Below are 116,446 nucleotides of genomic sequence, written 5' to 3'. Positions count from 1 at the left end.
CGCCTTCGTTCACCATTGTGTTCACCATCGTGCCCCGTAGAGTGCCTCACAGAGTGTGGACTCTCAAATATTTGTCAAATCAATGAATGATGGCACCCAAACTCACCAGCCATGAGGAAAATGCAAACTAAAACAACAATCAGATATTATTCACCCACTAGATTGGAAAAACATTGAAAGATTGTTAATATTCAGTGCCAGATTGATAATATTCAGTGCCTGTAAGATATGGAGAAATAAGTACTTACAATTCCTGTTAGTGGGAAAGGAATTGCCTGTTTGGTGGGCAATCTGGCAGTCTCTTTAAAAATTGCTCACCAATTCACAACATGGGCGTTTTCATCACAGCATTGCTTGCAACAGTAGAAAACTGAGAACAACCCAAAATGTGGGAGGTGGTTAAACAAATCCACACTCACGGAATACAATTCAGCCCTTACAAAGGGCAGTACCCACAGCAGGAGAGAACTGAGGAAGGACTCCAAGTGGCCAGCACGTGTATTGACTTGAAAAGATCTCCAAGACTGTTGTCAAGGAGAAAAAAATAGGTTGGAATACAATACGTACAGCAACCAAAACTACATGAGTACAGATGAATAGAAAAAGGCCTGGAAGGCTGGTTTCCAAAAATTCCCCTCGGGGAAGGGGAGAAGGACTGGGCCTATAGAGCTGTATTTGAATATTTTTACAGAAGGGTTTCTGTGGATTCTTGTGAAATTAAAAAAAAAAAAAAATTCTCAGGGAAGAAAGGGCAAAGGGCACATGAAAGTAATTTACAAAATGGTCAATGAAACATGAAAAATGTGTGAACTGAACTTACTAGTAATCAAACAAATGCAAATTAAAAGAACAATGACACCCTTTTGCCTGTCAAATCTGCAAACATCCTTTTGCCTATCAAATCTGCAAACGCAAAATGAAGAAAATCTAGTGGTTAGGAAAGAGGCACTTTTTAAATTTTATTTTACCAAATGGATTTACTATAGACATATTTAGTTAAGGCAGCATCTGAGATTTAGAAATGTATTCATTCACCATTCTGTAGCCATCACACCCTCACACAAAGTTATAAAAATACCTAAGTTCAATAGTTTAGGAAAAATAAACATCGCATAAACTATATCATGAAAAATGTCCAGGGAGTTACGATCCATTAAAATACACTGGGTTGTCTGGTTTTAGTTATTATTATTACCTTTAAATGAGACCAGAGTTGGGTAGTGATATAGTCCCTTTTCTCTTGTAATCCCTCCACCCTCAAAACTCACTCCTGAAAGCCGCTCTTTCAAAATGCCTTGAACTCCACTGCATCTTGTCCTTTTACTGGACACACTCAGCAAAGCTGAAGCCCTTGTCAGACTCCACATCCACCTTCTCCAACCCTTCATCCCAGCTGCTGAGCATTCCAAATCCATCTCCAACCCTAGCCAAGCCTTCCTTGTTCCCTTCAATCCATTTCACGAATCTGTCATGACTATTTTAAAACCAGCAGATAAGAGAACTCTCAACCCCCTCCCCCCCAACAACTTATCTGAATCCAACCAACATTTCTTCAGTAAATCTTTATCAAGTACCTGCTGCATGCATGCACTGGGATAGATTTAGGGGATACAGGAATAAAGTTTCAGCTCTCAAGGAATTCACTAAGACAGCAAAACGACAATGTAGTAAGATAAATATTAAAGCAGAAGTCAGTTTATGCAGCTTAAGGAACACAAAGCGTGTGTACCTAACCCTAAATGGGTTGGTCAGATACCTGGAGTAGAGGAGAAGCAGGCTGTCTCACCTTCAGTCCTGGGCAAGCCCAGCTACCTGCTCTGCCCTTCCCATCTCCAGGGCATCCTACTCAGTCAATTATTCCTTCTCAATTTGCCTTTATCATGAAGTTGTCTCTTCTCTGCTTCTTTCTTTTGGCATATAAACATTTTCAGGATTCTCTCATCTCTCAAAACTTCCTCCACCTAGCCTGTTCCCATCTAGCCTCTACCTATTGTTTTGTGGAAAGGAAAACACTCTTACAGGTGACACTCACACTGCTGGTGGGAATGGAAATAGGTACAACTTTTCTGGAGGTCAATTTGGCATCATAAATCAGAAACCTTAAAAAATGTGAACATCCTTTGACCCAATATTTCCAGTTTCAGGAATTTTTCCTAGGGAAAGAATCATGGATGTATACACAACAAAAAACAGGTCTGTCTAAAAACATGTTCATCAAAGCACTGCTGAAAAACAAAGTACTGAAAACATTCTAAATGTCCATCCAAACAAGATTACACAAACAAAAAACCTAGGTACGATTTGGAAGGTAACACATACTGTTAGGTGGCTGTTTAAAACTACGTTACAATGTTATAAAAATATTCAATGACATGGGGAAAGGTTCATGGTATCTAGTTAATACATTTTTTTCAAGTAAGGGATCAAATATCATCTACCATGTTATTAGGTGCTGTCCAGTCAATTTCAACTTACACTGACCCCATGCGACACAGCAGAACTGCCCCATAGGAAGTGGTGGTGCAGTGGTTAAGCACTCAGCTGCTAACTGAAGGGTCAATGGCCTGAACCCACCAGCCACTCCTCAGGAGAAAAGACCTGGTGACCTGCTCCTGTAAAGATGACAGCCTATGAAACCCTACGGGACAGTCCCCTCTGTCCTGTAGGTTCCCTACGAGTCAGAATCGACTCGACAGGACAACTATCTGAGAGACTGCTGGGTCTCTCTCCCCACGGGGCTACTAGGTGGGTTAAAACCGTTAAAGTTTAGGTTAGCAGTTGGGTGCTTAACCGCTGGGCCACCATACGTACATACATACGCACAAAAAAGACAGATCTGGGTGACTTTAGCTATACTACTAACTGTGGAATTTAGACAGTTTCTGTACTGTAAATGGGTATAATAATAGCTACCTCATGGGGCACCATGAGATAACAGTAAGCTCATAATACACATGGTGGCTATTATTATACAAAAACATTAACAGTGGTTCAACTCAGTGGCTTATTTATGCACTCAATAAATATTTATTGAGAGTCTTTGGATCTGCTGTCCTCTCTGGAACTCTGCTTGGTAAATCTCTACTCATTCTTTAAAATTCTGTTTAACTGGACTATGATGTCCTGCCCCCTTCCCATGTTCTTCAAATAAAAACACTAAACCTCAGCACTCATAACGTATGCTGGAACTAAAACAGTACCTTTCCTCTCACAAACATACTGTTAATCAAAAGAAGCCAGACCAAAGAGAATACATTGTGTGATTCCATTTATAAAAAATACAAAAAGAGAGAAAATTAATCTCTGGTGACAGAAATCAAAACAGTGGTTATTCAGCGGAGGTTACTGGCTGGAAGAGGACAGGAAGGGAGCTTCTGGGGTAATTTTCGATTTCTTAATCTGGGTGCTGGTTCCACCAGTATGTTCAATTGGTGAAAACCATGGGTTGTTCACTTACATGTTTGCCCCATCTGCATTTTTACTTAAATCAAAAGCTCACCAGAAAACAAAATCAAATCCCGGTATGTTTTCAGGAATTTTTTTAATTGCAAAAATCTGAGTAAGTTTTTGGAAGCTAAACTTTCTTTCCCTGTCTTTTTGGGGCTCCCGTTCTCCCTCTGCACTAAGTCTGTGCTGAATCTATGCCTTGCGGGACCCGAGCGGGGGCTGAGGCGTTACTGCCCTCGTCAAAACCGTTTCTTGAAATGCTTTCCCGCCTAATTATCACGGTCCTATACTACCTGGGTTTGGTTTTTTTTTTCCAAATACTACCTGGGGCCGCACTCTTGGAGCACTGAATTTTGGCTGCACTGTCTCCTTGTTCGTCTCCTCTACTAGCCCTGTACTCAGCTCTCTGGAGGTCAGAGAAACCAGTCCCTACAGATCCTGCTAACCTGGAGCTCAGTGCGCTTTGCAGAGGAGTAATAGACACAATCAGTCCGGGAGGCTGGGAGCAAGGCCGGAAAAGCAAGGCTGGAAGAGCAAGGCTGGGAGGAAAGAATGATTGCTCCCGCTCGGCCCCGCAGCGTCAGCGGCGCAGCCTTCCCGGAGCGAAGCCTCGCCCCTTTCCCAAACACCTACCCCAACTCACTCCTCCCCTCCTGGCCACGCCTCTCACCGCTGGGCCCCTAAGGCACCGCCCACCAGGCGTGGTCCCGCCCAGGGAGGGCCAAGATCCCGCCAACAACGACTCCGTCCCTCCTTCCGCTGAGAAACCTGTCCCTTTTAAAGAATACGTTTACGTCAACCCGCCTTACGTATCTTTGCGTCATTAGTGCACGGCGTGAAGGCGGGACTTCCTGTCTCTGGTTCTGACAGCTTCCGGGATAAGCCGGAAGACCGGACCCTGGACAGAATCGGTGATTATCAGCCCCTCCCCCGGCCCCTGTCCGGCCCCTAAGGAAAGGCGAGTCCAGGAGCCGTCCTGGCGAAGTCAAAACAGTCTGGCCGTTTCAGGTGAGGACCTCCTTCCCCACCCAGGCCAGGTATCGATCTAAGCCCCTTTAATTTCCCATGACACCCCGCGTCCTCAAGCCCCGCCCCAACCCACCAGCCCCGCCCCTGAAGCTTGAGGGGTGTGAATGGTTTGTAACCCCCCTCACCTGATCCTACTATACCCCTCACTCGCTGGAAGAGCTGGCCTTGGGCTTAGTTGCTGGGACCGGACAGCACTTCGGCCCGGGTGGCCTCACGGACCCCTCTGTAACGCCGCTGGAATAGGGCCACCCAAACGCGGAGCCGTCGCCGCAGAAAAAGGCCTGGGTCCCCTCCTCACTTCGCGGTCAGGGCCGCTCACAGGCTGCGGAGAGAGCAAAGGCCTCTGAGGCGGGAGAAGTGGGGTCCTGCCCGGCCCTTCCGCCCGAAATTGTACTGTGTCTGTGCCAGTTGTTTTCGCCTCTCTTCGCAGCAGTTCCCTTTTCTAAAAATCGGGGTTAATGACACTAACCTGTTTACCATCAGGGTTTATTTGTGGGAGTGATAAGTAATTGCTACTATTTATTTATTGAACAACTGCGATGTGCCAAGCACTGTGCTAAGTATTTTGCTTCGATGATTTCACGTTATCTTCAGAATAACCTTATGAGGTAGGTACTATTTTTTAACCCCATTTTATTGATGAAGAGGCCAAGACTCTAAGAAAGTTGTTCAAGGTTACGTAGCTAGTAAGAGACAAGACTAGGAGTTTAATTAGTTTTTTCTGACTCCAGGACCGATGTGCTAAAGGGTTTGGAAACTATTCAGATGTTGATTTGTTCCACAAATATTTCTTGAGCAATTACTATGGCATTATGCTGGGCAGTATGGTACAAAGAGGAAATACATGTCATCCTTGTCTTCCAGGAATCTAGTGAAGAGAGATGGACAGGTAGATAAGTATAGTGACGTTTTGTAGGTGCTGTGAGAATAGTCTGGTAATGATAATTACTAGGCTGGATTTGCTTAGGGACAGCTGTGAAAGCAGAACATTCTCCAAGGGAAAGAGTAGGTACTCCAAGGAGCAAGCTAAGATCCTTCCTGCCTTGCTAAGAACGTGCCAAGGGAGAGCCTTCACAGTACAAGAAGGTAGATTGAGATATGGATTGTGAGAGCTTGAGTAGTTCTACTTGAGTAGTGGTTTTTGTAGTTGTGAGCCCATGGTGACCCAGGAGGGTGGCATTTCTGGTGTCCATCCTGTTTGGCTCCTCCAGGCTTGCCAGAAGAGTTTCAGAGGAGGCAGACATAATGTCTGCTGATGACCTCTACAGAGTTGTTTCTTCCAGTGGTCTGACTCTGCTTTCGGTGATAGGTTAATTTTCTTTGGCTCTGTGACCATGAATGAGATAGGGTTCAAATGAGACAACCTTGCAAGGGTGGCTGCACCGTGCCTCCAACAAGGCTGCAAAATAAAATACTCCAGCCTTTTGGGTCTTTCTGAAGCCACCGTGGAGGCTGTTCAGGGGGCCTATTTGTTTGTGCAAGTGATAGAAATCCTAGAGAAACTCAGGGCTCCAAGAAATAAATGTTTTCTCCTACTCACCAAAAAAGCAACAAACAGTAGCAGCCGCAGCAACAAGGCTGTGAGGTTTTCCTGACTGTCCATGCTTGTTGGGGGGTTGGGATGTGAGAGAGGATGGGTGTGGAATCTGAAAGCTGGCGTTTCATAATAGAGGCAAAGCGTAAGACCTTAGCTTTAGGTTGGGAGTCTCCCCTTCTACAGGACACAACTCCCGTTTTCCTTCAGGGCTGGGTCAGTTAGAATCTAAACAAACTAGAAACCTGGTTGCAACCCCGTAGACCCCACTGATGTTGTCCCCCTTTGTTCCTGCAGTGTGGACCCAGTCAGCAGCCAGACCATGGAGCTCTCTGACATCACTCTCATTGAGGGTGTGGGTAATGAGGTGACGGTGGTGGCAGGTGTGGTGGTACTGATTCTAGCCTTGGTCCTAGCTTGGCTTTCTACCTATGTAGCAGACAGCAGTAACAACCAGCTCTTGGGCACTATTGTGTCAGCAGGCGACACATCTGTCCTTCGCCTGGCGCATGTGGACCACCTGATGGCAGGCCAAGGCACCCCAGAGCCAACTGAACTCCCTCATCCATCAGAGGGTAATGATGAGAAGGCTGAAGAGGCTGTTGAAGGTGGAGGAGACTCCACAGGGGAGCCTGAAGCTGGGGGTGGTGTTGAGCCCAGCCTCGAGCATCTGCTGGACATTCAAGGCCTGCCCAAAAGACAAGCGGGCCCAGAGAGCAGCAGCCCAGAGGGCCTCCTGAGATCTGAGGATAGCACCTGCCTCCCTCACAGCCCCAGCCTCATCAATGTGCGGCTCAAATTCCTTAATGACACTGAGGAGCTGGCTGTGGCCAGGCCAGAGGATACTGTGGGTGCTCTGAAGAGGTGAGTGGACTGGAAAGCAGGAAGCCGTTGGTTGTACCTTGTCCCCCAACCCTTGGTCACCTCTGACGAAGCTGGTATAGATGTAGGAGCAGCAGGGAAGTGTCAGGTCCAGCTTCTACCAAGGGTGGGTGGGGTACTGCCTTGGAAATCTACTCTTCAGTTTTCCCCCACTGCCCTGCTTTGTTGGTCCAGGCTAGTTGGCCTTCTCATTCCTCGCCCTCTGTCTTTCCTCCTCTCTCTGTCATCCTCATAGCAAATACTTCCCTGGACAAGAGAGCCAGATGAAACTGATCTACCAGGGCCGCTTGCTGCAGGACCCAGCCCGTACACTGCGTTCTCTGAACATTACCGACAACTGTGTGATTCACTGCCACCGCTCACCCCCAGGGTCAGCTGTTCCGGGCCCCTCAGCCTCCCTGGCTGCCTCCTCCACTAGTGAGCCACCCAGCCTCGGCGTCAATGTGGGCAGTCTCATGGTGCCTGTGTTTGTGGTGCTGTTGGGTGTGGTCTGGTACTTCCGTATCAATTACCGCCAGTTCTTCACAGCACCTGCCACTGTCTCCCTTGTGGGAGTCACTGTCTTCTTCAGCTTCCTAGTATTTGGGATGTATGGACGATAAGGACATAGGGAGAAAATGAAAGGCATGGTCTTCCTCCTCTATGGCCTCCCCCCTTTCCTGGCCAGAGCTGGTCCCGAGGGCCTGGGAGTGGGGGGTGGAAACGATGTGGGTGCCCCCTCCATAGGACACAGGAGGCAGGTGTGGTGCCTCTTCATGTCCACGAGGGTACAAGTATCCCCTCTGTGCAAGCACAACTCAGGTAGAAATGAGGATGACACCTTCCCTCACTTTTTAGGATCTTAAAGCAGTTCAGAGCTGGTGGCCCAGCTCAGTGGGGAGGCTGGGCTCTGAGGATTCCCTCCCAGCTGTGGCCCTGGCTTTCCCTGGTGTCCTGCATGTCTGCTCCCCAGCCCCCAGGGCCACCTGCCAGGGCAGCTCTGCATGGCTCCAGAATACTTCTGTAGGGAGCCTGGAGTATCCTTCAATTACTTAGTGACTATCGATCTTTTGAGACTAAAATGACACAGGCAGGAATGAAGATTGTGCCAGCTTTCCCTGTAGGCACCTAGCTACCCCCACCTTCTTCCACCCTTATAGCAGGAATAGGGTGTTCTCCATGTTCTGGACAGTTTCCAGTGTTCTCCCTTTTTCTTAAAGCATTTTGCTTGCTTTTTTTTTTTTTTTTTTAATAGTCCTTTAAAGAGCCCAGTCAGGAAGGGGGTTGGGGCACAGAGCCAAGCCCCCAGCATTGGGAGAGGCCAGGCCACAGCTGCTGCTACCCTAGGCCTAAGGCTGTAAGCAAGACAGCACTGGCCCTCAGCCAGTGTCCTACCCTGCCCAGCTCCAAGGACGAGCTCCATATGGAGCACTGGGCCCCAGGCCCTTGCCTCTGGGGCTCTTGGATGGAGGGTCAGTGTCTGTGGTTGAATAAAGTTCCGTTCTGTGGCTGTGGAGCCTCTGTCTGTGACAGTAAGAAAATGGCTTTGCTCTCCCCCCAGCAACATGGTAATGAGGGTGGGTAGGCCGGGCTACCAACGGGAGATGCAGTTTATTTACACCAGCAGCCATGGGGGCGGGGGAATACACAGCGTTTACAAAGTTAGCTACCTGTACAGGATGGATTACATATGCAAAAATAAAATTCTCAAGACCACAGGACAGTGTGAGCCCCACCCCCCCTCCCCCAATGACCCCAGCATGCGGTAATGCCAGGCGGGTGGCCCCTGGGCATGCGGGGGGGAGTGATGCATGGAAGGAAAAGCCACCGGCCATGGAAATCAGTACAGAACCCCCCCACACACACTTAGACACATGATAGGATACAGGGTGGACGACACCTAGCCGGGGGGTGGGAAGGATGGGCATTGAAACCCACACAGCCTGCTGTTAAGAGGGGAGTGGGGAGCTCCTAGCCCCAGTTCAACTACATGGTAGGGGGGCGCTCTCCCCAAAAGGAAAGGGGGTTCCCTCAGGGTCCCTGCTGGACCAAGCCCATCTCTTACCCAGCCTGGGCAGGGGGCTCTGCCCTGAGGGCGGACCAAGGAACAATGGGGAAGTTGATGTGGACAAACCAGTTCCCAAACTACTTCCCACTTCTCCCTCCTCCAGCCAGAAGGGGGAAAGGGAGAGGCCAGAGGGGAAAGGGTATATTAGGGCCTGAGCTGCAGCTGCCTCTCAGAAGGGAGAGTGGCCTGTGGCCTTCCTCCCTTCACCTTCAACCTACTCCCAAGACTTCCTTTGGAAGCAGGCTGGAGGCTTGCTGAGATCCTCCTTTCCCTCTGGCTTCCCCTTAGAGGGAGAAGGTTATGAAGGGTCAAAAGCAGGGGAGCCCAGGCCCCAGGATGTACCCTAACTCCTGCTAAAATTTGCTTGGCGTTTTAAAAAATAATCACAATTCTGGGGTTAAAAACCAATTTGTAACCAGGCATCAGCCACAATCAGAACAACCCCAGGGGGGAAAATGGGGTTCCAGACAGCGTATTAGGGCCCTATCTCTGTTGTTCCCTTAACTCTCTAGTCCAACCAGTCCTGGGTACTAGAATGGCTCCTCCTGGGAGGAGGGGCAGGGGACATTTCCAGCGAGTGCCAGCGAACATGGCTCAGGGTCACTAACTCCATCCCTGTCAGTCAGCTCTGCTCCCAGCCCAGACTACTGTCCTATAGCTTGGCTCCTGAAGTGGCAGTGCCCACTGGAGGTGGGACAGTAAATCTCAGGATGTAGACCAGGCAGGTGGGCACACTGGCATGAGAGCCCCACAGAGGAGCAATACCTAGGCATGACACCCCTTCCTCCACTAACAACCCAGAGCACAGAGAATACCCTCTCTTCCCACCCTACTCCTAAGCAAAGGGGGGAGGCACAAGGTCAGGATTTCCTCAGAGCCCCGAACCACGAGTACAGAATAAATAACTTAAAAGCGGCCAAGGGAAGGGGAAAGAGGGCAGACTTCAGAGGCAGGAGCATAGAGAGAGGAACTGAAGCTGATCAAGGTGGAAGAGGGGGTAGCAAGCAGCAGCTGGGAACTTGGGCTGCCCCAGTAGGGCAATAGGGCAGGGTAGGCAGGAGGAACATGGGGCCACCCCAGGAGGGCGAGGCTGGGCCCCTTCCTGGGGCAGGGAATGAGGTAAGAAAACATTTCAAATAAAGCAGCACCGTTCCCTCTCACCTTGGGGCCCCACTCCTCACCAGCCCTGGGGCAGGGGAGAAAGGTAGGGTGGGGAGTAATTTTGATACACAGCTCCCTCTTCCTACCCTCCCCTTTCCCATTCCTTGAAGCTGCAGAGGCACAAGGACAGCTCCGGCTGCCAAGGAGGCCCATGGGGACTGAGGGGAAAGGGCTGCCCCTGTAAGGGGCAGGGAAGGTGGCGGCAGTTCTGGACGCCTACCTCAGCAGACAGCACTCTGTGCCTGCCTACCCCTAGGAATGGGGGCATCTGATAGGATTCTGCACACAGACAGGACACGGCCCAGCCCTGCCCCTCAGCTCCAAGCACCGGACCCATTCACATTGCTGAGGGCAGCTGGGGGAAGCCCCCTCCAGGCTCAGCTTCCAACCCACAGCCTCCCGGGCAGCCACAATGCCCCTCGGCAGGGCGTAGTCCAGTTCCTGGGGTGGGGGGCAGGCAGTGCCCTGGCACAGTGCCCAAGCCAGGCCCCTGGCCTGGCTGGACATCCAGTAACTCACAGAATAAATAGGAAAGCTGTCTCCCCACCAAACTTATGTCCAAGGCATAATATGTCCAGGTCTGAGTCCTGTACGCCGAGGGTTCGTGCTCCGTTGCAGAGGACCCTGCCACCCCCCAGGGGTGCATAATTGGATCCTCTGCCTGCCTGGCCCACCAAGCTTCCCATGCCCAAACCCCCAGCAGCCGTCCATTTGCCAGGCTCTGCCACCTGGGTGGGGGTTGGGAGAGAGGGCTCTGCTCAGCCAAAGGCTATCCCTTGCACCCAAGTCAGTTGATGTCATCATAGATGCTGGGCGTTGGGGGTGCCGGTGGCTTTGGCTTCTTTTTCTTGTTCGAGCCCAGGCTGGAGGCAGTCCCTACCAGGCTCAGATGGGATTTCTTTTTCTTGGTCTTCCGTGACTCAGAGCTGTTGGTACCTGAAGATAAAGAGAAATAAGAGATGAGCGTCAGAGGACAGGGCTGTGGCAGAAAAAGGGGTGCCCCTGCCCCTTCTGTCAGAGGCCCAGCTGTCTCACATACCTAGACCCCATCCCTGATTCTCACTCGTCTTGGAGGAGCCCGAATCAGAGGGTGAGAGGTCAGAGGAGCCATCCCACTGAAGCCGGCTGATCAGGGCCTGGCTGTCCGTCATGTCAAAGCTGTCGTTATCCAGCGAGCTCTCGACCTCTGGAAGGACGCTAAAAATGGGAGAAGCCAAAGAATGGCTTCAGAGATCCTGATCAGCCTCCAAACCCACAACCCCCAGCCCTTCTTGGAGGGTCACTTACGCTGAGGACCCGAGGAAATAAATCCGCACAGCTCTCCGCTGCTCATCTGTGTGCTGGGGACAGCGTAGGGACCTGGAGAGGAGAGAATGGTCAGACCTTGGCAAGTGGGGGAATACCTGAGGAACTCAGGTGCAGTCCTTCCCCTCGGGAGAAGCAGAAGGAATGGCTGCAGGGAAGGGATGTATGATGAGCCCCTAGATTGTGGCCTGAGACCTAACTGGAAGAGGAGGGGAGGGGGAGAGGGAGTCCCACTGCTCAAGTCCAGGGGGACTCCCAGCACATGCCCAGGGTGAGTGTGCAGAGGGCCCCCTGGCCCCCTTTCTAGGTTCTGTGCTCACCTTGTGCACATCTTCTTGGTGTGTTCAGAAATCACCCCACATTGCTGGAAGAGGAATATAAGCTGAAAGGAGGGATGAGGCGGAACCTACTCTAGAAACTAGATATTCCCTTCTGTACAAATGCTAGATTGCACAAGCAGAAATGGCCCCCAGGTGTCCAGAGCAGATGGTCCCAGACCACTATTGGCCAGGAAACCTAATTCCAAAGAGGGAACACTATGGTCCTGACTGCTGTCACCCGCCTCCTCGAGGGCCTTGACCATTATCTGGGGCTCCAGCCCACTTCCAAGGGCCTCCCCTTCCCTGGACCCTCACCGTGGTGAGCAGGCTTCGCAGCTCCTCTGGCCCCAGGGTCTCATAGCTGATCCCAGTTGAGTTGTTATACTGAGAGAGAACCAGAGACGTAGGTTAGACGGGCAGACAAAATAGGGGTGGGAGTGGAGAATCAGTCTCTCTCTTTCATTCCTTTCTAAATGAGAAGTCTTTAGGACTGCCTAGAAGTTTTTCAAGTAAATCCTTCCACCCTACCTGCATATGGGTGGGGGGTGGGCCCGTGAAGAACATAAATATATAAGGCTTAAATCATCCAACTAGTGCTTCTAACTGTCAGCATTCTGATTCCCTAACAAATAGCTCGCTTCCCCAATTGCCCAAATCTCAATCAACTTCCAACAAAGAGAATGAAAGGGAGCCTAAGAGGGGCAGCCTCTACTCACCTTAAAAGGATCCGAATTGCTAAGTTCCCCTGAAGAAGAAAAAAGAAGGGGAAGGGTGTTTGATGCAGAGGTACAGACAGAGAACCCTGAAAATAACCAGAGAGGAAGTGGGGGTGACAGAAGGATCATAGGCCCTCCCTCAATACCCTTGTTCCTCCAGGCCCCCACCTCCACCCCCCAGCAATGAGTCCCAGAAGATACAGCTTGAAGCACTCCCGTTTTTCTAGCCCACTTACCATTTTTGTGTTTTAAAGACTTGGATCTTCGAGGGGAATTGGGGTTCTGGAATGGGAGATACCATAGCTTTGGGGAAAGGGTAACGATAAGGGGAAGCCGAGAACCCAGGGAAGGAAAAAAGATTTGACAAAGAAACATCCTCAAATTCTTACTCTTCCTCCCCAGTAAGACCCACCTACCCATATTCCCTTCCGCTTCCCCGAGGCCTCTGCTGCCCTCCTGCCCACTACAGACACCCTCCTCCCGAACCCAGAAAGGCCCCCAGTGACCTTAGACTTGAGTCAAGATACCCTTGAGAGGACTCCCTGCCCAAAGGGGAGGGTATCTGTCCTTCGCCCAAATTTCCCTCATGTTTGCCCCAGCTCTCACCTTGTCTGATTTTCTCTTCTTGGCTGTACAGAACAAAATGATAAAGAATACCGTTATTTTCAGCTTCCAGTCTAAGACTACATAAAGAAAAGTGCAAAATTCACTCTTCCCCCCATTATTCAAGACAAAAACCTACTGCCGCCGTATACCCAATCACTGCCTGTCCACATCCCCCTCAAAGCCACCAAGATTCCCCACATCCCCAAACACCTTTCTTCTCCGAGCCATAGGACCAGTCGTTGTCATTGATGTCATCGTTATCCTCTTGGTCACTCTCAGACTTGTTCATATTGTTGCTATTGGCAATCCTGCCAAGAGTAGGGAAGGGAAAAGAGTCAAGGCCCCTCTGCCCTCGCTTTCAGAGGTAGAGTAGAGCATGTAGGACCGAGTACAAACCACCCTCTGTAGCCTACAAATGCTGAGAACGACATCATAGTGCAGGCTGCACAAGGGGAGCAACTGTGGTTCGAGTAGGGAAAGTGACCCTCACCGGCGGTTGGCGATGCGGCTGCTGTTCCGACCCATTCCCAGGCACTTCTCCAGATGGGGAGCAAAGCGGGAGGCAGCAATGCTGCGGCTACAATTGGGGCAAACACACTCCTTGCTCTTCCACTGGTTGAAAACCTGTCCAAAGATGTCCAATCCCGGCTGGTCCACAATCTCTGGGGACAGGAGAGGCGTAGCGATCAGGGTGGGCAGGGTACCCTCCCCTCTTATCCCCACCCGTGGCCTTAAGGCCTCTTCAAATGCCCCGCCTCAGCTCCGGGGTGTACATCTAGTGCAGCAGCATCGGGAGAAGGAAGCTCGAGCACTCCCAGGGCAAAGCTAGACTGCTCTCCTTTGACCCGGAAGCTCACCAAAATCCTTCATGCTCTCAGGGTCCGTGTCATCCAGGAAGAAGTAGCCACACTTGACAGCCCGGTGTACCTCAAAGCAGAATCCCAAACAAGAATCCTCGACCAGGTCCGCATATATCTCCTGAGCGATGGCCTGGGTCCCAGGGGAGAACATCCACGGTCACAAGAGTCACAGCCCCCTGGACTAGTCGTGACTCTCACCAACTAAATCTCCTGCCACCTCACCCTGGCCAAAAATAATCCTTTCTTTGCCATTTTCCCCATCTTGACTTTGTGTTCTTTCTTCTTCCCGGATCCTTGGGCCTTTTCGGCTGACTATTCCCTTTAAGAAACAAAGCTGACTACCCAAATTCCTCTTTGGTGTGGATGCCAGATATAGCGACGTAGAGACATCAAGAGAAAGAACTAGAGGCACACGTGGGGGAGCCCTCACCTCTAGTTTGCTGTTATCCAGGCCAGACAAAGACATTTCCTCCATTTTCATTTGTAAACTCTTGTGGAGACGGCACTCTGACTGTTCATAGCACAGCGGGCGGCAACACGGCTGTACACATGGGGGGGTGGGCGTTGGTATGAGTCCAAGGTACCTCTGAAGACTGCCACCTCCCCTCCCACCTAAGCCCATAGCTTAATCCTGGCACCAGGGTCTCTCCTACCCCAAGGCCCAGGCTCACTAATTCTGGATGGTCCTCCAGGGCTTGGAAACCCAAAGGTGGCCTAGTCCTTCCCAGGCCTGAGCTTAGGCTCTGGACTCTTTATCTACTGCCAATCAGATCTAGCTCTATAGGAGGCAGCAGCTCACCCCAGGTCCCCAAAACTCAAACCCCTCTTTGATACCCATGGTGCAATGCAGCAGGGGGAGGAGAAGGAACTCTAAGGCCTCAAAGCAAACCCACAGGGTGTGGCAAAGAACTGCACAGACTCCTAAATACACCCCCCCTTCCCTAAAGGCTCTCCTCAGAGTCACCTCTGCTTTCAGCCGGGATGTCCACTTGGGGGGGTACTGCTACCAGAAGTAGAAATGGTCCTAGGCCCCTACAACCTTCACCCCACTCTGCCTTCTCTTAAAATAAGCCTACCACTAAGGGAGGGGAACAGAGCCCACAGAAGCCCAGTGCTAAGGGGCATTTCTAACCACTGTGAGCAAGAGGGGGGTGGCCCGGTGGGATGGCATGCCAGGAGTGGGCACTCCCCTTACCTGTTCTTCTTTTAGATAACCACCCTCCCTCCCTCAGGACCAGCCCGGAAGTCTCTCTAAGAGCCTCAAAGTCCAGGAACCCCCACCAAAGGATTCAGAAACAACGCCCCGAGTCCGGGGCCCCTCTCAGCGGAGGGTACGAGTTTGAGGAGCTGCCGGCCTAGAGTGGGGTGGGGATTGACAAATGAGCCAGGGGCACTGGGGAGGATAGGAGGCCGGGCCTCGGCTCTTCCCCCGTCCCTGCGGCACTGCTGCTGCATCATACCGACTGGGGGGAGGAGAGCCGAGCCGCCGGAGGCCAGCGCCGGTCCGGGACAGCCCGACCCCCAGAGAGTAGGCAGAGTGGGACGCGTCCCGGCCCCTCTCCTTCCCTGCCCGCCGACAGCTCCGGCCGGCCGGGGAGGGAGTCCGGGAGGGTGTCTCTATTGTCCGGGGGGCTGGGGCCTGGCTCCCTAACAAAGGCCCCGCGCCCCCTCCCCGGCTGGCCCTGCCCCGCCCAAGGGGGACCCAGACAGGGGGAAAGCAGGGGGCCCGGGCCGGGCCGGGAAGCCGGGCGTTTCCGCGTCGGCCCGGGGGGAGGGGAAGGGGCGCTGACCCAGACCTGGGGGGAGGGGGCCCAAGCCCCGCCTCGGGCCCCGCCCCCCGCAGGCCCCTCCCCCGTCCCCGTCTCCGTCCCGTACTCACCCCGCCCGGGGGGCCGCGCCGGGGCCCGGCGGCCTCTCAGGGCCGCGTCCTCCGGCGGCGGCGGCGGCGGCGGCTGCTCCGGAGCCCCATGTCCGTCGGTCCGTCCTCGCCTCTCCCCGGGGCCCAGGGCCCGGGGCCGGGGGGTCGGGCTGCCCCCCCGCCTCGCCGCCTCACCGGGCGGCCATGGCCCCTTCCCCTCCCTTCTCGTCCCGTCGCCGCCTCCTCCTCCTCACCTCACCCCGCCCGCGCGCAGTCCGCGCGCCGTCCGCGCGCCCCTCCCCCCGCCCCCCACTCCAGCCCGCCTCTCCCGGGCGGGGGGTGCGGCGCGAGCCCGGAGCGCGCGCGCGTGCCGCGACCGGAGGATGGATGGATGGAGCGAGCGAGAACGCGAACGTGCGCGCGCGCGCCCCTCTCCCCCTCCCTCCGCGCGGGCGCGAGGCCAAGCGCGAGCGCGCTCCAACCTCCTCCTCTTCCTCCTCCCGCCCCTCCTCAACACCCCGCCCCCGCCCTCCCTTCCTCTTCCTTCTTTCGCTTTCGCGCGCCCAGCGGCTGCTCGCGCCTGCTAGAAGGGCCCGAGCGCGTGCATCTGCCCCGCGGCCGCAGCTCGGCAGCATTTGCTCCAGGGGGCGGGGACCGGGCGGGGAGGAGGGGCGCCACGCCGCCGTCCAAAGTACCGGCGGACGGGGAGGGGGGCGGGGAGAGGGGCGGGGCCTTCGCTGGCCGTCCGGCCAATCGTCATGTCGCCTTGGCCCCGGCGGCCCAATAGGATGGCAGTGGGTGGAGCGGCGTTCAAGGTGAGGTGCGCGGTGCGCTGGAGGCGGAGACGTTGTGCCGTCCCGGCCGGCTCGGGGGCGGGGGCAGCGGGTGGCGTCGAAAGAGAGCGCCGGCTCCCAGCCGAGCCTGGGACGCCTTCCGGCCCAGGATTCCCCGCCCTTTCCTCGGGGCTCCCGGCCCTTTCCCCTCGCCGGCGTTTACCCTGAAGCGTGCAGCCACTACTCTGAAGGGGCCGAAGTTAAAGTGGAACGCATTAGGGCCTCAGGGCAGGAAACCCAGGAGACTGAAGCGGGGTCGTCCGAGCCTCCGCTCTCCGTTTCTGGGCAGCTCTACCTAGGCCTGCGACTCTACAAGCAGCCGAGATTAGGGTCCTCCGCGGAGGGCGGGGGCCGAGCTGAGCCCTTCTGAGCGGAGCGCCTCCCTGCCCTCATCCTAATTTAGATCCCACACCTGCTCGCCTTTCCTGCTCCCGGAACCCACGCTGGACCCCCACCTCTCACTCGGCCTGGCACTGGCCAGACCAATCCTCCCACCCAGTGCTACTCCCCTGGGCGTGTCCAAGTCCGCTGTCCGGGCATCTCACAGTCCCCCTTTACCTCCTGGACGAAAGGGCCCTTCACAGCTGCAGTAGATGTGTAGGGTGGCGCTTCCATCTCCGTTACTCTGTGTCTGGAGCCGGTGTCTGACAGTCCTCTCTCCTGGGGAGATAAGATTAAGGGAAGAAAGTTTTAAATCACATTATTTGGGAGCACCATTGGCTCTTTAGTCTTAAGCAAACATTTATTCCCAGATAGTTAAGACCAGGAGTCAGATCTGAATTTACATCTGCCTTTAGTGTGTGGACTTGGGCAGTTCTCTTTCTGTGCCAGACCTTCCTTCTTTGTCAGAGCATGTGATAATACCTAGTACCTATCTCATTAGTTTGTTGTGAGGACTAAAGTCGTACCTGTGAAATTCCTAGGTCAGTGTAAAATCTGTTGCGGTCTAGTGGATTCCGACTCAGCCACCCTACAGGACAGAGTGGAACTGCCCCATAGGATTTCCAAGGAGCGGCTGACCCTTTGGTTAGCAGCCAAACTCTTAACCACCGTGCCACCAGGGCTCCGGCTCAGAGTAAGTGCTCAGTAAATCTTAACTTACCACCGTGCACCAGGTGCTGGGATACAAAGATGAAATAAGACAGTTGTATTTCCCAAGAAGTTCACAGCCTTGTAGGTAGACCTATAAAAAAAATAATTGCAAAATGGTGTGATAAGAAGAGGGGTACACACAGGGTACAGAAGTGGCCAGAAGAGATAGTGATTTAAGAGTAGTGTTGGTCAGGGAAGGCAAGATGATTGTGCTGGGGAGATGATTGAGCTGGCTCATTGAAACGGTTAAAGGCAAGCCAAGAAGGCTCTTGGGTACTATCAGGTCATTCCAACTTACAGCGACCCTGTAGGACAGAGTAGAGCTGCCCTACAGGGTTTCCAAGGCTGTAAATCTTTACAGGTACAGACCGCCACATCTTTCCCCCTGCAGAGCAGGTGGTGGTTTTGAACTGCTGACCTTTGAATTAGCAACTGAGTGCTCCACCACTGTACTACTAGGGCTCCTAAGAAGACACTAGGCATTCCAAATAGCAAGTTTCAAAAGTATGGATCAGGTCGGGGACTGGCTGGTACATTGGAGTGGGTGGGGGAGTAGCTGGAGATGAGCAGGCCAGATCACACAAGACTTGCGGTGTGCTGAGGAGTTTGTTGGTTTCAGCCCCATGGGCATTTGACCAGATTTGCACTTTAAGTGTATCACTCTGGCTGTGGTAATGGAGAATAGCTTAGAAGCAATAGGTTTTTGTGATTGAAGTATGTGGGGTAAAGAACAGGGAGGCCCTAAAACCTCTTTTAACCAGGATGGGAAATTCCAAGGAGTAGATACTAGGGTACAGAAGGATGACAAGTTCAATTTGGGTCATGTTGGGCTTACTGTGGGACCAGCTAGTGGAGAATCTCAAAAGGTGGTTGAACTTCGGTCTGGAGCAAAGGAGTGAAGTCAGGGCTTCTGGAACCTCCACAGGGTGGCCTCAACTTACCTTTCTAGTTGTGTTTCCCATCCTCCCCTTCAGGAATTCTCTACTCCAGTGATGTTCCTCTGTTTCTTAGTCCCTACATGTGCCCCCTATGTCCTATCCTAAGGATTATGCACCTCCCCAGGAAGCTTCCCTGATTCCTGCCTGTTTACCTAAATCCTTTCTCACATCCCCACTCATGGCCATTCTCACACCAAACTTCTCTATAACTGGACTATATTATTCATTCCGCCCTCGACCTGGGCTGCTCTGTGGTAGTGACCTTTTTGGGCATGTGTCTGGTCTCCACAGTTAGCATCAGACAATAAACACTAAAGACTGAGCCGCACGTTGGCTCTGGTTGAGACTTTGAGGTTACAGCATGACCAAGAGAGACACATAGATCTCATCCTTGTGGAGCTTACGGCTCAGCAAAGCCTAACATGGAACAAACAAGCCTGAGTGTGAAGGCACCCAGGCTGCTAAGGAAACATGACATGGAGAACTTTTTAGTCAAGGGGATCAGGGAAGGTCCCACTGAAGTTGTTGTCTTGGTTCAGCAGCTACGTACCCTATGTACAATAGAACGAAACACTACCTGGTCCTGCACCATCCTCACGATCATTGCTGTGGTTAAGTCCATTCACTGTGTCAGTCCATCTCATTAAGAGTCTCTTTTTTGCTGACGCTCTACCAAGCGTGATGTCCTTCTCCAGGGACTGACCCTTCCTGATAACATGTGAAGAAGTAGAGCCCTGAATTAATCAGGCAGAGAGGTGATGAAGAATATTCCAGGCAAAGGGAACAGCATGTATGCTGGCTGTGGAAGAGAGTGTGTTGGGTCTGAGGCATGGAAGGCTGATATGGCTGGAGTTGGGGTAGAGAGGTCACTAGGGGCAGCAGATCTTCCAGGGACTTGTGGGCCATATTTATCCACTCCTTCAACAAATATTTCTTGGGTGACTACTGTATGCCAATTTTAGATGCTGGAATTACTGTTAACAAACAAGCTGATAAGGGAGATAGCCAATAAACAAATACATAAGCATCGAGATGTAGAAGGAGGTCGCTAGAGAAAGTTGTCAGGTAAGGCCTGTCTATACTGGTGACCTTTGAGCTGAGGCAAGAAGGATGAGAAAACCAGCTATGTAGAGAGTCAGGAAAATGGCATTATGGGCAGAGATCAAGTGCAAAGGCCCTGTGGTAGGCATGTTTGAGGAACAGAAAAGTTATCACGCAGCTGGATCACTTGAGTGATAGGGAATATTGGAGTGGGAGAAAGGAGCAGGGGCCTGGCCTTGTAGGGTCATGGTAAGACTTTCTGATTTTGATTCTAAGTATAATGGGAATGGTTTGAAGAACAGCAGTAAAATAATCAAATTTGTTTTTTCAAAACTACTTTGGCTGCTGTATACAGAATGAACTGTAGGGGGCAAGTATGCAAGCAGGAATACCAGTTTTAGGAGACCTTTGCTGAAGATGAGCAATGCTGGTGACCTTGAATAGGGTGGGGATGGTAGCAGTGGAAAAGGATGGATAGATTTGAGAAAGATTTAGGAAGTAGAATGGATAAGTATAGGTGATTGGTTAAACGTGGAGGTGAGGGAGAGAGAGGAATCAAGGCTGACACCTGGTTTTTAGGTTGAATGACTAGATGGCTGGTGATCAGCTGAGGTCTTGGAATGCAAGGTACCAGGAAGATATCCCGGAGGACACACAGTTGTCTACACAAGTCTGGAGCTCAGAATAATAGCCTCTGTACATGCCACCTCTGGAGTGGTTGTATAGGGGTGATAATCAGAGGTTCCAGGGGAGACAGGAACACCTAGAATAGAATGAGTAGCCAACACCAGCAGAGCAGGCCGAGAAGGCAAGAGACAAGTGTCCACTGGATGTAGTGATGAACATGTTGATGAGCTTAGAAAGCTTCAGGTGAGTGGAAGATGAAGAAGCAGGAGACCCTGAGGAGCAAAGAGGTCTTGACAAGTTTGGCCAAGGATAGGAGAGGGGTATGGGGTTGAAGGTGAACTCTGAGACAGGGCCTGGGTCTTTCGCCCTTGGTGATTCCAGGAACACAGCCAAGACCTGTGCAGGAAAGCCCTTAACCACAGAGAGTGAGTCATCCCAGCCCAGCCAGCTTCCCATCAGAGGCCTGGGGGAGTTTAGGAGTCATCCCTAACCTAGGGTGGGGGTGAGGGTTCATGGTTGGAGAGTTCAACCCCCCCATTATAAGCCCTACACCCCAACTTCTCAAGGCAAGACACCCTGAGGAAAAGAATGTATTTGTTCTCCAACTTCTCAGAATCCTTAGTGTTCTGATAATCCAAGGTGAACACACTAAATTGACAAAGTGCAAGAATAGCATGGAACTTTCTGAAGGTAGGTTGCCTATAGGAAAGAGGAGTTAATCCAAAGGGAAAGATGGTTCTAAAGAGAAGGCAGGCAAGCTGGCTTCAAGAGCCTTTCCACGTGGGATCTGTTGGCCACATCTGTCCTCAACCCTCATTCATCCCAGTGACCAGGCAGCAGCCAAACCTTTGTTTTTCACTTTATTGTACAAAAAAGGGAAAACAAAACTTCCACAGTTGGCCTTAAGCTTAGGCAGACACCTCTAAGCCACTCCCTCCCACCTCCCAAGATACAAATTCAAGTTGTGATTGTTGTTGAAACCTACAAAACACTTATTTAAATATTAGAAAAAAAGGGGGGGGAGGGGGGTCCTCTCACCCCAGCCATCCCATTTCCAGTGCCAAAATGCACTCAGTGACCTCTTACAGCACCAAACCCCACCCCACGGCCCTGTTTGTACTGTAAGAATTTTTCAATTTTTAAAACAGGAAAAAAAAAAAAGCTCCCTGGTAAAAGTTGTTTCTAAATGAAAACACATTTCACTAAAGCACAACAACGCAAGGGCATTCAATCAGGGAAACTGGGTTCCTTGAGGGGCTTGCAGTAAGAAATAGAGCCTACAGACCCCTATACCCGATTCCAGTATCAGGACAAAGAAAGGGCAGTGGGGAATGTCCCCCCCTAACTGCCCCCCCATCCCCAGCACCACATTCTGAGGTGAAGCAGAGATTGTCTCTGGCTACCTTTGGGAGAGGAACCCACCAGGTGCTGTGGGGCCAGGGCCCCTCACTTTCCCTACCTGACTCCCTCCCCAGAGTTCCCACTCTTTCTCCACCCCTGGCGTTCATGGGGAGGGGGGCGGAAAAGCAAAAAGCCCCTATTAAATAGGTCACCGACATGATTGTTAAAAAAAAAAAAAAAATGTAGTCAAAACAAGAAAATTAGACCCACAGAGACAAGGTGGCTTGGCTTATTAAGATTCAAGGAATCAGGGCACCAAAAACTTTGGGATGGCTGGGAAAGGAAAGGGACAGCTGCAGAAGCAGCTGTTGCAGACCTCTTCCCCAGCTGTGGGTTGAAGGTAGGGGGCAGACCTGAGAAATCAAAGGAAATGGGAGAGGGGGAGCTGAGGATATGGGGAAGGCAAGAGGGATGTGTAAGTTAAGAGTTTCCAGCACATTCTTCAAGCCCAGATTCTGAGCCTAGGGTGGCCAGACTGATCCCTCAGATGTGCAGGGGAGAGGCCTCTTCCACCAAGAATCACTTTAAGGTTCACACGTCTGTTCCCCTCCCTGCCTCCTACCAGAGGACAGAGACCAGCAGCAGCTCGGATTCATAGGGCTCTGGCAGAGGGAAAACCAGTAAGGAAGCTTGAGAGTGGCTTGAGCACACCCCCCAAAATCGAATCAGAGACTAGGCAGAGCAGAGGATGTGGAGAAGCGGGCAGCCCAGCCTGCTCCCACCAGGATCAATGTCTCCCTGGCCTTCAACATCACCAACCCTTTTTCCAGATTCACCAACAGAGACTGAGGTGGGCTCCAGGACAGACCCCCTTCTTTCTCACACACACACTCACACACGTGCACTCACACACCCACACGTGCACCCATGCTATGTACAGGCCACGCACACACACACACACACTTCCACACGCATCAAGACCATTTTAAAAAAGTCCCAAACCTACCCCCTAAACCCTCCCTTTCCCAGAAATGACAACAGAGACGGCAGCCGAGATCGGTAGGAAACGTCTCGTTGACAGCTCAGAGCTTAAAAAAAAAAATATATACACATATATAAAAAACACTTCTGCCCCTTCCCCCCTCCCCATGAGTGGGTTCAGGCAGCTCCTTCCTGCAGGGGGCAGGGGAGAGAGACATGAGGGCAATGCCTATTTTCTCCAAGGCACCTGCTGCCCTCCTCTCCCCACAGGTTCCCTGCCTCCAGTTCCAATGTGGGGGTCTGGGCGGCAAGCGTCCGGGAAGGAAGGGGTCCTTCCCCAGCTTCCACCTGCCCCACCTTGGGTTGGGCTGCAGGTGTGGAGGGCCTCAATGAACTCTTTGGGACCCCCACCCCTGCTCCCTGGTCCATTGTCCATGCCGGAACCACAAGTATAGTGGGCTCTGCAAAGGGGTGGGCCGCCATCCAGTGCTGGCTCAGTCTGATGGTTGCTCTCCCTGGAGGCCCCAGGGCTGATGTCTCTGAGGCTGCAGAGTCCTGGCCTGGGCTCCTCCAGCCCCCCTCTCCCCACCATATTTTGTTTTAAAAAAAAAAAAAAAAAAGAAAGAAAGAAAGAAAGTGGGGGAGGCCAGGGGCCAGGGGCCAGAACATGGGGGAGAAACAAAGGTGGTCAGTTGGGGAGGGGAGCCCCTGGGCTCTCACAGGAGGCTTGTCCTCTCCCTGGCAGCCCTGGGGTGGGGCCAGTCCTCAGTTGGAGTCAGAGTCCGAGGAGTCCCCAGAGGAGGAGGAACTGGAGCTGCTGCCCTCAGACTCATTGTCCTCATCCTCATCGTCATCCTCATCATCATCCTCGTCCTCATCATCCTCTTCATTCTGCGGGGGTGGGGTGAGGAGGGACGGGCAAAGAATGCACAGTCACGAGGTAGCCCCCTTGCAGGACCCAGCCCCAGCCCCAGTGTGCCGGCCTGCCCCACCTCATCCCCGTCCTCGCTCTCATCCTCGCTGCTCGACTCCGAGGAGTCCCCACCGTCTTCAGAGGAATCCCCATTCTCATCATCCTCCTCTTCTTCATCCTCATCCTCGTCATCCTCGTCTTCCTCGTCATCCTCCTCTGACTCCTGGGAGGGATGGAGGCCGATCAGTGATCTTTGCTGAGCCATTCTAAGCCTCGAGGACCCCCCCCGCCCCCCGCCACCCTGGGGCTGGAGGTGGCTCCTTACCGACTTGGACTGCAGAGTAGTCCGGCTGGACTTGGGGTTTGGGCCTCGCAGCTTGGTCATGCTCTTACGTTTCTGCAGGGGAGGACAGAGGGGGCAGCCGTGAGTGCCAGCCTGAGCCCCATGCCTCTACCCCCCCACCACCCTGCCCCCAGACTCACATTGGAGATGTACTCTTTGTATGCTGCGCGGTCCTGGGGAGACAGGCTCTGGGAAGAGAGAGAAGGAGGTGCAGGTTGGAACCCCACCCAAACTACTGCTGACTGAGCACATTTACCAAGCGCCTGGCCATGGGCCAAGCATTTTACACATCACCATTCACTGTTTAACCCTAGCAACTACCCTATAGTTGTCATTCCTGTTTTACAGATGAGAAAATGGAGGTTCAGAAACCTCAAGTGACTTGCCTACATTACACAGCTAAGAAGTAGAAGTACTGGGGATGTGAACCAGGTGTGGCTGGCTCCACAGCTTAAGTTTCCCACCCCCATTTACCCCTCCCCATCTTTACTGAGGTCACCCCTATACCTTGGATCTCTGAAGAGAGCCCCTGGGACCTGAGAACACAGCTCCAGTGTTGCTTTCTGCTTATGATCCTGAATCCCCTCCTATTGCCCCACCCAAATGCAGGCTCCAGAGAGGCCCCTCATGACAACTCCTATAGTCTGGCATCACCCCCTGTTCTAAGCCTTGAGCCACTGAGGAGGCCGTCCAGGGCTCACCAAGTTTCTAGAACACCTAACCCCTACCATCTCCCTGGGTGCTTGGCTGGCCGGCCCAGAGGCCTGGGGAGGTCACTTATTACTCTCCCCACTTTACAGGTCAGACTGCTCAACTGAGGCTCAGAGGGGAAGTTTAGAGGCTGGGGCCAAGCCAGGGTCTAAGAGAGGTCTCCTGGTCCCAGCTGGAGGGAAGAAAAGGCAGTCTGATTTGAGTTGTCTACTTACTTACTAGCCATGTGACCTTAGACAAGTTACTTAACCTTTCGAGACCATAGTCTCCTTATCTTTGAAAGAATGATGATGATCCTCAGGACTGCCAGGACACTAAATGACATCATGAGTGCAAACCAAACAGCGTGATGCTTCCTTCCTTTCCTGAGTCCCCTACCCTCTTACCTTGACCCAGAGGTCCAGGTGCACCTTGTACTGCTTCTGCTGCTCCTCAGCCAGCTTCTTGTAGTGCTCCTTCTGGCTCTGGGAGATGCGCTGCCAGCGGCTGCCGATCTCCACCATGCGCTCCTTCAGAGGCAGGTGATTCAGTTCCCCGTTGGACAGCAGCTCCTGGGAGAACTTCTGGTAACCGTTCCTGGAAGCCAGGGATGGTACAGGGAAGGTTAAGATCCCAACAGAGCAGCCTCCAGCCTTGCGCCTCCCCACCCCTAGCCCCAGGACAAGCCCCAGCCCTCAGACTCACATGGGAGGCTTCTTGGGTTCTCCCTGGAACTTCATCTTCTTGGAAGAGTTTGCAGCAGCTGGAGGGGCCCGCATCTCGCTCAGCTCTCTCTGTGAGGAAACCCAGAAAGATCATGCTAATCCCCCACCCCTAAAATATTCTACTTCCTTCCATAAGGCATCAGTGCCTTATGTGCCAAGAATAAGAAACTGAGGAACAGTAAAGGAGCAATTCCTAATAACTCACACATCACGTACTCCAATTTAAAGGTGCTTTTATGTCTGCACTGTCCTGGCAATGATTACGGATGAAAAACTAACACTCAAAGAACTAAGTTAAGAGGCTTGTTCAGAGTCACATAACCAAGACTGGGACTTCTGGCTCTAAGTCCCACAGCATGAGAAGAGATGCCCACCCAAAAAAGAGCTTTAGAGTTTTAGGTGGAGGGGGTGGCCTGACCCTATGCCACCCCACTGTGCTAACCAGCAGCCCCTTTCCCACCTCGTATCTCTTTTGGTCTTCAGCTGCCTTCTTAATCCACATCAGTTTCTCTTTCTTTTCCATGTTGTTCCAGGTCATCTCCATGGCCTTCAAGGCCTTCACCCGGTCATTCTGGGGACAGAGAGGGGTATCAGCTGTGCGAAGGGTCACCTGGGGCCAGAGAAGGCCTGTGTAGGCAGGCTACAGAAGAACAAGCCCTTTCCCACTCCCCTGCCACCTTAAAGCGGGCCAGGTAGTCGCCGATAACACTCTGCTGCCAGATCTCCTCTGCCCTCTTGGGCGACTCGGGCAGCTTGCCCCGTTCCTCACGCTCCCCAGCTGGTTTCCTCTCTGACTGGGCTTTCAGGGCTGCCTCCCGAGCCTTGTACTTGGCCTACGGAGATATAGCAGTGAGTGTCAGCCTCCCAGCCACCCCCAGGGGGCGTGCGTTCCACATCCAGCAGTTGAAGGCCCTTGAAAGGGTGGGGCAAGCAGAGGCCTGGGCTGGTGCAGATGTTTCCTGCGCAAGAGGGCTCAGCCCACACCAACTGTCCCTGTTCCCCAGGGAGCCACCAGCCTCAGCTAGTGGCTCCCAGCCTTGCCATCTGAGCCCAGGTATCGGTGTGGCCCAGAGGGGAAAGGGTGAGGAAGTGCTGCTAGCCCCATGAGGAAAAAATGACTCTCGGCCCAGCAGCCTTTCTGGGGACACCGGTGCCCAGGAGTCTCTGGGAAAAGCCTAACCTTCTTCTTCTCCGACAGGTCATTCCACATGCGAGCCAGCAGGCGGGTCAGCTCACTTTCAGACAGCTCAGGCCGTTCCTCCTGTAGCTGCCGCCGCTTCTCCTCAGAAAAAATAAACATGGCCGACACAGGCCGCTTGGGTTTCTCCGAACCACCCTGTAGATGTGCAGAGAGGGTAGGGTCCACAGGATATAACAGAGAGCCCTGCCCTTCCCCGCTTTTCCTGTCTGGTTGTGCCCCCTGCTCACCTTGCTCCCTTCCTGGGAGGGCTTCTTGGAGGCTGGGCTGGTGGCTTGTTTCTTGTTGATGTTCAACATCTTTTCCTCCCCCAGGACCCGCTGCTGCTCCTCTTCAGGCAGGCTCTGGTCGAGGAGAAGAGGCTGCATGAGACTGCACGCCTGGCTCCCAATCTGCTCCCAGACCCCTGCTTCCCTCTCTCTCCAGGTTGTCCTGGAGGCTTCCCCATTGCCCCACTTGGACGAACACTTACCTCTAGAAAGCGGAGCAGCTCCACTTCATAATCCTTCTTTTTCTGGGAAAGTGAACGGAGTCAGGATCGGTATATGGGCAGCCTCACTAGAGACCCTCCAGTACTCAGGGGACAGTAGCCCTCAGAGAGCACTCCTGAGCTTAAAGTTTGGCTGGTCTCTCTCCGCAGACGGTAAGCATAACAAGGACTGAGATTGTCTGCCTCAATAAGCCCAGAGGCTTAATCCAGCACAGCACCAAATTCAAAGCAGCTACCCAATGTACGGAAACCCTGGTGGCATAGTGGTTAAGTGCTACGGCTGCTAACCAAAGGGTCGGCAGTTCGAATCCGCCAGGTGCTCCTTGGAAACTCTGTGGGGCAGTTCTACCCTGTCCTATAGGGTCACTATGAGTCGGAATCGACTCGATGGCACTGGGTTTGGTTTTTTTTGGTACCCAACGTACATCTGACCAATGACTGACCCAGTTGAAATCAGATCTCATATTTCAACCCCTCAAGAGTCTCCAGGGGGGTTCACACCACAGCTCACCTGGTCGCACTTCTTGTGGTAGGCATCCTTCTCCTTCTGGGAGAGCAGCTTCCACTGCTGGCTACATAGCACCATGCGCTCTGTGCTGGGCACATCCTTCATGTTGGCCATCAGCTCTGCGCAGTACAGCGAGTAGCTGTTCCTATCAGGGTGGGCAGAGAGAGGAGTATCTCTGTGAGCCACTGGTCTGTCCAGGGGACAAGGCCTGTTCTCTTTCAGAGCCCTGATCTGAGATCTTTCATTGGCCCAGCTCCCTAGCTGCCCACTCACCCACCCACCCCAGGGCGGCGCTCACGGAGGTGGCTTGGTGGGTCGCCCATCAAACTTGTCTTTGAGCTGGCGTTCGGCCTTGGTGAGGGTGGACTTGGTGATGCCCTCCTCACTGATGTTCAGCTCGGGGTGCTTCTGGATGTAGTCACGCATAATCTCCTGCAGAGCGAGGTAGGGGGATGGAGGGCAACCGGGTGCGGGGTTAGCAGGGGCGAGGGAAGGGGGAGAGCCGCTGGGAGGGGAGGCAGGGAGCAAAGCTGGGGGGTGGCCGTGTGTCTGCCGTGTCACACGAGACATGGAGCCCTGCCCTGCCCTAGCCTGAGATCTGATGGGGGGCGGGGAAGGTAGGGACAGAGGCAAGGGGCCCAGAAGGCCCCTCCCTCGATGGAGAGATGGGGGTGACTGCCTCCCGCAGATTGCGGTGGCCAGGAGTCAGAGGGCGGAGGCTCGTGAAGAGCCGGACGGGGAGGAGCGCAGCGGAAGCCTAACCTCGTACTCCTTCCGCTGCTCCAGGGCCTTATGAATCCATTTCAGCCTCTTTTTGTCCGAGAGCTGAGACCACTGCTTCCCCAGGGAGTCCTTCACCTCCTTCGTAGTGGCCTGCAAACCAAAAGCCGTCAGACACGCACAGGCAGCCAGGGGCAGGGGAGGGGGGTGGGGGGCACAGAGGCCCCCGCCCCCTCAGGCCACAGGAGGTCACACCAGTGTCCCCCACAGGCCAGGAGGGGAAGGTAGCGAGGCAGGGGTCCCGCCTGGGTGCAAGGGGACAGGCTCACGCACACACACACACACACACATTTGCACGCCAGCTGGCCCAGGCCCTGTCCATGCAGCCCACCCCTGGGGAGGGGGCTCCTCTCCTGCTCCCCTGTACCATGCCCAGCCGACCTGGCGCGGCTCCCCCCTTGCCACCGCCGTGAGCCCTCCACTCCACCCCTCGGCCGGACACTCACATCTGGCCGCACTTTGAGGTACACCTTCTTCTCATGGGTGTACCACAGCTGCTGGGGGGTTTTGGGTTTCTCGGGGATGTCCGACTTCTTGGCATTCTGGATTAGGTCAGGGTGATCCTCCCTAACCAGGGCATGGGGAGCAATGATCAGTGGGGGCCAGGATGGGGTGCTCCAGGGCAGACCCAAACCAGCAGCCACCCACCCAGGGTCCTAGACCTTTCACCTAGAGCTCTGTGGGACAGCGCTGTCTGTCTGTCCCTGCCCCAAAGCATAACCCACTGGGGTCTACATGTGACCCGTCCATTCACCATGTCTCACAGATGGCCAGCTCAAGGCTCTGGCTGGGGTCAACCTATTCTTCAAACCCAGTGAGTGCCCTGTGGGCCTCCTCCGGACCCTACTGCCTTACCTGAATCTGGCCAGGTTTCGCTCGAACTCCTGTTTCTCCCTCTGGAAGTCCTGAATATATTTCATCTGGGGGGAGGAGGGGACCAGGTCATCCAGGACCCAAGGCCTACCTCACCCTGAGCTACAAAAGCCACCCACCCAAGCCTTTTTCATTCGCCCTTTTGCCTCCTGCTCAGCAAAGGGGAGAGACTGAATGGAAGACAGCATGAGTAGGCAGAAGGTGGTGGCCTGCCTTCCAGTGGGAGCTACAGCCTCCTAGAACACTGAATTCTACATCCCATCCCATCCTTTCAAGAAAAGGAAAGAGGCTTGGAAGGGGAATGTGGCATTATCCAGTAATACAGTGGGCAGAGGAAGGCCTGGGGCTCATTCCCACCCCAACTTTCTCCCCAGCATCACAGTCAGGTGTAGGCCTTGCCCCCATCACCCCCTCTTCCCCATCTCTGTCCTCTCTGCTCACCTGCCCACCTTGCCTGCTAAGCAGCCAATACTAGTCTGCCCCCATAGAGGTGGCCCCAGGGCCAGCCTGAGCCCCAGTTCATGAGACGGGATCGTGTTGAAGAGAATCCAGTGACTTCTTGCAACATAAATTATATCCTAATCGTCTTTTTCCCCCATCCACAGCCTCTAGGTCCATGGCTACCCATGTTCTTTCTTGGTTCTGGTATCAGCACCCCTTCTCCTTTCCTTCCGCAGCCATCCCCTCCTTCCCAGCCTTGGATCCCTTCCTCCTGCCTCAGCCGTTCCCCCAGGCTCCTGGCTGTCTGGCTTCTCAAGCTCTCCCTCCTCCAGCCCACTCATTCTCCTCTGCCACTTGGCTTCCCTTCCTTCTCCTCCCCCCTCTTATACCAGCCTGCCCTCTCCTCCCCATCACCTATCTCCTTGCATCTTTCCTTCCACCTCTCTGAACTCCTCCATTACTGCCTTTCAGATGTCTTTCTCCCTTCCCCCTCATCTATCTCGTGTCCTAGCTCTCATTCAATTTCTATCTTTACTCCCTTTCTTCCAAGAGTCACGAGGTCAGCAGCAGATGGGGCCACAGGGTTCATGGCAATAGAGCCCAAGCCCTGCCTCTTACATAAGAGGCACAGGGTACAGAGAGAAATCCAGTTTCCCCTGGGTTCTGAGAAAACCACGAGCAGAGCCCAGCCTTCTCTTTCCTTCTTGCCCCCAATCTCAGTCCTCTTCAGGCAAAAGTTCCTAGAGCTTAAAGACGCCACACAGATCTTTTATCCTCCACGTCGCAGATATAGACGAGGCCCAGAGAAGTGAAGCGACTTACCAAAGGCCTCACAGCAATTCACTGCAAGTCAGAGGAACTGGCCCAAGTCTCATGTCCCCCAGGCCAGCACCCTGTCCACTCTACCACGTAGTTTCTTCTGTCCTCCCTGGTTCTCACACCCTTTGCCTCTTGGCCTCTCCTCCCATCCCATAAGTGTTTGGGGTCAAGTGTACAGTCAGCTCTCAACATCTCCACTGAAACGGTCAATAACAGCTCCAACAATTCAAACTCTTGCCTGGCTTGGGCAGTGGTTGCAGACAGGGTTTTTACCCAGCCGTGCTGACTCACCTTCTTCTTTGGGCATGTGAATGAAGGGTATGTGAGCCTGCAGTCGGGGTGCACAAACCAGGGGAAGGACTACTCACAGCACGGCGGCTGGTCCCATCTGATGAGAGCTAGCTGTATACAACTTTGTTGCCTCTCCCAGCAAATGTACCTTTCTGTCTCCCAGGGGCCCTTGCCAACATCTCTCTCCCAGGCTCCCTCCTTGCTGCTCCTGTCTCCTTTTTTGGTCTGGCCCTTTCCCCACCCGACTCTGTGTCCCGTCTGTGGGGCTCCTCCACTGTTTTGCTACCTGATCTCCATGCTGGCCTGTGTGTCTGCCCTTGCCTGGGAGGCTGGGGCAAGCTCTGCCCAAGGTTAACGTTCTCTCACAGTCCAGGAGAGCACCCCACCTCTGCGGGGGACCAACATGTTCCCCAGAACATGTGTGCTTGGGGAGGGAACACGTCTAGCATGTGTATGCAGCAGTGGGAAGTGCACTGAACGGGGAGTCTCGAGTGCTAAACCCAAGTCCATCACGAGTTGTGGGAGCTGGAGTACTTAACCCTCCTGCACCTCAGTTCTTTGACCATAAACTCAGGATAACCCCTTCTCCTGGGGTTCCCTTTATGAGAATACTATAAGCACCAGCTAAGACCATGGTGGGGAAAGTGAGATAGGATGGCACTGATGGGCAGTGTGGCAACCATGTGGGAGAAGAGCCACACAAGAACAGAACACTGGGGACTGCCTATGGGATCAAGGGTTTGTCCAAGCACCCATCCCATCTGGGTTGTCTGCAGTGGTGCCTGAGCCCGACCGTGTGCAGGCCTGTGAGGCAGTGATCCGGTGTGGTTGCCCAAGACCCTACTCTGCTGACCTGCCCAGGTCCCCAGTGCCACGTCACTCTAATGCCCATTCCTCCCTCCAATGCTGACCCCCACCAGCTGCTCCCAGCCTTTTCCCTCCCCTCACCTCAACCCCCCTCCCCCCACCTTCTTCTTCTCAGGAAGCTCCTTGTATTTCTTGGACAGAATCTTGGTCAGGTCCAGGTTGCTCATTTCAGGGTGGAGTTTCGCATACTTAGCCCGCTTCTCCATGAAGAAACGGAAATAAGGAGTCAGGGGCTTCTTTGGGAAGTCTGGGTGTTTCTGGAAGAAGGGACAAGAACATGCTGAAGATCAGACATCATCATTCTTTGGGCCACTCCTCCTTCTATATACTTCCTCCTGGAAACTCACCTTGAGTTTTTTGCCTTTGTAAGGATTTTTAACATGTTCCTGAGCATCAAGGATCAATTCTGTCAATGTGCGGAACTTTCTCACCTGAAGGAGGTGGATGGGAGGGAAAGTTCAGAAGGGGGAAACACCACCTTGCAGCACGCCCCCCATTTTCCAGCATGTTCTCTCCACTACACAGGATGTATCAAAGGAGGAAGGGCAGAGCCCAACAGCCACACAACTCATGCAGCTCCTGAAACCCAGTCACCAGGCACTGGCCAGGCCTACTGCAGAGGCCCAGGTAGTCGGGTGCACTCGAAGACAGTGACAGTGTGACCACCCGACCTTGGTGTGGTCTTGGATGCCAGCCCAGGAGACAGAAGCTCCAAGATGGTAAGTATTCAAGGCCACAAGTCCAGAAAGTAGAAGAACTGAGAGCCCTAGGCCAATACTGCCAACTGTGCCACCCCCAAAAATGCACAAGGGCACAGAGAGCTAACAGGTGACCCACATGAGTTCCTCTCTTGGTCTCTTTTCTCATTTACAGCTTCTGCTTCATCTCCCCCAGCACGAAGGGAGATTGAGACAGAGATATATACATATGTGCATGTGTGTCAGCAAAAGCGGCAGTTACCTCATTAGATATCTCCACCCATTTTAGCTTGCACATGTCTCCAGAAAAGTCTTTAAATGCTACTTTTTCCCAGTCCATGTGTGACTCGGTGGTTTTGAACTTGGAGCTGTCATTGGATGGAAGATTGTTCTTCATACATTCCAGCAAAGTCAGCATGTCTTCCTGGGACCAGCGGTCTGGTGAGGAGTGAGAGGGGCCATCACACCTGGCTCACGCTATCCCCTGCATCTGTTCCCCAGTCCTTGAGTGCTCAACCCCTCCATGTCGGAGTACCTCCCATTGGAAGATACAGACAAGACATGATCCAGCCCTAAGGAAAAACTATGGCCATGATGAATTAAGACAGGAAGCATCCCTATTTAGGGATAGACTCCAGTCCAGAAAGTATCACGTCTAGAAAAGTATACTTGAACCCAGGTCTGGCTTACTTCAATTTAAGCGACTATCATCTTTAACATGCCATGGAACAGCTGTTCGTCGTAGGGAAAGGGGGAATGGAAATATAGCTACGGTGATCTGAGCTCCAATAGGAAAACAACTAGTTTATCAGAGAGGGGAGGAAAGCAGGGAGACAACACATTTAAATGTATTGCCAAATTCAAATCCAAGTTCTGCATGGATACCCGAAGCCTACAAAGACTGCAAATGGGGTGTGGGCAGCAAGGAAAACCCATGCAGATGTTTCTCTGGCTAGCACAACTGGAAACTAATATCAGAGACACGGGTATTCCATCATCCCCCCTCCCTCCAGCATCTCAAGGAAGACCAAAGTAGAATTTCTGTCAAGTAAAAAAACTTAGGATGGAGATGGACAACCATACAGGGCAGTTCTGACAAGAGGCTGACAGCTGGTCAAAAACTCTCAGAGCCCTACTCCAGGGAAAATCTCCAGAATTCTGCATTGCCTTCTCAGTTCAACCCCCCAGAGAAGCAAAAAAAGGGCTTGGACCAGCCATTTCCAGCCACTGAAAAGCAACCCCTATAAAAGCTCTGACCCATCTCTGGAGGGGGGCTACCCTGGCAGGGAGTGAGCTGGGAGAAAAGCTGTCCAAGGCCAAGAGTCAAAAGGGTTCTTCATTTTCTTTTGCATCTGGTAACATGGGCCAGAGTTTCCCAGAGCAGGTCACATGGACCCTAATCCTTCCTCCACCCCCACAGACATTGCCAGGCGCTCAGCTTCATCCTACCCCCGCCCATACAGACTAGGTTCCTACTGAATAGCACAGAGTTTGGTCATGTATGGAACTCCCAAAGCTGGGGCTCTCAAATTACCAAAACACGGTGGCCCTCTCCAAAACCTTACCTTCATAAGAACGAAAAGCTTGAAATGCCTTCCTCCACACATCCTTACCATGTTTCTCCCTGCTCCTCCCTCACCTTTCCTCCCAATCCAAAAACTGGACAGGGACACACTCCAGGCTGGCTGGGCCCCCCCAGAAAGAAGACTTGCACAGCTTGAGAAAGGGGAGCGTGAAGAATACAATTTATAGGCTTGAGACCAAATAATTTTGATGTAGCCAAACCGCTAAAATAAGTGCTTTTTGGTTCTTATATTCAAGACAGCCCTTTACCTCAATTCAGAGAACACATGAGAGGAACACTGTATAAGTGGAGTGGGCCCTGCAGACAATCATGTGGGATGAGGCTTTAGGTTGTAGAGGCCTGGGGGTGGGGACTCCTACCTTGGCCTTTGGGGGCGGCCATTTCCAGGTCTGTGGGGCAATCGGCTTCTCCGTTCATTCTCCAGCCGTCCAGCCACCTCCTCGGTTGTGCTGGCGGGACAAGCCGGGGTCAAAGACACCTCACCCTGAAGAAGAAATACCAGTCCCCCCATTCAAGCAGGCTGAGAGTTGAGAGACTTTTTATCCCTAGCCCCTCTCTCTCAAAGGGGCAAGTCCACAGTCACAGGGAGGCCCTACCAAGACCCTAGTAGACTTTAATGAGTGGGTGGGTGTGAGAGTATTTAAGAGACCCAGCAGTTCCTTCTCTTTCTCCTAACTCCCTCCCCCAGGCCCTGCAGCCCGGCTCCGCGGCGTGCGCCCGCCCCTGCCCACGCGAGAGACTGCTCGCTGCTCCCGCGTGCAGCAAGCGCCCGCCCTCCACCCTCCTTCCCCCACCCCGGCCAAAAAAAAAAAAAAAAACTCCTCCTCCTCTGTCTGCCCGCCCCGGGGAGGCCCCAGGCTGAAGGGCGGGGGAGGAGGAAGGGCGGGTAAAGGGCGCGCGCGGCCGCGGGAGCGGGCACGCGCCCCAGTCTCCTCCTCCCGCCTCCCCCCCGGCCGGTTCCCCCCGCCTCCGCAACCCGGCGGGGACCCGGACGCAGCGCAGCCGCCGCCAGCCCCGGAGCGCAGCGGCCGCAACGCCCCCGGGGACCGGATCCGGATTCCGCCGCCCCCCCCCCGGGGTCCCGCCGCTGTCCTCGCCCGCCCGGGCAGGCGAGCAGCCGGAGAGAAGCGGCCTAGCCTGCCCCCCGCCCCCGAGCCACCCACCCCGGCCAGAAGCGCTGCCACCGCCCAGCCACCCGACGCGCACGGAGGAGCCCAGCGCAGAGGCGCGACCGCGGCGGGAACCGCCGCCTCCTCCCCCGAGCCTGCGGCCCAGCCCCGCCGGCGCCCCCGCCCCGGCCTCCGGGGAGCCGAGCCAAGGAGAGGGCGGGAGGACGGCGGCCGGGAGGCGGGGGCGCAGCGCTCACCGGCCCAGCCGCCCCCTCCGGCGGCCGGCGAGAACTGCGCCTGCCGGCCCGGAGAAGCGCGGGCTTCTCCGCCCGCGGCCCGGGCTCGGCTCGGGCCTCGCTTCCTGTCCTCCCCTCCTTCGGCTCTCGGCGTCCTCCCCAGTGCCCTGGTCTGCTCTCGCCCAGTCCTCTGTCCGGAGGTCGCCCCGGGTCCCCGCCGGACGTCCCCCGCGCCCGCGGCTCGCTCCCCGGCCCCGACCCTGGCGCGCGTCCTCGGCCCGCTTCGGTTACCCGGCGCAGCGCGGCCTCCAGGCTTCCCGCTCCCGCGGCTCCCTCCCCGGCTCTGAGCAGCGGCGCCTCCCCCGCTCGGCCGGGCACAGCCGCAGCTCCCTCCCGCGGCGGCAGCGGCTCCTCCTCCGGGCGCGGCGGCGGCGCTGGGGCGGCGGCTGCTGCTGCTGTGGCGGCGGCGGCTGTGGCTGCTGCCTGCTGCTCCTCGCGGCGAAAAGCACAAAGCACAGCGCCCTCCGCCTGCAGGCAGCCCGCCCGCCGCCCGCCCGCCGGCCCCGGCCTCAGCTCGCACACCCCCCGCCGCCGCCGCAGCCTCCGCCGCCGGAGCGGGGAGGAGGAGGGAGAAGGGAGGAGGAGGAGCGGGAGGGGGCGGGCGAAGCGGGGCAGCGAGCGCGTCCTTCCCCGTAGAGCGCACACCGACCCCCGGGGAGCGAGCGCCAGCCCGCCCGCCTCGCCGGCTCCGCTCCCTCCCACAGCCTGCCCGGGCGGGCTCCGCGGGGGGCAGCTGGGAGGAGGGGCGGGAGCTGGGGGGACCCGGGCGGCCGAGGCGGAGGGAAGGAAGGAGGGGAGGGGGGTGGCGGCGGCGGCGGCTACTGCTGCCGCCGGGGAGGGGGGGCCGGGCAGGGAGACACGCAGCCGCCCGGATGGCGGCGGGGCTCGGAGCCGAGGCGGGCGGGCGGGCGGGCGCCGAGAGCGACCTCGCCAGACTCGCGGGGAAACTAGCAGGCTCAGCAGGCGCGGAAGGGAGGGCGCGAGGCGCGCCGCGGTGAGAGTGCCCGGAGGGCCCCCCGGCGGCCAGGGAGGCTCGGGGTGCCCGTGGCCCCGCTCCGGAGCGCTCCCGCCAATCCTCCCAGCGCCAACCCGGGCTCCCAAGCCAGCTCTCACCCGCTTCCGTCTCCCGGAGCGGGCGATCAGCGCCCACCCTTATCCCCGGAGCGTGGCCGCCGGCTTGGGACGCACGCACGGCGATCGCGGCGCCTGGCTCCGGCACTCGCCTACCTCGCGGTCCCCACGCTGCCGAACGACACACACGAAACTTAAAAAAAGCCCACAAAACACCCTCCCCGCAAAAAAATCCCCTTTTGGTTCTTACACCCCGGAAACGGCGAGGGGGCGACGGGCTCCGGCGGAGGAACCGCTCTGGGAGCCGGTTCAATCCAGCCCGGCATGGCTTCCCCAGGCCTGCTCCGGCGCATGGAGATTGGCAGCCGCTCGCGGCAACCCTTCTCCCCCGAAATCCCGCGGCGCCAGGGCTCACTCACCGGGCGTGTGGGTGCGAGCGCCGACCGGGGGCACCTGGGGGCGCGGCGGGCCGAGGAGCGGAGCCGCAGCTCCGCTGCAGCCGACGCTGGGGCAGCGAGTCGCCAGACAAAGCCCGCGATGGCGAAGCGGAGCGACGGCTAATGGCGAGCCCCACGCGCCGCGCTCCGCCCGCCCCGCTCCGCCCGCCCGCCCGCCCGCCTCGGCGCAGCGCAGCGCCGCTCGGAGCGCTTGCCCGTCAGAGCCGCCTCGGCGCCGCCGCCTCCCGGGCCACCCCGGCCTCGCCTGGCCCCTCCGCCTCCTCGGGCGGCTCAGCCTCACCCCTTCCCTCCCACCGCGCTGGGGGCTGCACGAAAATAGAAAAAGAAAAATGCTTTTTTTTTTTTTTTGCTTTTTTTTTTTTTCCAGGGCGGGCGTGCGGAGACTGTTCCGGGTCTTTCTGCCCCCAGCTCGCACTCACCTGCGGAGCCGCCGGGAGGACTGGGGTGGGGGCGCGTGGGGCTGGAGCCGGCGAGCGCGGTTTGAAAGCTAGCCAAGCTCTGCAGCGCCCGACCCGGGCGTGTACGCCGCCGCCAGTCCCCGCAGAGAAATCGTCCTCCTACCCCCGCCTCCATCGCGCTGCGTTTCTCTTCCAATCAGCCGGTCGCTTGGCGGCTCCTCCATTCTCCGGCCAAGCCCGCTGCCTAGAGCGAGCTCCACTCCTCCATCTGCTCGCCCGGCTCCTCGCTCCCCTGCCGGAGCCGGCGAGGCGGCCGGCGTAGGGCCGGAGGGGGATTTGCGAGGGAACTTGCCTGCTTCCCGCTCCCATTGCTCCCTCCCCGGCTGCCTCCTGCTTCTCTCCTGCGTCTTCCCAACTCTCCCCTGTCGCCACTGGTGTGTGTCTGAGTGTGTGCGCGGTTTTTTTTTTTTTTTTTTTTTATTGCTCTTTGCTTTTGCAACCCTGAAGCCAAAGCGAGGGGTGGGGGGGAGGGAAGCGAAGAGGGGTTGTTACAAAAAAAAGAAAAGACGCTTTTCTTAGATTTGCAACACATCGAAAAACCGGGGAAACACCCCGCGTCGTCCGATTGCTTTAAAACCCGCGAGGGCCTTCCGGGTTTTAAAGCGAGCCTCTCGTTTTCAACGTCCTCCACCTCCGCCGAGCTAGGATTCGAGGAGTCCGAGCAAAAAGTTCTCCCCCTGGGTCGTATCGAGGGGTGTCAGGATGGGAGTGGGGGAATTTTTCGAGCAGTAGCAGCCACCACTCCTACCCCGGCTTCGATCGCTGGGCCGGGGTAGAGGTAGAGAGCAAAATCCTGGCCGGCTGGCGCCGAAGGGCTTCCGGGGGGAAGTCGGAGCAGGAAGACCGCGCTTCGCGCTTCTCCCCTCGGTCTTTTCCTCCCGTCCCCTGCCAGCTCCCCCTTTAATTTTTTTTCTCTCCTTTAATCTAATTTCTTCCAACTCCACCTTTGTTGTTACCGGCGTCACTCCGGGACCAGCCAATCCCCGTCACGCAATCAGCTTGTCAAAAAGGCTTGGCCAGCCCTGGGAAAGCAGGCCGCGGGCGCTGCCCCCCCCCAACCCCGGCGGCTGGGAACCGCGAGGGGATCCCGGCGCCCCGGCCTCGCCGCCGGAGCCGCAGCGGGGAAGGTCCCTCGCAGGCCGCCCGCACTCCACCCTCCTGCGGGCGGGGGATGGAAGGGCCTGGGCGCCGACCACCATCCATCCCCCACTGCCGCCAGCTGTCGTTGTCGGTCTCGGCCTTCCCTGCTCCGAGGAAGGGTTATCTGGACGCAGGGAGCCAGAAAACAGTCTGAAGAACGCCTGCTTCCCACAGGCCAGGCTAGGGGTTGTGCTTTCGCTGCACGAGCAGCGCCATCGCTCCTGGCTCCCAGTTGCCAGTGGCCCTCTCCAACACTGCTACTGCCACATCGACTCGCCAGTTGGGTCACCAGCCCCTTTGGATTCTCCCCTGGCACACAGCCTACTCCAGCCTCACACAGGGCCTCGATGCTGCTGTAATTCCTCTTGTCTCCTGGGAGAAACGAGATCCTCTTCCCAGGGTTTCCACATCCACATCTGCCACGTTTCACAAATAGGGAGGAAAATCCTTGTCAAGATCTGGTGTGTCCAGAGCTTTTAGTGGGCAGGGCATGCAGGGAAGGCACTTTGTTCTTGTTGTTAGGCGCCATGGAGTCAATTTCAACTCATAGCGACCCCATATGACGCAGTAGAACTGCTCCATAGAGTTTTCTTGGCTGTACTCTTTAGGGAGCCCACCGTGAAGGCTTTTCTCCCGTGGAACAGCAAGGTGGGTTAGAACTGGCAAACTTTTGGTTAACAACCAAATGCTTCACCATTGCCACACCATGCTAATGAAGCTTAAGCTTCAAGGCCTCTCCCTGGCAGAGCCGGGCCAAAAGCCCTGTACTTAATTTTGTTTTTAACATTTGGTATTTTCCTGAAAGAGCGCCTACCTCAAATTGTCTAAGCTTCAGGCTCCACAGACCCAGATCTGCCCCGGAACACAGGCAGGGCATTCATTTTGTGTCCGATCAAGACACCTCTCCTGTGCTAAAGAGTGAGGCACGGACTAAATTCTGTTTAGACTGAGAAAGAGCAAAGAGTTAGTTTGAAGTCAAAAGTCCCAGCTTCACCACCCTCTTAAGAATTCCAATTTCCACATCTGCAAAATTAGACTAGCCATCCTATTTACTCTGCTAAAATTTTGTAAAACTGTAAAATAGACTACAGATGTCACTTGCCACAAAGACATTGGGAAAAACTTAGACCCCCCAAAAATTCCAACTATTTCACACACGGATTTGGAGTCCAGGTGTCCTGGCTCCTGGTCCTGAACTTCTTGGCTGGGCCAAGGGACCTTTCGGTAAAGTGCTTTGGAACAAAACAGGATGGACATGAATCATAAGAATGATTATTATTGATTTTTCGTTCCTTGGGTAGCAAAAATCATGGCTGGCACTCTTCCTACTTGGAAACCCATTGGCTTGTTTTATATCCATTGCATCTCTGATGAGGTCAAGAGTTTAGGACTTGGGCTATGGGCCAAGTCTAGGACTTGGGCTATGGGCCAGAGCTGAGAGAATTTGCCCTTGGCCCTTTTTCTTTGTCCTCTTTCCCAACCCTCCAACCCCCTCTAGTTTCTGGCATAAGCCTTGAAGCAGATCCTCAGCATTCCATGACCCAGCCCAGGCTGGTGAGGAGGCATAAGCCTTAGCTACACCTTTGCCACTTGGCCCCAGCTCTTCCCTGGTTGCCAGCATCCCAGCACTAGCCCACATAAAAACCTCGTAGTGTGTTCACAAAGTCTGGTGTTTGAGTTCCTGGTGTGCGTGAATAATTTCAGTGGCACATAGATTAACGTATTTTCGGGGTTGCATGTACTAACGTGTATTGAAATGTGTTTTATTTTTATTTAAGATAGTTGTAAAGTCTTCCCCCCTCACCTGTTTTGGAACCATTGTTCCTTTATTATTCTTTTTATTTATTTTTTTCTTTTTTAGGAAGGTATAGTTTACAGACAGTAATGAGTCGGAATCAACTTAAAGGCCATGGTTTTTTGTTTTTTGTTTTTGGTATGCATAGTATGGAGTCCCTGAGTAGTGCAAACGGTTAGTGAGCTTGGCTACTAACCAAAAAGTTGGTGGTTCGAGTCCACCCAGAGGCACCTCAGGAGAAAAGCCTTGCAATCTATTTCTAAAAAAACAGCCATTGAAAACCCTGTGGAATACAGTTCAACTCTGACACACGTGGAGATGCTATGAGTCAGAATAGACTTGAGGGCAACTGGTGGTGGTATCTATAGTATCCATGTTACATATGTAGCTACCGTGTAACTGCCACCCAGGTCAAGATATTGAACACTTCTAGCACCTGCAAGCTTACTCAAAGTCAATATCCCCCTCCAGATGTCACCAATATTCTGAGCTCTATCATATAGCTAAGTTTTACCCATTTTTTAATTTCATGCACGTGGAATTATACAGTGTATACTCTTCATGGAAACCCTGGTGGCGTAGTGGTTAAGTGCTATGGCTGCTAACCAAAGGGATGGCAGTTTGAATCCGCCAGGCGCTCCTTGGAAACTCTATGGGGCACTTCTATTCTGTCCTATAGGGTCGCTATGAGTCAGAATCAACTCGAAGGCACTGGGTTTGGTTATACTCCTTTACCTCTGGCCTCTTTCACCCAACATGATGTCTGAGATCGATTTACGGTATTGCATGTAGCCATAGTTCGTTCCTTTTCCTTGCTATATAGTATTCCATTGCATGAATGCACCACAATCTATCCATTCTATTTCTAATGGAATTTGGGTTGCTTCCAATTGTATGGCTATAAAGCTACCTTGAACATTCCTGTGGATATCTTTTGAGGACTATATGCATTCATTCCTCTTGGATATATTTCCAGAAGTGGAATTCCTGCATCTTTTTTCCTAAATGGTTGTAACAATTTACCCTCCACCACCAGTGTATGAGAATGCCTGGTGCTCCACATCTTCACCAACACCTAATATTGTCAGTCCTTTTTATTGTAGTCACTCTAGTGGGCATGTAGTGGTACCTCATTTTGGTTTTAATTTCTCTGGTAACTAATGATGTTGAGCACCTTTTCACATATAAAATCATCTTTTTAAATATGTTTATTTGAGTTTTAAAGCTGAGTCAGTGAAAAGAACAATAGTAAGGAAAGAATAGTATTAGTGGCTCAAAGATCTGGCAAAGATAATTAAGGTGATGTGTGAATGACTTAAGTTCAGAAAACCCTATAGCTGCACTGTCTAATAGGGTAGCCACTAGCCACATGTGGCTATTTAAGTTTAAATTAATTGAAATGAAATAGAATTGAATATTCAGTTCCTCAGTCACACTGGCCACACTTCAGGTGCTCCATAGCCATATGTGGCTAGTGGTGAACCTATGGACAATATAGATATAGAATATTCCCATCGTCAAGTAAAGGGCTGTGTCTTTGTTATCTAGTGCTGCTATAACAGAAAGACCCCAAGCAGATGGCTTTAACAAAGATAAATTTATTCTCTTACAGTCTAGGAGGCTAGAAGTCGGAATTTAGGGTGCCGGCTCCAGGGAAAGGCTTTCTCTGTCGGCTCTGAGGGAAGGTCGTTGTCATCAATCTTCCCTGGTCGAAAATCTCAATGCAGGGACCCTGAGTCCAAAGGATGTGATCTTCTCCTGGCTCTTGTTTCTTGCTGGTATGAGGTCCCCTGTCTCTCTGCTTCTCTCTTTTATATCTCAAAAGAGACTGACTTAAGAGATGACCTAATCTTGTAGACTGAGTTCTGCCTCATTAACATAAACTGCCCCTAATCCTGCCTCATTAGTTTCACAGAAGTATGTGATGGTTAAGGTTGTGAGCCTTGATTCTCAGTGTTTATATGTGATCACTCCCATGATGGAATCTGTTGTGAGTAGGGGATCAGTGGAAGGGGTGTTTCCTTGGGGGTGTGGCCTGCATCAGAATATAAGCAGATATTCTGGCTTTTTGCTGGCTGTGGATCTGCAGCTGCCTCCAGTTCGTCTGACCTCTGGTTCTTGGGACTTGAGCTATCAGCTTATTTTCTGATCTTGGGATTCCTGATCTTCACAGCCTGTGACCAGGAGCCCTGCTCTCTGACCTGCTAATCTTGGGTTCACTGCCCCTGCAGCTACGTGAATGGAGAGACGACTTCTATCCTGATCCACGGACTTGGGACGTTCCAGCCTCTACAACTGTGTGAGCCGTTTCCTTGATATAAATCTCTGTAAATTTATGTGCTTTACTGGTTTTTGCTTCTCTAGACAACCCAGCCTAAGACAAGGTAGGATTTACAACACATAGGAAAATCACATCAGGTGACAAAATGGTGGACAATCAATCACACAATATTGGGAATCATGGCTTAGCCAAGTTGACACATATTTTGGGGGGACACAATTCAATCCATAATAGGCTGATATTGGGCAATGGTGATCTATGGAGAATCCTTAAAGGTAGCAATTTCCAGATTTGGTCTATTGTAGGCCTTGAAACCCAGTTACTCTCAGTGTCAGGATCAATATCCTCACCTGTGGCTTTAGCCTTGGATTTGGCGATGATATTGGTGTACTGTTGTGCAGAAAGGAGTACTGAAGTGGAAGTCGGAAAACCTGGGTTCTAGAATTCACTTTGCCTTTTCTTGCCTCAATGGGCACCTGACGGCCCTAGGCCCAGAAACGTGGGAAGACAGCCTGTTGAGAACTAAGCTTCGCACCAGATCTACAGACCCTCTCCTGGATACGATGCCTTTATGAGATATATCATTTGCAAATATTTTCTCCCAGTTTGTGGCTTGTCTTTGTATTCTCTTAACAGTATCTCTGGAAGGACATAAATTCTTAATTTTGATAAAGCCCAATTTAGCATATTTTCTTTTATGGATCATGCTTTTGGTGTTGTATCTAAGAACTGTTTTCTCAACCCAGGTCACAAAGATTTCCTTCTGCAAGTTTTATAGTTTAGGTTTTACGTTTAAGACTATTATCCATTTTGAATTGATTTTCATGTATGGTGTGAGGTATAGAAGGAAGCTGATTTCTTTGCATATGGGTAGTAGCATCAGTACCATTTGTTAAAAAAGACTTCCCTTTCTTCATTGAATTGCCTTTGCAACTTTGTTAAGAATCAATTAACCATATGAGTGGGTCTGTTTCTGGAATCTCTATTTGTTTCATTGATCTATATGTCTATACTTTCTCCCATAACACACTATGATTACTGTACTGTCTTACTGTATTAAGTCTTACTGTACTTCCTTACTGTCAGGTATGATGAGTCTTTCAACTTTGTTTCTCTCTTTCAAACTTGTTTTAGCTATTCTCTTTCCTTTGCTTTTCCATAGACATTTTAGAACCCACTCACCAAAAAGCCTGCTGGGATTTTAATTGGAATTACATTAACTCTAGAGATAGTTGGGGTAAAATTGACATCTTAACAATATTGAATCTTTCAGTCCATAAACACAGCGTATCTTTCCTCTGGTTTAGGTCCTCTTTGGTTTCTTTCATCAGTGTTTTAGAGTTTTTACCATACAGATCTTGCATATATATTTTGTTAGACTTATACATGAGTAATTTTTGGTGCTAATGTAAGTAGTAATTATTAATATTTATTTCAACTTGTTCATTGCTAGTATATAGAAACAGAATTATTTTTGTACATCTTTCTCTGCTATTGACTTATCTTGCAACGTGGCTAAACTCATTTATTCGCTCTTTGTAGACTCTTTAGGATTTTCTGTGTGAAATATTATGTCTTCTGCAAAGAGAGACAGTTTTATTTCTTTCTTTCCAATCTTTATGCTTTTTATTTCTTTTTCTTATTTTTCTGTACTCTAGTATGTTGAACAGGAGGGATGAGAATGGATATCTTGCCTTGTTTCTAATCTTAGGGAAAAGTATTCAGTTTTTCCCAGCCAATATGATGTTAACTGTGGGTTTTTGCCAGTGCCCTTTACCAGGCTGAGGAAGTTTCCTTGTGAAATTTTTTGTCACAAATAAATTAATATTGAATGTTGCCAAATGCTTTTTCTGCACATATTCAGACGATCGTGTGATTTTTATTCTTTATTCTGTTGATATGATGAATGACATTGATCAATTTAAAATGTCCTGTTAGCCTTGCATTCCCAAGATAAACCCCACTTTAGTCATAATGTTTTGTATTTTTATATATTGCTAGGCTCAACTTCCCGTTGCTGTCGAGCTGATGCCGACTCAGGACCAGGAGGCCGTGTTTCGTTCTGTTGTATGCAGAGTTGCTATGATTCAGAACCGACTCACCAGCACCTAACAACAGACTCAATTTGCTGATATTTTTGGGTCTATGCTTATGAGGTATATTTGTAGTTTTCTTGTAATGTCTTTGTCTGGGTTTTGGTATCGGGGTAATGCTAGCTTCTACTGTATTCTGTGAGCAATTGTTATTATTTCTCATTAAAAGTTGATAGGATTCACCAAAGCAGCCTCTAGGCCTGAGTTTTCTTTGTGGGAAGGATTTTAACTACATATTCAATTTCTTTAATAGATATAAGACTATTCAGGTTATCTCTTTTTAAGGGAGTTTTGGCAGTTTGTCTTTTTGAAGGAATTTGTTCATTTCATCTAAGCAGTTGAATTTATGTTCACAGTTTTCCTTCATTATCCTTTTACTATCTTCAGGATCTGTAGTGATGGCCTTTCTTTCATTTCTGTTTTTTGGAATTTACATCTCTTCTCTTCATTTTGGGACCCCTGGTGATGCAGTGGTTAAGCATGCTAACCAAAAGGCTGGCAGTTTGAATTCACCAGCTACTCCTTGGAAATCCTGTGGGGCAGTTCTGCTTTGTCCTGTAGGGTGGCTATGAATTGGAATCAACTCAACGGTAACAGGTTTGGTTTTGGTTTTTCTTCATTTTCTTGATCAGTCTGGCTAGAAGTTTGTCAATTTTATTTTGATTTTTTTTTTTCCCAAAGAACTAGCTTTTGGTTTCTTTGATTTTCTCTATTGTTGGTTCTCAATTTCATTGATTTCTGTTCTTTTTTATTTCCTTCCTTCTGTTTGCTTTGGGTTTAATTTGACCTTTTTTTTCTAGTTTCTGAAGGTGAAAACCTAGATCATTGACTTGAGATCTTTCTTATCTTCTAATTTAAGTACTTAGGGCTTAACTGCATCCCACAAATTTTGAGACGTTATATTTTCATTTTCATTCAGTTCAAAATATTTTCTAACTTCCCCTATGACTTCAGCTTTGATCTATGGGTTATTCAGAAGCCTACTGTTTCATTTCCAAATATTTGAGGGTTTTCCAGTTATCCTTCTGTTACTGATTTCTAATTTAATTCTGTTATGGGCATGGATTATACTATGATTTCAGTCCTTTTAAATTCGTTAAGGTTTATTTTATGGCCCAGAATATGGTCTATTTTGGTGAATGATGCATGTACAGTTCAAGAGAATGTAAATTTTGCTATCGTTGGGTGGAGTGCACCATAAATGCAAATTAGGTCAAGCTGGTTAATAGTGTTATTCAGGTGTCCTATATCCTTAATGATTTTCTGTCTACGTGTTCTATCGATTATTGAGAGAGTGGTTAGAGTTCCCTACAATAATTGTGGATTTATCTATTTTTCCTTTTAGTTCAGTTCTATCGGCTTTTCTTCATGTATTTTGATTCTGTGTGTGTGTGTATATATAAATGTATATATATAGGATTGACACAGTGGCTGCAACAATGGGCTCAAATATACCTACTATTGTGAGGCTGAGGATGGTGCAGGACCAGGAAATGTTTTGTTTGGTTATACATAGGATCACTACTAGTTGGAGCCAATTTGATGGCACCTAACAGTAACAACAAGTGTGTGTGTGTGTATATATATGTATTTATATATACCTACATACATATGTGTATATATATACATATTCTCTGTTTAATGTATAGCTGTATAAAACATAGATAAAATAAAGATAGATAAAAATGAGTGTTCATCACAACAGAGAACCCCTGAGGGAGCAGAAGAGCAGTGGGATGCAGACCTCAAATTCTCATAAGACCAGACTTAATGGTCTGACTGAGACTGGAAGGACCCCGGTGATCATGGCCCCCAGACCTTCTGTTACCCCAGGACAGGAACCATTCCCGAAGCCAACTCTTCAAACATGGATTGGACTGGACAATGGGTTGGAGAGGGATGCTGGTGAGGAGTGAGCTTCTTGGATCAGGTGGACACTTGAGACTATGTTGGCATCTCCTGCCTGGAGGGGAGATGAGAGGGTAGAGGGGGTTAGAAGCTGGTGAAATGGACACGAAGAGAGCAGAGGGAGAGAGCAGACTGTCTCATTAGGGGGAGAGAAATTGGGAGTGTGTAGCAAGGTGTATATGGGTTTTTGTGTGAGAGACTGACTTGATTTGTAAACTTTCACTTAAAGCACAATAAAAATTATTTTTTTTAAAATGAGTGTTCATGTATAAATGAATCTGGAGAAATATACTCTAAATTGCTAATAGTGGTTATTGGGGTGGGGGGAGAGGATTATTGGAGGCTTTCATTCTCTATGTTAGATCTATAATTTTAAGTGTTTTAAAACAGTTTAAATGTACATTTGTTATTTTTGAAATCTGAATAAATAAAGCTGTGTTTTAAAGGAAAGAGAGAGGTGATTGAATGTTTCTGTCCCCCAGCCTGCGACATGTTCTCTGGTCCCTCTTGGAAACAGGTCAGCTGGCTGCTCTATCTGCCCCATGCCTGCCAAGCTCCCATGGCCCCTACCTCCTGCTTCTGCTTCCTCGCGAGCGCTTCCTTCCTCACCTTGTGTCATCTGGCTTTGGGCCCAGGTGCCTGGGAAAGAAACAACTCTCTGAGGACATCACATGGCCTCCAACCCAGTGTGACTTCCACAATGTCACTTGACTCTGCTGAGCAATTTCACCCATTTTATCTTTAGGAAGTTTCTCAGATGCATCTTATTTTCCAGACCCTTATTCCCTCAGGGAAATCCTGATGGCATAGTGGTTAAGTGCTACAGCTGCTAACCAAAAGGTTGGCGGTTTGAATCCACGAGGCACTCCTTGGAAACTCTTTGGGGCAGTTCTACTCTGTCCTATAGAGTCACTATAAGTCAGAATCCACTTGATGGCAACAGGTTTTTTTTTTTATTATTATTATTATTCCTTCAAGACATACCCCTGCTCTCATCATGGGGCCAACTTTTACTTTTCCCTCAGGAGTCAGCTCAAAGGCCTCTGCCTCCGGAAGCCCCGCCTAATCCCAGCCTCTCTCTCCTCCTGCCACTACCTGCACAAGACTCACCACTCTTGTTGAATGCCTGGCTCCCATGTCGACTGTAGGCACTGTGAGGGCAGGAGCTATGTCCATCTCTCCCTGCTGTTGATTGACTCACATGCAGAGATTCCCAATTTGCCTCCTTACATCCAATCCCTCCTGTATATAGCTCCCAGGTGAATCACTTTAATCATATCACTTACCAGTTCAAGAACCTCCAATGACTCCCTAGTGCCTACTGAGTCAAGTCCAAGCTCTTCCTCTTGGCATTTATGGTCCTTGAAACCTGATCTTGTTCTCCCTATTTATATTAACCTGTTCTCCAAGAAGGAACCCTGGTGGCACAGTGTTTAAGTGTTTGTCTGCTATCCAAAAGGTCAGCTGTTCAAATCCACCAGCTACTCTTGGAAACCTTATGGGGCAGTTGTACCCTGTCTTATCATTATGAGTAGGAATGGACTTCAGTCTCTCATCCAAAAATTTATGTACACCGCGGTATGTACTTGCAGTTGCTCTGCGCCTAACAAGACAGCACACTCCCTCCCTCTGCTATTTTCATGTCCATTCTGCCAGCTTTTGACCCCCTCTGCCCTCTCATCTCCACTCCAGACAGGAGCTGCCCACATAGTCTCATGTGTCTACTTGATCTGAGAAGCTCACTCTTCACCAGTATCATTTTCTAACCCATAGTCCAGTCCAATCCCTGCCTGAAGAGTTGGCATTGGAATGGTTCCTATCTTGGGCTAACAGAAGGTCTGGGGACCACAACCTCCGGGGTCCTTCTAGTCTCAGTCAGACCATTAAGTCTGGTCTTTTTACGAGAATTTGAGGTCTGCATCCCACTGCTCTCCTGCTCCCTCAAGGGTTCTCTGTTGTGTTGCAATGGGTCACTTTTATATGACCTTTCTCTCCATGGTCTTGTAACTCCCACCTAAGTGATTGAGTGGAACTATACAAATAAGGTAATGGTGGCCCACCAAGGCAATTGGATATCTTGCTAATAATGTAAATAAAGTTCATGGCACCATGCAAATAAGGTCTATGAAACTCTAATGAAGGGATTGGCCAGTTTTGCCATCCCAATAGGCTTAAAATGACTATCCCAGAGGTGGGAGGATAAGATCTCATCAGCACCAAGAAAGAAGAGCCAGGAATGGAGTCTGTTCTTTGGACCTAGCATCCCTGTGCTGGGAAGCTCCTGGGACTAGAAGACTGAGAGAGAGAGCTGTAACACTGAGGACAGTGAGAAGCAGTGGCAGAGAAATGGCGGCAGGAGAGGCCAGCAGGAGATGCTTCAGGAGACAGTGCATTGGGCTTTCTGGCCCCGGGAGCAAGAAAGCTAAGCACCTTTGGGTAGGAGTTTTGCTGGTAGGGTAGGGTGCCTCTGGGCACTTGGTGGAGCTAGGTTTGGGCACTTATTGGCAGAACTAAAAGAGCTTTGTAACACTCGCCTCAGTGGGCAGAGGCTGAAGGCCAGAGAGGTGTGCCTTCCAGCACAGTTGAAAATAGCCTGTCCTGATGGAAGAACTGTGTCCTGAAGGCTCCTGAACCTGGATTGTAACTTGTTAACTTTCCTAATAAACCTCATAATGCAAGTATGGTCTGTGAGTTCTGTGTGGCCATTGCAACAAATTATCAAACCCAGCAGAGAAGTAGAGAGTACTGTGAGAGGGACAGATGGTGTCAGAATTGGCAAAAAGGTTTGGCGAGAGGAAGTATGTCTGACCTCTGCCTCATAGGAAATCAGCCTTGGCCTGTTGATCTTGATTCTCTTTCACCCTTGTGAAGTTAGACAAGGCAGTCAGAAGGACCCATCTCTTCAGTCAAGGCTGTTTCCTTCCTGTGCCTTCCACACACTATTCCCACCTCCCTGCCCTTGGCCAAACCATTCATCCACCTACCAGAAAGGTACCTGTGGACAAAGAACTAAGTTTGGCTTTCTGTCTTTGGCTTTTGAAAATACACTGAGCAATTTAGGTGCTCTTTGTTTTCCAAAATAGCCAGGCAAGTAGGGGCTATCCAGGCCCACATATGGCAAACTAACTTCAGGAAGGGGGGAGGGGATGATACAGTAATGCATATTCATTTATTGGATCAATTGTAACTATATGTTAAGGCCCCTTCACGGGTATTCATTGAGATCTAAATGACTAGAGGACCCTGGACCTTAGAGCTCTCTTTTTCGGGCTTCCAGGATTGGTGAGAACATCCATGCAGGGGAGAGAGTGCAGCAGGTCCCCGGGGACAATGGAGGCCTCATGCTGGGACCTCTCCCAGACCTTGCCTGATTCGTCTCTTTACTTGAATCCTTTATAATAAATATAGGTAACAGCCTATGTGAATTTTGTGAGCTGTTCTAGAAAATTAATGAGCCCATAGGGGCAATGAGCCAGCAGGGGCTGGCAGTACAGTTGATTTGTCTAGAGCTAGCTCTGGGTGGCTAGGTGACAGAGAAAAGCTGCACGGGCAGTTGATGAAGGATAGAGTCCTTCTAGCTTGTGGCCTAGCCCCAGGGGACTAGAGGGTCAGAGAAGGGCCAGCTGGTCTGAAGTGCGGGGAGTTGCGCAGACTTCTGAGCCTATGGCTGTTCCTGAAGGACCTGGCCCCAGGTGGCCAGGGACGTTTTGACCCAGCTCAAGATAGTAAGGCTTGAGGTCTGATCTAACTCTGGGTGGTTAGGTTCAGAGAGAGAGGAATTGCCTTGGAACGGCTGGCTGCCAAGGGCTGGAAATGTGAGAAGATGAAGCCTAGATCCAGTTATAGCTGGGAATTGGACTCATGAGGATTCTTGCCACACAGTTAGTGATAAAGGTGGGGTTTGCCCACCTTGCCTCTTTTATAGTGCAGTTGGAGTTTGTAGCCTCGCAGTACCCCACCCTCTACTCTCCTGACCCTCAAAGCTAACTTGAATCTTATTCACTGTCCGAAGTCTAGTTCCTCTCCTCCAGGAAGCCTGTCTCAGGGCCACACATGAAGCCCAGGCTCTGCCGTTAGGTAGATGTGTGTTTTAATGCCCGCACTGCCTCAGTTCCTTAACTTCTCTGTGCTTCAGTTTTCTCATAGGTAAAGTAAGCCTAGAATCTACTTCATAGGGTTATTGTGAGGATTAAAAGAGCAAGAAAATGGAAAGCACCTGGAAGCACGCCTGGCATATTGTAAGTGCTCAGAAAAAATTAAGAACTGTTCCTTTAGTCCATACTGATCTCTACCCGCTCAGCTTCCCAGACCTCGTGTCCCTGCAGCCTGCTAGCCCTGGGGTATGCCTTGCCATATTGCCCTGGAATTGTTCCATAGGATCAACAAACATGAGAGCCCAGCCCCTTCCTTTTACAAAGGAAGCGAATGGCAAGCCAGAGACAGAAATGAATCTCCTGAAGCTCACACGCCTTGTTAGCAGTAGGACCAGAGGAGAAAGGGGTTTATTACTCAGCCCTGGAGTCCCATCCCACCACCAACACCAAGTCCATAGGGCCCAAAGGGCAGGGGGCCTGGAAGAATGGAGAGCAAAATACTGTTCCCCAAATTCCAGGCTCTGCTTCCCCCTACCAAAGATACGCCCCAGGGCTCGGCTAGTTCCTACTTCACAGGCAATCCCACCCTGGCCTCTCAATAAAGTCAAAGATACATTCTCTGAAATAAAAATGGTGCTAGGAACAGGGACTTGGGTCGTAGGTAGGAAGAGGAAAGAAATGCTCAAGCTAAAGTCTCTGCTTCCAAGGTCTTCCACCTGACTGGGAGAAGTTGTTAGTTGCCATCGATCTGACTATGATTTGACATGCACAAACAAGATTAAAAATGGAGAATGACGTTCAGTGATAAGGATGAATATCAACCTAGCACCCAGGAGCTCAGTAGTGGGAGCCTTTGGAGACAGAAGGGAGGGCTTCATGGAAAAGGCAGAATTTCAACCTCAGCATTTGGGCCTTGATGGGCAGGTGGTCTTCCTCATTAAAATAAAAAGATGCACCAACAGCATTAAGAAATCTTAAGCAAAATAAAGCAAAAGAAAACTTTAAGCAATCTCAATCAAACCAGGGAGCACCAGGCAGCAGTTAAAGCAGTGGACCAGATATCCACAGAGCAGCACTGATGAATCTTAAAACCACAGTGCTGCATACAGAGAGGAGCCAACAGAACGAGACATGGGATTGATTATGTATGGAAATACACATGCAACAAACCAATTGTAAGGAGATGTTTTTAAGCAACTTGGGAAATTTGATTGTGGTTCGGGTATTAGACGAGATCGGGGTATTCTTGATAATATTGTTGGGTGCAATGATGGCATTGTGCTTGGGGAAGAAAACGTTCATTTCGGTCGGGGGATGCATAGCTGAAGAATATAGAGGTGAAATAACATAATAGCTGGGGTTTACTCTGAAGTATTTCATTCTGCAAAGGGAAACTTTTTTTTTTTTAATCTAGGAGTTGAGTATATTGAAATTCTCATATTAAAATTCAAAACAATACCAACAATACATATCTTCAACAGTACATTCTAACAAAAAAGATACACACCAAACATGTTAGATTGTCAATGATTGTCTACGGAGGGGGAAGAAAATAGGAGTAGGCAATGCGGACCAAAGAGAATGAAAGGATGAGACAAACAAGAATGGTCAATGAAAGTCTAAGAAGAAGAGAAAAAAAAAAATTTATATCCCATAACTCTGCCACCCTGGCATTTTACTTTTTTTCTAAGCCTCTAATCCTGGTTCATGTGTTCACTGTTTCTGAGTGGCTGTCACCTTGGTGGATACATCTCTTTGTGCCTTGCTTGATGAAGAAACAGGAATGAATTTTTGCCTACTAAATGCCAGCACTGGGCTAGGACCTCTAGGTATGTGATCGTATTTTGCCCTAAGTGTCATTATCTCCATTTTACTTAATGTGGAAAACTGATACTAAATCACAAAGCTGGGATTGCAGACAACCCCAGTCTCGAAGGCCCAGAATCATGTGACGGCACCAAGCTGATTCAACTTCTTGATCCACCATATCGATGCTGGGTAATTTACTAACCACGCTCTTATTTCTGAGCATTTATTTGGGCTGTTTCTAGTTTTTTGCTTTCATAGACAGCCCTACGAAGAATATCTTCAGGTACTAAGGTTCCTGATCCTATTGAATTATTCCCTTACTAGGCACGGGGTTTATTTGTGTTCACAGAAAGATGTGGGGCTCATTATGATGGTCCTTCATGTTGAGGTAGTTTCCAGAAGGGGTTTGAAATCACACAGATTGTGTGTGTGTGTGTGAGAGAGAGTGTGTATGTGCGTGTAAGAAAGAGAGTGCATGTGTGTGTGTTGGGGGTGGGGTGGGACAGAAGGAAAGCCCTGAGGGGAAACACAGGGAGGGGGTAGGCACCTTGGAGGGGCAGGAAATGCAGGAAGGGTGAGCTCTCAGTCCAGGCCAGAAGTTGGATCCTGGTTAGCTTCTGTGGCCTTCACATTTTCCTAATGTCCTCCTGGCTCAAGCTTCTTGGGCTTTGGGGTTCTAGGCTGAGGCCAAAAGGGATTAGACCGGCTGTGGTCTAGCTGCCTCCTCTTCTCCCTGATACTCCTCACCCCTGGGTCCCCCACCACTCATTCAAGAAGGGCTTGGGAAACAATGCACACCCTCTGAATCTCTTCTAAGAGAGTTGGAGGAGTGGGGAGAGGCAGGCAGAGATCTGAGATTTATGCTCTGGGCCCTACCCCTGTTCCTCTCAGTCCCTAAGGCCAGCCTCCCACACTTGGTCATACATGCAGATCACCTAGGATAATATTAAAATGCAGATTTTCATTCAGCTGATCTGGGTTGTTTACAAGCCTTCCCCGCCCACTCCTCATACCAGAGCTCAGAATTGAGATAAAACACTTGGGGAGAGGGGCCTCAGGACTTGGTAGGGTAAGAAAGTTGTCCCCAAATCAAGGCAGCACTCGTTCTTCTAACTCCAGATATTGGTGAGCTGGTTCGTCCCTCTGCGGATGGGAAGGGTCTGCAAAACAAGATCTGCCTGGCAGGAAACAAGCTCAGGTGAGAGCTTTCCAGCCTCCTTTCTTTTCGTCATACACTGGTCCTGAGCTTTTGCCATCTCGCACCACTTCCAGTTCTTTCAACTCTTTTTATGTTTTTTTTTTTTTTAAATAGATTTCCGCTCACGTCCTGGAGAGCCACTGTCTCCTACCCTAATTGGTCAAATTTGAGTTTGCCCCAAAATTCACCTTGGAATGGGTTTGGGGACAGTGGGTCTCTAATTATGGGGGAGCCTGTGCGTGTATGTAAGGGGACTGGAAACACCCTAGACCTGAGCCTTGCACACAGGTCTCACAGCCTGGCTTCCAGGTAGGGTTCATGGGGGCAGGGAATGGGGGTCTGGCAAGCCCTGGGGACAGGGCCAATGGCAGGGCTTCAGGGACATGCAGCTGCTGTGTGTAGGAGGTGGGCGGCTACAACCATTCTCCCTGGGGCGGTGTCAACTCTCAGGCCCCTTGGCGGCTGCCCTGGCCAGCCTGGGAGGGGTCAAGTGGGGATAGGCAGCAAGTAAATATAGACCCAGGGAAGGAAGCCAGGAGGCCCAGCCCTGTGCTGATCTCTTGCTGGAGGGCTGAGGAGGGTGGAGAGGAATTACACCCCTGTACCTCCTCTCAGGGTGGATGACACCTGGCCCAGCAGCCCCCTAAAGGGGACTGGAGTGGGAGCAAGTAGAAAGTTGGTGAGGAGATGCTGTTGCTGGGTGACCTACAGCAAGCTGCCTTCCCTCTCTGGGCCTCGTGTTTTTTTCTTCTCTAGTGATCCCCCTCAAAGGTGCTGCCCAGCTGGATGACTCCAGGGTAAGGGACTGATCAGTCCAAAGGGACACAGAGTCCACAAGTACAAGGGGAAATAAATGGCAAGGTCCCATCACTGCCCCTCTCATACCCCATGGGTCTTGCTTATTGCTGAGAGGAAGGGTGCCCAGGTGTAAAATCCCTCTACTTTCCTACCCACTCACTGGGTGCCGGCCCTCTCCACCCTGGGGCCTCAGGGCCACCAGACCTGGTCCTCCCCCAGTCTCAGTGCCACCCCCTGCTGGGCTCTCCTTGCCCCTCATGGCTGCAGCCCTGCACTGACCCCACACCACACACACCATGTCCACCAGGTCCGGCTAAGATGCCCCAGACCACCGCCCCCCGCAACCCCCCCGCCCCTGCTCTGGGAAGGGAAATTTGAACAAGGCAGCAACTTCACCACAGATGCATTTATTGTCAAAACATATTCCCAAGCATTGACAGGAAAGGAGCTAGCCAAGTGGGTGACTTTTTTTCCCCATCTTCAAGGAAAAAAAAAAAAAATTTTTTTTTTTTCAAGGAGCTGGGGTGGGGCAGGGGGAAGGGACATCAAAATAACAATACCAGCAGCTAACATTTGTTGAGCTCTTCTTAGGGGAACTCTGCTAAACAAGCCTTTACATGCATTATCTCATTTAATCCTTACAACAACCCTACAAGGTAGGTACCATTATTGTCCCCATTTTACAGATGAGGAAACTGAGGCAAAAAGTGGTGAAGCAGTGGGTGATGGCATCAGCTTTCAGGGATGCAGGTGAGAGCCTTCCAGCCTCCTTTCTTTTCATCACACACTCGTGCTGCGTTTTCCCCATCTTGCGCCACTTCCAGTTCTTTCAACTCTTTTTATGTTTTTGTTTTTTTAAAAAATAGATTCTCCTCGCGTCCTGGAGAGCCACTGTCTCTCCAGGTCAAATAGGACTTTGCCCCAAGATTCACCTTGGAATGGGCTTGGGGGAGCGTGTGTGTGTTAAGCTCTTAGATGGTGAAAGCTCTTAGAAAATACATTATTAATAAATTACAACCCCAGCTCCCCAGCCTATCTCCCCATCTTTCCCCTATCTTCCCCTCCCCTCCCCCACGCCCATCCAAATCTAGATGTGACTGAGTCTCCCCTCCCCCCACAGGGCAGGGTCTCCCTCACACCTCTATGTCCACCAGGGCCCAGGGCCCTCAGTAAATGTTGGTAGAATGAATGAATGCAAGATCCTTTGCAGAGCAAGGGGGAGGGATCAGGAGCTCAGGAGTCCTGAGTTCTAGCCCTGATTGTCTTCTCACCTGTACTCCACCCTCTGGGTGGAGCCAAGCTTCTGGGCACTATTTGCTGGGTTATCCTCTCTGGCCCCAGGGGGTCACGGGGTGGGGGCTGGGTGTAGGAAGGAAGTCAGCAGGGCATCTCTGAGCGTGGGAAGGTGTATTGTTCAAGTAGAGGACAGAGGTCTAGCTTGGGAGTCAGGAGCCCTGGTTTAAGCCCTGGCTGTGGGGCTCAGGAGCTGTGTGAACTTGGGCAGCCTTGAAGAACAATACTGACTAAAGTATAATAGTCGTTTCAGATATTTTTTGGTCCTTGATAACCATGCTGTAACCTGGGTACTATTATCAATATACTCATTTTACAGAATGGATGCAGAGGCTGGAGAAGTCAAGGTGCTTGCCCAAGGTCACATAGCAAGCTGGAACTTGAACCCCAGTCCATCCCCTGACCTTCCTACCGCCCCTCTCTGTGCCATGAGGAGGTAGGCTCAGATCCGAGCCCTCCAGCACGGGATGCCCATGTGGCAGTGTGGCAGCAGGAGGCACTATCAGGTGAATCCCCTAATGTAACGTGGGCCTCTCTGGCCATCTCCAGCCAGAAAAGCCAGTCTAACCTTGTGGAAGGTTTCCTAGGCACCCCCCCCCACCCCAGTCCCGGGGCCTCAGCTGCTGTCCCAGGAGAAGGGCTAGGATTCCATGAGATGCCCTTGAACTTCTGTTTTTCCTGGGATGGGGGAGTGGGATGGCGGGGTAGGGGGGGCCCAAGGCCTGAGCCCCCCCTCACACGGGCATGGGCACCTCATCATACTCATCCTGACCTTCCTTCTCATCAGATATCACCTTGGCATCATCGGCATCCAGCTGCAGGGGTGAGGCAGGAAGGAGAGAGGGTGAGAGACCGCTGGGCCAGGGGAGCCCTGCTCTGCACTTAACTTAGAGATAGCTCACTCTCTTGGAGCCTCGGACATGTCCTGTCCTGTCCCCGAGCCTCTGGACAATACAAGGGTGGTCTAGATAAGAGGTTTTCAAAGGGTGAGGAGCCCTGGGAATCCAGTGTCCCAGTAGGGGAGATCTGCAGAAGGTGGGCAGGGGCCCCACCTCACCAGGGCAGCCCCACAGCAACCTGTGTCACATTGTGGAAGAATTCTACTGGAGGAGCAACTCTGTTCAAAATGAGTCAGAAGGCCACAGAACTAGCCACTCAATGGTGCTAACAGCTCACTTGGAGCACACCTGTGTGCCTCTTAACCCTCTCAACAACCATCATCATCCCCCGTTTACAGGTTATGAAAACCAAGATACAAAGAAATGAAGCCACTTGCTCCATCCAGGTCAGGCAACTTATAAGTGGCAGGGTCAGGATTTGGACCCAGGTCCTAGACTCAAACCTTGAACTTGATGCTCTTTGCCTTCCCCAGTGCTGAGACTCACCCCTTCCATTCTCCCAGGGCCTCTGATGCCGCCTCCCCGCCCCTGGCTCTGGAGGCCCTGCCTCCCAACCTTTGCCCTCCCCAAGATGCCCTCTCTGGTGGGCGGGCAGGTACTCACACACTGAAGCTCAAGTTTCCGGAAGATGAGCGGCAGCAGAAAGCGCCGCAGGGGCACAGTGAGGATGAGGACAAAGGGCAGAGCCAGTGAGGCAGGTGTGGACTTCACCACCCAGAGCACTACCAGGCAGATGATCTGGGTGCCCGTGAACAGGTGCATGCGCCAGGTCTTCACCTACGGGCAGAGGCTGGGGTCAGTGCCTGCCCTACCCCAGCACCCCCCTACCCTGGGCTAGGCAGCCAGGAGGGCCCTATACCCGCTTGACGTAGGGCACATCCGGGTGGTACTTGGGCGGCTTGAACAGGAGCAAGATGCGATCGAAGAGCTGGATGCCACTGAGGGATGTGACCCCCATGTAGAGGAAGATGCCAAACAGCACAGCCAGGGGGATGAGGGACAGGATAGGCTCCATGAGGATGGACAGGCCTGTGGGAAGAACCGCACACTCTTAGCCCCGGGCCACCCAGAGGACTGGCGCCAGCGGCGGCCAGGCCCAGGCTTGGAGCTGGGAAATAAAACCACGGGTACCACATAGAGCCCTTACTGTGGGCCTTTTTAATCCTCAAACAACCCCAGAGAGTTGGTATTAGCCCCATTTTACAGATGAGAAAACTGAAGCTCAGAGAGGTGAAGCAACCTAAGGCTACACAGCTAGGAAGTGGCAGAGCTGTAGTCAAACTCCTGCCTGCCTTACTTCAAACTCCGCTCTCCCAGCCTAGTGGGGGTTACAGAGATTAAGAAAGTGCACCTTCCCCCCACACCCCATTCCCAGCCCAGAATGCCTCCGTTGCCTTCCACCTACCCAAATCCTACCCTCCTCCAGCTAACAGCAACTTCGCCTCCTCCATGGCGCTGCCCACACTGAGCCCAGCTAGACTCTCAGCTGCTCCAGAGCTCACCGCAACCCCAGTGGCCCTTCTGTCTTTCTACCCTCCCTCTCCATTATGTCTGGAGTCTTGCCACTTGCATCAGCCATAGGGCAGCTGAGTGGGAAGAGACCTCGAGTGCATCTAATGAACCCCCTTACTGTGCAGATGGGGAAACTGAGGCCCAGAGACAAGGTGGGCCACCGAGTTAGCAGCAGGGCAGGGCTGAAACCCACCGTTCACTGAACATCTGACTAGAGATGGTCTGGCCTAGAGAAGGCCTCAGTCATGGAGGCCCCCTTCTCCCGTGCTCAGATGCCCATCCCAGGGCCTCAGGGATTTCCTCTAGGCTGCCCCCGTGTGGTGGATGCCAGTGAATCATTGATGCTGGGGAGGTGTGGGCAGCAGTGTGTGCAGAGACCTGGCTCCAGGGTGGGCAAGGCTGGAGGGGCACTGGAGCCTAAGGCGTAGGGGCTGGAGGGCTGGGGCAGGAGGCGGGCGTGGGGGCTGGCAGGAGCGGGCTGGGCACAAGCAGTTGGGAGTGTGGCCCTCACTCACCCACAAGCATAGCAACCAAGAGCCCACTGATCCGCTGCTCCTTGACCCCCTGGATCTGGGCTGCAGCCCCAGGGGTTTTGGCCTTGCTCATGACGGTGAGGGCGTTGGCGTGGGTGACTGAACGCACGGTGGTGGCACTGAGCCAGGGCATCCCAAAGAGGGCGGCTGCTCCGCCCATGCCCATGACCAGCAGCAGGTCGAGGTGGAAGCCAGAGCCCTTGACCATCTTGCGCTCTGGTTTGCTGATAATCAGCCTGGGAGAGTGGGGGGTCCGGGGTAAGAAGGTCTCTCCCCCACCTAAATACCCTCTGCTCCTTTCTTCCTTCCCAAACCTCTGTACCACAGCTTTTCCTTCGGTGCTCATCACCTTTGAATTCTCTGTTCTCCCTTCCCCCTCATCTTGGGAATCACAGACTCTAAGAGTGGAAGAATCGTCAGAATCACATAGAATCTCCACGGGAAGATCTACCCTGAAACTGATGAAGTTTGTATAGACCTGTTCCAAGGTCCAGCACCTAATTCTGTAGTTCTCGTTTTTGTATCCTTTCTCTTTAAAAGGGCTCCACGAATTATAAAACACAGGTCTCACAAAATCTGGACCTGCTCTTGCCTTCCATCATCCCAGCTGCTCAGTAGGGTTGCATGCCCAGCAGAGCCTAGTGCTCCATCCTCTGTCTCCTGCCTGCCTCGAGCTGGCCCTGTTCCCTGCCTCTGACCCTCCCAGGCCCAGCTGCTCCCCTGGCTCTTACGTGGTGATCTGGGACTCAAGGAAGATGAGGATGAAGACCAGCAGGGCAGGCACGGCAGAGGCGAACATCATCCAGATGGGGAAGGGGGAATTCAAGCCCAGCGGGTGGATGACCCAGCCCCGAGTTGTAGGGTCGGATACCGTGAGGCCTTTGGGCACTTTGAGTTTCTGTGGAAGTGAGCAGCTGGTGAGAACACTAGGGGGAGACTCAGGGTCCTGGGAATCAGGCAATTGGGTTGGGAGCACTTGGGAACTTGTGTATATTGAGCACCTACTATGGGCCCAGTTACTACACTAAGCCCTTTGCATACATCTTCTCATTCGCAATTTTATAGACGAGGAAACAGAATCAGAAAGCGTATGTAACTTGCCCGGCATCACACAGCTGTTTAGTAGCAGAGCTGAGATTCACACCCTGATCTGCCCGACTCCAAAGCAGACTCTTTCCTTGGATTAAGAAGTTAAGTGCAGAACCTGACCAAACCGCTTGCTTTGGCCAGAAGGGTCCTGTGGGCTGTGGGAAGAGCATGGGGCTCCGAGGGGAGGCAGAGAAGGGGTAGGGGTAGTTTGAGTTGGCTTGGTTGGGGGAAGCTGTTCTGGAAAGGGGGAATGAAGTGAAAAGCGGGGTCAGGGTCCTGGGGTTTGAGGGCTGGGGGAAGGGTCACCTGCGTGTAGGTGTCCTTGATGAAGAAATCCACCATGACCATGATTAAGATGGAGATGGGGACCCCAAAGTCTCCGATGACTCTGCGCAACTAGGGGTGGGTGGAAGGACCGGTGGTCAGTGCCCAGTTGCTACTCACCTCCAGCCTCCCACCTGCCCTCCGTCTAGCCTCACCTTCACTGAGGAGGCCCTGTTTTTCCGAGGGGATCCATCATCATCTCATGCCCTCAAATGTAACTGCTTCCTCTCTTCCTCCCTTGCCCTTGCCCCAACCCCTCCCAAGATCTATCCCTAACTCCCCGCTGAGTTCTCAGCCAAGGGACCAGGGAGGCTTGGAATTAGGAGGAGGCAAGCACAAGACATAGATGTGGGAATCTAGGGTAAGAACTGGAACTAAGGACACTGGGGAAGCTGGGAGGTTTGGGACTGGGATTGGGTGGGGGAGGCAAGGGCAGGTGAGGAGGGTATGCTGACCTTTCCAGGGAAGTAGGAGCTGTTCTTGAACTTGCGCAGCATCATGGCAAAGAAGAAGGTGCCAGCCATAAGCACAAGGGAGAGGAGGGCTGTATTAGGCAGGGGAACCTTGAGTTGGGGGTCCACTGTCACATTGTAGTGCTTCTGCAGTGGGTGGTCCTGGAATATCTGTAGCAGAAAACCAAGGCACACTGTTCTTCCCCAGCTTGGTCTGGGCTAGAAAGTATCAGCTAAATCCATCCAGCACCATCATCCATCTATCCATCCATTCATCCATCCATCTTTCTCAGTTGTCATGAGTACAGAGGGGCAATGGGATTCCTCAGCTTGGTTTTCAAGGATGAGAATCAGGCTAGATTTGGGTGGGGTGGGCCCTGGGGGCAATGACTATATGTGTGTGCACACGTGCCTATGTGCAACCAGGGCCTGAGAGACATGACAAGGCTGAAGGGCAGGAAATAAGTGAAGAGGAGGTCTCTAGAAGGGGCTTAAGAGATCTGGAACAGAAAGACCCACCAAGCAACAGAATCAGGGGCAGACATAGTGTCCACCCTTTCTCCAGGCATAGCTTGAGGTGACAGAGCTAGGGAGGCAGGGCATTCTGATCACAGGTCTTGCCTTTCTTGAGGGCAAGCGCAGGTGAGGGAGTGGAGGGACTCCAGAGCCCCCATGCTCCTTTCCCTGCATGCAGCTTCCCATGGTCATACTCACACATGCACAGGTATGCACACTGTCACACCTGCCCACTAGTCATACCATGATGTGGTCGTCAACATGACCAGGTACACAGAGGGTACCCTCTCACGCACAGCCACTGTGCAGTCATGTCAAGAACACAGTCATGGCAGTAAGTGTCAACGTGATCACAGTCACACACAGTCACAGGTGCAGACATGTGAACAATGCAGACATATGTGTTCCCACAGTTATATGTCATATGCACAGTCACACACAGGTGAGACAACATGGGCGTACGAATGCTCTGCAGACATGGACACAAAGACACCCACAGGCACGTAACCTTATCTGCAGTCTCCCACATATGTGCATACATGCTGTTCCGTCCACGGCCCCCACCTTGATCAGCTTGGAGAAGGTCTCATAGATGAAGATGAGGGAGATGAGGAAGGAGAAGATCTCCTGGGTGTAGCGTGAGATGAAGCGGACCAGGAAGCTGCCCTCGAAGGCCACCACCAGCACCACCAGCAGGATGAGCCAGAAGCCGATCCACACACGGCCCACAATGTACTCCAGGCCATTGTCCACACAGAACTGCAGTCAGAGGCAGAGGGCGTCAGACACTGCATGGGCAGGAGGGGTCAGGGGTCAGGCACAGGGTCAGAGGGGACAGGACTGAGCTACCGAGAAGAAGGCTTCCTCAAACACAAGCAGGGGTCCTGAGAAGCCAACCACAAGCAGAGGCTGAGCCCCCAGCAGGGAGAAGAGAACGCCCTGCACCGCAGTGGAGATGAGCAGCTCTGAAACACCCATCTGGTTCCCGGTCTTTTCTCCTGTTGGCAGAGATCACAATGGCATCAAGGTCATTTCCAGGGCCCAATAAAGGAAGTCATGGGCTGGCTGATGCAGGGTCTGGAGGGTCAGATGAGCTCAGAAGTCAGGGCTGAGGCAGAGGCCAGAGGGTCGGAGGTGAAGGGCAGGGGGCAGGGGGCAGGCAGCGACACTGACCCAGGAGTCCGCCAAAGGTGATGGCAGGTGACAGGGCAGCAAAGTAGATGAAAATGACGGCAGCCAGGACCTGGGGGCTGAAAGCATCTGTGATGTCACTCAGGTACCAGGGGTAGCGGCGCCGGACGTCCCGCACCAGGCCCCCGAAGAAACGGCCTGTCCGCTGCAGAGGGTCCTCTGGACCACCAGGTCCCCCTGGGCCCCCATTCAGGTCTGTGGAGGGCAGAACCACGGTTGGAGGGGGTGATGGTGTGATGGGAGTCATTGTCTGATGGGAAGGGGTGGTCAAGGAGGCTGGGAGGCGTGGGGTTGGGAAGAGGTGGTAGAGGAGTACTTGACGGCAAGTGGGGCTGTTCAGGGGAGGCAGGAGTTCACAGGGCTGTGGGGGGTATCCGAGAATCTGTAGGGGCTCAGGAAGCCTTGGGCTGGGCTGGGGCAGGTACCTAGATCCTTGTAGAAGTCGGGTTCTGGCCTCGCGGAGTGGGGCAGATAGCGCCTCCGCAGCAGCTCCTTCTGCACGGGCACCAGACCAAGCAGGGCCTGCTCAGAGGGGGCATCCGTCGGGGGCAGCACCAGGCTGCAATCCAGAAAGCCTTCCAGGGAGCGCACCAGCTCCTCCCGGTTCTGGGCTAGGTACGCATCTGTGCGGAACACCTGGGGGCAGAGGAGAGGGTCAGGGCTGCCAGGACCTGCTGAGCGAAAGGACCCAGGAGTCCACAGCTAGCGCCTCCAGAGACCAGAACCCTCTCACCCAGATCTTACTTGCTGTGGAACTGCTTTTCCTGCCCCCTCCCACCCCTACTCCCCACTAAGAAAGGACTTCAGGAGGACACACAAGGGCCTTCAGTAGGGAAAAGAGGAGCTAAAGCAAACCAGATAGGTTACAGCAGACCAGGTGGAACCAGGCTAGACCAAGCCAGTCCTAACCAGGCAGAGCCAGGTCAGAGTGAGCCGGAGTAGATCAGGCCAGGCCGGAGTAAACCAGACCAGATCAGAACAGAGCTAGACCCGACTTCATAGCCAGGACTGCCCCTGGCCTGATGGGACAGAAGCAATTGAATTGGGTCAAAGGAACCCCGACCAGTAGAGTCCAGAGAATGAACCTCTGCCACCCCCACTCCTCCACTCCCCCTCCTATCTCTCCTAGGGCCCCCTCCAGCACCCCCTACTTCCTGGCTTTCCCCTCCCCAGCCTCACCCTCTCTGACATGAGGGTCGCAGTGGCCCGGCCAAGCTGGATGTAGTCAGTGTGGGGGTTCTTGGGGCCCAGCAACACAAAGAGGAAGCGCACAGGCACTGGCAGCTTCAGGGCCTCCAGCTCTGAGGCCTCCTGCAGCCGCACGAAACCCAGCACAGGCCGCTCTAGGAAGGAGGTGCAGCCTACGGGGACAGAGTCATCAGGCCAGGCTGGGGCTCAGGGTGGGTGGACTTGAGGGAAGGGCCTGCTAGGTCCCAGCTTAGGCTAGGCCAGGTCAGGGGGTGGGAGCAGTGGGGTGTCCGAGTGAGGGATGGAGCTGCTTACCCACTAGCACCAGGGTGGCCTCTGAGCCTGGGGTTATCTTTTCCAGAATTCCAGATGACAATTGCTCTTCTGTGCCCCTGTCTCCCTGTTTGAAGGAAGATGGTGAGGGGAGCCCTCAGCCCACTCAATCCCCAGAGAACTGAGCCTCCGGCCCTTCCTGCCCTGCCCATTCTCACATTCTGGCTGAGGGCTTTTCAGCTCTCCCCATGCACACCTGGCACAGTCTCACCTTCACACAGAAGAGCTGTGTCTCCAGTGACGGGTACTGGGGGAGCAGAGGCTCGAGGGGGTCCCCAGAGCGTGTCAGAACCACGGGCTTCACACTTCCCAGGTCCTCCAGGTCTTTGGCATGGCTGCAGGAAACAAAACAGGGGACATGGGCTGAGTAAGCTGTCCAGGCTGGGCTGTGGAGTTTTGTGGCAGGAGGGATCAAGGGTAGACACCAAGTGGGACTTCCCAGTGACCAGACCAGAGAGACCCTGGAGCAGGAGAATCAGAGCAGCCTCTTACAGGATGGATGTAAGTGATGGCCTCTGTTTAGAATGGCTCAGTGGAGCCAGAAAACTGGATGGAGGAAAGGGCCTTGAGGGTCTGCCCTCTCAGGGACTGGTAGCCTCAGAGGGCTTAGGTCCCCAGACTTCTGTCCCCAGCTCTGAGCATGGAGACATGGTCACCTCTTGAGGACAGCAGCAATAGCGGAAAAAGAGTGGGCCCTAGCCAGATGGGGGATGGGAGGTAGGCCCCGTGGAATGCCCTGGTGGCAGGGGCACCTGTGTTTGAGCAGCAAGGTCCGAAGCAGCTCATCTCGGTCCCGAGGCCGGATCTGCTCCTCATAGATAAACACATCCAGCAGCTGGTTGGCCACCCCGACCAGAGAGGTCTCTGGCAGATCCAGAAGGATGGTCCCTGCAGGGAAGGGAGAAGTGAGCTGGGCAGTGGGACTTGGACCTTCCTTCACCCCCAGGCCTCAAGTGTAGGGGCCGCAGAGGGTCCCAGGGGGCTCACCCTTGGTGAAGGCGCTCTGCAGCTCCAGGAGGCTCCAGAAGGTGAGATAAGACAGGTGTGGTTGGCCCCAGGCTCCGTCCTCCCCCAGGTTCTCCTCCAGTTGCACCCAGTGTGCTGCCTCTATCCATTGCAGCTCCTTGTTCTTCTCGTCCATCACCAGTTGGCGCAGCTCCACGTAGACCTGCAGCCCCACAGACCAGAGTTAGCCTACCAGGCCCAGGGCTGGGCATGGGGAGGCTGGAACCCCAGGGTATAGCAGACACCCAGATCCTGCACTCAACAGGCTCTCGAGAAATGCTTGTGGGAGGCTCAGGGCCCTGAGGCTTAAGGCCAGACCTTGGGCTCTGATGGGACAGTCAGGAGCTCCAGCCTGGCCTGGGAGTGTTGGGTGAGGCGGGACACTCAGGGAGATGTCTGAGGGTCCCATGTGGAGCACTTTGGGGGACAGTCCACACCTTGGCTCTATTCCCCAACCCCATACCAGAGGTGTTTGAAGAACTTCTAGACCAAAAGGAGTTATGTGGTGGCCACTTGGAAAGGAAAGGTGAGGGAAGTCGAGTCCAGGAGGCTCAGGCTAAAGGGGACTTTGGAGTCACTAGGTCAGTCTTTTGCCCCCAAGATTGTTGAGGGATTGTATGACTCAGCATGTCCTTGAGTTTCCTTGGGGTCAGCTGCCTAGCTGAGAGGAGGCATAAGTCTCTAACCAGCTAGACAGGATGGGGACCTCTGGGGGGCCTGGGCAGATGGAGCAGTGTTTTAATTCTGCGCTTCCCCAGTGAGGTAGCCTGGCCTAGGCCTGGGACTCAGACCACCAGCAGTCAGTTTATCTCTGCCCTGGAGGCCCAGGTCTCCCCTGCCTCAGTAGAAGTTGTCCTCTTCCCTTCTCCCAACTTCCTGGGATCCTTACTCCTTTTTTGCCTGTTTACGGGGTCCCCCTGCCCTGAGCCTACCTTCCCTGGCAGAATGGTAGCTCCCAAGGGCAGCACAGGGAACGGAACAGGGCAAGCTGGGGTCCTTACCTCGTGGGTGCCTGGGTGCGATGTGGTGTGGTAGTCTGTGTCTGTTGGCTCTGTGAGGGGAGCTGAAAACCAGAGTCCGGTTACTGTTTTCCCCAGACAATTCCCCAAAGCTTAGGGGCCCTCGAAACCCCCGTACCACCCACCATGAGTCTCAGAGACCCAGCCATGGGATGGCGTCCCATTCCCTCCCATTGCCCCTGGGTTGGGACCCTGGGAATCCCATCCTACCATTGCCACTCAGTGGGCTGTGTCCCCCATGCCTGTTCTTGGTCCTGTCCTGCCCTGTCACTCCCCATATGAGCATTGTCGAGGACCCCTGGGGCTGGCCCCTCCTCAGCAATGATAGACATTGGAGAGTCCTAAATAGCCATTTTCGGAAAGATCCTAGGGTCTCCTTCTTCTCCTGCCCTCCAAAACCAGATTCCCTTCCTTCTTCCCACCTGCCTCAACAGTCCCGCCAGCCCAAGGGCTTCTCAGGGCTTCCACGCTGAGCTCTGGACTCCAGGGTGGGCCAGCCCCTTATATTCCCTCCACCCCACCCCATTCCCAGCCCTCATTTCCCAGAGGGGCCTCTTGTCTTCAACGCCAATTGTCAGTGCTTAAGTCCTGTTGACAGTAAACAGGGCCCTGCCTGGGGCTCCCCACTGAAGACCTTCAACAGGCCAAGGAAACTGGTACCTCTCTGCCCTGGGGGTCCCCACAGGCCCCACGTGTCTCAAGGCCTCTGGGCCCGCCAGACAGAATGATGTTCCCAGAACAGACCCGGTGCCTGGCCTAGAACCTGGCATTGGATGGTCACAGGTGACATGTGACCTCACACCCTGTGTCAGATGGTCCTGGCTGCCCTTTCACCCATTAAGGGGCATGGAGATGGGTGACTGGCCCTGCCCCCACCCCCCAGTCAACTCCTGTGATCATTTCAAACAAAACTCTGTTTATCCTTCAATCAGCCAGGATTGTGGGGAGAATTGGCCCCGGGGTAGGGGAGGGGGTAGAGAAGGGGAGAGGTCAAGTTCCCTGGCTGACTGACCCAGGACTCAGCAGCTCATCCCCAGCAGAGGGAAGGAGGTGGTGCTCACCTGCTGGTTCCCCCACCGAGGACACGAGAACACCTGGGCCTCCATAATCCAGAGTGTCCTCCAGAGTGTCCTCCAGCTCCCCATTTTCCTCCTGCTCCAGGATCTCCTCCATCTCATCCTCGTAATCATCCTGTGGGGAGTGGCCGTCAGGGCTCGCCTGCTAGGACTCCTCAACCCCTCCTCCCATGAAGGCAGGAGCCCAGGGCTGATCCTCAGAACCCCCAGGTAGGAGCACTGCAGATGCCTGGAGACCCACCTGCGAATCTCCCATGGTCCTCTCCTGAGTGTCCAGTTGTCCGCGGCGATCCAAGCCCGGAGCATAACCCGCCCTGCGGGTCCCTGTCAGGGAGGGGCACAGGCTGACGCACAGGGCGTCCTGGGGTCTCCTGGTCCTCCCCCAGAGGGGGTTGCATTTCAGAGTGGAATCCCAGGCACTGGGAGATGGTGGGGTCAAAGGAAGACAGTGGAGGCAGAGTGTGGGGGAAGAGCTGCTTTTGTGGGTGTGAAGGCTCAGGGCTGGGAGGGCTAGGACATTACAAGGAAGAGGAAGCTTGGGGGCTGGTGTCAATCTGAGTACCTTGTGGAGGGTGGGAGGGTCTGTCCTTCAAATCCAACTCCTTCCTTTACCCACTAGTCCTCACCTGGCTTCTTTTCCTGCCCGTCCTAAGGATCAGCTGAAGCAGGGCATGACCTGCCCCCAGTTCAGGGGCCCTAGCTCCCTAGAGGGTCTCCACAACACTACCTGTTCCCCCCAGATGACTGCCTCAGGCTGGGCATGGGGCCGCAGAATCCTTGGAGTGTGGGCGCACAGTGTCCCTGGCACTGCCTCTCTGTGTTGAGGGAGGGAAGCATTTCGAACGTCATGATGTGGCCTGCTTCTCCCCTCCACCCCATCTTGAGCCCCATGCCCCGTGCTCTCTCCCTACCTGTCCCATTGGCCTTCTTGTGATTCTTAGAAGTCGCCAAGCCCTTCCCTGCCCCAGGGCCTTTGCATATGCAGTTGTCTCAGCCTGCATGTGCCACGCCCCTACACTTCTCAGGCCTTTCCATATAGCAGCCCAAATGTCCTCTCTTTAGAGAGGCCCTCCCTGACCAGCCTCATGCTCACTCACCCAACCTGTCATTTTCTGATTTCTCAAATGATCTATGCTACCTTGTCTGACACTGCCTCTAGAAGAGAAGCTCCGTGAGTGCGAAGACTGTCTCAACCCCCACTGAATCCCCTACTTTCAGCAGAGTGGTTGACACATGGTAGGTGCTCAGTAAATATTTGTTGAGTGAAAGTGACAATGACTTCCCATTGCAGGCTTGGGGCTCTGTGACTGAGGAGCCAGGATGACTGTGACTCAGCCAGGAGGCCACCGAGCCCTCAGCCTCAGTTTCCTGAGTTGAGTGCCTCACAGGTAGGGCGGTATGCCCTCTTAGGAATGTGAGGACAAGCCATGGGATGCGCTGGGCTCCCTTATGGTGTTGCAGGCTGGGTGTGGAGGGACCTCTTTTTCCTCTCTCATCTGCTGCAGCACAGGGGACTGTGGTTTAGGTCAGGTTTCTGTTTGGGTCAGGTCCACAGTCAGGCCCATCGTGTGCCTGGCATTGTGTTGAGTACTGGGATGCTGAGATGAACAAGAAAGGATGTCCCTCTACTCTCAGGAAGCTCCTAGGCCTGACTGGGGAGATAATCTGCGAACACATGGCAGGCTGTCCCCCAAACAAACACAAGCTAACAGGTCAAGGATCCGTATGGCGGGAGGAAAAGTAGGACTTCCTGGGGTGTGGCAGATGGGGTGTCCCTGGAAGAGAGGCCACCGGAGCGAGGTCTAGAAGCACAGGTGGGACTTGATGGTCTGAGAGGTAGGAAAGGATAGCCCAGGTGTGAGGAACGGGTAGGCTAAGGTGCCATGGAGGACTGTACCAGGCATGGAGAAAGTGTCATGTACAGGAATAGGGTAGGGATTCTATACAGAATGAACTGTACAAAGAACTTCCTTTCTGAGGAATGGGTAGCCCTACAGTCCTTACAGATAGGGAGTGGGGCATGATTGAGCTCCATCCAACTGAGGAACGAGAGGGGTCCCTGCTTTGAAGTGATGAGGGAGACAGTGATGACCATGTGAAGATTCCAAAGCTGGAAAATGGGTTTGACCCTTGAGGATCCTGGTCACGTCAAGCACCTTTTCTCTCTCCTCCCCTTCTCTCCCTCCTTCTCCCCTTCTCTCTAAGTTCTCTTCCCTTCCTCTTCTCTCATTACTTTCTTACCTGCCCTGTTGGCCTCCTTGTGGTTCCTAGAAGTCACCAAGCATTTCCCTAGCCCAGGACCTTTGCACGTGCAGTTGTCTCAGTCTGAACGCACTCCCCACCACCACACACACACCTCAGCCCTTCCCACATCTCAGTCCTTTCTTCCTCCTCTGGCCTTGTCCACTCCCCCTCCTGGGCCTCAGTTCTTAAGCAGCCTCAAGAGTGTCTAAGCCTTAGGTGATAAAAGTCCACATGTGGAGCTGGGACTGTGGTCTCGGTTTTCCCATCTCAGAGGCAGGATGGTCAGAGAGGCCCACCAGAGCCAGAAAGTCCAGAGATCCAGGTTGCCGCTCTGCCACTGACTGGCCAAATGGCCTTGCGTGGCTCCCAGGCTCTCTCTAGGCCTCAGTCACCCCATCTATACATGGGCCGGATATCCCACTGTGGTTCTGGGACTTCAGTGAGAGAGAAGAAGGGGAATGGAGGTGCCTTGAGCCCAGCCAGGGTTTTGGAGGGCGTATCCATGACTCAGATTCCTGCTCAGCTCAGCACAACTGCCCTAAGCCTCAGGCCTTGTGAGGCACCGATAAAGACTCAGGCCCCAATGGTGGCCCTGGGTCTGGAAGCATGCCAAACACCTGGCCAGTCAGCCAGCCAGCCGGCCAGGGCAAGGCCAGATAAGGGTGAGTGGGGCATCTGAGGCCCAGAATTTGGGAGAAGTGGGGGACAACACAGCGGAGCAGAGGCTGGTGGGGGAAACCAGATGACAGGGAGAGCTCCCTGGTGGCATGGCACCCTTACGTAATTGTCCAAGTACCATACCAAGAGTTGTACCGCCTTATCTTTTATAATCCTCAAACCCGTCTGTGAAGTGGGTAATACCATTAGCCCTGTTTTACAGATGAGAAAATTGAGGTTCAGAGAGGTTTGCCTGCTTCAGTCACCTAGTAAATAGGTACCAGAGGCAGAATTAAACTCTGGCCTACCTGACTCCAACTGGTTCTTAACCACTATACTGTGCTGCCTCCCGGAAAAGAAAACAGCTATTCTTATTAAAGATGATTTAGTGTTAGTAGTTAAGAAAATGGACTCTGCAGCCAGACTGCCTGAGTTCAGATCCTAGACTTGCCACTTAATAGCTGTGTGACCTTGAGCAAGTGACTCAACCTCTCTGTGCCTCAGTTTTCTCATCTGTAAAATGGGGCTAATAATAATAGTTCCTACTTCATAAACCTGTTTGTTGTAAGCATTCACTAAGTGCACATATAAAGCATTGAAAACAGTGCCTGGTACATACAGAGAGCTAGGTAAGTGTTTGCTACCAACATCTTTGGTACTGGGGATTGAGGTCAGACTTGCTACCTTCATTGCCAAGCTCGTTTTCTTTCATTCCCCATAAGCTTAGCTTGATTTAAGTGCTTTGAGAGCCTCAGATTATGGGGGGCTCCTCCATTCCCATCAAACCCTCCCCAGGATGAGGACAGTCCCAGGTCCTCTGGCAGACACTCTGAAAGTGTCCCAAATGGAAGGCAGTGTCAGCTGACATCTTGACTCCTAGGTAGGAGAAGGGCGGCCTGGGGTGGAGGAAAGAAGAGGCTAGGTAGCTGAGACCTGAGTCTGTGGGACCCAAGGAGCTGGTAAAGAGGAGCCAAAAAAGGCCCTACACCTGGAGGTGGACTAGATTTGCCCCCCACATCCCCCCCACACCAGCCACACACACCTCTGCTGCCACGCGCCAGCCTCCCGCTCCTAACACCCACCACCCTGCTCTCCCTGGCTGCCAATGGGCCTGTGCCCTTAGGGCCAATGACACACCTCATGACATTCTCACCCTACCCCTTGGATGTTGGGGTACCTGTGCCCACATGGGCATAGATTCATACTAAGTACCTGCAGAGCCCCCCAGGGCAGGTGCCACGGGACCACCCCTTACCGCTCCCTGCCCTGCCCACCTGCTCACGAGCCTCGGGGTCCCTCGGCAAATTCCTGTAGCAGCCGGTGCCCTCTGCGACCAGCCAAGCTGCCACCCGCTCTAGCAGGTCCAGGGCCTTGTTCTCACGCCCCGGGGGCGGCTCACAAACCCCTGACTCATGCCCCCGCCTCCTAATCTGCCCGCCCCATGGGTCCCAGGAGCCCCGGTGCACCCTCCGCCCCGCTCCTGTAGGGTGCCTGGCAAACAGAGTTATCTCTCACCCACATCTGGACAGCTGTGAGGCTGGCCCACCCCACCCACCCAGTCAGCCTCCAAGGCCTCCCATGGCCCTCCTGGCCCTGAGTTTCTTCTGGGTCTTTCTTCATGGGCTGAGGTTTGATGACTGGATTCTTAGAGCTTCAGCCTCTCAGGGTTGTACCAGCCTCTGGAGGGCCCTGTTCTGCCTCTGCCCATCCTCCAGCAAGGCCCCTCTGCTCAGCTTGGTGTCTCCCCAAGTCCCTTCTCAGCATTCACTCTGCCCCTGCAGCCTTCCCCAGGGGACTTGCTCAGTGCTCACAGGCCCAGGCAGCCCCCTTCCCTCCTTGCCCCAGCCTATGAACCCTCACTGCCCTTTCCCCAAAACCCCAGCTGGCTCTGAAGAATTGGCCCCTGGACCCTAAGACACTGACACCTGGTCAACCCAGTGGCGTCACTAGGGAGGTGCGGGGCGGGGGGGCGGTGTGTGGATCGCGCCAGGTGCCGTTGTCAGAGAGATGACACCAAAATGACTATCCATAAAATTTTTGTGCAGTTTCAGCAGAAATTTATTATTTTTTATAAAAATATTCCTGTAGTTAGTTATGACAACAAAAACATTTTTCATAAACCCAGCTTACATGTATGAATATACCTACAAGGCTAAAACTCCTTGCTAATTTACTTTTTGAGCCTTCTAATGCTGCTCTGGTCAGAGCTGCCTTTATCACCCAATTACAATGATCCTTTGAGTCACATGGTTTCGTCTGTTTGTGCTACCAGCAAGCGCTGTTGTTTTCCTTCCCGCCAGTGTTTTCATTGTTGATTTTGTCAAATTTTCTGGTGTTTTAGGTACAATATTGTGGTAATTAGTATGGGAGAATGATACTACACTGGGTGACACCAACCCTAATGATGCCATTGAGTCAACCTGAAACAATGTCAGGGCAACAAAAACAACAGTCCCCACACTGCGCTCTGTGGCTCACAAAGCCCCAATGTCTGGGCACACTGGCTCCTCTGTCAGCTGCCTGGCCCAGGCCCCTGGGCCACAGCAGCCACATTCTTGGCCCCCGCTATGCCCATGACGCCCCTCCCCACACCACCCCCAGCAGGGCAGCGTCTCCACTCCTGGGGGGTGGCTGGGACCTCATCACCTCTTTTGGGCTCTGGTTGCTAAAGAGACCGTCTTAAAGTTGTGTTGAAGTGGGCAACAATAAAGAGGTTTTAAACTAGATGGAAAGGGGTGTTGAGCACACCACTTTGGGCATGGGGTCAGGAAGCTGTCCTAGCTCTGCTCGACACTGACCAGCTGAGGGACCCTGGGCCAGTCACTGCCCTTTGGGCTCCAGCCAGAGTTCTGGGTTCCATGTTTGCCAGCCTGGGGACTCCCTGGTTCAGACTCAGAATAATGGGAACCGAGAGACAAGGACAGAGAGGTGGGCATATCCAGCAGTTCCACAGCCATTCTCTGGCTCCTCGCTGCAAGCTGGCACTGTGCTGGGTCCTGGCAGAGATAAAAGGACTGAACCAGCATCCACCTGCTTATGGAGGACCTCTTCTAGTCCTGGGGCTCAGGCTCAGGCTTTACCTGGTGATCACACTTGATCCTTAGCCTCCCCCCTTTATGCAGAAGAGGACACTAAGGCGACTAGAGGTAAAGTGGCTTCCTCAGTAAATGGAATAACCACATGGAACAGGCACCTGCTCCACAGAGGGCCCTGGGCTGAGCTCTTCCACACATTAGCTTAAGGGACTTTCTAAAGCCTGTTAAGGAAGGCACTGTTTATTGTTATTTATTCCCCTCGTGCGGATGAGGAAGCTAAGGCCCTGAGAGTTGAGCGACTTGCCCAAGGCCTCTTGGCTGGTAAAGCTAGAGCAGGAAGTCACACCCGGCAATCTGACTGCAAAGCCAAGCCCTGTGCCCTCTCCTGCCACCCTCAGCTTCATGCCATCAGGAAGAGAAAGAGGCCCTGGCAGAAGAGGCGTGAGGATGCCTCCTTCTGCTCCAAGCTTGGTGGTCCTCTCCCAGCTGGCAGAGTCTGGCGTGGGTTCCTGTGGCCTCAAAAATCAAGCAAAGGCCCTCCCCTCCCACCACTGCTCAGGGGGCCAAGCTGTTTGCTCCTCTGCCTGCCCCAAGAGGCAGCTGAGTGCTGCAGGCAGCATGAGAGCGCCTCTCCTGGAGCCTAGGAAGGACTGACAGCTGGCTGGGGGAGGGGATGAGGACAGATATCTGTCTCAGGAGGAGAATCTGCCCAGCTGTGTGGGTGTTCTGCTCAGACCCATGGGTGGGGTGGGACTACAGCTCACCCTTCTGAGCCCTTACTGTGTGCCGGGCACTGTTCTCAGCACTCTACAAGTATTATTAACTCACTTAGTGCCACATCCACCCTAGGAGGTAAGTTACTATCATGACCCCCATTCTCAGATGAGAAAACAGATGCACAGAGTGGCTGAGTGACTTTCGCAGGGCTGCACAGCCTGGCTCTAGAGTCTGTGCTCTCAACCATGGGTGTTTGGTCCCTCCACTCATTGTGTCAGAGCACAGGGAGCTGGATCGAGCTCAGATCCATCATGGGCCAGCAGTAGCCTGGCAGAGCCCCAAGAATGTCCAGGCAGGCAAAGCCTCACTCTGAGTCTCCACTCATTCATTCACTCATTCATTTATTTATTCTGTGCATGGAGACCAACTCCCATCCTAAAGGCATGCAGACACCACCCCTGGCAGCCAGCAAACACCCAGGTAGCAGCTCAGCAGATTGACTTTTGGTTCTTTCCACTCACACATGTCCTCTTGTTGCAGGGAGATGGTTCCCCAAATCTGCTCAACATTACACGTTTATTTAAGCTTTTCTAGGAAGAAGTGATGGCTCTTCTCACTCATTTTATCCCAATTTGGACTTGGGTTGGCTCAGTTCAACTGATGGCCCCCAGGTGCCTGGCACTGGCCTGGGGGCTTTGGAAAAAAGACAAGAAAGAGGCTTGCTTCTCTCTGGCCATGCCCCTGGGATGGCCTTTGGCAAGTGAACAGGGCCCCAGGTGCCTTAAGAGGGTGTCCTGACAGGCCCTCCAGGGCCACACACCCCACACACTGTCATTCCTTTTCTTGGAGTCCCTCTTACCACCCCTACTCTGCCATTTCCTAGGAAGGGAGGAGTCCCCGCCCTAAGGTCATTGGGCATCTCTGTCCAAGTTTATGCTCACAGAAGGTTGGGGACCGAGGCCAGATGTCAGCAGGAAGGCTGTGAGCCAATGCCAGACCCCTGGCTGGATCTGTCGAAGTTCACCCTGAATTTTGATGTGATGGCAACCTCTATATGCTGCTATTTCAGACCACAGGGCCCAGACAGTCATGTGGGGGCGGGTTGTCCCAGAGGAAGACCCTGTGGGCAGGGGATGGAGTTCTCATGGAGGGACAAGACTTTCTCATTTTCAGTCATCCTGGGATGCAGTTAGTCTTCAAGTGACAAGTGAGGACTTGGCAGTGAGCCTTGGAAAGGAGGCTGTTTTCTCATTCTGAGCCTGAAGGAGCAGAGACTGAGACTCGGGGGGCAGGGGGCTAGGGATAGTTTGGTGAGCCATCCCTCAAATGGGCTTGGCAACAGGGTCTGTTCGAATGGCCACCGTGGGAAGACCTAGATCATAATCTCATCTGCTCTTATTAGCCCAGTGGGTAATTCTCAGCTTCTATTCCCTGGTCCTTGGAAACCTTGGTGGCATAGTGGTTAAGAGCTACAGCTACTAACCAAAAGGTTGCCAGTTCAAATCCACCAGGCGCTCCTTGAAAACTCTATGCAGCAGTTCTACTCTGTCCTATAGGGTCGCTATGAGTTGGAATCGACTCGACGGCAAGGAGTTTGATTTGTTTTTTTATTCCCAGGTCCTTAGCAAGGCCTTGCTGGGCAGGAGCAGCTGCCTCAGCTTCTCCTTGGGGATGGAGAGGAGGGTCTGAGCCCACATTTGGGGCAAGCAGGCCATGGTTTACAGTGGCAGCTAAGGTGAGTGGGCATCCAGATGGCCCAAGGTGGCTGACTGAAGGGAGGTATGGTGGCTGAAGCCAGAAGGCCGGCAGAGGGAACAGTGTCTGTCCAGGGTGGCCTGGAGGACCCATGGATATTCCCTGATGAAGATATGACTTCCTGTGCCCTTGTGGGCTGGGGGCTCAGACTACTGGGACTTTGCACTAAAGGGAAGCATGTTTCCCTGGTTGGGACATTTGGGTTTCAGTGGAACTGCTGGGGCAGAAAGACCCACGTTCCCTGGAGGAGGATTTTTCTCTTTTCCTTACCCACTGCATCCAATGGTGGCTCATTTTATCAGGTCTACCTCCACAATTCCATTCTCTTGTGTCCATTCCCACTGCCTCTCCCCAAGGCCCTCCATCCCCCCAGGAGCCCCCTACCTGGCCTCCTTGCCTCACTAGAGCTCCTTATAATGCCGCTACCACACAGCAGCCGAAGTGATCTTTTAGAAATATCAGTCAGATGTTATCACTTCCCTGCATAAACCCCTCCACGGTTTCTGGATGTGGAGTAACACCCATCCCCTATTCCAGCGACTCCTGCCCTTTGCCCACTCTGTCTTCTGTTCCATGACTGCACCAAGCCCATTCCTGCCCATCTTTCCCCTCCCGGCCTGCACGCTCTTCTCCATATCCCCATGGCTGCCCCCTTCTCATCGTTTAGGCCTCAGATCAAATATTACCCTCCAAAGAGGCCTTCCTCAGCCCTCCAATTGGAGACAACCCCCAGCCATTCTACCACTGTGTGAAGGCAAGTTAGGATTGGCTGTGTGGGAGAGAAAAACCCAAAATCTTAGTGGCTTAAACAAGGTAGAAGTTTATTTCTCTCACATAAAATTCTGGAGGTGGGAGATCCCAGGCTGGTACGGTGCTTTGCAGTGTCAGGAACCCCAGGTACCTTCTGTTTTGTGGCATCTTCAGCAAAGAGCTTTCTCCTCAGGGCCCAATATGGCTGCTCGAGCTTCAGCCATCCTCTCTGCATTCCAGCCAGCAGGAAGAGGAAGGAGTGAAGAGGGATGCATCCTCTTCTCTTCAAAGACATTTCCCAGAGGTTGCTTCTACTTATATCTCTGCTCAGGACTTAGTCACATGGCTACAGCTAGCTTCAAGGGAGCCTGGGAAATGTAGCCTTTATTCTGGGAAGAGGTATGTTCATAGGTCTATTATTGCTAAGGAAGAAGAGGAGAAGAGAATTTAGAGGACACCCCAGCATAATCACATCACCATTCTGAATTCTCTTCTTTTACCTACCAGCTGGTAGTTTCCTGTTTAATTATTTGTTTATCATTATCTCTCCCTACTAGAGGGTAAATTCCATGAAGGCCAGTTTTTTGCCAGCCTCGTCCACCACTGTAACTCCAGTACCTAATACAGGATCTGGCACGTGGTGGGCTCTGAATATTTATTGAATGAATGGCTCCCTACAAATGACAGTAATGATTCGAGAGGCAATAATGATTTGAGGAAAGCATTTTCATTCCCATTTTACAGACAGGGGAAATGAGGTTACCTCCTAAAGTCACACAGTAGGCGAAAGGGCCAAGATTTGAACCTGGCTCTCTGTGGCTCCAGAGTTCTTTCCATCTCACGTGCTGGCTCCTCTGATCTCTCAGCTCCACGCCTGGATCAAGTTGTTGTTAGCCCCTATCTCATGGTGAACCCCATGCACAATAGAACTAAACACTAATTAGATCACCAGGCCTTTCTTCCAAGTCTATCTTAGCCTAGAAGTCCGCTGAAACCTGTTCAGCCTCATAGCACCATGCAAGTCTCCGCTGACAGACCGGTTGTGGCTATGCCAGAGGTGAATTGACCGGGAATCGAATGCAGGCCCTGGTCTCCTGCATGAAGGGAGAGAATTCTACCACTGAACCACCCCTGCCCCCTGGATCAAGATAGAGGCTAGGAAACAATCATCTAGAGTTGGTTAAAGCCATTTCCCCAGGAAATTCTATCCAAAGTTCTCACTTAATGTCATGCCTTTAGGCTCTAATGGGATCAACATAAGAAACGGTTATTTGGGGAAAGTTTCTGTAACCTTCCTGCAAATCAATAGGTGAAGAGGATGTTGTTTAGTGCTCTTTAGAAAGAATCCATTAAATAAATTCCTCCTGGAATTAAGCACTGGAACAAAATCTAGAACCTCAGATGAACTGATAGATTTCTTCGTTACAGACAAGGGAGAACACATCTAGTAATTCAGCAGGTTTCCCTTTTTACCTTGGTTGCTAGGAAACTTAGAGCTTGAATTAAGCACCCAGAGGCAGCACTGACCTCAAGTGAAACACTATAGCCCATAGAATGTGTGAGCCTAGACTTGAGTCTCAGTCATGCTCCTGTGAACAAGACATTCAAACCTTCCTCCCAAAGCGGTAAAACTATAACCCCTCCCAGGGCCATTCCCATAACCCATTACATTCAAGACAATTCTGACTCCTAGTGACCCTATGTGACATAGTAGAACTGCCTCATGGGATTTCCTAGGCTGCAGTCTTTAAAAAAACTCCTTTGTAGGTTTAATCTTTACAGAAGCAAATCACCAGGTCTTTTCTCCTGGGGAGCAGCTGGTGGGTTTGAACCACCGAACTTCCTGTTAGCAGCTAAACTCTTAAGGACTGAGCCACCAGCCTCCCTCCTCTCCCCACCCCCACCCCCCCGCAGGGCCATTAGGAAGATTAAATGAGCTAACGGGTGGGATGTGGGAAGACTCCACAGAAGCAGCTTGATGCTCTGTAGATGGGCAGCCCTTTCACTGGGCATGCTCAGTCTTTACCCAGCTGGCCAATGCTGAGCTGCAGCTCCCCATGCCTCAGGAATTCTGGGATAAGAGCAAAGTGGTCAGGGAAAGCCTCAAGGAGGAGGCAACTTGAAGGATGGCTGGGAACCAGTGATGCAGAAAATTTGACAATGTCATTCCTGTCCCCTGCAGTGCTGGTCCCCAAGGTCACCTCCAGGTTCCAACCCAGCCTGCCCAAGCCCACATCTCCTCACCCTTTTCTGTACTGGGCTTCCCACCATCCCATCCATTGTTGATTCCACTGTCCAGCCCCTGATCCCAGGGGGCAAAGCCAGCCAGAGCAAGGCTAGAAAGGTTCATATGTCCACAGATGCCAGAGGGCTTCGAAGTGACTAGGTCAACAAGCAGTCACTGTTCCTCCTTCTGCTGTCCCAGCCACTGGAGATAGAATGGTCAGCTAGCCAGAAACCAGTCCCTCCCTGTAGAGCAAGGAAAACTTTACAAAAAAGAAAAAAAAGCCAAGCCCGTGGCTGTCTAGCAACCCTATAGGACAGAGTAGGACAAAGTAGAATTGCTCCATAGGGTTTCCAAAGAGCAGTTGGTGGATTCCAACCGCTGACCTTTTGGTTAGCAGCCAAGCTCTTAACCACTGTGCCACCAAGGCTCCCAGGAAGAGTTTAGTTTTGAAAAAACCCCAGCCCCGGGCAGGAGCTGAACCCTGGTCTCTTCCTCTCTTCTCCATTAACTACCAACCTCTGACCATGCGCTTCCTCATCCATACAATAAGACTTAACCACACGCACAAAGACCCTCAATAAGTCTGTCTCAGTTAAGCCTCACAACAATATTTGGGAAGAAAGTGGAACCGGGAGAGGTGAAGTAACTTTTCCGAGGTCACACAGCTCACAAGCAGTTGGAACTGGAATTGGATTTGCTGCGGGCAGCCAGGGACCAAAGCCTGGGATGAAGGCACGGAGGGAAAACCTCCCAGGAAATGGCTTCTCCGTCTGTGAGAGTGCGAGGTCAAACCGGGGGAGAGACCTGGGAACTTGTGAGACGCTGGACTCGGGCGGGGCTGCAGCAGGCGGGAAACCAGAGCCTACTCGGCTGACAGAGGGAGGCCTAGAGGGCGACTCCTCAGGGCCGAGGCGGCCTCTTGGTTCCGACACTGATTCCCTACACCACCGCCAGAGGCTGAAGACCCACTCTGCCGACTTAAGGCCCAGGTGGCCCGGGGCACAGCACTGGGCGTGGGGAGGACCACGCTCGGGAATGACCTGCCAGAGGTGGAGAACCTGAGCTGGGCTGGGGTGGGGAAGGACCTGCGCGGGAAGAGGGTCTAGGCGTGGGAGTCCTGCATTTAGGGGGACCTGCGCACCAAGAGACTCTCTAAGTAGGAGGTCCTGCGCGTGGAGGGGCTGCGCATGGGAGGATCTACGCAATGGGGAGGAGGGGGTTCTGCATGTGGGGACCACCTGGGCATGAGGAGCACCTTCTACGTGTGAGGACCCTGTGTGAGGGCGCGTGGGGAGGGTCTTTGCGCCGGGAGCCCAGCGCGCGGGGAGGGCCTGTGGAGGCTGTCGAGTCTTCCTTCCTCCCGGCTGCTGCAGGTAGGGCACCTGGGGAGCAGCGCGTTCGTCACCGCTGAGGGACGAGAGACCCCGCCAACGCTCCTGCCTGCTCCCCCGCCCCTCCAGCCCCCCCAGCTGCTCTGGCCTCGGGATAAAGTCCAAATTCCTCCTGTGACCTGGCCCCTGTCGACCTCCCCTGCCGGCCTTCTCGCTGTGGATTTGCTCAAGCCATGCCCTCTGCCTGCGTGCCCACGACACCCTCTCCCTTCAGCTGGTTAACTTTAAATTGAGCTAGTCCCTCTGCCGGTCCTGCCACCTCCCCCTTCTGTGACTCGGCCCATTGGATCACGGCCCCTCCTCTCCTGATCCGCTGAAGCCTGCCCACGGAATTCCTCCCACGGGCTGGGCTGTCGGTACCTGCTCACCTGTCGCCAGTTCCCTAAGGGCCGGCCTGTGGCTCACTGTCACCCTCAGCTTTCAGGGCGGAGCCAGACAATAGGAGATGAGACCTCCGCGGTATGTGTTCAGTACAGGGTGGAGTGGCTGACCGATGGAATATACAGGCTATCAACATCCAAAGTGGAATATCCAGGGGCTTGGAAGCTGGTCTGTCCCCCAGTCTTCAGAACTTTGAAATTTTTTGAACTACAGAATGGACCCCTGTGCTGGGGGGTAGGGGGGATTCAGCGCCAGGCAGCATCCCTCTGGGCTCAGAGGGCCCCTGATGCCCCAGAGCCAGGATAGAGGGACTCTGTGTCTAGAAAGGTAGCTCTGGGCCTCCTGGGCAAGAAGAGCTGTGTGAGGACACCCCCAGCATTTCGGAGGGGTCCCCCCACCACCTCCACCATGCAGTTCATTTAAAACTAACCAAGTGCTGATAAAAATATCATTGCAGCTGTGAGTCCACATCAGACCTTCAGAGTAAGAACTGACTGGACGACATCCCCACTCTCTGGGCTAGACCTGGGCTGGGCAAATGGAGAGGAAGAAGGGGAGTAGGTGGGAATAAGAAAGTGGCTTCCCAGGAATTTATGCCTGCTGTGTCTAGGTTTGCCAGGGAGAGAGAGAGAGAGAGAGAGAGAGAGAGAGAGAGAGTGTGTGTGTGTGTGTGTGTGTGTGTGTGTGTGTGTGTGTAGGGGGAGCAAGACAGCTGCTAGTGCTTCTGAGGAGGTGGAAGGAGTTGGTGGGTGACCAGCCTCCATCTTCTGTCTGTTGCCCCTGTGAGGTCTCACATACAGCCCCTGGGTTCTTTCTCCCTTGGCAGATCCACTCCTCCTCAGGGCAGGGAGGTCTTCCTATCAATCCTGGCCTCCCCTCCCAGCCCAAGAGAGCCCCTCGCCTTTTGGGAAAATCCTCTCTCCACCCCTTATGGAGGAGGAGACAGATGGACCCCAGGGAAAAGGCCAAGCCCTGACTTGAGAGACAACCCCTCCCTCTGTGATCAGCACCAGCTCTTGGTCCGTCCTATCTGCCAAGCCAGATGTTTGGGGCCTCTCTCTCTCCTCCCATACAGCTGATGGGAGGGTCTGTCACAGGCCTGTGGGTGTGCCTCCCGCTGTGTGTGTGCGCGTGGGGGGGAATTGGGTGAAGCCAATGGCCTCAGAGTCAAACCTACTGGGGTCTGGCCTTTTGCTAGCTGTGTGACCTTGAGTAAGTTCCCAGACATATCTAAATTCTCAGGATTTTCATCTGTAACATCCATCCTGCCTCTCAGAAAGGTTGTGCCAGTAGAATGAGATACTACACAGGAACGCCTTAGCACATCACATCGCCAGGCAGGAAGTGAGGCTTGATATAGTAGCTATTGCCACTGTTAGGAGAAAACCCCTACCAGCATGGGGTCTCCTGAGGGAGCCCTCCCCATTGTGGGACCCTGACACAAGCAGCCCCTCCCACCATCCTCATGATGCTGGGGAGGGGGGCGGAAGGGGGAAGGAGATGCCCACAGGCCTGGCTGATGGGAAGGGGGAAGAGCAAGGCCTCTGGGTCCAAACCCTGACCCTGGCCCCTCCTCCCTGTGGACTGTCCTAATCAGGGTGCCCTGAGCTGCTTGGTCCTCAATCCCCACAGGAAGGTTGAGCTCTGGGGAGATCTCATGGGGGGAACCTCTGAAACTTCTACTCCTCCCGTGTGCCTCAGTTTCCCTGGGGGGGTATGGGACTCAGGCTCCAGCTGACTCAGCTCAATAGCTCACCTGTCCCTCCAAGAGCCTAGAGAAGAGCAAGGACCCCCAAGTGCAAGCTCTCCCTCCTTCCAGCTCCTGGTTTCTTTTTTTCTTAAATTGTGGTTAAAATATATGTAACACAACGTTGGCCAATTCAACATATTTTACACGTAAAATTCAGTGACATTGTTTACATTCACCATGTTGTACAACTATCACCACTATCTGTTTCCAGGTTATTCCAGCACCATGAATAGAAACTCAGTGCCCCCTAAGCAGTGACTGCCTTTTCCCCCTCCCTCCCATCCCTGGCAACCACAAATAAACTTTGGTCTCTATATATTTGCCTTTTCTAGGTATTTTATATAAGTGAGATTATACAATATTTGTCCCTTTGTGGTTCATCCATGTCGTAGCATGCATCAGAACTTCATTTCTCTTTATGGCTAATATTCCATTGTGTCTATATACCACGTTTTGTTTATCATTCACCTTTCGATGGACATTCAGATTGTTTCCCCCTTTCAGCTAATGTGACTAGTGCTGCAATAAATGGTGCTGTAAAGTTTCTGTTTGCATTCCTGCTTTCAGTTCTTTTGGGTATATACCTATGAGTGGAATTTCTGGGTTATATAATAATTCTACATTTAAATTTTTGAGGAACTGCCAAACTATTTTCTACAGTGCCTGCACCATTTTGCATTCCCACCAGCCGTGGACAAGGATTCCAGTTTCTTGGGTATCCTCGCCAACACTTGTTTTCTGTTTCTTTGATCATAGGCATTCTAGTGGGTGTGCAGTGGCATCTCATTGTGGTTTTGATTTCCATCTATCTAATGAGTTCATGTGCTTTTTGGTCATTTGTATATCTTCTCTGGTAAAATGTCTATTGAAGTCCTTTACCCATTTTGGATTGTATTGTTCGTCTTTTTGTCATTAAGCTGTAGGAGTTCTCTATATATTCTGGATATTAAACTCTTATCAATCAGACATATGGTTCCCCAAGATTTTCTGCCAGTCTGCAGGTTGTCTCTTCATTTTTTTGATAAAGTCCTTCGATGCACCGAAGTAATTATGATGAAGTCCAACTTATTTATTTTGCCTTTTATTGCTTTGGGTGCCATATCTAAGCTTGTCTCTTTTTGAACAGACCTTGAAACAGCCAATCAGGACCCAGAACCTCACCCCTGCCCCCGCACTGGTTAATTTCAACTGGTGCCTGGCCAATGGTGCTGAGGAGGCCCTGGGTGGGTGGGGAGCAGGGTGTGGTGTCTGGGGACCCAGACCCCTATCTCAGGACCCAGCACTGTCAGCTGCGAGACTTGGGAGGGTACAATATTAAACAATAATACCTTGGAGAAAAAATGCTAGGTTGGATAGCTAGCCCTGGATAGGAGGGTGGAAGAGGGTTTACCAGCCTGTGCCTCAGTTTATCTCTTGGCAGTAGGAGGAAATGAGATTTCTGAGCTTCAGCTTTGAGAAACTGAGGGAGTTAGTTCATTTATTAGTTCCTCCAGGGAGTCAGTCCACAAACGTACGTTTTGTGCCCACTGTGTGTCAGGCACCATGCTAGGCAATTAGGGATACAGAAGAAGCCAGAGACCCAGTCTTCTGTGGGAGACAGTAAACACGTGCAGCCCTAGGACTGTGCAGATAAATGCAGCAGCCCAGAGCCCGTGGGAGCTTCTGGGCACCAAGTCAGTCACACATCATTGTGGCTGACAAACCCCAGGGGTGAGCAGAGAGTCCCTCCTGCGAATTAGCAGCGAGGTAAACAGATGCACCGGCAGCACTGCAGCAGAGGTGTTGTGAAGGAATGTGCCTGCACCTCAGTCACACACAGGCTGGGTCTGCTGTCCCTCTTCCATCTCAGACAGGAGAGCTGGTGGGCAGACACCAAGAAGGACTGCCAGGACCTGCAAGGCATAGGCACCCTCCTACTTTGCCTCATCTGCCCAGTGGACTCCAAACCTTGTATGACCCACACTGCAGGCGTGTCCTTTCTCATACCCAGGACTTCGCTGCTGGGGAGCATCACAGAGACTAAACATGGCCCAACACCCAGATTTTGTCTTTAATATTTTCTCACCTAAAGGAAATAAGATTCCCAGGATGATAGTGGGGGATTCCATGTCCTGCGGAGGGAGAAGAAAGGCAAGATGGGACTGGAACATCCTGTTCTTCCCAGAAAGCAAGAGAACATTCAGGAGCCCAGGGACAGTGCCGAGGACCGAGGAGCAGCTGAAAGGCCGCCTGTCGGCATGGACAGTTTGAGCATCAGGATGAGAAGGAAACTTAGGCTAACCTGAAATCAGCCAGGTGTGAATGGATGTGGGACAACACAGACAGGACGCTCAGAGGATCAAAAGGCATTTATGAGCGAGAATAGGACTCTGCTAGAGAAGCAGCCACTTTGTGCCCATGAGATGAAGATAAAAAATGAGCAATGACATGAGAGATGCCGCCACATGGTGGCTTCGGGTTCCTTCTCCTTGGTTTGTCCTTCAAAGCCAGAATTTAGATCACTGGAAATTAGCCACCTCAAAGAGCCCTCCATTTGCCCAATAACTAGACACAATACCTTTTGGAATAATTTTGTGTATGTTTTATTAATTAAGGTGTTTAAAGTGTTCAGAAAAACCAGCCATATTTTCATTACAGTGTGTAATCAAAGTACAATCTCCAGGGCCCAGGTGACTGAGTTCGAATCCCAAGTCTAACGCTTACCAGCTGTGTGGCCTTGGGTTAGTTATTCACCTTTCTGGGCCTCACTCTCTTTAGCTATAAAATGGGAACAGGCAATAATGAACAGTACCTTCCTCATAGGGTTATTGTGACGATTAAATGAAGTGATACACATAAGATGCCTCAAACAGTGCCTGCCACACAGTAAACATGGTATGTTGTTGTTGTAGTGTGTCATCCAGTCGGTTCCAACTCATAGCAAGTCTAAACGACAGAGTACAACTGTCTGGGTAGGGTTTCCTAGGAGGTGACCAGATCTTTTCTTCCTCAAAACAGCTGGAGGGTTTGAACCACTGACCTTTGCGTTAGCAGTTGAGAGCGCTTAACCATTTTGTCACCAGGACTCCTTAAATGTGATATAAGTGCCACCTATTTTTATTGTTACTGTTTTTGCATTAATGCCTAAAGTGTTTGGAGACTGTGAAACAACTAGATTTGGCCTTTTGTATCTGGTTTCTGAAAATAGCCTGAGCAATTAAGGTGCTCTTTGTCTTTCTAAAATAGCCAGGCAAGTAGGGGCTACTCAAGCCTGCACCTGGCTAGCTAACTTTAGGAAGGGGGCATGATGCAGTCACTCATATTCATTGATTGGGTTGATCATAACTATGCATAAGGCTCCAGTCATGCATATTCATTGAGGTTCCAATGACTAGGGGACCCTGGATATTAGAGCTCTGTTTTTGAGGCTTCCACGATTAGTGAGAACATCCACGCAGGGGAGAGAGAATGCAGCAGGCCCCTGGGGACAATAGAGGCCTCATGCTGGGACCTCTCCTAGACCTTGCCTGATTTGTCTCTTTACTTGAATCCTTTCTGGTTATAATAAATGGCTAACTGTATGTATAGGTAACAGGCTCCGTGAATTTTGTGAGCTGTTCTAGAGAATTAAACCCATAGGGGCAATGAGCCAGCAGGGGCTGGCAGTACAGTTGATTTATGTAGACCCAGCTCTGGGTGGCTGGGTGACAGAGAAAAGCTGCACAGGCAGTTGATGAAGAAGGATAGAGTCCTTCCAGCGTGTGGCCTAGTCCCAGGAGACTAGAGAAAGAAAGAGGAAGGGAGGCCAACAGATCCAAATTGCAGGGAGTTGTGCAGACTCCGGAGCTGCTTCCCAACGACCTGGCCAGCTCCTCCTCAGTGACCTGGCCCCGGATGGCCAGGGACGTTTTGACTTGGCTCAAGATAGCTAGGCATAAGGTCTGATCTAACTCTGGATGGTTAGTGTCAGAAAGGGAGAAATTGCCATGAAACTGGCTGGCAAGGAGGAACAGAAATGTGGGAGAGTGAAGCCTGATCCAATTACAGCTGGGAATTGGATCCATGCTGATCTTTGCCACCAAGTTAGTGCCCCTTTACAGTGCAGCTTGTAGCATCGTCTTTGCAGTCATTTAATTTGTCAAATTCTTTTTATTTTATTTTATTATTATTTTTAAAATTGTGATTTAGGTGAAAATTTACAGAGGAAATTAAGTTTCTCATTAGGGAGTTAATACATAAATTGTTTTGTGACATAAGTTGCCAACCCCACGATATGTCAACACTCCCCTTCTCCACCCAGGTTCCCTGTTTCGTTTCCATTTCATAGTTTTCCTGTCCCTCCCTGACTTCTTGTCTTTGCTTTTGGGCTGATGTGCCCATTAGTCTCGTAGACATGATTGAACTACGAAGCACGTCTGTCATGTGTATTATTGTTGGCCCTATAGACCTGTCTAATCTTTGGCTGAAGGGTGAGTCTCAGGAGTGACTTCAGTACTGAGTTAAAAGGGTGTCTGGGAACCATACTCCTGGAATTTCACCAGGCTCTGTCAGACCAGTAAGCCTGGTCTTTTTTGTGTGTGCGTGTGAATTTGAATTTTCTACAGTTTTCTTCCACTCTGTCAGGCACTCTCTATTGTGATCCTTCCCAGAGCAGTTGTTGGTGGTAACTGGACACCATCTAGTTGTTCTGGGCACAGTCTGGTAGAGCTTGTGGTCCATTAGTCCTCTGGACTAATCTTTGCCTCGTGTCTTTGGTCTTCTTCATTCTCCTTTGCTCAATTTGTCAATTCTTAAGTGTTGGTTTTTACTTGGGTAAAAAGTAGAAAGATGTTGATTGCTTAAAGACATACTAATTTTTCAGTAGACTCATAAAGTTAACAAACTAAGCATGAAGCCAAGCACAGGTAGTTGTGTAGATTTCCCTCCACTCAGTAAAGGCCCTTGGACATTGAAGAATTTATTGAAGAGCTTTCTCTTTCCCCAACTCCCATAAAATTTGTCCATAGTGACACCCCCACTGTCCAGGGGTTTCAGGCTGTTTAAGACAAATCCCTCCTTCCCTAGGGTTGAGCATCCCATGCCCCACCCCCCTAAAACACGCCACCTCAGGTCTTGCCTTCCTCATCAAGCCCCCCTCCTCCTCTATGCCCATCCACCCTCCTACTCACTCCTTCTCCACAGCCCATAAATGAGCTCAAATCTCTCACATTAAAATAACCTGATCAATTTAACCTATCCCTGAAGCGATTGCCCTATTGCTTCCCTCCCCTTCACAGCTCAGCTGCTCAGAGAATAGTACTGAGGAAGAGAGAACACTGTCTTCTCTTCCTCACCTCTCATTCTCTTCTCTCTCCAAAGCAGCCCAGCTTCTCCTCATCTCCCCTTCCCACTAAAAACCTCAAAAACAAAAAAACAAAAAGAAAAACCCATTGCCATTGAGTCAATTCTGACTCATAGTGACCCTACAGGATAGAGTAGAACTGTCCCATAGGGTTTCCAAGGCTTTAATCTTTACAGAAGCAGACTGCTGGATCTTTTTCCTGCGGAGTGGCTGGTGGGTTCGAACTGACAACCTTTCGATTAGTAGCAGAGTGCTTAACTACTGCAGTGCCGGGGCTCCTTACTGATAACCTATAAGGTGCCAAATCATATGAACACTAGCCAGCTCTCCAGGCACCATTTCTCACTCTAACATTTGACATATGCAGCCTCTCCCTTCTTGGAAACGTCTGTTCTCCAATCCCCTCATCTCTGATGGGTTCTTCTCTATCTTCTTGACTGGCTCTTTCCCTATCGCATCCCCCCATATGGGTGCTCCCCAAAGTTGTTCTTTTCTGAGCTATCTTTCACCTCCATTCTACACACTCTTGAAACTTGGCTCTTTCCCAGGCTGCCTTATCTCGACGAATTACACCCCAGTTCACCCATTGCTCAAGCCAGAAACTTGGGAGTGAGTACAAGACTTTTACCTTATCTGGTCAATCACCAAGGAGCCATCCACTGGTTTCCCTGCAACTGGATGACCTTTCTAAGCGCAAATCTGAGCCATCACTCTCTGCTAATGTTCAAATGCTAATGCTCCAAAATAGGCCAAGGCCCAGCTTCTGTCTACCCTCCAATTTCATCCTTCCTCTTCATCCGCATCTAATACTTATATACTAAACTACATGCAGCTCCTGTATGATTAGCACAGGGTTGGCACACAGTAGTGCTCAATTAATGTTTGTTGAATGTGCATGCTGAAAGGTGAAGGGAAAATATATACCATTCAGCTCCCAATGAACAAAGGTGGAACAATTTAAACAACAAAATAAACAAAGTAATATTGGATTGTAACCCAAAGTATAAAATAAATACCCACAAATCCATACTAATAAAAATAATTGATTTAAATAATACATAAGTAACCGAATAAGAATAAATACTGATATAAATAATAAATGATCAAATAAATTAATAAATGAAGGAGAAGAGACAAATTCCCATGCAGGATTTCAAATAATCCCCATTCCTTAAGTATGGGCTCTGCACAGTGAGTTCCTTCCAAAGGTGAGGGAGGGAATAATTTTACAATGGAGAAACCTAACAAATAGTACCTCAGCCAGTGATAAAAGCTAATATTGCAGTCATAAATCACGTTGATAGTATATGCCCTTTGTGATGGTTAAGGTTGTGTATCAACTTGGCTGGGGATTCTCAGTGGTTTGGCCGTTATGATGTAGTTCGGCAGTCATATAATGATGTGATCTCCTCCATGATGAGATTTGATATAATGTGATCACCTCCATGATGAGATGATCACATTGGCTGCTATGAATAGCCAATGAGTTGAAGGGGAATTTCCTTGGAGGTGCGGCCTGTGTCCAATACAGGTGGACTTTTTGGCAAGGCTTTTGGGGTTTTGCTCACTCTGGATCCTGCAGCTGGCTGCTGTTCATCAGATCTCCAGTTCTTGGAATTTGAGCTAGCAGTTTACCTGCCATCTTGCCTGCCGATCTTGGGATTCATTGGTCTTCACAGCCTATGACCCAGAGCCCTGTTGTCTGACTTGCCAATCTTGGGTTCACCAGCCCCTGAGACTACATAATTTGGGAGAAGCCTCTAGCCTGACCCATTACTTGGGATGTTCCAGCCTCTACAACTGCACGAGCTATTTCCTTGATATAAATCTCTCTATATATACGTATTTATACACTTTATTGATTTTGCTTCTCTGGAGAACCCAGCCTAAGACATTGGGTACCAGGAATGGTTCTAGAGAAGCAAAATTGTAAGGATGAGTTTTCTAAATTGGTCCTCAAGTCTGGTTACTCTTAAAGATGTTGATGTCTCTGCTTTCAGTAGTAAAGAGGGTACTGCTAATCCATGGTGTGAGGTGGCAATAGAAATACACAAAATATCACCACCAATACATCAGGTATTGGTGAAAGGTGAGACTCTGGGTGATCACATGTTTGATACCTCTCTACAATTTTATCGTAATGAGAAGTATAAGGAAGCTGTTGGTTGGTCCTACTTTTGCTAGACAAAGCGGTGAAAGAAGGATATGAGCTCAGGGCTTCAGAGTCAAAGTTTATGTGCTGCATAAACAACCTCAAAATTTCCATCTGTGCCTTGCAAGAAGGCCTTATTTCTTGTAGTAACAGAGCTGATATGGCTGAAAACCAAATCCAGAGTCTTGTCATAAGAGTAGCTAAATTACAACACCAACTGAATCCCCAAACTTGAGTGGTGTCTGAAGTTAAAGTGAGGGCATTGATTGGGAAGAAATGGCATCCTGAAACTTGGGATGGGGACATATGAGAAGATCATCAGGAAACTGGGGACATGGAGGCCCTAAATTCCTTTGAATCATTCCTGCCAAGAGAACCACCCCTCTTACTTCCATTTACTTCCATCTGCAGAGATTACTCCATCCTTGTCACTAAGCCACCCTCCCCAGTAAAATCATTAGCCTCGCCATCCCCATCTGATGAGATTAACCCAGCTGTGTCCAAAGAGCCTTTGTCCGAGTCATTGCCTGGGGCATTGCCTGAGGCAAATGGCTTAAAAGACAATGCTGAACCCACCTGGATCAAAGGAGAATGAAGAACACCAAGGTCACACGACAACTAAGAGCCCAAGTGACAGAAAGGGCCACATGAACTAGAGACTTACATCATCCTGAGACCAGAAGAACTAGATGGTGCCCGGCTACAACCGATGACTGCCCTGGCAGGGAGCACATCAGAGAACCCCTGAGGGAGCAGGAGATCAGTGGGATGCAGACCCCAAATTCTCACAAAAAGACCATACTTGATGGTCTGACTGAGACTAGAGCAATCCCGGCGGTCATGGTCCCCAAACCTTCTGTTGGCACAGGACAGGAACCATTCCCGAAGACAACTTAGCAGACATGAAAGGGACTGGACAGTGGGTAGGAGAGAGATGCTGATGAAGAGTGAGCTAATGATATCAGGTGGACACTTGAGACTGTGTTGGCATCTCCTGTCTGGAGGAGGGATGGGAGGATAGAGAGAGTTGGAAGCTGGCAAAATTGTCACGAAAGGAGAGACTGGAAGGGCTGACTCATTAGGGGGAGAGCAAGTGGTAGAACGGAGTAAGGTGTATATAAACTTATATGTGACAGTCTGACTTGATTTGTAAACGTTCACTTGAAGCTCAACAAAAGTTAATAAAAAAAAAAAAGACAATGCTGAATGTTCTGGTAAGCTTATCCCCACCATCCATTTTGGCTTCTAGACCTATAACTTGGCTTGTGTCCCAGTGAATTCCAAAAGGTAAAGTACAAAGTGTGACCCAGGAGGAGATAAACTACACTCCAAAAGAACTGCTTGACTTTTCTAATATGTACAAACAGAAACCTCAGCAATATGTGTGAAATGGTTATTAAGGGTGTGGAATAATGGTGCAAGGAACATAAAGATGGATCAGCCTGAGTTTATTGATATGGGTCCACTAAGTAGACATTCTTCATTCAATGTTCCAGTTTGAGAGGTTAGGAAGGGATCTAGTAGTTTATTTGGTTGGGTCACTGAAGCATGGATTATGAGTTGGCCTACAGTAAATCAAGTTGAAGTACCAGACCTGCCTTGCTATACTGTAGTAGAAGGTATCCAAAGGCTTAGGGAAATTGGCATGTTAGGGTGGATTTATCAGGTTAGACACATAGACCCACACATGGAGTGCCCAGAGGACACACCTTTTACCACAATGATGAGGAACAAATTTGTGAAGGGAGCTTCAGCATCCCTGGTGATTGCTTTTTTATGTAAGTCAGATTTGACAGTGGGAACTGCCCTAACTGAATTAAGACACTTAACTACAATGGATGTATCTGTCAGTTTGTCTTACTGTGGCGGCCTGTGTATTGCTGTGATACTGTAAGCTTTGCCAATGCTATTTCAAATACCAGCAGGGCCACCTCTGGTGGACATATTTCAACGGAGCTTCCAGACTAAAACAGACTAGGAAGAAGGGCCTGGAAGTCTACTTCTCAAAAAATTGGCTAGTGAAAACCTTTATGAATAGCGGAAGAATATTGTCTGATATAGTGCCAGAAGATGAGACCCTCAGGTTGGAAGACATTGAAAATATGACTAGGGAAGAGCTGTCTCCTCAAAGTAGAGTCGAACTAAATGATGTGGATGGAGTCAAGCTTTTGGGACCTTCATTTACTAAAGTGGCAAAACTCAAAATGAAAAGAAGTAGCTGCAAACATCCACTAATAATCAGAATGTGGAATGTAAGAAGTATGAATCTAGGAAAACTGGAAGTCATCAAAAATGAAATGGAATAAGTAAAAATTGATATCCTAAGCATTAGTGAGCTGAAATGGACTGGTATTCGTCATTTTGAATCAGATAATCATATGGTCTACTATGCCGGGAATGACAAATTGAAGAGGAATGGCATCATATTCATCCTCAAAAAGAAGATTTCAAGATCTGTCCTGAACTACAACGCTATCAGTGATAGGATAATATCCATATGCCTACAAGGAAGGCCAGTTAATACGACTATTATTCAAATTTACACACCAACCACTAAGGCCAAAGATGAAGAAATTGAAGATTTTTACCAACTTCTGCAGTCTGAAATTGATCAAACATGCAATCAAGATGCACTGATAATTACTGGTGATTGGAATTAAAAAATTGGAAACAAAGAAGGATCGGTAAATATGGCCTTGGTGATAGAAACGATGCCGGAGATCCCATCATAGAATTTTGCAAGACTAAAGACTTCTTCCTTGCAAATACCTTTTTTCAACAGCATAAACGGGAACTATACACATGGACCTCGCCAGATGGAATACACAGGAATCAAATCAACTACATCTGAGGAAAGAGAAAATGGAAAGGCTCAGTATCATCAATTAGAACTAGGCCAGGAGTCAACTATGGAACAGATCATCTACTTCTCATATTCAAGCTGAAGTTGAAGAAAATTAGAACAAGTCCACAAGAGCCGGAGTATGACCTTGAGTATATTCCACTGGAATTTAGAGACCAATACTCAAGAATACATTTGAAACTTTGAACAGTAATGACAGAAGACCAGAAGAGCTGTGGAATAACATCAAAGACATCATACATGAAGAAAGCAAGAGATCATTAAAAAGGCAGGAAAGAAAGAAAAGACCAGAATGGATGTGAGAAGAGACTCTGAAAGTTGCTCTTGAACATCGAGTAGCTAAAGCAAAAGGAAGAAATGATGAAGTAAAAGAGCTGAATGAAGATTTCAAAGGGCTGCTCAGAAGACAAAGTAAAGTATTATAATGAAATATGCAAAGATCTGGAGATAGAAAACCAAAGTGGACGAACATGCTCGGCATTCCTCAAGCTGAAAGAACTGAAGAAAAAATTCAAGCCTCAAGTTGCAATACTGAAGGAGTCTATACAGGAAATATTAAATGACAGCAGGAAGCATCAAAAAGAAGTTAGAAGGAATACAGAGTCACTGTACCAAAAAAAATTGGTCAACATCCAGCCATTTCAGAAGGTAACATATGATTAAGAACCTATGGTACTGAAGGAAGAGGTCCAAGCTGCACTGAAGGCATTAGCAAAAAACAAGCCTCCATGAACTGACATAATACCAATTGCGATGTTTCAGCAAACAGATGCAGCGCTGGAAGTGCTCGCTCATCTATGCCAAGAAATTTGGAAGACAGCTACCTGGCCAACTGAGTGGAAGAGATCCATATTTATGCCTATGCCAAAGAAAGGTGATCCAACCGAATGTGGAAATTATCGAACAATAGCATTAATATCATATACAAGTAAATTTTTTGCTGAAGATCATTCAAAAGCAGTTGCAGCAGTACATTGACAGAGAACTCTGGAAATTCAAGCCAGATTCAGAAGAGGACATGGAACAAGAGGTATTGCTGATGTCAGGTAGATCATGGCTGAAAGCAGAGAATACCGGAAAGATATTTATCTGTGTTTTATTGACTATGCAAAGGTTTTTGACTGCGTGAATCGCAACAAATTATGAATAACATTGCTAAGAATGAGAATTCCAGAACACTTAATTTTGCTCATGAGGAACCTGTACTTAAACCAAGAGGCAGTCATTGGTACAGAACAAGGGGATACTGCATGGTTTAAAGTCAGAAAAGGTGTGCGTACAGGTTGTATCCTTTCACTATATTTATTCAATCTGTATGCTGAGCAAATTACCCAAGAAGCTGGACTATAGGAAGAAGAATGCCACAACAGAATTGGAGGAAGACTCATTAACAACCTGCAATATGCAGGTGACACAACCTTGCTTGCTGAAAGTGAAGAGACTTGAAGCACTTACTGACTGATGAAGATCAAAGACCACAGCCTTCAGTATGGATTGCACCTCAACATAAAGAAAACAAAAATTCTCATAACTGGACCAATAAGCAGCATCATGATAAACGGAGAAAATATTGAGGTTGTCGATGATTTCATTTTACTTGCAGCCACAATCAAAGCCCTTGGAAGCAGAAGTCAGGAAATCAAACGACACATTGCACTGGGCAAATCTGCTGCAAAAGATCTCTTTAAAATGTTAAAAAGCAAAGATGTTACTTTGAGGATTAAGGTGTGCCTGACCCAAGCCATGGTGTTTTCAATCTTCCCATATGCATGTGAATGCTGGATGATGAATAAGGAAGACTGCAGAAGAACTGATGCTTTTGAATTACGATGTTGGTGAAGAATTTTGAATATACCATAGACTGCCAGAAGAAAGAACAAATCTGTCTTGGAAGAAGTACAGCCAGAATGCTCATTAGAAGCAAGGATGGCGAGACTTCACCTCACATACTTTGGACATATTACCAGGAGGGACCAGACTCTGGAGAAGGATATCATGCTTGGTAAAGTAGAGGGTCAGCAAAAAAGAGGAAGTCCCTCAACAAGATAGGTTGACACAGTGGCAGCAACAACGGGCCCAAGCATAACAACGATTATGAGCGCCTTTGGGCAGGAGGTGTTCTTGTGTAGTAGGGTGCCTCTGGGCACTTGGCACAGCTAGACTCACTGACCCATGGAACGAGAGAGAGAGAGAGAGCTGAGCACCTTCCGGCCTAGGCCTACTGGCAGAGTGGTGCCTCCAGACACTTATTGGTAGAGCTAAGGAGCTTTGTAAGACTTGCCTGAGCAGGGCAGAGGTTAGGGCCAGAGGCCAAGAGGACAAGGGCCAGAGAGAAGCCTACCTTCAGGCATGGCTGAGAAGAAGCTGTCCTGATCAAAGAATTGTATCATGAGTCATTCCTGGTCTTGAATTGTAAATCATTACTTCTCTAATAAACTCCATAATCATGAGTATTGTCTGTGAGTTCTGTGTGGCTATTGCAACAAATTATTGAACCCAGCAGAAAAGCAGAAAGTGCGGTGGGAGGCATGGCTGGTGTAGGAATTGGCAAAAAGGTTGGAGAGAGGAGGTATGTCTGACCTCTGCCTCACAGGAATCAGACTTGGGCTGCTGTTGATGGTGATTCTCTCCTCCCCCTCATGAGGTGCCATTTCTCTGCTGCTGCTTCTCGCTATCTTTTACTGTCTCCAATGTTACAGCTGCCTGTCTCCTGGGTCCAGGAGGTTCTCAGCACAGGGACCCTCGGTCCAAAGGATACTCCCCTCTCCTAGTTCTTCTTTCTTGGTAGTGAGGTCCTCCCTTCCCGTCTGTGGGATGGCTCATTTTAAGCTTAGCAGGATGGCAAAACTGACCAATCCCCTCATTAGGGTTTCACAGGTATTTGCACAGTTCCACCCCTACAAGGGTGCCATGCACCTTACCTGCATTATTAACAAGTTATCCAATCTCCCTGGTGGGCCACAAGCACCTTATTTGCATAGTCCCACCCAATCATTTGGTGGCTGGGGCGGGGGACAAAACCATGGCTAGGAAGGCATATAAAACCAATTCTTTGCACTGTACCTGGTAATCTGTTCTCCTAAAAGATACAGCCTAAAAAACCCTATGCAGCAGTTCTATTCTGTCTTTTAGGGTTGTTATGAGTTGGAATTGACTCAATGGCACACAACAACAACATATCTAGGGAGGAAATTAACTTTATAGTTAAAATTCTTCCCATAAAGAAAACTCCAGTCTCAGAGGGCTTTACTTGTGAATTCTACCAAGAATTTAGGGAAAAAATAATACCAACCCTACATGAACTTAGCAAACTGAATTCTGCAATGCATGTTGTTGTTGTTGTTGTTAGGTGCCATTGAGTCAATTCCAACTCATAGTGACCCTCTGTACAACAGAACACTGCTCAGTTCTGCACCATCCTCACGATCGTTCTTATGCTTGAGCCCATTTTTGCAGCCACTGTGTCAATCCATCTCGTTGAGGGTCTTCCTCTTTTTTGCTGCAACGTATAAGAATTATAGTACACCATAACCAAATGAGTTTTATCTCAAGAATCAAAAGTTGATTTAACATTTGAAAATCGCTCAGTGAAATTCACCACATCAACAGACCGAAAAGGAATAGATGGGAAAAAAAAGCACTTGACAAAACCCACTCATCATACAAATTTTCAGCAAACTCGTAGTAAAAGGAAATCTCCTCAACCTGATAAAGAACATCTATAAAAAACCTATATACTTTAAAATGGTACAACCACTTTGGAAATCTATCTGGAGTTTCCTTAAAAAGTTAGAAATAGAACTACCATACAACCCAGAAATTCCACTCCTCGGAATATACCCTAGAGAAAGAAGAGCCTTTACACGAACAGATATATGCACACCCAAGTTTATTGCAGCACTGTTTACAATAGCAAAAAGCTGGAAGCAACCAAGGTGTCCATCAACGGATGAATGGATAAATAAATTATGGTATATTCACACAATGGAATACTACGCATCGATAAAAAACAGTGATGAATCTGTGAAACATTTCATAACATGGAGGAACCTGGAAGGCATTATGCTGAGTGAAATTAGTCAGATGCAAAATGACAAATATTGTATAAGACCACTATCATAAGATCTTCATAGTTTAAACTGAGAAGAACACATTCTTTTGTGGTTACGAGAGGGGGGAGGGAGGGAGAGTGGGAGAGGGTTATTTACTGATTTGATAGTAGATAAGGACTACTTTAGGTGAAGGGAAGAACAATACTCAATGCAGGGAAGGTCAGCTCAACTGGACTGGACCAAAAGCAAAGAAGTTTCCTGAATAAACTGAATGCTTTGAAGGTCAGTGGAGCAAGGGCGGGGATTTGGGGACTATGGCTTCAGGGGACATCTAAGTCAATTGGCAAAATAAATTCTATTAAGAAAACACTTTGAAGTGTGGCATCTGGGGTCTTAAATGCTAACAAGTGGCCATCTAAGATGCATCAATTGGTCTCAACCCGCCTGGATCAAAGGAGAATGAAGAACACCAAGGTCAGAAGATAACTATGAGCCCAAGAGACAGAAAGGGCCACATGAACTAGAGACTTACATCATCCTGAGACCAGAAGAACTAGATGGTGCCCTGCCACAACCAATGACTGCCCTGACAGGGAGCACAACAGAGAACCCCTGAGGGAGCAGGGACAGTGGGATGCAGACCCCAAATTCTCATAAAAAGACCAGACTTAATGGTCTGACTGAGACTAGAAGAATCCTGGCAGTCATGGTTCCCAAACCTTCTGTTGGCCCAGGATAGGAACGATTCCCAAAGACAACTCATCAGACATGGAATGGACTGGACAATGGGTAGGAGAGAGATGCTGATGAGGAGTGAGCTACTTGTATCGGGTGGACACTTGAGACTGTGTTGGCATCTCCTGTCTGGAGGGGTGATGGGAGGGTAGAGAGGGTTAGAAGCTGGCAAAATGGTCATGAAAGGAGAGACTGGAAGGAGGGAGCGGGCTGACTCATTAGGGGAAGAGTAAATGGGAGTATGCAGTAAGGTGTATATAAGTTTATATGTGAAAGACCGACTTGATTTGTAAATTTTCACTTAAAGCACAATAAAAATTATTAAAAAAAAAAAAACCCACATACTTAATGGTGGAAGGATAAATGCTTTTCCCTGAAGAGTAGGAACAAGGGAAGAATACATGTTCTTACCACTTCTATGGCACAGTTTCTGTTGGCCATAGCTAGGACAATGAATTAAGAACAAGAAACAAAGGCATACAGATTAGAAAGGCAGGAGAAAACTATCTTCATTTGTAGATAAGATAATCATGAGTTAGAAAATCCTATGAATCTACAAAAACACTACTAGAGCTAATAATTAAATTTATCAAAGTCATAAGATACAAGGTCAATATTACAAAAATCAATAGTATTTCTATCTACAAGTAACAAACAATTGGAAAATGAAATTTTTAAAATACCATTTATAAGAGCATCCAAAGACATGAATTGCTTATGGATAAATATGACAAAATATATGTACAATCTTTACACTAAAAAATGCAAAACAAAAACATGTCTGAGAAAAATTTTAAGAAGCCAGAATATTTGGAGAGATATGCCATGTTCATGTGCTGAAAGACTCATTATTGTTAAGATGGCAAATCTTGCCAAATTTACCTATAAGATAATGCAATCTTAGTCAGAATACCCACAGACTTTTTTTTTTTCTTAGAAAAACCTAAAGTAAACCTAAAATTTTAATAGAAATGCAAAGGGCATAGAATTGCCAAAACAGTTTTGGAAAAGAATAAAGTTGGAAGATTTATTCTATCTGATTTCAAGGCTTACAATAAATACGCAGTAATCAAGACAATAAAGGTTGACATAAGAGTAGACATGGACCAATGGAAGAGAATAGAGTTCATAAATAGACTCGCATACATATACAGTCAAATGATTCTAACACAAAATGAACTTTGACCCTTGTCTCATACCATCTACAAAAATTAACTCATAATGGATCATATATCTAAAGGTGAAGGGTAAAACCGTAAAAACTGTAAAAGAAAACATAGGAGAACATCTTTTTTGACCTTAGAGTAACAATAATTTCTAACAGAGGACACAAAATTCTTAAACTATAAATGAAAAAAAATTGATTAACTGGACCTCATAAAAAATTAAAAACCTCTGGTCACCGAAAGACACCGTTAAGAAAATAAATAGGCAAGTCAAAATCTGGGAGAAAATGAAATACATATATCTGACAAAAGACTTGTATCTAGCATATATAAAGGACTCCTGCAACTGAATAATTAAAAAGACAAACAACTCAATAAAAAATGAGCAAAAGACTTGAACAAACACTTCACACACACAAAAAATACAAACGTCTATTAAACTCATGAAATATCTCAACATCACTAGTCATTAGAGAAATGCAAATTAAATTCACGATGAAATACTGCTACGTATCCGCTAATGGCTAAAATGAAAAAGATTGACAACACCAGTTGTTGGAAAGGATGCGGAGCAGTCAGAAGGCTTACGCATTGTTAGTGGTGCTATAAAATAGTACAAACACATTGGAAAGCAGTTTGACAGTTTCTTTCAAAGTTAATCATATATTTATCCTATGATCCAGCAATTTCACTCCTATGTATTTAGACAAGAGAAATGAAATATATATCCACAAAAAATCCTGAATGATAATATTTATAGCAACTTTATTCATAATAGCCCCAAACTGGAAACAGCTCAGATGTCTATCAACAGGAGGAGGAATACACCAACAAAAATATACTTCTCATCAATAAAATGAAACAACTACTTATACATGCTGCCACATCAGTGAATCTTAAAGACATTATGCTGAATTTAAAAGCCAGATGCAAAAGAGCATATATTGTATGATTCCATCTATATGAAATGCTAGAATTGACAAAACTAACCTATGGTGCTAGAAATCAGATCAGCGGTTGCTTCCAGGGGTGGGTTTACTGGAAAAGGACATGGGACAACATTCTGGGGCTGATAGAAATGTCCTATGTCTTCACCCGTGTGTGGGATACATGGGTGCCTGTATTTCTCAAATTATTGAACGACACACTTAAAATCTAAACTTTTCACTGTACGTTAAAAAAAAAAAGAAATCTGTGGCCGTTGAGTTGATTCCAACTCATGGTGACCCCATGTGTGTCAGAGTAGAACTGTGCTTCATAGGATTTTCAGTGGCTGTAAGCTTCTGTAAAGATTACAGCCAAAAAAACCCCTATGGAGCAGTTCTACTCTGTAACACAGGGGTTTGCCATGAATCAGAATAGAATCAAGGGCAACATTTTTTTGTTTGTTTGATTGTTTGTTAGGTGGTTGCCTGGGATCAGGGTTAGGGTTGAAGATTTACTGGGAAGAGCCACAAAGGAACTTTCCGGAGTGACAGAAAGATTCTATATTTTGATTGTGGTGGTAGTTAGTTACATGGGTGTATACGTTTGACAAAACTAACTGACCTGTAAAATTAACATGGGTCTATTTTTTTTTTATTTTGTTGTATGTCAATGATACTTCAATAATACTGATTTTAAAAATTGGGACACTAATTCTCAAAATCAAAATGAAGACCTAAGGAATAAAAAAAGAAGAAATAGAAAACCTGAATAGTCTACAACTATTAGAGAAAATGGGCCAGGAGTCGAAAATATTCCCACATAGAAAGCTCCCTGCCCAGGTAGCCTCGTAATTAAATTTAATCAAATATTCAGGAAGCGACTACTTCCAAACATTCACAAATTATTAGAGTATAGCAAATAAAACATTAGCAAAGTGAAGTCAGTAATACGTAAAAAGAAAATATATCATGACCAAACTGAGTTTATCCCAGGAATGAACGTTGATTCACATTAGAAAAATCAATTAATGTAGTCCGTCATATAAACATGTTAAAGAACAAAAACTGTATATTCATTTCAGAAACAGAAAAAACATTTGATACAAGTTGCCATCCATTAATGATTAACAACCAGAATGTTCCTTAGAAGCGAGGCTGATGGGCCTCCTTCTCACTTACTTTGGCCACATCATCAGGAAAGACCCATGGATAGAAGAGTCATGTTTGGTAAAGCATAGAGTTGTTGAAAACAAGGGAAATCCTCAAAGAGATAGATTGACATAATAGCTGCAAAAATGGATTCAAACGTACAATCACAACGAAGACGCAGGACTGGGCAACATTTCATTCGATTATATATCAGGTCACCGTGACAGCGACATATTACTTGAAGGTAGACTGTGATAAGTTGAAGATTATTTTCTCTTTGGGTAGCCCAGGTTTTCATCCCTGAAAGTTCTGAGCCCCTGGTTTCCAAGTCCCTTCAGGTCATAGTTTTGCTGCAATTGTCCATCAGATATCATCAAGGCATGGAATCAACAAGAGGGGCCTGAGTTAATTCCCTGAGTTTCAGATTTACTCTTCCCGGCCGCCATTTTGTAGCAGCAACCCTAGCTTCTCATGATAATCAGGCTCAAATACTCCTGCCAGGAGAGTAACTTCTTTCTTTGTCTGCTGGTTTACTGTCACAAAGAGCCCAAAATGATCATGAGGCAGCCATAGCCTCAGGTTTAGTGGGAGCCTCACTGAATGTCCTGACAGAAACACTCCCTCCAACCACTCGTGGAAATCACCATCTCTTGCTGTTTTTAGCTGCTCTCCCGTTGGTTCAGACTAAGCGACCCTACGTACAACAGAACGAAACACTGCCTAATCCTGTGCCATCCTCACAATTGGTGCTATGTTTGAGCCCACTGTTGAAGCCACTGTGTCAACCCATCTCTTGAGGGCCTTCTTTTTTTTTTTTTTTCTCTACTTTAGCAAGCATGATGTCCTTCTCCAGGGACTGGTCCCTCCTGATAACATATCCAAAGTATGTGAGACGAAGTCTCCCCATGCTTCCTCCTAAGGGACACTCTGGCTGTTCTAAGACAGATCTGTTTATTCTTCTGGCAGTCCACGGTGTATTCAATATTCTCCGTCAACTCCATAAGTTAAAGGCATCAATCCTTCTTCGGTCTTCCTTATTTACAGTCCAGCTTTCACATGCATAGGAGACGATTGACAACATCATGGCTGATGTCAGGCACACCTTAGTCCTCAAAGTGATATCTTTGCTTTTCAACACTTTGAAGAGGTCTTTTGCATAGAGTCCAACTTCTCAGATTCTTTGCTCAGCACACAGATTGAATAAGTATGATGAAAGGACACAACCCTAACGCACACCTTTCGTAATTTTAAAGTAGGCAATATCCCCTTATTTGGCGGCACTGGGTGGGTTTTAATATCCCCTTGTTCTGTTGCAGCGACTGCCTCTCGGTCCACGTAACAGGTTCGGTATGAGCACAGTTAAGTGTTCCAGGATCTCTAGTCCACTGTCTTAGTTATCTAGTGCTGCTATAACAGAAATACCGCAAGTGGGTGGCTTCAACAAACACAAATTTATTTTCCTCACAGTTTAGGGTGCTAGAAGCCCAAAATGAGGGCGATGGCTCTAGCGGAAGGCTTTCTCTCTCAGTGGGCGCTGGGGCGAAGGTCCTTGTCTTTTCAGCTTCTGTTCCTGGCTCCTTGGAGATCTCCAAGTACTTGGCATCTATCTCTCTCCACCAGCCCCGCTCTGCTTTTCTCGCTTATTGTTTAATATCTTTTATATCTCAAAAGGAATTGACTTAAAACACACCCTATACTAATCCTAGCTCATTAACATAACAAAGACAACTCACTCCCAAATGGAATTATAACCACAGGCATAGAAGTTAGGATTTACAACACATATTTTTGGGGGACGCGATTCTATCCACATCCACCAAAATATAAAGTTGTGAGCATGGGAAAAACACAAATTCCCCAGTGGGTCTCTGGGAATGATGGTGAGAGGGGCCACTCCAACTTTCCATTTCTTGGTTCCTGGAATCATGTATTCTAGCGGTTTTGGACACAGCACCATATAATTACCATTGGTTCAAATTATACACAGCACTGCAAGTCCAGTTTGGCAGATTCTGGGTAATGGGGTATATAGTACCATTATCACTTCTCCTTTGCTGCAAAGTGAGTCCCTTGGTCCAAAATGATGTTATTTAGGATCCCATGTTGATAAATTAGATAGTCTGTGAATGCTTGTGTAGTGATGTTAGCTGAGATGCTGTGGTCAGGAGAGGCAAACCTACATCGAGATTATGCATCAATCCCAGAAGGACAGATCACTCTCTCTCCAGAGTGAAAGGAATCTGATGGAATGAACTTGGTTGGTCTCCTTGAGAGATGGGGCCATGTTGAGGGCTCAGAGTTGTCTCTGCTGCTCACAGACTGGACATTCAGCAGCGGCAATACTAGACTAGCCATAATGAGAGGAAGTCCATGCTGTTGAGCCCCTGCATAGCCTGCATTCCCCTGATCCAGTTTCAGTAAGCATATTAAAAAAAGAAAAAATCTAAACCCTTTCCTGTTGGGTCAATTCTGACTCATAGCGACTCTATAGGACAGAGTAGACCTGCCCCATACAGTTTCCAAGGAGCACCTGGTTTTGCAGACCTTTTGGTTAGTAGCCGTAATACTTAACCACTATGCCACCAGGGTTTCCCAGTAGCACATTAGGACATATTTTTTTTAAATCGTGATTGGTCCTCTGCTGCAGATGGCACGGCCTGGCTCCAGAACATCTGGGGCTTGCCAGAGACTCCATAGAACATTCTTCTGGATCATAGATAGATGACATCTGCTGGGGTATATGGCCCAAGTGGCAGGAAATCTTGCATCATTGCCTGGACCTAAGAAACCTCTCTCTTGCTTCGGGCCCCACTCAAAACTGGCAGTCTTCTCAGTTACCTGACAAATCAGTTGGAGCAGTATTCTCAGGTGTGGTATATGCTGTCTCCAAAATCCGAAGGGGCCTGCCCAACTCTGGGCCTCTTTCTTAGTGATTGGAGGTACAAGGTGATACCAGACCATTAGACCCCTAAAAATTTCACAAAGACCTCTCAGTCTTTGTAGGATTTATCCTTCTACCTTCCATGCAGGTATCTTGCCAGGACATCTGGAATACTTGACATTTCCTGCTGACCAGGCTTGATTAGCCTGATTTTATAAATACAGTGGATCCATGCGATGTTCTGTGAAATACCCAGATGACCAAGGTCCCTTTGGGCTATATTGTGACAGGTAGCAGGAGAGTTAATGTAGCTCTGGGGAAGAATTGCGAATGCGTACTGTTGTCTGTCCCAAGGGAAGGGAATTGCTTCTAATCCTCCTTCCTTCACCAGATTAACAGCAACATACTAAATGGTAGGGGCTATGTTGATCCATTCTAGGAAAGCTACTACACCTGGCACACCAGCTTAATTAGGGCTACCACTTGTTTAAGTTCACTATTACTGTCACCCAGAGATGGATACTGTTACTGTCAGGACTTTGTATCTTCCCTTTTTGGGGAGGGGGACCAGAATATTTTCATTTGTGCAAAGGATAGCTGCATCTTGTTAGGCAAAGGCACGAAGTAGTTATTGTCTAAATATGCATAGAAAGATGTCTATAGGTGTTGAATAAACAAACGGGCGAACTGTACCCGTTATTTATTTATTGCCTTTCAGCTCTTTTTTGCTCTCAGATGGCGGGTGGAGCTGGGACTCTTCAAACTAATTTCCCAGATTCCATGGCTTTCTGTTATATTCTGCTAATACGAGGCACTAGAGGGATAGTGGAAGACAGGAGGAAGGGAGAAGGGAGTTCTTTCCCATTTTTCCTGTTTTTATCAGTGTCACTCTCTCATTGGAAGTTGGTTCCAGTCTTCAGCTTCTTTATGCATCCTGAGAACCGGCCTTACAGATGCCTCTGAGCTCCCAAGTTGTGGTAACTTCACACCTTCCTTTTTGTTCCCTCAGCCCCAGCTGCTTCACACAGTTACTAGTTGTAGCAGGTTGAATTGTGTCCCCAAAAAGATATGTTCAAGTCCTATGCCTCCATACCTGTGAGTGTAAGCTTATTTGGAAATAGGGACTTTGTAGATGTAATTAGTTAAGGATTTCAGGATGAAGGATTTAGGGTAGGCTCTAAATCCAATGACTGGTGTGATGGTTAAGATTGTCAACTTGATTGGGCCATGATTCTCACTGTTTGTATAATGTTGTGATCAATTCCCTGTTGAAATTTGATATATGATCCCCCCCGATGATGGAATCTGCTGAATAGTACCGGTGGAGGGGGGGCCTGTGGCAGCTCACTGCTCTCTCAGCCTTCATCTCTCTGCCCTCTGCCACCTACTTCCTTCCTGCTCACCTTGCTAAGGTTTTTGGCTTGTTCTGGATCCTGCAGCTTCCTCTTGTCATCTGACCTCCCATTCTTGGGCCTTGAGTTAGCAACTTACCTGCCGGTCTTGGGATTCATCATCTTCACAGCCTATGAGCAAGAGTCCTGCTCCCTGACCTGCCGATCTTGGGTTCACCAGCCCCTGCAGCTACGTGAATCAGGAGAAGCCTTGCAGTCTTCCCTGCCAATCTTTGGATTTGCAGACCTTCACAGCCTGTGAGCAGGAGCCCTGCTCTCCAACCTGCTGATCTTGGGTTCACCAGCCTCTGCAGCTATGTGAATCGGGAGAGGCCTTTATCCTGATCCATGGACTTGGGATGTTCCAGCCTCTACAATCATGTGATGTGTTTCCTTGATATAAATTTATTCACTTTATAAATTTATACACTTTACCAGTTTTGCTTCTCTAGAGAACCCAGCCTAAAACAACTGATATCCTTATAAGAAGAGGAAAGAACATACACAAAAACACAGAGAAGAGAAGATATGAAGATGGAGGCAGAGATTGGAGTTATGCTGCCATAAACCAAGGAATGCCTGGGGCCACCAGAAGCTGGGAGAGGCAAAGAAAGATTCTTCCTAGAGTCTTCAGAGGGAGCATGAACCTGCTAACACCTTGACTGTGCCTCTAGAACTGTGAGAGAATAAATTTATGTTGTTCTAAGTCACCTAGTTTGTGGTAGTTTATTATGGCAGCCCTAGAAACTAATACACTAGTTCTGGGTTGTCTTGATGTTCTTTCTCTTTTTGCTCTTGTTGTTTTCCAATTTCTTTGTAACCAATTCCCTGTATTAAATCCCCTCTATTTGGAGCCCTGGTGGAACAGTGGTTAAGAGCTTGTCTGCTAATCAAAAGGTTGGTAGTTCAAATCCACCAGCCACTCTTTGGAAACCCTATGGGACAGTTCTACTCTGTCCTACAGGGTTGCTATGAGTCAGAATCAACTCGACAGCAATGGTTTTATTTTTGTTCAATTTGAAATACATAACATGGTTTCTGTTTTCCTGACTAGACCCTATCTGATACACAAAATTACCATTAATGGTAGAATAGATGAAGTGTGGTATAAAAACCCATTGCTGTCGAGTTGATTCCAATTCATAGCAACTCTATAGGACAGAGTAGAACTGGCCCATAGAGTTTTCAAGGAGCGCCTGGTGGATTCGAACTGCCAAGCTTTTGGTTAGCAGCTGTTGCACTTAACCACTACACCACCAGGGTTTCCAAGTGCGGTATAGTCATACAAATTCAAAATATAATATTGAGAGAGGCAAATCACAACTGAATTCATACAACATGACTCAATTTCTATAAAGGTTAAGAACTGGCAACATTAAATATATTATTTATTTGTGTACATATAGGTAATAATATAGGGTCGCTATGAGTCAGAATCGACTCAACGGCAGTGGGTTTTTTTGGTATAGGTAATAAAGCTATAAAAAAAGCAAGGAAAGATTATCACAAAATTAGGACAACGGTTACCTCTTGGGGGGATGGATGAAGGTATCTGGGAGAGGCGTATAGGAGGCCCAGAGTGCTGATAATGCTCTATTTCTTTAACTTTGAGATGATAACACATCTTAAATAGTCTTAAAGTGTACATATATGTTTTATGCGCTCTTCCGTGCATGTGATATATCTTGCAATTTAAAAGCAAAAGAACAACACAACTGCCACCAGCTATGGGTCTGGAGGCAGGAGGATGATAAGAGGGGCTTCTAGAGGTGACGCAAGAGGGAGAGGGCAGAGGTGGGACTAAAAGACCAGATCTGAGGACAAAGAAGCCAAGAATTGAGGCTAGGGCTATGTGGGCATGAAACCCCGTGCTGGAGTCAGAACATTGTCTCTAGCCACCAGGAGTCAAGTCCCCAGGGCTGGGGACTTCTATAGGTCCTTCATCTTGTGCTAACAAAGGGGTCCTGCCTTCTGATCATATTCAGTCACGGGTGTACATCTGAGCAGAGTGGACACATTGACCATCAACTAGCAGAATAGAAGAGTGAATTGGGTGGGTGTGTGGAGTCAGTAACAGATCTGAACTGAGCCCTGGAATGGAGTTCCTGAAGCTGGATGGAGAGATGGGAAGAAGCCCCTTTAATCAACCCAGAATGGTTTTCTTTGGGAGCTGCAGATTTCAGTGGATGAGAACCCTAGAACAGGCTGAACAGAAGAATGTGGCAGCTGGGAGCAGGGATGTGGGAGAGAAACAGGGAGGGAACAGAAGCAGGGTAGCGGGACTGTGCCTCCATTCCCCACCTCCCTGTACAACCAGCTTTGTAAGGGGGGCCCTCCTGACCTTGCATGGGATCAATGATCCCATACAGAGTGGAATCATGGAGCAATGCTGGTAGCTAAGGAGTTAATTAACCCTTAGCCCAGCTGGCCTTGGGTTGCTATAATGGGGTAAGACCGAGGGAGAGCCAGTACCTTGACTGCCACTTCCTCCAGCTGCCTTGGCACCACTGTAGGCACCAGCTCTACTGCTGGGAACCTCCAAGGAGCCCGAGCGCTTAGCTGCCTGTTCACTCCCGGCTGCCAGTCCTGAGTGGCTCCAGGCGCTGGGGTCCCACGGCTGATTGTGTATTCCCATCCCCCACCCCAGGAGAGGTTGACTCCGCAGGGCCGGTGCAGACAGACATGTCAAGCCTGGACACAGACAGACACGCAATCCCTCTGACTGCTTCTCTGCTGCCTGGGTCAGCCGCGGAGGGCCACCTGCACTCCTGGAATGCAGCAACTCCGGGCCCGGCGGAGAATGCCGTTGCCGAATGGGTAGAGGTGGGCTGGATGGGGTACCGGAGGTGAGGACCTCCATTCTCCACGCAACCGGGGGAAAAATCAGAGGTAGAAGCCGCCCATCACAGGTCAGAAACAAGGCAGGAGAGGCGGCGGAGCTCAGAGACCCGACACGAGGAGCCTCGGGCCCTGAGTGTGGGGGCGGGGGACAGGCCAGATGCCCGCTCCAATTCCAGCCTCTCCCGGGGACCCCCTCGGCTCTCCCCGCAGCCCAGGCCCCTCCCCCGTCCCCAACAAACCCTGCACACTCTGCGGATTGGTCCCCGGCCTGCCGGGGGCGGGGCCCCCGGGCCCTGACGTCACCAGCCGAGGGGGGCGGGCGGCTGGGGGAGGGGGTGACAGGGCCCGGCTCAGCACCTCGGAGAGCTCCCTCCCCGGCCTTGTTTTGCTCCCGAGTTGCTGCCGGGGGAGGGAGCGAGGGGGCCGGGCGCTAGGCGCGGAGGCAGGGGGATGGCCGCTGGGGGGTCAAGGGGCCCTGGCGGGCAGAGGGCCCAGCCGTGAGCCGGCGGGGGGCCGGGACGCCGGGCGAGGTGGGGGGCAGCGGGCGGCGGCAGCAGTGGCCGCATATCTGGATGGAAGCAAGCTTTGTCCAGACCACCATGGCTCTGGGGCTGTCCTCCAAGAAAGCGTCTTCCCGCAACGTGGCCGTGGAGCGTAGGAACCTAATCACCGTGTGCAGGTGGGCGCCGCTGGCGGGTGGGGGGCGGGATGGTCAGGGAGCCGGGTTGGGCAGCTGAGGAAACTAGCGCGTCCGCGGGAGGAGACACAGCAGCTGGGAGAACAACGAGGGAAGCAAAGGGTTAAAAGTGAGCGTCCACGGCCCCTCCCAGGCCCAGAATGGGGAAGGGGCTTGAAGGTCTGGTCCCTACCCTTCTAGGCCTATGCAGGCCGGTGCACAGCCTGGGTCTTGGGGGTTGGGGGGGTTTAATTGGCACGGCAGCTTCCTGTGAGAACCAGGAAGTGACATTGTGTGAGGGGGAGGGGGAGGGATGTCTGGCTTCGTTTGCTGGGGGCGGGGGCGGGGCAAGCCGAGAACTGCTGGGGGGAATGAATGCTCTCCCGGGGTACCCTCACCCCCACCCCTGTCAGCCAGGCCTCTCTGGGGTGGGGCTTTGCCTGGGAGACTTTCCTCCGCTGAAATCTCGGAGCAGGGACCGTACCCTCCTCCATCTCTCTCTGGGCAGCTGCAGCTTAGGCCAGGGTCACCTGGGCAGCTGGGCAAAGCCATGAGTCAGGCTAGCCAAGGGTGATGGGTGCTGCCCCTGGCACGGGAAGAACCAAAGACTGGCTATGGAAGCCTGAGTCCTCTGGGCTCAAGGAGAAGAGGATGGAGGCAGGGCCCTTGGTCCCTGAGGGTGCGGCTGTCGCAGTGTTGGGAAGAGTCACAGGCTCTCTTGGGGCCCAGGAAGTGGTCCTTCCCACTTCAGCCCTGCAGTGGCTCATCATCCCTGTTCTGCCCGGAGCCAGAAAGCAGCCAGCCGCCCAGCTAATCTCCCTGCAACCCCCAAGGACACTCCCCTCTCCCTCTGGGGTCCCCATGCCAGTGGTTTCTCCACCTGCAGCCTCCCTGGTGCCCAGGCCCCCCAGGTGTTGGGGAGTAGGCCCACTCAGGGCAGGGTGCCCCCATCTCAGCCAGCTTCTCTTGCCAGCCCCACCTACCTTGTACACAGACCTTGGCCCTGCCTCTTCCCCCAGGAATCAGCGCCCACCTGATGCCCTAGTTCCTCCTGTAGCTCCTTCCAGGTTCCTGGGCACACATCCAGCCATGCTGTGTGTCTCACACGTTATAGCCCTGCGGCCAGCACAGTGCTGTGCACATCAGACCTTCCACAAAATGCTTTCCATGTCATGGAAAGAATAAGTGCAGCTATGGCCCGGCCCAGAGCACAGGCTGCTGCCTCCACCCTCACTCCCAACCTGCCAAAAAAAAAAAAAAAAAAAACCCAGTGCCGTCAAGTTGATTCTGACTCATAGTGACCATATGGGACAGAGTAGAACTGCCCCATCGGGTTTCCAAGGAGTGCCAGGTAGATTCGAAGTGCTGAACTTTTGGTTAGCAGCCAAAGCTCTTAACCACTGCACCACTAGGGTTTCCACCAACCCACCGGTGTGGTGTAAAACAAAGATTTTGGCCTTCGGGGCCAAATAGTTGTAGGTTCAAGCTCTTCACCATTTATTAGCTGTATAACTTTGGGGGAAGTCTCCTGACCACTCTGGGCTTTGGGTACATCATGCCATGTCTGTAACATGGGGCAGATGTAACAGACACCCCAGAGGACGGTTTTGACGAGATACATGTAGGGCCCAGCACAGTGCCAGGCTCACAGAAACAGCCACATCCTGATGACACCCCTCTCCTCCCTCTCGTCATTCTTGACCTCCCAGGTTCCTCTTCCTTCTCTTACCTGCCAGGATAGCTGACGCTCTTGACTGTGGAGAGGAAAGAGGGAACTCCCCTGGCCTAGGCTGGAGAAGCAGAGGTTCTGGTAGACCAGAGGTGGGCTCGGAGCTGGGGTAAAGGGTAGTATTTTTGGGCATCAGGGCATGACAAAGGCTCAGAAATCCCTCGGGCCTCTGCTGCCTCATCACTGTCACATGGTTTGCCTCCAGCTCCCAGAACAGCTCCCTTTAGCAGGCCAAGGGTTCCCCTGGGCCCTGGCCTCCCTGTCTCCATGGTAACCCACAGCAGCCACTGCACCTCCTAACCGGGCGCACACCATGGGGCTCCCAGGGGCGATGACCAGCTGTACAGCACCCCTGAGGACAGATGACAGAGGGCTGCCACACTGCACCCAGCCCTAGGCCCCTACCAAGGCCTGACACAGATGACCAGAAGAAACCATCAATGGAGGGTCATAGTGAAGCCCAACCAATGTCCTAAATGCAGACTCCCTCCCAGGAGGGCCATCATCCCACTACTGGCCCAGCTCCTCACCACCCCTTGCCCAGCCCTGCCCAAGACTGGGACCAACATTGAATGTGACAAGTACTATTATCACTGTTACACAGGAAGATGGGCTTAGAGAGGTTGAATGACTTGTCCAAGGCCACACAGTATTACAAGAAAACAGAATTTGAATCCACTGGGCTGCCTCCCCCTACTGTAACCCCAATCATGACCTACCTGGCTATAATCTCAGGCCAGAACAACTCTGAGCCCAAAGAGAAGTGAAGGGGGCCCCATAGGTTCAGCTGTGCCATTGGCCTGAAAGCCTCAGAAGCCAGTACTCCAGGAATACAGTCTTGTAGGGTGGAGGGCAAGGAAGTCAGAGGCTGCTCAGGGACCTAAGTATGACAGCCCCCAGGAGGCCACAGATGTAGCAGAAAGAGCAAGGGCTTTGGAATCAGACATAACTGCTTGAGTCCTTACTAGTGACCCTGAACAGACCAGACAACCTCTTGGAGCCTCAGTTTCCTTATCTGTAAAATGGGGATGATGATGATAAAAAGAGGACCTACCTCCCAGGTCTGTTGTGAGGGCTGGATGAGATAATACATGCACAATATGGTGCTTGGTACAGGATAAGGGCTTAAGAAACTTAGGAAGAAAAAACGACAGTTCCAAGCAGCCCCCATACCCCTGGTGTCCCCATCCCTGTCTGTCACCCACAACAGGGCAGTAATGGGATGTTGGAAGACATATCCCCATCCTGGCCCCACCCTACTGCAGACTGTGGAGATTGCAGGGGAGGGATTGCAGGGGAAGCCTGAGGCTTCAAGCAGGACTGGAGAGAGGGGCAGGGGCCACCTGGCTTAGCGCCTCAGCCCTCCTGGCTTCCCTCAGCTCCCTCCACTCTGAGAAGCCAGGTGTCCAAGCCTCCAAGCTCTTTCCCAGGGATCTGCTGCCAATGCCCCTCTGGCCCAATGTGTGTATCAGACCCACACCCTGCAGCTCCCCACCCCCCACCCCACCCCAGCTCTGCACTGCCTGGTTCTGGGCAGCTGGTGTGTGGGTGGCCGAGCTGGGAAGAAAAGGAGGAACAGGGGTATTCATTTGCTGAGAGCCCACCTGGCCACCCATGAGTGCCCACGCTCCATATGCACGGTGCCAATCATATGCCCTGGCAGAGGTGACTCCCCCACCCCCAGAAAGGGCAGCAGGTTGTCCCAGCAATAGCAGAAGCCAGCTCAGGGCAGGACACAAACAGGCTTCTACCTCCTGCGTGACCTCCAAGTCACACAGATAGAGAATGACACTGAAGGGGGATCAAGGAGGAAGGGGATCCCCAGAGATGGGGCTCTGGGAGAGCCCCCTGGCTTTGGTGCCCCATCTTTCTATCTAATGTTTCATCTCCTCCCGTATTTTGTTCCCAAAGCTTCCTCTCTCTGGCTGTCACCTCTCCTGTCACCCACTTCATCAATCAGTCTCCTACCTGTCATCCTCCCTCCCCACCTGCCACTCTGTCATTCCACATGTCATAGCCCCCCTGTGGTCACTGTATTCTCACCTGTCACCCACCTCTTTTTCCCTCTGCGTCCCACCACATCCACACCTGTTCTCTGCCCATGGCTGTCTCTCTTGGCCTGACACCTTCCTCTTCCTTCCCTACCCTGTCTTCTTACCTGACACTGACCGTCCCTCCCCGTAGGTTCTCCGTGAAAACACTGCTGGAGAAGTACACGGCCGAGCCCATCGACGACTCATCTGAGGAGTTCGTGAATTTTGCAGCTATCTTAGAGCAGATACTCAGCCACCGTTTCAAAGGTGGGCCCAGGCTTCTGTCACCCACCGCCTAGCCCTTCCAACTTCCAGCTCTTAACGTCCAGCCACCCCACTCTGATATACTCACGGCTTTCTGAACCCCACACTGACTCTGGCCCCAATCGTGGGCCCTACACAGAAGCTCATGTGTAGAGCTAGGAGGAGGGAGGGGTCTTCCGGGCACACACAGTGGATGCCCACCAGCCCCATTGATGGGTGTCAGCTTTTTGCTGGTGTGCCCTCTGAATGCATGCATGTGTGTGCACACGTTTGGGGTGGGCACTATGCATGTGCATGGGAACCTATACGTAGGCATGTGTGTGCTCCATTACATGGCCCCTCTCCAAACTCCCTGGCCTTGCTGAGCCCCCCTCCCTGCCCTGGCTCAGCCTGTGCCCCAGCAGGTCCGGTGAGCTGGTTCAGCTCAGATGGGCAGCGGGGCTTCTGGGACTACATCCGACTAGCCTGCAGCAAAGTGCCCAACAACTGCGTGAGCAGCATCGAGAACATGGAGAACATCAGCACAGCCCGAGCCAAGGTGATGGGGGCTGGGGCAGGGTGGGGCTGGGGTGATGCTCCCTGGCTCTGGATGCAGGAGGCCTGCCTGCTCCTTGGTCTTCACCCCTACCCACAGGTACTGGGGAGAGGGGTGACAGGAGGTCACAAGGTCTTTCTGGGACTGCAAGTGAAGGTGAGCTTGCTTTGTAGGGCCGGGCCTGGATCCGGGTGGCACTGATGGAGAAGCGCATGTCAGAATATATCACCACGGCTCTACGGGACACCCGGACCACCAGGTCAGACCCTGCCTGTCAGCCCAGCCATGGGTCTCAGTATGCATGGTCATCGTCTAAAAGCACTTGATTTTTAAGTTCCAGTGGCAACTTTCAGTACCTGGACTACAAGTCCCGGGATAACTGCTAGCTTCTCTCCCAGGTTGTTCCTAGCATGGCTGTTCTGAGGTCCTGGAAGTCACACTAAGCACTACTCCCATCACCTCTATGTCAAATTATATGTCCCATTATCTCCCACCACTCCCATCATGCACAGCTCTACCCTTGGACACACCTCTAGACAAGCCCCAGCCATGTATGGCTTTACTTGTTGGCCTTGTTCCATGACCTTCTGCACACAGCCCTACCTGCTTCCCAGATAACTGCAGCAGTTCTGTACTTGTTACTGGGACTAGACAGTCCCGTGAGCAGTTTCAGCCCCTGGACTGTGGGTTTGCAGAAAGATTGGGTCCCTGTGTTTGAAGCTGTTGGATGTAGTAGGGGCATGTACCCTCCACCCCCAAGGTGGTCATGCCCAGCCTGACCTTATCCTGTCTGTCCTCACATTTCAGAATTCAGGTCAACATATTTTTTGAGCCCCTGCTATAGGCATAGTGCTAATGATTTACACTTGTTCCCTGACTTTGAGGATCTGGGTGACCCAGTACTTGGTGGGAAGGGGCAGTTCAAATGATGCAGGGGAATCTATTCTCAGGGAACATCCGTTCTAATAGCTGGGAGACACAGGTCCTATCCCCAGCAAGCCCCAGTCTGACGGGGCAACAGGATCCAGGAAACACTGGGAGGAAGCCAGCAGAAGTCCTGAGGGGTGCAGACTTGGGAGGAGGAGGGTGCTGGGCCGTCAGTCCCTCTCTTGTCCCACAGACGATTCTATGACTCCGGAGCCATCATGCTGCGGGAGGAAGCCACCGTCCTCACAGGGATGCTGATAGGACTGAGCGCCATAGACTTCAGGTGGGGCTCTCCAGGGTGCTGGAGGGGGGTGTTTCCCCCATGAATCTCCACACCCCTATTCCCTCCTGCCCAGCCCCAACCCTGTGGCTCCTTTGCCCCAGCTTCTGCCTAAAGGGGGAAGTGCTGGACGGGAAGACCCCTGTGGTCATCGATTACACGCCCTACCTGAAGTTCACCCAGAGGTGAGCAGCTGGAGTTGCGGTAAGCTCCGGTGACTCTCAGATGACCCTCGGGTGATGGTCTGAGGGGCAGTGACGGGACTGGGGACGGCCGGGCCAGTATCCTAACCTGGTCCCACTGCCCGAGGGGTCTGGATTGGGATGCGAGTGGGGCAGGGCTGGCCCGCGCCCACTGCTGTCTCACCGAAGCTACGACTACCTGACGGACGAGGAGGAGCGGCACAGCGCCGAGAGCAGCACGAGCGAGGACAACTCGCCCGAGCACCCATACCTGCCGCTCGTCACCGACGAGGACAGCTGGTACAGCAAGTGGCACAAAATGGAGCAGAAGTTTCGCATCGTTTACGCGCAGAAGGTGCGCGCCGAGCGGCGGGTGGGGGTGTGGCGGTGCTGGGGACACTGCCCAGCCGGTGGCTGCGGCAGCGGGGACCGCGTCCTCTCTACCCGGGCTGAGCCCGCGCTCCGCAGGGCTACCTGGAGGAGCTGGTGCGCCTGCGCGAGTCGCAGCTGAAGGACCTGGAGGCGGAGAACCGGCGGCTGCAGCTGCAGCTAGAGGAGGCGGCGGCGCAGAACCAGCGCGAAAAGCGGGAGTTGGAGGGCGTGATCCTGGAGCTGCAGGAGCAGCTGTGAGCGCGCTGCCGCCCTGCCCCTGCCCCCCACTCAGAGCATGTCAAGTCAGCGAAACCCATCATTCAGGGACCCCCAAGTGATGTCACTCCCATGACTCTAACATCACCTTTCCTGACACTGCATCCAATCCAGCTAACCGCCAGCGTTAACCCACTGATCCACACCTTCACCGCAATACACTCCATGACCTTCTAACATTATCCCCAAAGATCCCCAACAGAAGATGCAGGGATAACCGACTTCACCCTACATGACCGTAGACATCAGCTAGAACAGCCATCCAGCGTTACTCACATTGCCCTCCAGTATTCCTCCTCCACGCCATTACTTACAAGGACCTCTAACCTTATTCAGCCACCACGACCACAATATTCTTCTTGCTCAGCACCCCTCGGACCTCGAACACAGGCCCACTATCGTCACTGAGTATCATCACCTGCAGTGACACCTAACTTCACCCCTACTTACTCCTCTAACACTTCCCTTAAACTTCATCATCCATGGCCTTCCAACATGACCCCCAAGGCTCCCTGTTACCCTTCGGGGATTTTCATACTAGTCTTCACTGGCCCCTTATCATCCCAACTGACTCCCACAGCACCCCATTATACCCTCTAGCCTCCAACATTAGTGCACTGATCCCCATCACCCCTCTGACCCCTAGAGCCACCTCCACTGACTCCCAGGATCTGCCCACTAACCCTCAACATTGTATCCTCATTTGGCTACCCAGGTTTCATCCCTGACCCCTCCCCACCCTCTGCTTAGCCTCCTTTCCCCCACTTCTGCTCCCTCTCCCAGCCAGGCCTGATCCTCCCTCCTCCCCCAGGACAGGTCTGATCCCCGGTGACCACGCCCCCCTGACCCAAGGCTCCAAGGAGCTCACCACACCCCTGGTCAACCAATGGCCGTCACTAGGAACGCTCAGTGGGGCCGAGGGTGCCCACAACCCTAAGCTCTATCGTAGGTGAGTCCCAGCCGGGGGTCATCTCGGGCCTGAGTGCCAGCCCTCCTGGGCAAGGAGCATCCTGGGGGCTGTAGATCACTGCCTGCCAACCCAACTCTGTTCTACTGCAGACACAGCTTCATGAGCACGGAGCCACTGTCAGCCGAGGCCAGTCTGAGCTCAGACTCCCAGCGCCTGGGAGACTGCAAGCGAGATGAGGAGCCCTGGGGTCCCATTGGTGAGCCCCCCAAAGCAACCCCCCTCCAGGACAGACTGAGGCCAGGCCAATTCCCTCATTTTCACAGCCCTTTGTGAGAGCTTAGCACACCAGCTAAAAGCTTGGTTTGACTTGTCAGGCAGGTGCAAATGCAGCTGCATGAGCTTGGCCAATTACTTTACCTCACTGAGCCCCGTTCTCATCTGTAAAATGTGGACGTTGATTAAAATAACTGCTAAATGGTTAGCATATGGTGAGGGCTCAATGGCTTTTTGGTCTTGTAATCCTCAAGGGGCTCACAAACTCACGGGGAGTTCTTCAGCCTAACTAATTTGCTCTTATCTCACGTATACTTTAACTGCTTGCCTGATCAATGTTTCCCCCTTTTCTTTGGCTGCCAGGAAGCTCAGAGCCAAATTAGTGGCTCCCTTCAAGCGAATGTTCAGGACTGCAACGCATGCATTTTGTGTTGACCTCACCCCAAGCTTCATCTTGGTTTTCCTCATCCTAGCTCTCCCTTGCCTGGATTTCCTGTTTTTTCTTTTTATAAGCCACACTGTATTGGATAACCCTAGACCTTTTGAGACAAGGCAGGCCATGGACATGTAACAATCCACCACACTGTTTGTGATTGTCTGTGTGTCTGTCTCCCCCACCAGACTGTGAGCTCCGTGAGGGCAGGGACTCGTCTTGTCCATTCTCTGTATCCCCAGTGCTTGGAACAGAGCAAGTGCTCACTGTGTACTTAATAAATGGACAGAGAGAGGCTGAACCTCTGGGGGAGACAGAGACATAAGCTGACGATTACAATACAGTGTCCCCTGTGCCTAGCACTGGGCATGGCACCAGGGGGTGCTTAATCAAGGT

At 51.0% G+C, this 116,446-nt stretch overlaps 5 protein-coding genes and 1 long non-coding RNA gene across 27 annotated transcripts in view; 3 read left to right on the top strand and 3 right to left on the bottom strand.

The window, feature by feature from the left end:
* The first annotated feature begins 4,316 nt into the window (after positions 1–4,316).
* On the top strand, positions 4,317–8,381 carry TMUB2 (transmembrane and ubiquitin like domain containing 2). 3 transcript variants are annotated; one of them, XM_023553742.2, is made up of 4 exons: positions 4,317–4,455; positions 4,960–5,084; positions 6,308–6,874; positions 7,128–8,381. In XM_023553742.2, exons 2-4 carry the CDS (start codon positions 5,050–5,052, stop codon positions 7,492–7,494), a joined length of 969 nt encoding a protein of 322 aa, XP_023409510.1. In that variant the 5' UTR covers positions 4,317–4,455; positions 4,960–5,049; the 3' UTR covers positions 7,495–8,381. The 3 variants fall into 3 exon arrangements, with proteins under 3 accessions (XP_023409510.1, XP_010592813.1, XP_003414332.1); XM_010594511.3 differs by lacking the exon at positions 4,960–5,084 and having other exon boundaries at positions 4,318–4,455; XM_003414284.4 differs by lacking the exon at positions 4,317–4,455 and having other exon boundaries at positions 4,462–5,084.
* Positions 8,382–8,463: 82 nt separating this feature from the next.
* ATXN7L3 (ataxin 7 like 3) lies at positions 8,464–15,843 on the bottom strand. Of its 7 annotated transcripts, none has more exons than XM_064270289.1 (13): positions 15,787–15,843; positions 14,338–14,448; positions 13,905–14,037; positions 13,538–13,709; positions 13,258–13,355; positions 13,048–13,070; positions 12,678–12,744; positions 12,442–12,527; positions 12,041–12,109; positions 11,726–11,769; positions 11,388–11,459; positions 11,140–11,297; positions 8,464–11,036 (listed from the first exon to the last, which is right to left on the bottom strand). In XM_064270289.1, the coding sequence occupies exons 2-13, from the start codon at positions 14,386–14,388 to the stop codon at positions 10,888–10,890; spliced, it is 1,122 nt and encodes a 373-aa protein (XP_064126359.1). In that variant the 5' UTR covers positions 14,389–14,448; positions 15,787–15,843; the 3' UTR covers positions 8,464–10,887. The 7 variants fall into 7 exon arrangements, with proteins under 7 accessions (XP_064126359.1, XP_064126360.1, XP_010592812.1 ...); XM_064270290.1 differs by lacking the exon at positions 15,787–15,843 and adding an exon at positions 14,130–14,226 and having other exon boundaries at positions 14,338–15,651; XM_010594510.3 differs by lacking the exon at positions 15,787–15,843 and adding an exon at positions 14,872–15,649.
* Positions 15,844–21,143: 5,300 nt separating this feature from the next.
* UBTF (upstream binding transcription factor) lies at positions 21,144–37,604 on the bottom strand. Of its 7 annotated transcripts, XM_064270280.1 has the most exons (21): positions 35,476–35,591; positions 34,199–34,323; positions 32,517–32,692; positions 31,904–31,987; positions 31,658–31,813; positions 29,121–29,185; positions 28,712–28,832; positions 28,248–28,358; positions 27,784–27,917; positions 27,489–27,630; positions 26,960–27,001; positions 26,718–26,831; positions 26,470–26,625; positions 25,967–26,122; positions 25,750–25,860; positions 25,270–25,358; positions 24,972–25,161; positions 24,015–24,062; positions 23,857–23,928; positions 23,611–23,754; positions 21,144–23,509 (listed from the first exon to the last, which is right to left on the bottom strand). In XM_064270280.1, the coding sequence occupies exons 2-21, from the start codon at positions 34,254–34,256 to the stop codon at positions 23,384–23,386; spliced, it is 2,295 nt and encodes a 764-aa protein (XP_064126350.1). In that variant the 5' UTR covers positions 34,257–34,323; positions 35,476–35,591; the 3' UTR covers positions 21,144–23,383. The 7 variants fall into 7 exon arrangements, with proteins under 7 accessions (XP_064126350.1, XP_064126348.1, XP_064126346.1 ...); XM_064270278.1 differs by lacking the exon at positions 35,476–35,591 and adding an exon at positions 37,193–37,604 and having other exon boundaries at positions 21,144–23,754; XM_064270276.1 differs by lacking the exon at positions 35,476–35,591 and adding an exon at positions 36,735–36,848 and having other exon boundaries at positions 21,144–23,754.
* Positions 37,605–37,700: 96 nt separating this feature from the next.
* Positions 37,701–48,412, top strand: LOC135228006 (uncharacterized). 3 transcript variants are annotated; one of them, XR_010318242.1, is made up of 5 exons: positions 37,701–41,944; positions 42,340–42,465; positions 44,449–44,603; positions 45,012–45,137; positions 46,246–48,407. It is a non-coding gene; the product is annotated as an uncharacterized LOC135228006 (long non-coding RNA). The 3 variants fall into 3 exon arrangements; XR_010318241.1 differs by having other exon boundaries at positions 37,701–42,465; positions 46,246–48,411; XR_010318243.1 differs by lacking the exon at positions 45,012–45,137 and having other exon boundaries at positions 37,701–42,465; positions 46,246–48,412.
* A 6,335-nt stretch (positions 48,413–54,747) lies between these two features.
* SLC4A1 (solute carrier family 4 member 1 (Diego blood group)) lies at positions 54,748–71,058 on the bottom strand. Its single transcript, XM_064271050.1, has 20 exons — positions 70,953–71,058; positions 67,019–67,101; positions 66,763–66,892; positions 65,684–65,745; positions 64,665–64,845; positions 64,430–64,565; positions 63,889–64,012; positions 63,660–63,744; positions 63,336–63,517; positions 62,582–62,792; positions 62,139–62,351; positions 61,815–61,963; positions 61,530–61,724; positions 60,453–60,620; positions 59,980–60,069; positions 59,316–59,482; positions 58,567–58,820; positions 57,399–57,568; positions 57,143–57,316; positions 54,748–56,455 (listed from the first exon to the last, which is right to left on the bottom strand). The coding sequence occupies exons 2-20, from the start codon at positions 67,031–67,033 to the stop codon at positions 56,375–56,377; spliced, it is 2,787 nt and encodes a 928-aa protein (XP_064127120.1). The 5' UTR covers positions 67,034–67,101; positions 70,953–71,058; the 3' UTR covers positions 54,748–56,374.
* Positions 71,059–107,701: 36,643 nt separating this feature from the next.
* Positions 107,702–116,446, top strand: part of RUNDC3A (RUN domain containing 3A) — a 9,545-nt gene continuing 800 nt past the window's right edge. The window contains exons 1-11 of one of the 6 annotated variants that reach the window (XM_064271043.1): positions 107,707–107,839; positions 111,750–111,865; positions 112,267–112,400; positions 112,571–112,656; positions 113,518–113,607; positions 113,709–113,789; positions 113,976–114,141; positions 114,255–114,412; positions 115,246–115,383; positions 115,494–115,600; positions 115,981–116,446. The exon at positions 115,981–116,446 is cut by the window's right edge and continues 249 nt beyond it. In XM_064271043.1, the coding sequence (XP_064127113.1) occupies positions 107,733–107,839; positions 111,750–111,865; positions 112,267–112,400; positions 112,571–112,656; positions 113,518–113,607; positions 113,709–113,789; positions 113,976–114,141; positions 114,255–114,412; positions 115,246–115,383; positions 115,494–115,600; positions 115,981–116,000 (1,203 nt within the window). In that variant the 5' untranslated portion in view covers positions 107,707–107,732 and the 3' untranslated portion in view covers positions 116,001–116,446. Of the gene's footprint in view, positions 107,840–111,749; positions 112,401–112,570; positions 112,657–113,517; positions 113,608–113,708; positions 113,790–113,975; positions 114,142–114,254; positions 114,413–115,245; positions 115,384–115,493; positions 115,601–115,980 lie in introns of those variants that run through there. The other 5 variants (XM_064271042.1, XM_064271044.1, XM_064271040.1 and 2 more) reach the window with 5 other exon arrangements.

The sequence above is a fragment of the Loxodonta africana genome, chromosome 18, assembly GCF_030014295.1.
Source record: "Loxodonta africana isolate mLoxAfr1 chromosome 18, mLoxAfr1.hap2, whole genome shotgun sequence".
Taxonomy (NCBI): Eukaryota; Metazoa; Chordata; class Mammalia; order Proboscidea; family Elephantidae; genus Loxodonta; species Loxodonta africana.
The sequence above is the reverse complement of the archived record's forward strand: the minus strand, read 5'-3'. Positions and strand labels throughout refer to the sequence as shown.

Excerpts from the sequence above, each read along its gene's own strand:
- TMUB2 (XM_023553742.2), top strand. The coding sequence starts at position 5,050 with ATGATTTCACGTTATCTTCAGAATAACCTTATGAG. Across the intron at positions 5,085-6,307 it reads CTTCAGAATAACCTTATGAG|TGTGGACCCAGTCAGCAGCC; the intron begins GTAGGTACTATT and ends TTGTTCCTGCAG. Across the intron at positions 6,875-7,127 it reads ACTGTGGGTGCTCTGAAGAG|CAAATACTTCCCTGGACAAG; the intron begins GTGAGTGGACTG and ends TCATCCTCATAG.
- ATXN7L3 (XM_023553740.2), bottom strand. The coding sequence starts at position 14,529 with ATGGGCTTAGGTGGGAGGGGAGGTGGCAGTCTTCAGAGGTACCTTGGA. Across the intron at positions 14,038-14,337 it reads TGGATAACAGCAAACTAGAG|GCCATCGCTCAGGAGATATA; the intron begins GTGAGGGCTCCC and ends CCTGGGACCCAG. Across the intron at positions 11,298-11,387 it reads TATTTCCTCGGGTCCTCAGC|CGTCCTTCCAGAGGTCGAGA; the intron begins GTAAGTGACCCT and ends TCCCATTTTTAG.
- UBTF (XM_064270278.1), bottom strand. The coding sequence starts at position 34,256 with ATGAACGGAGAAGCCGATTGCCCCACAGACCTGGAAATGGCCGCCCCC. Across the intron at positions 25,359-25,749 it reads AAGACCAAAAGAGATACGAG|AGAGAGCTGAGCGAGATGCG; the intron begins GTGGGAAAGGGG and ends GTTTCCTCACAG. Across the intron at positions 24,063-24,971 it reads ACCTGGACCTCTGGGTCAAG|AGCCTGTCTCCCCAGGACCG; the intron begins GTAAGAGGGTAG and ends CTCTCTTCCCAG.
- SLC4A1 (XM_064271050.1), bottom strand. Across the intron at positions 64,846-65,683 it reads CGCACCCAGGCACCCACGAG|GTCTACGTGGAGCTGCGCCA; the intron begins GTAAGGACCCCA and ends GTGGGGCTGCAG. Across the intron at positions 62,352-62,581 it reads CGACTTCTACAAGGATCTAG|ACCTGAATGGGGGCCCAGGG; the intron begins GTACCTGCCCCA and ends TGCCCTCCACAG.